This window comes from Aegilops tauschii, chromosome 5 (assembly GCF_002575655.3).
Source record: "Aegilops tauschii subsp. strangulata cultivar AL8/78 chromosome 5, Aet v6.0, whole genome shotgun sequence".
Taxonomy (NCBI): Eukaryota; Viridiplantae; Streptophyta; class Magnoliopsida; order Poales; family Poaceae; genus Aegilops; species Aegilops tauschii.
Window position 1 is genome coordinate 411803858 of NC_053039.3, and position 144179 is coordinate 411948036.

The following is a 144179-nucleotide window of genomic DNA, read 5'->3' on the forward strand; positions in this document are numbered from 1 at the left end:
GTTTCAGTGCCCAAAGGAATAATTGTTTCTCAATAAACATTGCAGTATGGAAGGTTAAACCGGCCGCCGGGTTATGATCACTGAGCAGCTTGACCTGACGGCTGCGGGTCATCTTGCACCGGTTCTTCTTCTCCGTCCCTACCCAGCGGTTGGAAGTCAACAGTTGTCCAGTCGATCCCAGTTAAAGCTTGGAACACAGCTTCGTCGCTTATAAGGGTGGACGGTTCAACATCAGGGGCATAAGTGTGCTTACAGATTGGAGGGATCAGGCTTTGAGCTTCAGGAGCTGGTGCAGCAACCCGCTTGTTATTGATATCATAACTCGCCTGATAATGTGAAAGATCAGCTTCTTCAGCAAGTTGACAAGCCAGTGGACGTACTTCCCGATTTATGGCGCGGAGATCTTCAGTGCAAAATTCCGAGCCGTATTCTTTCAAGCTTGGGTAGCCTTTAGCCACGTCCGTCGGATCAAGATCAGGCACCCATGCTTTTGCCCGGGTTAGCGTGGTCAGAGCGCCAGCCCTTGCAGCAGACCTCTTCAGCTCTTCTATCTGGGCAGGCAGCATAGATAGCCTGTCTAAGGTATCCTTGATCAACGTCGGGGGTGGCTTATTGTGCGAAGTGGTGCAGATAACCCGTTGTGCGCCAGTATACAGTTGCTCTATCAGCGTGTAGGGAGCTTTCAACTTCTTCTGCACATCAGAGCCCAGATGGCTAATGCGGGTTCCTGTATCATTACAAACATCAGTAAACCGGGAACGCATGAGAGGATATGTTGAAAGCATAAAGGAAGGATGCTTACCAAACACATCAGCGGTCATAGCATACACTTGCCGCTTTACACCAGTTAGTTCGTCAACCACCGATTTAAGAGCGGTTTCTGTGTTTTCAGCCCTTTTTATCAAAGCGGCTTTTTCAGTCTCCCAATCCGCCCGCTCTTCGTTGAAGCCCTCTTTCAGTTTCTCCATAGCGCCTAAAGCGCGGGTCAACTTTTCCTTCGCTTTGGAGGCTTCAGCTTGCTGGGTTTTGATGTTCTCTTGCAGATCAGCGGTTTGGCGTTCCTTCTTGCTCAGCTCCGCCTGTAAAGAGACAGATACATAATGAGTTGACAGTACATATTTGAAGTACCAAGCACATAACAAGTTATGCCCTTAGTACTTGGGGGCTAATGCATATTTGCTTTTACTCAGAAATTTTTACAAGTCCCAAGCACAATACAAGTATTAAGCTTGGCACTTGGGGGCTAATGTGTGTTTGCTCAAAAAGCTGTTGATATGGGAATTCTTCTACAGTCCCGGTTCATCTTTACAAAGTTAAACCGGCCCTTGGGGACTATACCGGTGAAAGAGCAGTATGGCAAATTTTAAGGAACCGGTTCATCTTAACAAGGTAATCCGGTCCCTGGAGGCTAAATAGGCAAAGTTAAGTTATGACAAAAGTCCCGGTTTAGATTGGTATCATAAACCGTCACTTGGGAGCTACTACGAGTCGATGAACTGCAATTGGACAAAGGAGAAAAACAGTAGTTACCTCATATCGCTCCTTCATCAAGTTTACCAAACTAGCTTCATAGTCACGGCTGGTATACAGACGGTTCAAGAAGCCAGAGTGAATATCTTGAACATTGAGGTTGGCGAAGCTTGATAAATCGGCATTCCATTTGCCTTTGCCGATAGCAGAGAGATCATCCTTGGCAGTATGCTTCGACAAAGCTACAGGGTTGCCTGGATGTCACGACCGGTTTTTCAATAAAATAATTATTGAGAGACCAATCCCTTTTACGGACCAGCGAGGAAGAATTCCTTCTCACTGGTAGACAATATCTTGGTCACAGAAGAAAAATACCAGGAGTACTGAATATAATACAAGGTTGAGCGGAGACTGCCCAACAATTTATTACATGCACGCCGATAAAACAGGACGGCGGATAGGGTGGCATAACTACTAACTCACGATAATAACGGTGGTGGAAATATCACCGCGAAGCGAGTGATATGACTCCTGAAGACTACAGCTCTTCGAGCGTCGGAGTGAGGCTCGAGGAGACTTATTGCGGGTGGCGGAAGCGTATATAATACAAGTGACCAAAATCCGGGATCGCGCAGGACTGACTGGGAGTCCTCTAGGCGTCGGACGCGCTATCAAACTCTTCATCCAAGAGATCGCCTTCGTCAACATCTGGCCAAATCAACAAGCCAGGTGAGTACTATGAAAGTACTCGCAAGACAGTTCGGACATAAGATATAACAAATGTAAACATGAAGCATATGAACAAGTTAACCAGTGCGTTCAGACATAGATATAATAAATACTGGGTGCCAAGCGAGGGTCTGAATGACTCCTCGAGAGGAAGCTGCAGAATAGTAATACTGGTGCCAAACGAGGGTCTGAATGACTCCTCGAGCGGAAAATGCAAGAATAATAATACTGGTGCCAAACGAGGGTCTGAATGACTCCTCGAGCGGAAAATGCAAGAATAATAATACTGGTGCCAAACGAGGGTCTGAATGACTCCTCGAGAGGAAACTGCAAGAATAATACTGCCACAGTCGGGCGTCGGGGCGACACCACATAAAGGGCTTATAACAGAAAATAAAGGCAGTGCGTGCCACAGTCGGACGTCTGAGCGACATCACATAAAGGGCTTATATTTAATGTAAGAAACAAAAACACGCCACAGTCGGACGTTGGCGCGACGTCACATAAAGGGCTTATATTGTAGCTCAATAATACAATAGTTCGGGAACATAAATTATCACAAGTACGAGACAAATATAAAGTTAGTCCATCCACAGGAATAATAATTTAAACTGGATTTACCACTTGAGCTTGTTCACCGGGGACAAGTCTTCCACGCGGATAGATATGGATATACTGATTACACTACTTGATCATGGATACGATGACTTGGAAGGAATTGACTCTGCAGAGTTTGTACTTAACCACAGCCAACGGATTTCAGTAGTCACAGGGAGTAGTTCCGTTTACGGTGTTTTGGAAGAAACACGTCTAACTAGTACACACCCAATTCAACATTCCGAAGCCAGGGATTACCCTCGGCAACGTTCAAGAAAAACCTTGAGACGGGGAGGCTACAACCTCGCGTAACATGGGATCAAATTTCTATACGCGCGCTCTAAGGGGGTGCCCCCCCTCTCGGTCCCAACCGGAAACACCCATGCCCCCTGACCGGATGACTGGCTTTAATCCTGGGCCAAGGTACCATCATCCCGGCCCCTCTGTTTGGTGTGTACACAGAAAGAGGTTACCAACTTACTAAACCGCATCCTGGCAAATGAAACATGTGGTAGCACGGAAGGGAAAAGAACGATAACGTGACTCCGTCCACGTTAACGTCGGAAATTGTCGGATGACGCAAGGCTGGTATGCTACAACAGTACCACCTTGCTGCCCTTCATTTCACCACATGATTAGGCCATCTCTCACCAGAGATCATCGCGACTTTGGAACATGCGGGTAGTTGCCTTACAAGCAACGAGGTAATCACCGACACTCATATGCCACACACAAACTCTCACGCAAACATGTAAAACACCTGTCATATCAAATGTTCAAAACATGCTTGCCTGGTTCGGAGAAGTCGGAGTCTAGCTCGGCGAAGTTCGCGGCTCCGTCACCTCTTCCGGAACCTATGGCAATAACGAAAACGGGCACTAACGTGAAAACCAACGCGTGCACAGAAACTTCTCCAAATTTTTTCCAAATAAATCCCATAAAAAACTAGACAAAATTTTAAGACTTTCAGAAAAAGAATCACTCAAAAATCCCTTTTCATTTAAAAGTTATAAAGGTTTCTGTCCAGGGACTTATCTGTAATGAAACAGAAAAGTTCCAGGGTTTAAACTGAGAAAACAAAAAACGCTTCGGAAAGAAATGCGCTAGCTAAAGAGGGAAAGCGTATTTTGCCCGAAGGCGCCAACAGAAAACGGTTCGCGAGTGGAAACAGAAGAGAGGCTGACAGGGGGTCCCACATGTCAGGTTTAAAAAGCTCGCCGGCGCCCGAAGACTGCGGTGGACGCCGGCGTCGAACCACGGCGAGTTAGGAGGATCGGAGGGTACCAAGAGCTTCAGCGTGTTCTTCCGCATCGGTGGGTGGTGGACTCGACCAACGGGGAGCACCACGTCGACGACGACACTTTCTCAGGCGGACGGCGGCTCGGGTGAGGATGGAGAACTCCGGTGGAGGGTTGCAAACTTCGAATTGAAGCGCGGGTCAGAAGGAGGGATGCATAGTGAAGCTACTGGCAAGGGATGGGAGGCGGAGGTGCACGCACGGGAGCGAATCGAGCTGGATCCCGTGGCGGGTCGCGGCGGCCGGAGTCGAGGAAGGAGACCTCCTCGGGGTTCTTCCAGTGGCTAGGCGTGCTCTAGGTGGAGTGCAGGGATGGTGTGTGCTCGAGTTGAGGCTCGGGGCCTCTATTTATAGGCGGATCGACGGGGTGGCCGTGAACGGAGAATCTCCGGCGAGCAATTACGGCGATGCAGTGGATTGGCAGGAGGTTTGAGTGGCCAGGCAGCATCAGTGGAAGTTACTGGTGTCATTCCCCCGCTAATCTCGGCTGGTCTTGGCGTAACGGCGCCGGTCCATGGTGGGGTGGCCGCACGGGCACGTCGGCGGCAGAGAGCGCGCTCCGCGCCCTGCGGTTCACGACGAGGGTGGCAGCGCGTTCGGGGGAGTGGAAGGCCACGCGGTGAGCTCCGGTGGCTTGGGCGGCGCTGGGTGGCGCCGTCAGCGCCGCGCCTCTCTCTGGCGGCCGCAAAGCCGCCGCTGGTGTCGGTCACGGGGCGGCGCACCTTCTGCTGCTCGTCGCCGACATCCGCAAGGTGCTAGACGTTCGTGCGGTGCAGAGGACAAGGGGGAGGGGACAGGGAACACGGCGACACAGCGGCACTGGCGAGATCGACGTCGGGTTCTAAAGAAAACGACAGTGCACTGAAATGTTCTCTGAATTTTTCTGAACCTGACATTGACAATGCACTGCAGGTGTTCGACAGAATGATTTGGCAATGAGAAAAAATTTCCTGGGGCTGGGACTTGGTGAGGTGACCACTCAATGCACCCAGAGGCTGCCTGATTTTAGTTGGAATTTTTGGAAAAGGATTTGAATGAATTTCACCAAATTTGACAAATCTGGTCCAAACTTGCAGCAAGTGTAGTTTGAAAATTTTGAACTGAAGACTAGTGGATCTTCATGGATCTTGGTTGAGGGTTCAAAGGACTAGGAAGGGGAAAAGGTTTGGGGGCAAAAATCAAAGCAGAAAGTGTAGCTCCTTTGTAAAACACCAATGGCTAGAATAGAAGACAGAAATTTGTTTGAATAAGATTTAAATGGAAAATAATCATATGGGGAGGTTCAACTTGCTGGATTTGATGCAACTCATGATCCAAAGGTGAGGGAAGGTTTAGGAGAGAGTATTTGCACTAAGGCCATGGCAAGAGAGAAATGTTGAAAGTGGCAAAGGATTATTCCAAAAGCCATAGTGCAAATTTCAAAGAGATTTTCAAAAGGCATTTTCCCAAGTGAAAAGTATTTTGTCTTGAGTCCAAAATGAAAAGCAAGAACCTCCAAGACCAAAAACAGATCTTGGGTGAATCCAAATAACACTCTTGCCAAAAAAAATATATTTGAAAGGGAGGGTTCTTTTGAAGAAAAATTTAAATCACCTCCCTCAAGTCAAATAAAATCTTTTGAAAAATCCAAATAAAAATTTGGGTGTCACACTGGAGTGGAGTGGCCAGTGCCAGTAATCATAACATCATCATCTTGTTCATCAGCAGCTCTTGCCGGAGTTGGCGGTTTATCAGTGTCCTTCGCTGGACTGACTGGTTTGTCACCAGTTCGGACAGGGCTGGTTGGCCTGTCTGCATGACTTGTAGTATCAACTTGCACTTGTTCAGCAAGGAAATCATGGTCTTGAAGCGGCGGATCGTGAAGCATGGCGTCAGCATCGGTTTCTTCCAGATCTGGAGTTGTTTCTGGTTCAGCAGCTACATTATCATCAGCTGGTTTATTCAACCGAGCTTTCTTGCTGGGTCTTGGCTTGGCGCTGCGAGAAGATAAGACATAAGGATCAGTACAGTATGAAAAGATAACATATCAAGAATAAAGACATGTGCATAACTCACCCAGGAACTGCTTTGAGTGGTGGAAGCTGTGTGGCCGAAGACTCGCCATAGGATGAGTGAGAAGTACCCTGATAATTTGAATCAGACGGGTTAAGAGGATGGCGAAAACAACCTTATTTTGGGCATGAAGTATCCATGGGATAAGAGACCTCTGATCGACGTTTCCGAACCGGACTGTTCGGTAAACCGGCGGAGGTAACTACCTGGCCGCTATGCCGGGTTGTACGGCGAGCTTCGTGCTGCTGCGTCTTCAAAAGAAAGTTTGGATCCAAATAAGCAAGAGGGTGAGAAAATTTTACTTTCCGGTTTGCTTGACGGATTTTTGATGTTGGCAGAGGATCTGAATCGGAGGAAAGAATAGTTACCTCTACGTCCTCAGCGTGACTGCCTTCAGCGTCGTCCTGATAATAATCATTGTCAATGAGATACGAAAAATGAACCAAGAGAGTCAAGTTCTACCTCTGATTCCGGATTACGCACATTGTCATCAGCTGGTAGATCGGAGGATGCAGTGGTCCTTCTCTTGGCAGGTTTCTTGACAACCTTGGTCTTTGGACGAACTGGCTTGACCGGTTTGTCTTGCGGTTTTGCCGGTTTATCTTGTGATGGTTTCTTGTTCCAGAACGGATCATCACCCTGTCAGAAGATAATCACACTCTCAGAGAATATTTGGACAGAAGCAAATTCAGATACAAAGGATTGTATGATTCTTACAGCTGGTGGTTTGTTGAAGGTGCAGAAAGGGAGTAGTCCGATTTGGGCACAAACGGCCTCCGGTTCGTTTAGTATTCTCTTTACAGCCTCAGTGACTTCTTCGTCTGTAAGCTGAATATTAATGTGCCGCTGAGCATCCTTCAGACTACCCGTGTACTCACACATCAAACCAGAGCGCCAGCTTAAGGGCAGAATGCTCCAGCTTATCCAGCAACGAGCAAGATCAACTCCTGTCAAACCGTTTGCTATGAAGGCTCTAAGCTTTGATAGTTGGGGAGCATAGTTGGCCCGTTCTCTTGCTGTCAATATTTTAGGAAACGGGTGTGTGTTGCTCAGGCGTTCAGGGCGGTAACCCGGCAGGGGGTTTTCATCAGATGGAGAGGTATCCATGCAGTAAAACCAAGTTTGGTTCCACTCTTTGGGGTGACTGTGGAGTTTGGGATGGGGGAAGGTGACTTCTTTCGTCTTCTGAACCGCCATTCCGCCCAGTTCCGTATTGGGTCCATCTGTGAACTCGGTGCGACGGTTTAAGTGAAAGAAATCCCTAAACAGTTCGACTGTAGGTTCCTCTTGCAGATAAGCTTCACAGAATACTTGGAAATGGCAGATGTTGGTAATAGAGTTGGGACCGATGTCTTGAGGGCGCAGCTGAAAATTGGCTAGCACATCTCGAAATTTTTTTGAACTAGGAGGGCTAAAACCTCGTCCAAGATGGTCAGCAAACACGACTACTTCTCCATCCTTGGGTGTAGGAGGATTTTCTGGGCCAGGGACCCTCCAGTGGATGGCATCTTTCTTGGCTAAGGCGCCCATTCTAACAAGGTTGTTTAATTGCTCCTCGGTTACTCGAGAGGGAGCCCAATTGCACTCATAAACTTGTTTAGCCATGACAAGGAAAATCTGAAACATGAGTATTACCGGTTTAAGATTTAAAGTGGACAATTATACAGCGGTATGAGGATACTAGCATATTGTTAAACCGGAGTCTGGCAATAGAACGGTGTAATGCATTGGCGGTTCAACAAGGGATTAATGGTATCTACCGGGTCATCATTTTTTCTGTGAGGTTAAACCGGCCAATCTGGTATTCAAAGGGTGTAAAAGAAGGAAGAAACAAGTTTCACATCTTGCTATGGTAATTTCAGATCTACCGCGCGTAGGAAAAATAAAATATATTCTGACCTAAATTCCAGTGTACTGAAGGTTCACCAAGATGAGATGAGTTGGATATCAAACATGTGTTGAAACTGCTAAAGCACGAGATCTATGTGGTTTAAACTACTACCGCACGAGACCTATGTGGTTTTTGGATCTAACCCATGGATATAAATAAGGGAAAAGAAGGGCGCCGACGAACACCGATGAACGACAGAAACCCTAAGTGCAGATCTATAGTAAGAGAAAGAGGAGACTTACGGATGCTGTTGAGCAGCGGCGGCGGCGCGCGGAGGAGCTCTGGTACGTTCAGGTCGATGCAGCGGCCAAGGTTGGTGCAGCAGTCGAAGGTTGACGGCGGCGGCTGAGGTCGAAGGTTCGGGGGTTGCGAGGATGAAGATGAAGCGAAGAGGCACGAGGGGGAAACCTATGGCCCGTGAGTCTATTTTCCATCATACTTGCTTCCGGTCTACTATTTTGCAATCTTTTATTTTCAGATCTATAAACCAAAAAACCTAAAAATATTTAGCTACCTTTTAGTTCTATCTATCTCTATTAGATCTCCCCATTGCAATTGACCGTGTAGGGATTGACAATCCCTTTATCGCATTGGGTGAAAATGTTTGATTGTTTGTGCAGGTGCATCGATTGGGGACTTGCTTGTACCTCCTACATGATTGATACCTTGGTTCTCTAACTGAGGGAAATACTTATCTCTATTTTGCAGCATCACCCTTACCTCTTCAAGAGAAAAACCAACGCAATCTCAAGAAGTAGCAGCCACCCTAGTGAGCACAAGACACCAGGGCGCGCCTGGGCCCCCAGGCACCCCCTGGTGGGTTGTGCCCTCCTCATCCCACCTCTTATGCCCATCTTCTGGTATATATGTCATTTTAACCTTGGAAAAATCAAGAGGGGACTTTCGGGATGAAGTGTCGCCGTCTCGAGGCCGAACTTGGGCAGGAGCACTTTTTCCCTCTGACAGAGTGATTCCGCTGGGGGAACTTCCCTCCCGGAGGGGGAAATCATCGTCATCGTCATCACCAACAACCCTCTCATCTTTGGGAGGGCCATCTCCATCAACATCTTCAAGAACACCATCTCCTCTCGAACGCTAGTTCATTTCTTGTGTTAATCTTTGTACCGGAACCTTAGATTGGTACTTGTGGGTGACTAGTAGTGTTGATTACATCTAGTTGTTGATTACTATATTGTTTATATGGTGGAAGATTATATGTTCAGATCCATTATGCTATTTAATACCCCTCTGATCTTGAGCATGATTATCATTTGTGAGTAGTTACTTTTTTTGAGGTCACGGGAGAACTCACGTTGCAAGTAATCATGTGAACTTGATATGTGTTTGATATTTTGATGATATGTATGTTGTGATTCCCTTAGCGGTGTCATGATAACGTCGAGTACATGGCACTTCACCATATTTGGGCCTAAGGGAATGCATTGTGGAGTAGTTATTAGATGATGGGTTGCTAGAGTGACAGAAGCTTAAACCCTAGTTCATGCGCTACTTCGTAAGGGAACGATTTGGATCCAAAAGTTTAATGCTATGCTTAGATTTATCTTAATACTTTTCTCATTGTTGCGGATGCTTGCATGGGGGCTAATCATAAGTAGGAGTTTTGTTCAAGTAATAAAATCACCTAAGCACCAGTCCACCCACATATCAAATTATCAAAGTAGCGAACACGAATCAAACCAACATGATGAAAGTGACTAGATGAAATTCCCGTGTACCCTCAAGAATGCTTTGCTTATCATAAGAGACGATTTGGGCCTGTCCTTTGCCTAAAAAGGATTGGGATACCTTGCTGCACTTTTGTTACCATTACCGTTACTTGCTCGTTACAAATTATCTTGCTATCAAACTACCTGTTACCGACTATTTCAGTGCTTGCAGAAAATACCTTGCTGAAAACCACTTGTCATTTCCTTCTACTCCTTGTTGGGTTCGACACTCTTACTTATTGAAAGGACTACGATTGATTTCCTATAATTGTGGGTCATCAAGGATCTTTTCTGGCTCCGTTGCCGGGGAGTGAAGTGCTCTTGGTAAGTGGAAATTGGTAAGGAAAAAATATATAGTGTGCTGAAATTTATTGTCACTTGTTACTATGGAAAACAATCCTTTGAGGGATTTGTTTGAGGTATCTTCACCTCGAACGAAACCACAATTAGTTGCCCCTCAACCTACTACACCTACTGAAAATATTGGTTATGAAATTCCTTCGGGTATGATAGAACAACTGCTAGCTAATCCTTATGCAGGAGATGGAGCCGAACATCCTGATATGCACTTAATCTATGTGGATGAAATTTGTGGATTATTTAAGCTTACAGGTTTGCCCGGAGATGAAGCTAATAAGAAGGTTTTCCCTTTATCTTTGAAGGGGAAAGCATTGACATGGTATAGGCTATGCGATGATATTGGATCTTGGAACTGGAATCGGTTGAAATTGGAATTCCACCAAAAAATTTATCCTATGCATCTAGTTCATCGTGATCGGAATTATATATATGGTTTTTTGCCTCATGAAATAGAAAGTATCGATCTAGCTTGGGGGAGGCTTAAGTCAATGTTATATTCATGCCCCCATCATGAGCTCTCAAGGGAAATTATTATTCAGAATTTTTATGCTCGACTTTCTCGTGATGATCAATCCATGCTCGATACTTCTTGTACTGGTTCTTTTATGAAGAAGACTATTAAATTCAGGTGGTATCTTTTAGAAAGAATTAAATGCAACTCGGAAGATTGGGAACTCGGCGAAGGTAAAGAGTCAGGTATTAAGCTTAAGTTTAATTGTGTTAAATCTTTTATGAATACCGATGCTTTTCAGAAGTTTAGCACTAAATATGGACTTGACTCTGAGATAGTAACCTCTTTCTGTGAATCATTTGCTACTCATGTTGATCTCCCTAAGGAGAAGTGGTTTAAATATCACCCACCTATTAAAGAAGAAATTAAAGAACCGGACATAGTTAAAGATGAAACTATATATTATTTACAATGTTTACCCAGTTGTGCCTACTTCTTATATTGAGAAGCCACCTTTCCCTGTTAGGATAAAGGAACATGCTAAAGTTTCAACTGTGGTTCACAAAAGTAATATTAAAGCACCTAAACCTTCTGAGAAAATTAAAGTGGAACCTAGTGTTGCTATGGTTAAAGTTCTCCTGGTAGAAAATATTGATGGGCATGTTATTTACTTCTGCGATGAAGCTGCTAAATTGCCAAACCCAATGAAAAAGATAAACATAGACCTGTTGTTGGCATGCCTGCTGTCTTAGTTAAAATGGGAGATCATTGTTATCATGGTTTATGTGATTTAGGTGCTAGTGTGAGTGCTATTCCTTTTACCTTATACCAATAAATTATGAATGACATAGCACCCGCTGAAATAGAAGACATAGGTGTTACTATTAAACTTGCTAATAGAGACACCATCACACCACTTGGGATTGTTAGAGATGTTGAAGTCTTGTGTGGGAAAATAAAATACCCTACTGATTTTCTAGTTCTTGGTTCCCCACAAGATGACTTTTGTCCCATTTTCTTTGGTAGACCTTTCTTGAACACTGTCAATGCTACTATAGATTGTCATAAACAAACTGTCAGTGTTCGCTTTGGTGACGAGTCTCATGAATTTAATTTTTCCAAGTTTAATAGGCAACCTCATAAGAAAGAATTACCTAGTAAGGATGAAATAATTGGTATTGCCTCTATTGTCATGCCTCCTACTAATCCACTAGAACAATATTTGCTAGACCATGAAAATGATATGCATATGCATGAAAGGAATGAAATAGATAAAATCTTCTTTGAACAACGACCTCTGCTCAAACATAATTTGCCTATTAAAACTCTTGGAGGTCCTCCTCCACCTAAAGGTGATCCCGTGTTTGGATTAAAACAATTGCCTGACACTTTGAAATATGCTTATCTTGATGAGAAAAAGATATATCATGTTATTATTAGTGCTAACCTTTCAGAACATGAAGAAGAAAGGTTATTAAAAAATCTGAGGAAGCACTGTGCTGCTATTGGATATACTCTTGATGATCTTAAGGGCATTAGTCCCACTCTCTGTCAGCACAAGATTAATGTGGAACCTGATGCTAAACCCGTTGTTGATCATCAAAGACGATTGAATCCTAAGATAAAAGAAGTGGTAAGAACAGTAATTCTAAAGCTTCTGGAAGCAGGTATAATCTATCCCATAGTTGATAGTAGATGGGTAAGTCCCGTTCATTGTTTCCCTATGAAGGGAGGTATCACTGTTGTTCCTAATGATAAAAATGAACTTATTCCACAAAGAATTGTTACTGGCTATAGAATGGTAATTGTTGGGGATATTACGACTGGGCGTAAACCGGCCAGGAGAGGCCGGGTTAACTTCATAAGTAGTTCATCTGTATTTGAAGCCCATGAAGACAGACGGTGACGCTTCATGAAGGCCTAGGGCCCAAAGCCGGTTTAAGGCATGTAGACACAAACCGGTATTGAGATGTAAACTTGGGTTGTAAGATATGCATAGCAGAGACCGAGCCGGACATGATTATGAGCCGGCCTCGGAGTCTGTAAACCGACGGGCGTCAATCCATGTATATAAGGGGACGACCGGCGGCAGTTCAAGGACAAGAGACAACAACTCGAGACTCAGGCAAAGCGTATTCGCTCCCTGGTCATCGAAACCCCATCAATTCCATCACAACTAGACGTAGGCTTTTACCTTCATCGAAGGGGCCGAACTAGTATAAAACTCTCTCGCGTCCCTTGTCCGCTTTAACCCTTTCAAGCTAACCCGTAGCGATGGCTCCACGACTAAGTCCTTTCTCTAGGACATCTGCCGTGACAAAACCACGATCATTACCCTTTGCCTTTTATTGATCAAATGTTGGAAAGATTATCTAAGCACCCACACACTTTTGCTTTCTTGATGGATATACTGGTTTTTCTCAAATACCTGTTTCACAACCTGATCAAGAGAAAACCACCTTTACTTGCCCTTTTGGAACTTATGCTTATAGACGTATGCCTTTTGGTTTATGCAATGCACCTGCCACCTTTCAAAGATGTATGACTGCTATATTCTCTGATTTCTGTGAAAAGATTGTTGAGGTTTTCATGGATGATTTTTCTGTTTATGGAACTTCTTTCGATGATTGCTTAAGCAACCTTGATCAAGTTTTGCAGATATGTGAACATACTAATCTTGTCTTGAATTGGGAGAAATGCCACTTTATGGTTAATGAAGGTATTGTCTTGGGGCATAAAATTTCTGAACGAGGTATTGAGGTGGATAAAGCTAAAGTTGAAGCAATTGAGAAAATGCCATGTCCTCGAGACATTAAATGTATTTGTAGTTTCCTTTGTCATGCTGGTTTCTATAGGAGGTTTATTAAAGACTTCTCTAAAAATTTTAGGCCTCTTACTAATCTTTTACAAAAGGACGTTCCATTTGTTTTTTATGATGATTGCGTAGAAGCCTTTAAAACACTTAAGAAAGCCTTTATTTCTGCACCTATTGTTCAACCGCATGATTGGAACTTGCCTTTTGAAATTATGTGTGATGCTAGTGATTATGTTGTTGGTGTTGTTCTTGGACAAAGGGTTGATAAGAAATTGAATGTTATTCATTATGCTAGCAAAACTCTAGACAGTGCCCAAAGAAATTATGCTACTACTAAAAAAGAATTTGTAGCAGTTGTTGATCATGCTGCTATAAAATATCTTATGGAAAAGAAAGATGCTGTCGAAGATATACCCCACGGTATGACCCGGCCAAATGACCCGGCTGGGACTTGGCATTTCATTGGTAATCCGCCGAAGGATTGGCGACTCACGAGTCTGGCGGCTCACTGGTCTGACGACTCACGAGCCTGAAGACTCATTGGTGACCCGGCGGGTGTTTCAGATGGATGACAAGGCCCAAGGCCTAGAAGGCCGACTCATGTTATGGTGGGCCAGCTTAAGAGGAAAGGCATAAGGAATATTCTCCTACAAAGCAAGCAAGACTAGGACTCCACTTGTAATAGAGTAATCCTAATCCTACTAGGACTAGTCATGTAACCCGCCCCTTCAACATATATAAGGAGGGGCAGGCCACCCCAAGAGAGACAGGAAATAATCTCTAAGTCTAGACACAACAAAAGGGGAGCCGGCTTATGCGGCGACTCCCTCATGAGCATAATGAGACCTAGCCACAAACAACATGTAGGGTTATTGCCGGATAATGTTTCCCGGGGCCCGAAGCTATCTAAATCCTTGTCTTGTGTGTTGATCCGCCTCGCGTCTCTCATCCCAATCAACCCCTCTCAAGCTACCACATAGATGCGTTGGCCTCACGACTAAGTCCTCACACTAGGACATCTGCCGTGACAAATCCACGACAGTTGGCGCCCACCGTGAGGCTCGCGCACGATGGTGTTGAGTTCTTGGAGGGATCTTTTCTAGGGTTCGAGAAGTTCACAATTTCCGGATAAAGAAGAACCGGATTTGAAGGATCTACGTCGCCTCCGTAACAAGCAGACGGAACGACATATACGAGATGAAGATCAAGAGAAATTAGCATATTCGATCTGTACAGCAGCCAAAAGCCGAGACAAGACCGGTGCGCAAGTTGCTGATTCGTGTGTTCATGGTGGTGACTGCTCCTGAAGAAAATTCATAGCAGCCCACGTGTGATTGATCCGCCGAGACCGATTGTTAGCCGGGCCTCACATCGACTCTGAGTTCATCAGATGAGATTGAAAAGAAGGAAAAATCCAGCGACAACAAAAAGTTGTCTTTCCAAATTCATCGCTTGAGATAGAAAAATTCTGCGGCGAGACAAATTAGATCAGGGAAAAATAATTTCATAGTCATGGTACGCGATCTAGGCGATCCAGGATGGAATCTGCTGTCGGTGCTGCTGCCACGCGTCGCTTAGTCCGACAGGAGTTCAACTACAGCCGCCGTATGCCACGTACGTCGTACCAATCCGTGTCAACACGCGCGTGAGTGGGCTGGAGTCAAGTCCCAAGTCAAGCCTGTAAAACAGACGGCTAGAGCTACTGCAACAGTTGATCGGTAGTAGGACTACTTCTAATAAAAGGTGTACTGTTGTCCACACGGAGTGAGGAACAAATCAAGGGTCAACTATATAATTAGTACATATGCGTTGGCTGTTTTGGATGAAGCAAGCACATGCACGAGCATCACCATGAAGAGTAGCCGCTGGAGATCAACCACTGTCAAAAAGAGACTTCACGACCCGGAAGTGAACATGGACGCAGGCTCCATTGCTGCCGCGGCCTCATTGTTGGCGCGTCTCCGTCGCTACGGCCTCTGCAAACAGCCGCCCGCTTTAAGCCGCTATGGCCTCGCTGGCTTGCCCTCACGGCCTCTGATCCGAGCTGCCGCCTGTCCGAGCGCGCCTCGCCTCCTCTGCTGGGTCTGCCAAAACCAAACCACCAGCGCGTTGTTCCGCCATCGGGTGTCGAGCCGCCCTCACGCTGCCCGTGAGCAGCCTCCGCTTTGCCGCTGTGAGCCGCCCCGGCCGAGGGCCGCCGAAGCTCACCTTCACTTCAAGTCACCGGCCGGCTCTGCCTACTGCTGCGCCCGTGTGCCCGGCCGCATCATCACGCAAACGCTCAAGACCGCCACGGCCCGCCCTCGTCGGAGCACCCCTTGCCTTCGAGTTCTCCCACCGCCGCGGGCCTTGACATCAGCAGCTGCGTCGGACCGCCGTGTCGCCGGTGTTGCACCGCTGCGGCCTCGTCCAGCCTCCTGAGCTGTCCTTGGACGGCGTCTTTCTGACCCGCCGCCCATTCTGCTGAGTATCACAAGGACCTCAATCATCAGCTGCCGCCGTGCGTCCTGGGCTGCTTCTGCCTCCGCTGTGGCTCCGGCCGCCGGCGAGCCGTCCTGGCCTTTTTTATTTTTTCTCGCCGGGTGTGCGCCCCCCCGCCATGGCCTTGAATCGCCTCCTCCTTCACTGTTGCGGGTTGGTCCACGCTAAGCCGCCGCAATGGATTTGACTCGCGGCTGCACTGTCGTCCGTGAAGCAATTTCGCTCGTCAAAACGCCTGCGCCTCCGTGAGCCGCCCCGCCGAACGGCGGTTATCACCTACGCCATCGTGGTTCAAGTCGTCAGCATCTCGGCCTTGCGTTGCCCGGTCTCGCCTTGATATGGACCAAGAGTTCATCATGACAAAGTGCAAAAGGGAACGACACTGTTCATTTACCAGTGTTTCCTTCTACGTATTTGGAGAAGCAGCAGGTTGAGGACTGCCAGCGGTTCTTCCCGTTACCACATCGTTCTTGGGGGTTCTCTATGGTTATGGAAGGATTTACTTTCAGCACATTGAATGGGATCTTAAACAGCACTTCCATCCTGAACAATGCAAGCTTGAAGGCTTGGTCGACTACCAGCGGTCAATGATTGAGGTCTGGAGCCGTTAAAGGAATGAAGGAGGATCAAGTTATCAGTCCAGCCACTTACAACAGCAAACTAAACCAGCATTGTTTCTGGTTCACTATACCTGCCGGTTCATCTTTATAGTTGCCTCGTTATCACAATTGGCTTGACATCCCAGTATTGAACAGTAACACTCCAAAAAGGAAGGGATTGCTGATCGTGGGAGTACCATGTTTACACTGGATGGGTTACAACATTACCAAATTATCCAAGGACGGTATATACGGATCATTGGTCATTCGAACAAATCAGGTGATATTCATCCAAGTTTGTTTTATTAGCATATATTGTTTTTGTCAAAGAACAGTTTATCTTTTCCTTGATCTACAATATTGTTTATACAGAACAATACCTCGCGCCAATATTATCAAGCGCCAGCATCCAACCATACCGCATTGTTCAACAAATGTGTGTCAAACCGCTACCTCTTTGGCTCAGTCTACAACAACAACACTGCGGCCGACTCACCCGTCTGCGCCGGTTTACAACACCACAGATAACTCACCCGTCCGCCCCCGCGGCCGACTCTCTCGCCCGCGTCGGCTTGCAACACTGCGGCCGACTCATCTGCCCGTGCCGCCTCTGATGCTGCTGTCGTCTTTACTATCCGCCCTGTGGTTCGGTCTATTCCAACAATTTTGGAGGCAAATTATCTTACATGGTTAGCCGTTGTCTATACTGGGTGACCCAATGGGCAGGCGCACAAGTCGCCGCCACTACAGTTTGGTTAACTTCAAACAGCCAGTTGGGATGAACCATTGACCGAGTTGCCAACACGGCTCATACGGGATCATTTATAACCCGCCGCAGTCACCTCAACCTTCCGTGGATTCACATCGCGTTATCAAAACCAATGATATACATCTTATGCTATGGTCAAATAAGGAGAATCTCAAGCCAACTCCTCGAGTCATCTTAAGACTCGGGGGCTACAATGATATGACTCAGTAAGTCTTGCCAGAGCAAATTCAAGAACCCCAGGACGTTGAAGGGAAGATAACCCGGTCCCGGAGGCTACTGCCATATTGATGAAAATTTGAAGGTCGTCAGAAAATTCCGGCTCAAAATGAAGATTCCGGTTTAAAATCCGTCTCAAGAGACATCTCTCTCCCATAAAGCTTTGAAGCTCTCAATATCCGGTTTAACATCCGGTTCAAAAAGAATCCATCTCTCGCAAGTTCGAGTTTTCAGGAAAAACTAAAGGTTGCCAAAGAGAATTTGCTGCCATGATGCGCGGTTCAAACATGGGTATCCTGCCTTGGCTTATATTATGGTCACTTGGGGGCTTCCTTCTCATATTTGAAGCATAGCTATGAATATCCCTCTTGTTCGGCGCAATGCAACAATTATGTCACTCGGGGGCTTCCTGTTCAAACATAGGTGTATTCACCAAAGAGAACATAGCATTACTACCCTCTTGACTGGGTTATTTTGTTCAAACATAGGTGTATTCACCAAAGAGGACATAACCCTTCCGGGTCATCTTACCTGTATACCAGCTGCTTCTTCATCAGGTAATCCTGATTGACCTGCCGAACTCTTAACAATCAATCTTTTATGGTGTATTCACCAAAGATCCTGAGCTTGTTAAGGTTAAAACGCCAGTTTGTCATGTGAGAGCACGACTTACAGATAGTCAGGATGGATCCAGGCTCATAAGCCGCCTTCCTTCAAACTTGGATAAATCGGCCTGTGATGCACGATGCTACTCCGACCCCGCGTACTCCTGATAAGTCTATCTTTTAATAAGACGTGCACTTATCTGGGTTCAAATGTCGATTGGGTCATGTGAGAGCCGGCTCACAGAAAGCGCAGACCTTCCAGTGGCCATCAGGCTAGTTTCATTGAAGAAGAAACTTTGGCTCGGCGGCCTGCAAAAGCCTGGGATTTTTTTATTTTTTATTTTGGCTTTATATCATCTCTTTTTTCTTACCATATGGTTTTTTACAAGCCGGGCCAAGCAGCCCTGATTATGTCTCATATTTGGGATATTACCCCCTACCCTGGTTATGGACTTCTATGGTCACCAGCGGACTTATACTAGGCATCATGACCCGCCCTGCGGTAAACCGCCAGGGCACTTATGATTTGTTTGTGTGCAGAAACCGGTTTTCAAACCGGGTTATATTATTCAAATCTTTAATAGCCAACATGGCTGGATTTTTATTATGGTTATCAATAACCAGTATTATGATTAAGGTTTTCAAAGTCGCTTTAGTGCAATGGCTAGTATTTATCAAAGGATATGATTTATTCTACAATGAAAGGAATAGTCCCGAGTCGCTGCAGGCTTACGACCCGGCACTTGTGGGCTACATTATTCAAGTTGAGATTACATCAAACATGCAAGTCCCATGTCACTGCCAGCATGTACCATGGCACTTGGGGGCTAATGCAAGGTCATTTTTTACTTGCCTTATTGAAGACCCGACTCATCACATCGTAATGAGCCGGCCCTTGGGGGTTACCAATTGCTCCTGTCAAAAATTCAAGGTACACAAGCCTTTATCCATTATATTTAAGGGTTTATTGCTCAGTTGGTAGAGGACAAGATTCTTAACCTTGTGGACGTGGGTTCAAGCCCCATGGTGGGGTTACATCATATGATGTTACTTTCAATGAAGTATATATATAAAGTCCTAGCTCAGTATTATCTTGCTGAGCCGGCCCTTGGGGGCTACACGTTGTTATTCAAGTCTACATGATCATATCTACAAAGTCCATGCTCATTATTGCACAATGACCCGACCCTTGGGGGCTACGCTGGTTGAAGTTTTTATGAGCATAAGGCAATTACAAGTCCCAGGTGGCTGCAAGCATGACAACCCGGCACTTGGGGGCTATATATGTGGAATATTCAGTTTTGACTAGTGATTGAGATGAATAACCTGGATTTCTTTATTGAAGCAAGTCTTAAGCTGTTACTACGCTCCCTTCTTAAGACTTGGGGGCTACAAGTAATATGCATATAAGAGGTACATTTTCAAGCTTGATGTTAGCAACAATTATGACCCGGTGCCATCAATATTTACAAACCGGCAATTTTAGCAATGTTAAACCGGCAAGTTCTACATCTTCAAGCCGGCTGAAAATCAGATGAGTATTTCATGACCAATATTTTTTATTAAGCACTGGGAGTTGAATCAAATGAATTATTCTTCACAATATTTTTCTGTGAGAAGCCAATGTCAGCAAATTGATTATGAAGCTGGCCTATTGACCTAGATTTTCTAGAAGAAGGAAATGGCAAGGACTTAAGAATGATCAGGTGCCGGCTTACAAGAATATTTAACCCGGAGCACAACCTGTCAAATTTGTTCTTGAGTTATTTTGCAGGATCAGTTTAACATGGATAAATCCATATTAAGCTGGGGGCTAATGTCGGGGATATACCCGGCGGTATGACCCGGCCGGATATATGACCCGGCTAGGACTTGGCGTTTCATTGGTAACCCGCCGGAGGATTGGCGACTCACAAGTCTGGCGGCTCACTGGTCTGACGACTCACGAGCCTGAAGACTCATTGGTGACCCGGCGGGTGTTTCACATGGATGACAAGGCCCAAGGCCCAGAAGGCCGGCTCATGTTATGGTGGGCCGGCTTAAGAGGAAAGGCATAAGGAATATTCTCCTACAAAGGAAGCAAGACTAGGACTCCACTTGTAATAGAGTAATCCTAATCCTACTAGGACTAGTCATGTAACCCGCCCCTTCAACATATATAGGAGGGGCAGGGCACCCCAAGAGAGACAGGAAATAATCTCTAAGGCTAGACACAACAAAAGGGGAGCTGGCTTATGCGGCGACTCCCTCATGAGCATAATGAGACCTAGCCACAAACAACATGTAGGGCTATTGCCGGATGATGTTTCCCGGGGCCCGAAGTTGTCTAAATCCTTGTCTTGTGTGTTAATCCGCCTCGCGTCTCTCATCCCAATCAACCCCTCTCAAGCTACCACATAGATGTGTTGGCCTCACGACTAAGTCCTCACACTAGGACCTCTGCCGTGACAAATCCACGACAGATGCTAAACCTAGACTCATTAGGTGGGTTCTCTTGCTATAATAATTTGATTTACATATTACTGATAGAAAAGGAGCTGAGAACCCCGTAGCTGATAACTTGTCTAGGTTAGAGAATATTCTTGATGACCCACTACCTTTTGATGATAGCTTTCCTGATGAACAACTAGCTGCAATAAATGTTTCTCATAATACTCCTTGGTATGCTGACTATGGTAATTACATTGTTGCTAAATATATACCACCTAATTTTACATACCAACAAAAGAAAAATTCTTCTATGCTTTAAGACATTACTTTTGGGATGACCCACATCTTTATAAAGGAGTAGATGGTATTATTAGACGTTGTGTACCTGAGCATGAACAGGAACAAATCCTACGGAAATGTCACTCCGAAGCTTATGTAGGGCATCATGCGGGAGATAGAACTGCTCACAAGGTATTGCAATCTGGGTTTTGTTGGCCTACTCTCTTCAAGGATGCCTATAAGTTTGTTTTATCTTGTGATGAATGTCAAAGAATTGGTAATATTGGTAAGCGTCAAGAAATTCCTATGAATTATTCACTTGCTGTTGAACCATTTGATGTTTGGGGTTTTGAGTACATGGGACCATTTCCTTCCTCTAACGGGTATAGTCCTATTTTGGTTGTTGTTGATTATGTTACTAAGTGGGTGGAAGCTATTCTAACTAGTAGTGCTGATCATAACACTTCCATTAAAATGCTTAAAGAAGTTATTTTCCCAAGGTTTGGAGTCCCTAGATATTTAATGACTGATGGTGGTTCACACTTTATTCATGGGGCTTTCCGTAAAATGCTTGCTAAATATGATGTTAACCATAGAATTGCATCACCCTATATCATCCTCAATCTAGTGGCCAAGTTGAACTTAGCAATACAGAAATAAAACTAATATTACAGAAAATTGTTGATAGGTCTCGAAAGAATTGGTCTAAGAAATTGGATGATGCACTTTGGGCCTACAGAACAGCAAATAAAAATCCTATGGGTACGTCTCCCTATAAAATGGTCTATGGAAAAGCTTCTCATTTGCCTCTTGAGTTAGAACATAAAGCATATTGGGCAATTAAAGAACTCAACTATGATTTCAAACTTGCCGGTGAAAAGAGGTTTTTAGATATTAGCTCGTTAGATGAATGGATAACCCAAGCTTATGAAAATGCAAAATTATTTTAAGAAAAAGTTGAAAGATGGCATGACAAAAGAATCCAAAAGCGGGAATTCAAAGTGGGAGAATATGTCCTCTTGTACGACTCTCATTTCAGATTCTTTGCAGGAAAACTTGTCTCTAAATGGGAAGGACCATATATTATCGAAGAGGTTTATCGCTCTGGAGCTATTAAAAATCAATAATGCCGAAGGTACTAACCCGAGGGTGGTCAATTGGCAAAGAATTAAGCACTATATCTCAGCTACGCCTATTAATGTTGAAACCAATATTATTTAAACCATAATCCCGGAGGAACACATAAAAGAAACCTTTCGGAACATTTCAGAATCATGAAAAAAGAGGAGGTACGTGATACGTTAAGTAAACGGACTTCGAAAAAACCGCAAAAATATTTTTTGTCAGTTTTGGAATATTACGAAAATTAGGAAAATAAGAAACAACTAGGAAGGCAACCGAGGAGGGCACAAGACACCAGGGCGTGCCTGGGCCCCCTGGCATGCCCAGGTTGGTTGTGCCCACCTCGGGAACCTTCCCGACTCCGTTTTCCTCCCATTTACTTGTTTCCCAAGATAAAAATCTTTATATACCCCCCGAACATATTGACCATCGTATCACGGAGAAATCCTCTGTTCTTGTTTCTCGCTGCTTTTTGTTAGATCTGGAAATATGTCGTCTCAAGACTCGAAGGGTGAGAGCTATGTTGCTGATTATATTGCAAACCCCAAGGTTTACGGAGATGCGGAACATTATGGTTGGACCACGGAAGAAGAAGAAGAAGACTATGATCCGAAGGGGGAAGAAGAGACAAGCTCAGATGAGGATGAAGTCCCATTACCCCATCCTGGGGACATGCATGTGGAATTCAAGAAGTCAAGTCTCCCTAATATAGCAAATAAACCTAAGATCCAGTTTACCCCTTTTCGTCTCTTGCAGGAAGACAAGCAGGAATTATGCAAAAAGATATTAAAGTTTGAGCAAGAGATCTATGACTTGAAGGAGGAAAATTCTATCCTCAAGCGTAAGCTGAGGAAGAAGAATGCTACTACCTCATCACCACCATCATCATCTTCACCACCAAAGGAAACTTGAGCTCATGGTATGGGCACTCCCCTTGGCTTGTGCCAAGCTTGGGGGAGGTGCCCCGGTATCGTATCACCACCACTATCTTTGCCTTTACCTATTTTAGTTTGATCTTAGTTATCTTATGATTTAGTTGAATAAAGTTTGGTTCGATCTATTTCCGAGTGCTTGCTTAGTGATCTATCTATCTATGTAATTGTGTGTGAGATATATAATAAAGTTTAGTTTGAGTTTTTGTTTCTTTACTTCTTGTTGCAATCAAATAAAAAGAAAGGAAAATAAATGAAAAAGATCATATGCTAATCTTATGGTAAGTAATGACATCACATAAGGAAAAGTATAAGTGGTAAAATTTATTGGAGATTGACAAATATAGCATTGGTCAATAATGCAACTCATGAAAGAATTAATAAGGGAAGAGAAGATTCACATGCAAATATACTATCTTCGATATCTTTTATGATTGTGTGCCCCCATTAAATATTATATGTCAAAATTGTTGACGTTGGACAAGGAAGACAACGTAATGATTTATGTTTGTCCATATCCACATAGAAGTTATATTGTTATAGATGCTTCAACATGTGGTGCTTGCTCAATATCTTTGCTAGCCAAAAACTCCGCACTAAGTAGAGATACTACTTGTGCATCCAAAACCCCTAAACCTAAATTCATGTCTTGAGAGTCCACCATACCTACCTATGGATTGAGTAAGATCCTTCAAGTAAGTTGTCATCGGTGCAATAAGGCAATAAAAATTGCTTCTAAATGTGTTGGATCATTTAGTGTAAGAGAAAAATGAGCGTTGTGTGAACTTGTGATGGCAAAGTAATGAAAGCGACATGCTGCATAATAAAGGTTGCTATCATAAGGGGCAATATAACGTGACGTTCTTTTGCATTAAGGGATTTGCCATACAAACAAAAAGCGCATGGCAACCACTGCTTCCCTCTGCGAATGGCCTATCTTTTACTTTTATGTATTTACTTTTATGCAAGAGTGAAAGTATTCTTCCCCTTTCTGTTTTATTTTTCTCTTTTGGCAAGCATCATGTGGTGAGAAAAGATCTAAGCACATATATCCAATTGGATATGAGTGAGCATGAGTTATTATTGTTGACATCACCCTTGAGGTGAATACGTTGGGAGGCGAAACTATAAGCCCCTATCTTTCTATGTGTTCAGTTGAAACTTTTTGCTCATGGGTATGCTGTGAGTGTTAGAAATCATAGAAGATTATATGATGGTTGAGTATGTGGACTTGCCAAAAGGCTTCGATACGCGACCCTTCCTGAAAATATGATGAATAGTAGTTGCAAAGTTGACTGAGAACATAGTTTGTTGGTTTTCAATAGGGTTTATGCTTTATACTTCAATGTTGTGATGAATTGTTACTTGTTCATGAGAAGTTATATAACAGAAGTTGTGTGATAAATTTTTAAGTTAATGTTCTTTACTGTTATAATAATAATCATGATGCTTCTATGTCCATATTTTTTTATCGACACCTCTCTCTCTAAGCATGTGGACATGTTTTTCGATATAGGTTCTTCACTTGAGGACAAGCGAGGTCTAAGCTTGGGGGCGTTGATACGTCCATTTTGCATCATGATTTCCTATTGTTATTTATAATGTTTTTATGCATAATAATGCCTTTTGGAGTAATTCTAATGCCTTCTCTCATAATATGCAAGGTTTACACAAAGAGGTAGAATGCCGGCAGCTGGAATTCTGGACATGAAAAAGCTACGTCAGAGTTACCTATTCTGCATATCTCCAAATGAGCGGAAAATTTACGGAGAACTGTTTTGGAATATATGAAAAATAATGGAGCAAATAATTACCGGAGGGGGCCACCCTGGTGAGCACAAGACACCAGGGCGTGCCTGGGCCCGCAGGCGTGCCCTGGTGGGTTGTGCCCTCCTCGGCCCACCTCTGGTGCCCATCTTCTGGTATATAGGTCATTTTGACCTAGAAAACAATCAAGAGGGGACTTTCGGGATGAAGCGCCGCCGTCTCGAGGCGGAAATTAGGCTGGAGCACCTTTGCCCTCCGGCGGAGCGATTCCGCCGTGGGAACTTACCCCCCAGAGGGGGAATTCGTTGTCATCGTCATCACCAACAACCCTCTCATCTTTGGGGGGGGCATCTCCATCAACATCTTCAACAACACAATCTCCTCTCAAACCCTAGTTCATCTCTTGTGTTCAATCTTTGTACCGGAACCTTAGATTGGTACTTGTGGGTGACTAGTAGTGTTGATTACATCTAGTAGTTGATTACTATATGGTTTATTTGGTGGAAGATTATATGTTCAGATCCATTATGCTATTTAATACCCCTCTGATCTTGAGCATGATTATCATTGAGTAGTTACTTTTGTTCTTGAGGTCACGTGAGAAGTCATGTTGAAAGTAATCATGTGAACTTGATATGTGTTTGATATTTTGATGATATGTATGTTGTGGTTCCCTTAGTGGTGTCATGTGAACGTCGACTACATGGCACTCCACCATATTTGGGCCTAAGGGAATGCATTGTGGAGTAGTTATTAGATGATAGGTTGCTAGAGTGATAGAAGCTGAAACCCTAGTTTATGCGCTACTTCGTAAGGGAACGATTTGGATCGAAAAGTTCAATGCTATGGTTAGATTTTATCTTAATACTTTTCTCGTAGTTGCGGATGCTTGCGAGGGGGTTAATCATAAGTAGGAGGTTTGTTCAAGTAAAACAACACCTAACCACCGGTCCACCCACATCTAAAATTATCAAAATAGCGAACACGAATCAAACCAACATGATGAAAGTGACTAGATGAAATTCCCGTGTACCCTCAAGAACGCTTTGGTTATCATAAGAGACTGTTTGGGCCTGTCCTTTGCCTCAAAAGTATTGGGCTACCTTGCTGCACTTTTGTTACCGTTACCGTTACTTGCTCGTTACAAATTATCTTGCTATCAAACTACCTGTTACCGACTATTTCAGTGCTTGCAGAAAAGACCTTGCTGAAAACCACTTGTCATTTCCTTCTGCTCCTCGTTGGGTTCGACACTCTTACTTATCTAAAGGGCTATGATTGATCCCCTATACTTGTGGGTCATCACTCATAGACCTACATTGATAGTGAGATTGCCCGAATTTCTGATATTTGTGCATGCTTCAAAACATCCTCCAATAGTTCACAAGCTTTTTTAGTAGCATTTTTCTTGCAACTGGAGGAGTCGCTTGTGGTATTTATGGGAAAGTGCAGATTCAGAACATGGCAAAATTGAAGGACGCATGCATTTTTGAAGAAATATGATACAATGGTATCTATTTATTTGGAAAATGTTATCTTTGTGATTGTATAAATGTCAAATCGGAGATGAGTAAGGCTTTCTGCATTCATGTGCCAAACCCTCTGTCCCTCTTTTGCAATATGTCTTGTAAGGTATTTTAGCTTAAAACAATATGTCTTATTCCCTCTCACAATATTGTGATCTCAGGCATTTTTTGCATTTGAGTTTCTCGATTTCTAGCCGACGATTAAATATGCGCGATCTGGTAATTTGTAGAAATGTATTTTGCATCCTTATTTTCTTCTAAAATTTCCCGATGTAATTTTTTTATACATGCCACTAACTCAAGGGGATGAGTTGACCTTTTGAGACAAAGAAGCTAGTGTTTTGTAAAATCTAAAAAAATATATCATGTTTCCGTTTTGTGTATATTTCTGTGATTGCTGAAGGTAAGGCAAAGAGATGTTGTAGACATGAAACTTGTGAAGTTTGTAATGAATAGAGATTTCAGCCATGGTCATGGTTACAAAATTTCATCTTGGTCAATTCATATGCTTAACTTCTTTTTTAGATAATCAAATATCGTTCCTCCGCTGTCTGCATCGTACCACCTAAACATGTTTTTTTCTTTTGCCTGATCTTGGATCCTACTAATCTGATATACAACCTTGTTTCTCTTTTGCTCATTCTTCATATTAAAATCCTTTTACATACTATGCATTTATGATTTATCTACGTTGTAATCCAACTTTTCTTCTTTCCAATTATGGTTGTTATCTCTATTTGTCTCATGCATATATTGTTGAAGCATAGTGTTCTGGTTGATTGTAATTGTGTACTATTCTTTGACTATTTCGGAGAAAATTGGAAGAACATTTAGGGATAATATGGAAGGGAGGCACCTTGGTCGTACAACCACTCTCTTGTTGTTGGTCAAAGTGATGGCCGTCCATGCGACCCCGGAGATGGGCTAGCTCGCCAATAATCACGCAGGTAGCTAGTCCCCGAAGACAACCACTGCATGCATGCATGTGGCCCAAACATATGTATGGAGAGGTGTGTTTTTGAATACACAATGGAACAACTTTGATGTGGCACCGTGATTTCGAACTAGAAATCCCCACACTGAGTGAGGGTTAGGTTGACGATGCATATGTATGTTACACCACACTTCAAGCCGACGGCGGGGATTCATGCATGCATGCGTGCATAGTATATGCGCTCAAACTTAATTAGGTCTGAATCTCACCATGACATATACTACGATAACACAAACCAAAGGAAGAATCCGCCATGGTAACCTATCTTGTTGTCGGTCAAGGTGATCATGGATGTCCACGTGGGCCCACCACGGGCCCACGAATATATAGGCTTATCGCCGACAACCACACGAGGGAGTGTCCCGTTCGAAGACAACCACTACATGCATACGTATGGACGTGATGCGTGCATGCATGTTTGAATACCATTTCACAACATTAATGTGGCGCGTGCGTCGAAAATCGTACAATCCCCACACAGAGCGAGATCGGTTCATGACGTGTCGTTGTATTATATAGCCACTTCGACTCGATGGGAGGGATTCATGCGTACACATGCAGTGTGTGTGCTCAAACTGTATCATGTCATCCCAGAGCATGACCTATATATACCGTATTACAAGCAAAAAATAATCCCCTCCTAAGTCAAATTAACCTCTCTCATTGTCAGGCAAAAAGTAGTGATGGACCAAGCGGGTCCACAGATGGAAAGCATCGATATTGCTGATAACCACTTAAGTGGGTGCGAGAGGACAACCACCATCGCTTTGCATGTGGGCCAAACATATGTTGAATACCCAAAATGCACAACTTTTATGTGCGACATGCCTCAAAAACCGTAAACCCCCCACACAGAGCGAGGTTCATGAAGCATACTACATATGATGGTCCCCTTCCCCCTCTTCGACGCATACTATATGCTCCTACCGTAATACAACCCAAAAAGAATCCTCCTCGATGGTGAAATTAATTAACCTCTCCCGTTGTAGGTCAAAGTGATGCATGCAGCGACGATGGCCTTGTGCGCCCACAGATGGAAGCGTCACATGTGAGTGTCCTAGCTAGGACAACCACCGCCTGCATGCATGTGGCCCGAAGAGGTGTTGTGTGATGTTTGAATAGCCAATTTCACAACTTTGATGTGGCACGTGCCTCGGAAACCGAAAAGTCCCGACACTGAGTGAGGTGTACATGTTCACGGGCGCGTACGTATAGTATATATGCTAGTCCCCTCCCACCTCTTCTACGCATACTATATACCACCATAAAACAAACAAAAAAGATTCTACCTTGCTGGTCAAATTAACCTCACTGCCGGCTGTTCGTCAAAGTGATGGACGACGACCTCGCGGGCCCACAGAAACCGTCACACGTGAGTATCGAGTGTCGTGTAGGACAACCATTGACTGCATGTGGCCAAAACATGTATGTATGAAAGGGTTGTGTAATGTTTTAAATAACAAATTCACGACTCTGATGTGGCACCTGCCTAACAAAACGGCCAACCCACACGGTGGCTCACAACTCGTAGTGTACTGCGAGCCACCCGCCACCCTGATACGTCTCCGTCGTATCTATAATTTTTTATTGTTTCATGCCAATATTATACAAGTTTTACATACTTTTGGCAACTTTTTATATGATTTATTGGACTAACCTATTGATCCAGTGCCCAGTGCCAGTTCCTGTTTTTTGCATGTTTTTTTGTATCGCAGAAAATCCATATCAAACGAAGTCCAAATGCAATAAAATTTTACGGAGAATTATTTTGGAATATATGTGATTCTTGGGAGTTGGAATCACCGCAAACGGAGGCCCACACAGCCCACAAGATACCAGGGAGCGCCAGAGGCCCCTAGCGCATGGTGGTGGGTTGTGCCCTCCTCGAACGTCGGGCGGAGCTCTACTTCGGGCGCAAGGAAGCTTATATCCGGAAAAAATGTGTTAAAATCTCAGCGCAATCGGAGTTACGAATCTCCCGAAATATAAGAAACGGTTTTCGGCCAGATCAGGGGAACGCGAAACAGAAGAGAACAGAGAGGGAGATCCAATCTCGGAGGGGCTCCCGCCCCTCCGCCGCCATGGAGGCCATGGACCAGAGGGGGAATTCTCCTCCCATCTAGGGGGGAGGCCAAGGAAGAAGGAGGGGGCTCTCTCCCCCTCTCTCCCGGTGGCGCCGGAGTGCCACCGGGGCTAGGATCGTGACGGCGATCTACATCAACAATCTTGCTACCGTCAACACCAGCTCTCTCCCCTCTATGCAGCGGTGTAACACCCCTTCTCCCCGCTGTAATCTCTACTTAAACATGGTGCTCAACTCCATATATTATTTCCCAATGATCTATGGTTATCCTATGATGTTTGAGTAGATTCGTTTTGTCCTATGTAAGGATGACAATGGGTAGGCTATGGGGCAGGTAGAGCAATACCATACCCATACCCATGTAGTCAACGGGTACAAAATTCTACCCATACCCGTACCCATGGGTATGAAAGTTTACCCATACCCATACCCGACGGATACCCATACCCATTGGGTACCCAACGGGTAGATCAGACTGTGCACAAATCATCCAAAATTTTACATTCATCTGTAACACATTTGAAAAAAAAACATTAATCTCAACTCAATAACAGATAGATGAGTACATGACGATTATCTCAATTCAAATTGAAAATTGGTGACAACTTTAACAAGGTTCACAAGCTCATGACACAACTTTAACATAGGTACACTTGTGAATCATGGGTAAGTTTCACATGTCAGTATAAACATGTAGGGTATGGGTATATCCATGGGTAAAAGGCTATACCCGTGCCCTACCCATGACTTAATGGGTAGGGTATGGGTATGTCAGGACCCCGATTCTAAGTCACACCGATCTAGCCTGTAACACCTCATATCACTTTGCGGCCTCACGGTATCCCCACGGGTGTCGCCTTACCATGGCCCAAGACCGTTTGCGCCTTTTAGCTCACGTATATGATAGTGTCGCTAGCATCCATATGACAAAGAACCCGGGCCAACATGGCTAGTCATGAACCCAAAGCGGCACTAACTTACGGGGACAGGCATACATGAATCAACATCGAGCATGTCGGTCAGCAGCGTGTGAATCCGGGTTGTAGCACTGGGCTAACAGGACTCCGGGAACCCGGGCTGTAGCAGGCTAGGCAGGACTCCGGATGTCACCGCGTGACATTTCCCCGAAGGGACAGACACAGGAACTAAGTGAAACACATGCCGGCCAGTCAAGTGTTCCGGAGCAGTAGTGCTGGGCTAGCAGGACTCCGGTGAACCGGGCTGTAGCAGACTACTATGGCTCATGGAAGCACTAGACTACATTTCCCCATAAGAGAGGCTGCCAAGGATAAACAACTAGATTGTCGGATCCCACACATACCAAGCATTTCAATCATACACACAATATGCTCGATATGTCTAAATACAAGATGGCATCACAACAAAACTCTACAACTCAAAGTACTTTATTTAAAGGCTCCGGAGAGCCATACATAACATGTTCATACAGGTAGGGGTCACATGACCCGACACACAAGTCATACAAACATACAAGCACATGCGGAAGCAAACTTGTCTGAGTATAGACACTAGAAGGAAAGAAGACTTGACGAAGCCTGTCTATCTACATAGCCCCTTCACAAGCTCAGATCACCACCTGGGTGGCAAGTCACTCGTCAACGTCGAGACCTACATAGAACCCATCGGAGGGGGCGGTGTTGTCGTCTGAAAATAGTAATTAAAGCAACATGAGTACAAAGGTACTCAGCAAGTCTTACAACAGATCCTACTATACATGCACATTCTCAAGAAGGTAGTGGAGTTATTGCAGCAAGGCAGCTTTGACTCTTGGCTAAGCTATCCTACGAGACACCACTTGTAAAATAGTTTTCGCACACGAGTCCACTAATCACCATCACAATACTCCACCGTGGATCCTCCCTCGTCATCCTATGAGAGGGCCATCCGCAGTACTCACACTTATCTTGAGTCTTTTAGTAGTAACCATTAACTTGTCTATGAACTGCATAAGCGACCAAGTAGTCCTTTACCACGGACGCGGCTATTCGAATAGTTTTATACCCTGCAGGGGTGTACTTCTTCACACACGCTTTCACCACTTATCGCCGTTTACACGACATGTACTCGGCAACCTTCAAGCGGAAGCCCAGCGAGGGTGTCGGCCACGACCTGACTAAACACACGAGTCCCTAGTCCAGGTTTATCGCCTATTCGGGTTCCATCCACAAGGAAATCCAGCCGGGGTGTCCTCAACGGCCCCAAACGATGTGTGCAGGGTTCCCGAGACACCAAACAGGCGACTCGGTACACCGTGCCATGAGCCTACCGCATCATAGCCCACCCCTAAGGTCAGCGCTGCGCACGGCCTCCAGCATACTACAAACACCAGAAACTACTTGCAACTCTTGGACAGAGGACAAGAGTGGTTAATAAGTCGAGAGGGTCCATCGGTTTCAGGCCCAACGCGTGGTAGTAGCTGATCTTAAATCACACATACAAATCTCAGTTCTTAAGGACGGCCTCAATGAAACAACCCACCATGTACTCTTACATGGCCTCTCATCGATACCTTTACCAAATCATGTTCAACACTTCACTCTCATTACCGACACAACCATTCACTCTAGTTCATCACCCCGATGAGCCAGACCTGACACGACTCTAAGCATAGCAGGCATAGCATGGTAGGAAACACAAACATGGCTCAATCAACTCCTACACATGCTAGTGGGTTTCATCTAGTTACTGTGGCAATGACAGGTCATGCAGAGGAAGTGGGTTCAACTACCGCAACACACATCAGTTTGAAACGTTGTTGTCTTAATGCAGTAAACGAGAGCAGAAGCGAGAAGATGGGTTTGTACCAAAATGATCAATGGGGTTGCTTGCCTGACAGAGTGGTAGTGGGATACTGCCCTTCAGTTGGATACTCGTGAATATCCTCGGAGGCAGAACCTACCACGAAGAACACATCGAAACACAATCATCACATGGCAATATGCAACAATATGATGCATGCAATGACATGGCAAAATGAGTGTGTTTTGGCTAATGCAACTTAGAACAGATTTCTTTGAGTTCATTTGAATCAAGGATTCAAATGCAAACCCAAAATAAGAGGTGATATTAGTGCATTAACTTGTTTCACCTAAACAGCAAGGTTAAATTGTTCTGACATGCATGAAACCAGTACAGATGGAAAGATTGGACTTTTCTGATCAAATTTCATATATAAATCTTTGCATTTGGAGTTACAGATTAATTTCTATGAATTTTTGAAGTTTGTAGTATTTTCTGGAATTTCCTGTATAAGAATAAATCCAGAAAATACTTATTACGTCAGCAGTGCGTCATGGTGACGTTAGCGGTCAACGGAGACGGTCCAGGTCAAACCTGGCCAGTGGGTCCCGTCTGTCGGTGTCAATTAAACTAACTATGTTTAGTTAGCGTTAAACTAACACTAACCTAGTTTAGTTAGTGGCCTGGGGCCCACACGTCAGTGACCCAGGGGGTCAAACTAGTCAACCCGGTCAAACTGGTCAACTCGCCGGCGTTTAGCCGCCGACGAGGCTAGACGCGGCGGGGCAGTGCGGGTTTCCTTCTCCGACGACCAAATGGACGGTGGAGGGCATCTATGTGACGCGGGGAGTGAGCCGCGTCGAGTGGTGGTGGCGGTTGGGCTCGGGGTCGCCGGAAACGACGCCGGCGACGAGCTGTGCGGCTGCCGGAGTTCGGACGAGCTCGGGCTCGTCGCTAGGGGGCACGGCGAGGTGCGTGGAGTGGTGCTACGGGCTCCTAGGGATGCGTGAGTGCGGTGGACAAGGTGGTGTGGCCATTGGGTGGCCGGAGCATCGTCGACGACGAGCTCGGCGGCGGCGCGTGTGGTGAAGCGTCATGCGGTCGCTACGGTGTTCGAGAGCGAGAACGGAGAGGATGGGGAGGTGGCTAAGCTCACGGCGATCACGTTGGAGCAGTCGGCGAGGTCGGGGACGAGCTGGTGCGGCGGTGACGGCAAAGGGGATCTCCGACGGTGTTCGGTGAACACGGGGTCGAAGGAGGCGGTGCAGGGCGTGCGAGCGCTCGGGGCTCGGCTAGCTCGGCGTAGCGGACGACGACGAAGCTCAGGGACACGACGGGGAGGCGCGAGGATGACGGCGGCTGCGAGAACTACGGTGGCGCGGGCGCAGCAGCGTCGGCCATGGTGAGGAGAGGCGAGGGAGAGAGGCTGGGGGCGAGCGGGGTGTCTGCGGGGTCGGGACGGCGACGTGGAGCTCGCCCAGGTGTCCAGGGGCACGGGCGGCAAGCAGGTGGCGCCGTGGCGAGCTCGTGCACGCCAGCGTCACCTCCCTGCCTGCCTGGCGGGGAAGAAGCAGCTGGCTGGCACGGGCCAGCACAGTGCTGGGCCGCCAGGTGGGCTGGGTGGTGGTTGCGGCCAGGTAAGTCCTTTCCTTTTTATTTTATGTTTTGTTTTATTTATGCAAGTTTGTGGCATTTCTAAAAATACTTAGGCACTTTCAAAATTCACCAAACTGCTCATGCCCACATTATGGAATATATCCAACATGAAACATTTCAGTTTGGGATTATTTGGACATTTAAAATATTTACTAGCATTTAAATGCCCAAATGCAAGTTACATATGATTTAATTCAATGACCTTATGATGACCTGGAAAATTGTGAACCAATTTTGCCAGAGGTTCTAACCCAAGACAAAAATGATGGACATTTTAGAAGGGCATTTCAGGTTCATTGAAAAAGATTTAGTAAACCCTAGTTGTTTTCAGGGGGGTGCTGGGGGTTTTGTCATCCCCATTTCAAGTTTCTGGAAAAGTAAACATGATGCAACACTCTAATGCATGAACTAGCTAGGATGTGACAACTCACCCCCACTCAAAAGAATCTCGTCCCGAGATTTAGGATCCATCGGGAAGAAGGTGGGGTACTCAAGTCGAAGACGATCCTCCCTTTCCCAAGTAGCTTCCTTCTCGGAATGGTGTGACCAGTGAACCTTGAGAAACTTGATATTTTGGCGTCGAGTGGGACGCTCGGCTTGATCAAGGATGCGAACGGGATATTCCCGATATGTGAGATTATCTTGGAGATCAAGCGTTTCGTGGTCCACTCCACGGATAGGATCCGAGAAGCAACGCCTGAGTTGAGAAACGTGGAAGACATCATGAACTCTGGAAAGATGCGGAGGTAGTTCCAATTGGTAGGCAACTTCTCCTCGTTTGGCAAGAATGCGAAAGGGTCCAATATAACGAGGAGCCAATTTGCCTTTGATACCGAATCGATGGGTTCCCTTCAGAGGAGTAACCCAAAGGTAAGCCTTCTCGCCAACTTCATAAGTCATGAGCTTATGTTTACGGTCATATTGGCTCTTTTGACGAGATTGGGCGGTTTTCAACTTCTCACGGATAATGCGAACCTGCTCTTCTGCTTCCTGAATCATATGCAGGCCAAAGAGTTGTCTTTCCCCGGTTTTTGACCAGTTAAGAGGCGTTCGACACTTTCGTCCATAGAGAACTTCGAAAGGGGCCTTGCCCAAGCTAGCTTGATAACTACTGTTATAAGCGAATTTGGCGAATGGAAGGCATTTCTCCCAATCCATACCGAAAGAGATGACAGAAGCTCGGAGCATATCCTCTAGAATTTGATTGACTCGTTCTACTTGACCACTTGATTGGGGTGGAAGGCGGTGCTAAAGGAGAGACGAGTTCCCATAGCATTTTGGAAACTTTCCCAAAATCGAGAGGTGAAGAGACTTCCATGGTCTGAGTTAATCTCCAATGGAACACCATGAAGAGACACTATTCGGGAGATGTACAAGTCAGCTAGCTGACTAGCGGTTATACTCTCACGAACAGGTAAGAAATGGGCTACTTTGGAAAGACGATCGACAACAACGAAGATAGCATTATTCCCTCTCTTGGTCCTGGGAAACCCGGTAATGAAATCCATACCGATTTTATCCCATTTCCATTCAGGAATAGCCAAGGGTTGAAGGGTGCCAGCAGGCCATTGATCCTCTGCTTTAACACGATGACAGACGTCGCAATTAGCAATGTATTGAGCGATTTCTCTCTTCATCCTAGTCCACCAAAACCTCTGGCGTAGGTCTTGATACATTTTAGTACTACCGGGATGAATGGTGAGAGGGGATTGATGAGCTTCCTTAAGGATGAACCGCCTCAGGTTGCGTACCTTGGGAACCACTAGGCGGTCTCCAAAGAACACAACACCTTGATCATCAACGGAGAAACAATCCGCGACTCCTTTCTTGATGTTTCTCTTGATACGGGAGATTCCCGGATCTACCTTCTGTGCTTTGATGATCTGATCCGTAAGGGTAGGTTTCGCCACCAGGGTGGATAGGAATCCTCGAGGAACAATGTGAAGATTAAGCTTATGAAATTCCTCATGGAGAAGTGGTTGACTTTGTTGTAACATCAGGTTGTTACAATAAGATTTACGACTTAGCGCATCAGCCATGACATTGGCTTTGCCCGGGCTGTAAGTTATTCCTAAGTCGTAATCTGTGATCAACTCAACCCAACGTCTTTGCCTGAGATTCAAATCCAGTTGGGTGAAGATGTATTTCAGACTTTGGTGATCGGTGTAAATCTCGCAACGATTACCAAGAAGGTAATGTCGCCATGTTTTGAGTGCATGGACTACAGCTGCAAGCTCTAGATCATGTGTGGGATAGTTATCTGTTGGGGAACGTAGCAGAAATTCAAAATTTTCTACGCATCACCAAGATCAATCTATGGAGTAATCTAGCAACGAGGGGAAGGGGAGTGCATCTACATACCCTTGTAGATCGCGATGCGGAAGCGTTGCAAGAACGCGGATGAGGGAGTCGTACTCGTAGCGATTCAGATCGCGGTTGATTCCGATCTAAGCACCGAAGAACGGTGCCTCCGCGTTCAACACACGTGCAGCCCGGTGACGTCTCCCACGCCTTCATCCAGCAAGGAGAGAGGGAGAGGTTGGGGAAGACTCCATCCAGCAGCAGCACGACGGCGTGGTGGTGATGGAGGAGCGTGGCAATCCCGCAGGGCTTCGCCAAGCACCGCGGGAGAGGAGGAGGAGGGAGAGGGGTAGGGCTGTGCCAAAAGAGAGACGTTCTCATGTGTCTTGGGCAGCCCAAACCTCAACTATATATAGGGGGGAGGGGGCTGCGCCCCCCTCGAGGGTTCCCACCCCAAGAGGAGGCGGCCAGCCCTAGATCCCATCAAAGGGGGGCGGCCAAGGGGAGGAGAGGGGGGGAGGCGCCCCACTAGATGGGCCCTAAGGCCCATCTGGACCTAGGGTTTGCCCCCTCCCACTCTCCCATGCGCCTTGGGCCTTGGTGGGGGGCGCACCAGCCCACCTGGGGCTGGTCCCCTCCCACACTTGGCCCACACAGCCTTCCGGGGCTGGTGGCCCCACTTGGTGGACCCCCGGGACCCTCCCGGTGGTCCCGGTACATTACAGATATCACCCGAAACTTTTCCGGTGACCAAAACAGGACTTCCCATATATAAATCTTTACCTCCGGACCATTCCGGAACTCCTCATGACGTCCGGGATCTCATCCGGGACTCCGAACAACATTCGGTAACCACGTACATACTTTCCCTATAACCCTAGCGTCATCGAACCTTAAGCGTGTAGACCCTACGGGTTCGGGAACCATGCAGACATGACCGAGACGTTCTCCGGTCAATAACCAACAGCGGGGTCTGGATACCCATGTTGGCTCCCACATGTTCCATGATGATCTCATCGGATGAACCACGATGTCGGGGATTCAATCAATCCCGTATACAATTCCCTTTGTCTATCGGTATGTTACTTGCCCGAGATTCGATCGTCGGTATCCCGATACCTTGTTCAATCTCGTTACCGGCAAGTCTCTTTACTCGTTCCGTAACACATCATCCCGTGATCAACTCCTTGGTCACATTGTGCACATTATGATGATGTCCTACCGAGTGGGCCCAGAGATACCTCTCCGTTTACACGGAGTGACAAATCCCAGTCTCGATTCGTGCCAACCCAACAGACACTTTCGGAGATACCCGTAGTGCACCTTTATAGCCACCCAGTTACGTTGTGACGTTTGGTACACCCAAAGCATTCCTACGGTATCCGGGAGTTGCACAATCTCATGGTCTAAGGAAGTGATACTTGACATTAGAAAAGCTCTGAGCAAACGAACTACACGATCTTGTGCTAGGCTTAGGATTGGGTCTTGTCCATCACATCATTCTCCTAATGATGTGATCCCGTTATCAACGACATCCAATGTCCATGGTTAGGAAACCGTAACCATCTATTGATCAACGAGCTAGTCTCCTAGAGGCTTACTAGGGACATGGTGTTGTCTATGTATCCACACATGCATCTGAGTTTCCTATCAATACAATTTTAGCATGGATAATAAACGATTATCATGAACAAGGAAATATAATAATAACCTATTTATTATTGCCTCTAGGGCATATTTCCAACAGTCTCCCACTTGCACTAGAGTCAATAATCTAGTCCACATCACCATGTGATTAACACTCATAGGTCACATCACCATGTGACCAACATCCAAAGAGTTTACTAGAGTCAACAATCTAGTTCACATCACTATGTGATTAAACTCAATGAGTTTTGGTTTGATCATGTTATGCTTGTGAGAGAGGTTATTAGTCAACGGGTCTGAACCCTTCAGATCCGTGTGTGCTTTACGAATATCTATGTCATCTTGTGGATGCTACCATGCGCTATTTGGAGCCATTTCAAATAATTGCTCTACTATACGAATCCGGTTTACTACTCAGAGTCATCCGGATTAGTGTCAAAGTTCGCATCGACGTAACCCTTTACGACGAAATCCTTAGTCCACTAGATACTAAGGATAAGTTCGACCGCTGTCATGTGATCCATTCCCGGATCACTATTGTACCCCTTGACCAACTCATGGCAAGGCACACTTCATGTGCGGTACACAGCATAGCATACTGTAGAGCCTACGTCTGAAGCATAGGGGACGACCTTCCTCCTTTCTCTCTCTTCTACTGTGGTCAGGTCTTGAGTCTTACTCAATACTCACACCTTGTAACACAGCCAAGAACTCCTTCTTTGCTGATCTATTTTGAACTCTTTCAAAATCATGCCAAGGTGTGCGTTCTTTGAAAGTATCATCAGGCGTCTTGATCTATCTCTATAGATCTTGATGCCCAATATGTAAGCAGCTTTATCCAGGTCTTCCTTTGAAAAACTCCTTTCAAACAACCCTTTATGCTTTCCAGAAATTTTACATCATTTCGGATCAACAATATGTCATTCACATATACTCATCAGAAATGTTGTAGCGCTCCCACTCACTTTATTGTGAATACAAGTTTCTAACAAACTTTGTAAAACCCAAAATCTTTGATCATCTCATCAAAGCGTACATTCGAACTCCGAGATGCTTACTCCAGTCCTTAGAAGCATCGCTGGAGCTAGCATACCTTTTAGCATCCTTAGGATCGACAAAACCTTTCTGATTGTATCACATACAACCTTTCCTTATGAAAACTGGTAAGGAAACTTGTTTTGACATCCATCTGCCAGATTTCATAAATGCAGCTAATGCTAACGTGATTCCGACGGACTTAAGCATCGCTACGGATGAGAAAATCTCATCGTAGTCAACTCCTTGAACTTGTGGAAATACTCTTTGCCACAAGTTGAGCTTCATAGACGGTAACATTACCGTCCACGTCCGTCTTCTTGTCAAAGATCCATTTATCTCGGATTTCATGGCTTCTAACCATTTGTCGGAATATGGGCCCACCATCGCTTCTCCATAGCTCGTAGGTTCAGTATTGTCCAACAACATGATATCCCAGACAGGATCGCGTACCACTCTGAAGTAGCACGCATCCTCGTCGTCCTACGAAGTTTGGTAGTGACTTGATCCGAAGTTTCATGATCACTATCATAAGCTTCCACTTCAATTGGTGTAGGTGCCACAAGAACAACTTCCTGTGCCCTGCTACACACTAGTTGAAGTGACGGTTCAATAACCTTATCAAGTCTCCACCATCCTCCCACTCAAATCTTTCGAGAGAAACTTTTCCTCGAGAAAGGACCTGTTTCTAGAAACAATCACTTTTGCTTCCAGATCTGAAATAGGAGGTATACCCAACTGTTTTGGGTATTCTATGAAGATGCACTTATCCGCTTTGGGTTCGAGCTTATCAGCTTGAAACTTTTTCACATAAGCATCGCAGGCCCAAACTTTTAAGAAACGACAACTTAGGTTTCTCTAAACGGTGTCGTCTCAACGGAATTGCGTGGTGCCCTATTTAAAGTGAATGCGGTTGTCTCTAATGCCTAACCCATAAACGATAGTGGTAAAGAGACATCATGGTATGCACCATATCCAATAGGGTGCAGTTATGATGTTCGGACACACCATCACACTGTGGTGTTCCAGGCGGTATTAATTGTGAAACACTTTCCACAACGTCTTAATTGTGTGGGCAACTCGTAACTCAGATACTCATCTCTATGATTATATCACAGACATTTTATCCTCTTGTCACGATGATCTTCAACTTCACTCTGAAATTACTTGAACCTTTCAATAATTCAGAATTGTGTTTCATCAAGTAAATACACTCAGCATCTACTCAAATCATCTGTGAAGTAAGAACATAACGATATCCACTGCATGCCTCAGCATTCATTGGACTGCATACATCAAAATGTATTACTTCCAATAAGTTGCTCTCTTGTTCCATCTTACTGAAAACGAGGCCTTTCAGTCATCTTGCCCATGTGGTATGATTTGCATGTCTCAAGTGATTCAAAATCAAGTCAGTCCAAACGATCCATCTGCATGGAGTTTCTTCATGCATATATACCAATAGACATGGTTCGCATGTCTCAATCTTTTCAAAAACGAGTGAGTCCAAATATCCATCTGCATGGAGCTTCTTCATGCGTTTTATCCCAATATGACTCAAATAGCAGTGCCACAAGTATGTGGTACTATCATTACTTTTGGCATGAACATGTGTATCACTACGATCGAGATTCATTTTTGGTGCAATACCATTGAAGGTATTATTCAAATAAACAGAGTAACCATTATTCTCCTTAAATGAATAACCGTATTGCGATAAACATAATCCAATCATGCTCAACGCAAACACCAAATCTCGATAGTAGAGGGAGCATGCGATGCTTGATCACATCAACCTTGGAAACACTTCCAACACACATCGTCATCTCACTTTTAGCCAGTCTCCATTTATTCCGCAGCTTTTATTTCGAGTTACTAACAGTTAGCAACCGAACCGGTATCTAATACCCTGGTGCTGCTCGGAGTACTAGTAAAGCACATATTCATATAATGTATATCCAATATACTTCTGTCGACCTTGCCTGCCTTCTCATCTACCAAGTATCTAGGGTAGTACTGCTTCAGTGACCGTTCCCCTCATTACAGAAGCACTTAGTCTCGGGTTTGGGTTTAACCTTGGGATTCTTCACTAGAGCAGCAAATGACTTGCTGTTTCATGAAGTATCCCTTTTGCCCTTGCCCTTCTAGAAACTAGTGGTTTTACTAAACATCAACAATTGATGCTCCTTCTTGATTTCTACGTTCGCGGTGTCAAACATCGCGAATAGCTCAAGGATCATCATATCTATCCTTGATATGTTATAGTTCATCACGAAGCTCTAATAGCTTGGTGGCAGTGACTATGGAGAACCATCACTATCTCATCTGGAAGATTAACTCCCACTCGATTCAAGCGATTGTGGTACTCAGACAATCTGAGCACATGCTCAACGATTGAGCTTTTCTCCCTTAGTTTGCAGGATTAAGAAACTTGTCAGAGGTCTCATACCTCTTGACGTGGGCACTAGTCTGAAATCCCAATTTCAGTCTTCGGAACATCTCATATGTTCTGCGACGTTTCAAAACCGTCTTTGGTGCCACAATTCTAAACCGTTAGCAATACGCACTGAACTATCACGTAGTCATCAAAACGTGTATGTCAGATATTTCGTAACATCTACAGACGACGCTGAGGTTCAGCACACCGAGCGGTGCATTAAGGACATAAGCCTTCTGTGCAGCAATGAGGACAATCCTCAGTTTACAGACCCAGCCCGCATAATTGCTACTACCAACTTTCAACTAAATTTTCTCTAGGAACATATCTTAACCAGTAGAACTAAAGCGCAATGACATAATTTGTAAAGACCTTTTGACTATGTTCATGATAATGAAGCTCATCTGATTATGAATGAACTCCCACTCAGATAGACATCCCTCTAGTCATCTAAGTGATACATGATCCGAGTCAAACTAGGCCGTGTCCGATCATCACGTGAGACGGACTAGTCATCATCGGTGAACATCTCCATGTTGATCGTATCTGCTATACGACTCATGTTCGACCTTTCGGTCTTCCGTGTTCCGATGCCATGTCTGTACATGCTAGGCTCGTCAAGTCAACCTAAGTGTTTTGCATGTGTTCCAAGGCCATGTCTGTACATGTTAGGCTCGTCAACACCCGTTGTATTCGAACGTTAGAATCTATCACACCCGATCATCACGTGGTGCTTCGAAACAACGAACCTTCGCAACGGTGCACAGTTAGGGGGAACACGTCTCTTGAAATTTTTAGTGAGGGATCATCTTACTTACTACCGTCGTTCTAAGCAAATAAGATGCATAACATGATAAACATCACATGCAATCAAATAGTGACATGATATGGCCAATATCATTTTGCTCCTTTGATCTCCATCTTCGGGGCACCATGATCATCTTTGTCACCGGCATGACACCATGATCTCCATCATCATGATCTCCATCATTGTGTCTTCATGAAGTTGTCACGCCAACAATTACTTCTACTTCTATGGCTAATGCACTTAGCAATAAAGTAAAGTAATTTACATGGCGTTATTCAATGACACGCAGGTCATACAAAAAATAAAGACAACTCCTATGGCTCCTGCCGGCTGTCATATTCATCGACATGCAAGTCGTGATTCCTATTACAAGAATATGATCAATATCATACATCACATATATCATTCATCACATCTTCTGGCCATATCACATCACATAGCACATGCTGCGAAAACAGGTTAGACGTCCTCTAATTGTTGTTGCAAGTTTTTAGGTGGCTTGTATAGGTTTCTAGCAAGAACGTTTCTTACCTACGTAAGACCACAACGTGATATGACAATTTCTATTTACCCTTCATAAGGACCCTTTTCATCGAATCCGTTCCGACTAAAGTGGGAGAGACAGACACCCGCTAGCCACCTTATGCAACTAGTGCATGTCAGTCGGTGCAACCTGTCTCACGTAAGCGTACGTGTAAGGTCGGTCCGGGCCGCTTCATCCCACAATGCCGCTGAAACAAGATAAGACTAGTAGCGGCAAGAAGAATTGGCAACATCTACGCCCACAACTACTTTGTGTTCTACTCGTGCATAGAAACTACGCATAGACCTAGCTCTGATACCACTGTTGGGGAACGTAGCAGAAATTCAAAATTTTCTACGCATCACCAAGATCAATCTATGGAGTAATCTAGCAACGAGGGGAAGGGGAGTGCATCTACATACCCTTGTAGATCGCGATGCGGAAGCGTTGCAAGAACGCGGATGAGGGAGTCGTACTCGTAGCGATTCAGATCGCGGTTGATTCCGATCTAAGCACCGAAGAACGGTGCCTCCGCGTTCAACACACGTGCAGCCCGGTGACGTCTCCCGCGCCTTGATCCAGCAAGGAGAGAGGGAGAGGTTGGGGAAGACTCCATCCAGCAGCAGCACGACGGCGTGGTGGTGATGGAGGAGCATGGCAATCCCGCAGGGCTTCGCCAAGCACCGCGGGAGAGGAGGAGGAGGGAGAGGGGTAGGGCTGCGCCAAAAGAGAGACGTTCTCATGTGTCTTGGGCAGCCCAAACCTCAACTATATATAGGGGGGAGGGGGCTGCGCCCCCCTCTAGGGTTCCCACCCCAAGAGGAGGCGGCCAGCCCTAGATCCCATCAAAGGGGGGCGGCCAAGGGAAGGAGAGGGGGGGCGCCCCACTAGATGGGCCCTAAGGCCCATCTGGACCTAGGGTTTGCCCCCTCCCACTCTCCCATGCGCCTTGGGCCTTGGTGGGGGGGGGGGCGCACCAGCCCACCTGGGGCTGGTCCCCTCCCACACTTGGCCCACGCCGCCTTCTGGGGCTGGTGGCCCCACTTGGTGGACCCCCGGGACCCTCCCGGTGGTCCCGGTACATTACCGATATCAACCAAAACTTTTCCGGTGACCAAAACAGGACTTCCCATATATAAATCTTTACCTCCGGACCATTCCGGAACTCCTCGTGACGTCCGGGATCTCATCCGGGACTCCGAACAACATTCGGTAACCACGTACATACTTTCCCTATAACCCTAGCGTCATCGAACCTTAAGCGTGTAGACCCTACGGGTTCGGGAACCATGCAGACATGACCGAGACGTTCTCCGGTCAATAACCAACAGCGGGATCTGGATACCCATGTTGGCTCCCACATGTTCCACGATGATCTCATCGGATGAACCACGATGTCGGGGATTCGATCAATCCCGTATACAATTCCCTTTGTCTATCGGTATGTTACTTGCCCGAGATTCGATCGTCGGTATCCTGATACCTTGTTCAATCTCGTTACCGGCAAGTCTCTTTACTTGTTCCGTAACTCACATCATCCCGTGATCAACTCCTTGGTCACATTGTGCACATTATGATGATGTCCTACCGAGTGGGCCCAGAGATACCTCTCCGTTTACACGGAGTGACAAATCCCAGTCTCGATTCGTGCCAACCCAACAGACACTTTCGGAGATACCCGTGGTGCACCTTTATAGCCACCCAGGTACGTTGTGACGTTTGGTACACCCAAAGCATTCCTACGGTATCCGGGAGTTGCACAATCTCATGGTCTAAGGAAGTGATACTTGACATTAGAAAAGCTCTGAGCAAACGAACTACACGATCTTGTGCTAGGCTTAGGATTGGGTCTTGTCCATCACATCATTCTCCTAATGATGTGATCCCGTTATCAACGACATCCAATGTCCATGGATAGGAAACCGTAACCATCTATTGATCAACGAGCTAGTCTCCTAGAGGCTTACTAGGGACATGGTGTTGTCTATGTATCCACACATGCATCTGAGTTTCCTATCAATACAATTTTAGCATGGATAATAAACGATTATCATGAACAAGGAAATATAATAATAACCTATTTATTATTTCCTCTAGGGCATATTTCCAACATTATCCTCATGTGGATGCAACTGTCGAGAAGCGTAGGCAATCACATGACGATCTTGCATGAGTATGCAACCTAGTCCTTGTCGCGAGGCATCACAATAGATAACAAAGTCCTTAGTGAAATCTGGTGGCACAAGTACGGGAGCAGACGTCAGGCGTATTTTCAGTTCCTGAAAGCTGAACTCGCATTGTGGGGTCTACTCGAACTTCTTATCTTTCTTGAGGAGTTCAGTTAGAGGTTTAGCAACCTTGGAGAAATTCTCGACGAAGCGGCGACAGTAGCTCGCTAAGCCAAGGAAACTCCGAACTTGCTTGACTGTTTCAGGTGGAGTCCAATCAAGGACGGCTTGAACTCGCTCGGGATTGACAGCAATACCCTTACCAGAGATTACGTGGCCTAGATAGGTCACTTCTGGCAACCAAAATTCACACTTGGAGAATTTGGCATAAAGGCGATGCTCTCGAAGTTTCATCAATACTAGCCTTAGATGCTCGGCATGTTCTTCCTCATTCTTGGAGTAGATGTGTATATCATCGAGGTATACCATGACGAATTTGTCCAAATACTCCATGAAGATCGAGTTCATTAACCGAGAGAAGGTGGCTGGGGCATTGGTTAAACCGAAGGACATGACAGTGTACTCGTGTTGGCCATAACGAGTAACAAAGGCTGTTTTAGGAATGTCCCCGTTCTTGATTTTGATTTGATGGTAGCCCAACCTCAAATCCATTTTGGAAAAGACTGAGGATCCAGCGAGCTGATCATACAAATCGTTGATCCTGGGGAGCGGATACTTGTTCTTGATAGTGACCAAGTTGACAGGTCGGTAACCTACAACCATCCGATCCGTCCCATCCTTCTTCTTGACGAAGAGGACGGGGCAAGCCCATGGAGAAGAACTAGGACGGATGAAACCCTTTTTCAAGGACTCATCGAGTTGTTTCTTAAGCTCGGTTAGTTCTAGGGGTGCCATCTTATAGGGTCTTCTAGAGATTGGGACGGTTCCTGGAACAAGGTCTATCACGAACTCGACATCCCTGTCAGGTGGAACACCTGGCAGTTCTTCTGGAAAGACATCCGGGAAGTCACGGACTACCGGAATATCTTCAAGGTCTGGAAGAGGGTTGGCATTTAGGGAGTAGAGCTGACGCTTAGACACTCGGGTCAAAACATTGGCTGTCTTGCCCGATGGATGGGTGAGTTGAACAGTTCTAGTAGAGCAATCAATCTTAGCGTAATGGGCTGACATCCAGTCCATACCCAAGATGATGTTTATGTCCAAGGACTTGAGAGCTATCAGTGATGCAAGGAAGACCAATCTATCGACAAGAATTTCATTTCCATGGCTTACTTTAGAGGTTTGCCACTTAGAACCAGGGGTTTGAATTACCATGGAGGTAGGCATGTCACAAAATGTGGTGTTGTGCAATCGAGCATAGCTCTCAGAAATGAATGAATGAGATGCTCCAGTATCGAAAAGAACAGTTGCCGGATGGCAATTAACAAGGAGTGTACCGAGGACGACGTTGGGATCATCATGAGTCTCCTCAGCTGAGACATAGTTGACATGGCCACGTGCAGTGGTGGTTGGCTTGGCGTAATAAGTCTTTCCCGCTGGCTTGCCACGACCAACAGACTTTCCAGGATGATTGGGGTTGTTATTCTAGGGACACTCGCGTATGTAGTGACCTGTCTCTCCACACTTGAAGCATGTCACGGCATTGGGGCATGGAGCAGCATTAGCAGCGGGGCCACCATAGGCCTTGGGCGGTGCATACTGCTGGTTGGGGCGAGGCGCCTCAAAGGATGGCCTCGGAGTGAACCTGGGTGGCAGAGCTGTGTTTGGAATCCACACCCGACGCTTCTGAGATCCAGAGCCGGATGAAGAACCAAAGTCACGGGAGTGCTTGCGTGAGGCGTCATAGTCAGTCTGACCTGTCTCAGCACTGATGGCCTTATTCACCAACTTCTGAAAGGAGGTGCACTCGTGTAGACAAAGATCACGGCGAAGCTCGGGGCTAAGTCCCTTGCGGAACCTTGCCTGCTTCTTGGTGTCGGTGGATATCTCTTTAGGAGCATAACGTGCCAGGTTTCCAAACTCACAGCTGTATGCATCCACGGCCAGTCTGCCTTGGGTGAAATTGCAGAACTCTTCCCTCTTCCGATCCATGGGACCTTCCGGAATGTGATGCTCGCGGAAAGCCTCACTGAATTCATCCCAAGTAGTGATTTGGCCAGCCGGGCGCATAGCCTCATAGTTTTCCCACCAAAGGCTAGCAGGGCCTTCGAGGTGATAGGCAGCGTAGGTAACCTTATGTAACGCCCCGAGACCGACGCTCCAAATGCTTTCCATGTTTTGCATTGTTGCTGCGTGTTATTTTTGTTTGTTGCATTCATCATGTCATCTTGAGCATTGCATCGCATGTTTTCATAAAACTTGCATCCGCTCGTAGTTGCCGCGTCCCTCCTCGCCTCCGTTGACCTTTCTCAGTCCAACCGTTCTTTTGTTGTCCGACCATTTGACCCTCTCTGCATAGTGCACTGACCCCCTCGCGCGCACCCGGAAGTTGTCCCGAACCCGACCCGCTCTGTCATGACCAATGGGTCTGGATCATCCCCTAACATCTACAAAACATCTCCGTTTTCTTATTTGGTCTCCCTAGCCTATTTTTCCGGGACCGTCTGATTAAGATCGAAGGGACCAAATGCCCTTATCCAAAAATCGACTTGCTATATATAGACACCCTAACCTAACCTAGACAAATGACCTAATTTCTAGGGATCCTACCCTAGCACCGCCAGCCATCCAACTCCCTCCTTCCTCGGGATCCTCCAGATCCACCGAACTAGCCACCCTCTCCTCGATCCAAATCCTCTCCGACCACCTTCCTCGTCTTCTGCCGCCGCCCAACCACAGCCAGCCACACCCAGATCTGATCCATCCATTCGCAGCGCCACCCACCTCCCTCGTTTTCTTCACCGGACCAACTAGCGCCTCCACTCGATCCCTGGCCGCCTCCTGCCCGAGCGTTTCCTCCTCCCTGCCTCGCTTGAACCCAAAGGAGAGAAGCTCCTCCTCGACCATGCCGACCACCTCGCCGGAGCACAACACCCTCGGAGGCCCGAGTCCCGTGCCCTTCGCCGCCTCCCGTGCGCCTCTGCTCATGCCTGAGCATGGACGCCTTGCCGGCTCCCTGCCTTGCCCGCGTCCGTGCAACGGCAGCAGCACAGCCCGGGCCTCAGTTCGACCGTCGCTGGCGCGCCACTGCCGAAGCACCAGCAGGACCCTCGTGCTCCCCTTTCTCTCTTTGCCTTCTTCCCCTTCCCCGTTCTCAACTCTCTTTCTCTCTGTCTCGTTTTGGACAGGGAACCGATGGAGGCCGCCATGGCTTTGGAGTTTCACCACTGCCCCATCGCCTGGATCCGTTGCTCCGCGCCCGTCCAAGGCCTTCCTCGCCCGGATCCGCCCAACTCTGGCCTCCCTCGCCTCTCCCGCGTCATCGGAGCCCCGCGTCCAAGCCCCGGCGACCCCTCCTGGACCTGCTTCTGCCGCCAAGTTCGCCTGTCGCGGCCTCTGCTTCCCCTGCTTCGAGCAGCAGTTCGGGGTCGAGCGCGCCCGCTCGCCCGATTGTTGACCTCCGCGGCCTACTGCTACCTCTCCATGAGCTGGGCTTGGCCTATGGGTGAGGACGCGCCCAACCCCTCTCCTGTGCACTGCTGGGCCAGCCAGATTCGGCCCACACATATTTTTTTCCGTCCCCTGCGAATTTTGCCATTTATCCCAAAAACTGCATATTTAAAGATTGGACCCTAAACTTCATGCATATAATAATTCACAAACTGTGCATCGGATTAAAATGATTTAAACATGTAAAATGCTCAGAATTTCATCTAGTTTCATAATATGCTGCTTTCATCCATGTTAAAATGTTTAAACTTGCTGTTTGATTAAATTTGCTCAAATGCCATGTTAAAATGATTTATTTCATAACTAAATAACCGTAGTTCGGATTTAAATAAACTTTATATGTAAATGGGGTAGAAAAATGCCTAGTTTAACATGGTGCACTTTATTTTGCTGTTTAACAACATTAAAATTGTGTTTAGGGCAGAACAGGACCAATTCCAAAATATGCATATGAGGATTTTCCGGAATTGTTATTTGTTGTTCCGGCCTCATTTAAACTTGCCTAAATAGTTAGTTTACTTATGCTTCACCCCTTGCCATGTTTAATAATATTTAATATTGTTGGGTACATAAACGAGAGAGAACTAAATATTTGATGTGGTGTTTCGTTAATATGCAACTCGTTGCATATTGAGCTCCGCTTAATTTGTAGTATTGTTTGTGCACTTTGCCATCCCATGCCACATTAAACCGGACATGCATCATACTTGATTGTGCATCATGCCATGTTCATGTGATGGTTGTTTACTATGTTGTTTGTTTCTTTCCGGGTTGCTTCTCTCGTTAGCTTCGGTTTCGTTCCGGAGTTGTGATGATTCGTTCGACTACATCCGTTTGTCTTCTTCATGGACGCGTTCTTCTTCCTAGCGGGATTTCAGGCAAGATGACCGTACCCTCGAAATCACTTCTATCTTTGCGTGCTAGTTGTTCGTTCTATTGCTATGCTGCGCTACCTACCACTTGCTATATCATGCCTCCCATGTTGCCATGTCAAGCCTCTAACCATCCTTTCCTAGCAAACCGTTGTTTGGCTATGGTCTCGCTTTTGCTCAGCCCCTCTTATAGCGTTGCTAGTTGCAGGTGAAGATGAAGTTTGTTCCATGTTGGAACCTGGATATGTTGGGATATCACAATATCTCTTATATTATTAATGCATCTATATACTTGGTAAAGGGTGGAAGGCTCGGCCTTATGCCTGGTGTTTTGTTCCACTCTTGCCGCCCTAGTTTCCATCATACCGGTGTTATGTTCCTTGATTTTGCGTTCCTTACGCGGTTGGGTGATTTATGGGACCCCCTTGACAGTTCGCCTTGAATAAAACTCCTCCAGCAAGGCCCAACCTTGGTTTTACCATTTGCCTACCTAAGCCTTTTTCCCTTGGGTTCTGCAGACTCAAGGGTCATCTTTATTTACCCCCCCGGGCCAGTGCTCCTTCGAGTGCTGGTCCAAACCGAGTGATGTCCGGCGCCCCCTGGGCACCCAGGGTCTATGCCAACCCGACGTCTGGCTCATCCGGTGTGCCCTGAGAACGAGATATGTGCAGCTCCTATCGGGATTTGTCGGCACATCGGGCGGCTTTGCTAGTCTTGTTTTACCATTGTCAAAATGTCTTGTAAACCGGGATTCCGAGACTGATCGGGTCTTCCCGGGAGAAGGAATATCCTTCGTTGACCGTGAGAGCTTATAATGGGCTAAGTTGGGACACCCCTGCAGGGTATAAACTTTCGAGAGCCGTGCCCGCGGTTATGTGGCAGATGGGAATTTGTTAATGTCCGGTTGTAGAGAACTTGACACTTGACTTAATTAAAATACATCAACTGTGTGTGTAGCCGTGATGGTCTCTTTTCGGTGGAGTCCGGGAAGTGAACACGGTCTGGGTTATGTATGAACGTAAGTAGGAGTTCAGGATCACTTCTTGATCATTACTAGTTGACGACCGTTCCGTTGCTCCTCTTCTCGCTCTTATTTGCGTATGTTAGCCACCATATATGCTTAGTGCTTGCTGCAGCTCCACCTCACTACCTTCTCCTACCCATAAGCTTAAATAGTCTTGATCTCGCGGGTGTGAGATTGCTGAGTCCTCGTGACTCACAGATACTTCCAAAACAGTTACAGGTGTCGACGATACCAGTGCTGGTGATGCAACCGAGCTCAAGTGGGAGTTCGACGAGGACCTTGGTTGTTACTATGTTTCTTTTCCTGTTGATCAGTAGTGGAGCCCAGTTGGGACGATCGGGGACCTAGCATTTGGGGTTATCTTCTTTTTATTTGGTTTTGACCGTAGTCGGTCTATGTGTGTGTCTTGAATGATGTATGAATTTATTTATGTATTGTGTGAAGTGGCGATTGTAAGCCAACTCTTTATCCCATTCTTGTTCATTACATGGGATTGTGTGAAGATGACCCTTCTTGCGACAAAACCACTATGCGGTTATGCCTCTAAGTCGTGCCTCGACACGTGGGAGATATAGCCGCATCGTGGGCGTTACAAGTTGGTAATCAGAGCCATCCCCTACTTAGGAGCCCCCTGGTTGATCGAATCGCTGACGTTGTTGAGTCTAGAACAAAATGTTTTGAGTCTTAGGATTATATATATCGGAGAGTAGGATTCTTTTGCTCCTCAGCCCCTTCGTCGCTCTGGTGAGGTCCCGTGACGTAGAAGTTTTGACTCTCCGCTCCCCAAATTTCACTAAAAAAAATTTAGGATCACGCAGGTACCTTGGAATCGTTCCGATGGTTTTGTGACGAGAACATTGTTCTTGGTGCCTCCTGACATTTAGGGGTTGTGGCAGTGTCCCGGGGAGTTGAGCTCCGAGGTGTTGTCGTCACAATTTTATCGTTGCAGTTCTGGAATACCTGAGTTTCGCCGACATCGAAAATCTCTTTTATGCAGTTGTTGGTGAGATCACCTCGACGCCACCCAGTACTGGGGCGGGAGTTCGGGAGTATTGCCATAACTCGTATAACGGATGGTTTCAAACGATTTCCGAAGGTTTCTTGGTTATGTGTTGATGGATGGATACAGCTGGATCTAGGTATTGTTAGTTTGGATGATATATTTTGTGTCCCCTGTATCCCCAACACCAGATTGCATAACCAGAAAGTTTCGGGAGTTTATAAGTGGGAATTCAAGTAGCTCCTAGATTATCTTTCCAACAGACACATGATACGATATGGGATCTATCATATGTTTGTTTCCGGCTTATTCTGCGAGCCAATCCTTTGTTTTGTTTTAAGTTGTGGTATTCGAGTTGCTTCATTGTCAAGTGTTGATTCCATACCTTATTCTAAGTGGTGTTCTCATATTTCTATGGGGATACTAATCCTTCTTGATCATCGAGATTGTCATGCCAATTCTTTCCAACCGACGTGCTCTTTTTCAAGTGGATCCGATCATTTCAACATTCGCGAGATCAATTCTCAGTTCTTTGCAACGGTGTTTGCTTCATCCGTCCCAAGTTGTCTTTGTTTTTCCCGCCCTCCCACCCTTTTATTCAAGGATTCGGATTTCTTAACCAAGTATCATTTTATTGATGGGAAGTCTCTCCTTCTTTTCTTTCAATGTTCTTACCCGGTGGTTCTCATGAAGATGTTCTTCAAGTTTATTATTCTTCATTCTTTTTCTTCTCCGGTGGACTAAATTCAAGCCTTCAATGTTGGTCACATTCCTTTCCGTGTTTCAAATGTTTTTCTCATGCCGGTGTATCTCTTAATCATTCACCTCTCGCTTTCCATTTGTTCCGGTGTGCTGAAGATATCTCGGAAAATTCGTGTTATCATTCCTAATTTGTTCAAGATGTCTCGAGGTTGTTATCTCTTTTGAACCATTTAATTCTACCGGTGCAATCTCTCTTTTAAATTGTTCAATGGTGTTTCTTTTGAGTGGGCCCTAACCCACTGGTCTTTTTCCAGGATCTTACCTGACTCTTCTAATTTTCCTGGAGCTTCTAAAATTCGTTTCAAAGTTTGACATAAGAATGGGTTATCATCAGTCATATGTCTTTCTCCAAGATCTTTCAAATTCTTTCATCGTTAATTCAACCTTTCTATTCTTCATTGTTCCGGAGTGCCTCAACAAATCATGGTCGTGTTTCTCGTCATCATTCAACATTTGAAGACCGAAGAAGAGTTCCTGTTCAATCTTGTCCGTTCTCTCAAAGATGCGTGGTTCTAACTTGTTGCCATCCTCTCATAATTGTTTTTGACTGTGAGTATTCTTTTCACCCATCCAGAGCAATTCATGAGTCTTTTTAGTTTGATTCTCCGAAGTCCATCATTTCAAAAGATTTATTCGCTCTCAACATTCAGCTCTCGTTCTCCAAATCTTACCGGTGCATCGTTCAAATATCCTCTAATCAGTTCATGATCTTTTCGTTCTCATGTGTCTATATTTGGTCAAGTATCTTTATTCGTTTTCTAATTCTTCCCGGTGTTTCTGTATCTTTTCTTCGTTCATTTTCAATTCTTACGGTGGTTCATTCAAGAGCTCTCTTCCTTCATTATCATATAAATTTATTCGTTGTTTCAATCCTACCGGTGGTCCGTTGAAGTCCTTCCCAAGTTTACGCTATATCTCTCTTAATCCTTTCTACGAGAATAGGTAGTATGCCAAATCCGTTGCTTGTCATCAATTTAAATTGGTGAAGGATATGCATAACGCAGTTCTTATTATGGTTTCATCCAAGTGATCTAGTTTCTTCTTTCCGGAGTTGTTCATCATGTCACATTTCTCGGTTCGAGACGCTTCATCTTTTCTTTTCCAGAGTTCCAAGTTTTCCGCTTTATCTCGTCGCGAAGCTCCATCTAAATCATTGCAAGGCTTCACCTTGTGTTTTCAACTTTTCTTTCTTTTTGTCATCCTTTTATTATCGGAGTTCTTCATAGAGGCTCTACATGGTGCTTCGTCAAGGATTCCTTTCATTCTTCAATTGTTCTTCAAGATTTCTCCCGGAGTTAAGATCCGCCAAGCTATACTCTAAAATAAACATGGTGTTCAACACATGTTTTGTTTTGTGGAGTCCAAGCATTCTTCATCTTGCATTCTAAAGTGCAATTCGTTCTACCATATCATTTGAGGTGGTGTTATGTCATTCTTGACAATTTGAGTTCGCGTTTCATGATTCACATGTTGTCAAGATTGAGATATTTTAAATCCACCAATCTCTTTGTTGGAGTTATCTTGGTATAGATTTCACTTAAAGCCTTCTCGAAGGAATGTTGCTAATTGTGGTGTCTATCAATGATCCAAGTTTTCTCCTATCCTCTCGGCGAGAGAAGTTTTCATCTCTTCGTTGATCTCAAGCAAGCAATTGAGATGTGTTCCATAAGCCCACAACAAGCTTGTTCTTTTCGTTGTTGATTTCCCAACAACTCCGTTATAACCTTCTTGGAAGGATGCTTTCCAAGCTCATTTGTGGCAGAAGTTGTCATTTTCTTCTCCATTCTTTATTCCAAGGATCTATCTTCTATTATTTATTTCTTCCGGAGGCATTGTGAGGTTGCTCCCTTCACCCATCACCTTGTTTTGTGAGGATCATGTTCTTTTCATGCTTATCCATTTAACCGGAGTGCGGTCTGAAATATTTCTTACCCCTTGTGCCATTTTTCAACAGTTTCGGAGGCAGTGTGTTGTTGATTTCATCAAGTATCATCCCATCTTCTCAAGTTCATGTTAATTCCTTCTATTTTCAGTCGGAGTGCTGCCCAAATTATATCAATCTTATTCCTTCTCTATCTAGTTTTAACTGGAGTCTCATCCAAGTGCTTTCATTTTGCCAAGTTCAAATTCTATTCTTTTCATTTCCAACCGGTGCGTTATCGTAATTGATCATTATCATTCCTTGTACATCTCGTTTCAACCGGAGTGCTCGCATGTACTTCTCGTCCATTGTTCTCGTCATTCATAGCTTTGCAAACTCCAAGGTTCACATGGTGTTCATTGTTTCTCTTTTCTACCGGTGTGCTTTCATATTCCTTTTGATCCGTTAAGCTCTTGTTTCATATTCTTCAACCTACAAAGGTTCTCGCAATGTTCCTTGTTCCTCTTTGATAACAGAGTGTTTTCAATCTCGTTCATCTCCCTTGTATTCTCTCTTTTCGTTCGTTCAATCTCTCAAGGTTCGTGGTTTCACTCGTTTGTCAAAGAAGCAACTTAGCTTTACCTCTTCTCTTCCTTTTCTATTTTTCTCCGGTGCCATCTTTAGATCTCGGGACGAGATCCTCTTCTAGTGGTGGAGTGTTGTAACGCCCCGAGACCAACGCTCCAGACGCTTTCCATGTTTTGCATTGTTGTCGCGTGTTATTTTTGTTTGTTGCATTCATCATGTCATCTTGAGCATTGCATCGCATGTTTTCATAAAACTTGCATCCGCTCGTAGTTGCCGCGTCCCTCCTCGCCTCCATTGACCTTTCTCAGTCCAACTGTTCTTTTGTTGTCCGACCATTTGACCCTCTCTGCATAGTGCACTGACCCCCTCGCGCGCGCCCGGAAGTTGTCCCGAACCCGACCCGCTCTGTCATGACCAATGGGTCCAGATCATCCCCTAACATCTACAAAACATCTCCGTTTTCTTATTTGGTCTCCCTAGCCTATTTTTCCGGGACCGTCCGATTAAGATCGAAGGGACCAAATGCCCTTATCCAAAAATCGACTTGCTATATATAGACCCCCTAACCTAACCTAGACAAACCACCTAATTTCTAGGGATCCTACCCTAGCGCCGCCAGCCATCCAACTCCCTCCTTCCTCGGGATCCTCCAGATCCACCGAACTAGCCACCCTCTCCTCGATCCAAATCCTCTCCGACCACCTTCCTCGTCTTTAGCCGCCGCCCAACCACAGCCAGCCACACCCAGATCTGATCCATCCATTCGCAGCGCCACCCACCTCCCTCGTTTTCTTCACCGGACCAACCAGCGCCTCCACTCAATCCCTGGCCGCCTCCTGCCCAAGCGTTTCCTTCTCCCTGCCTCGCTCGAACCCAAAGGAGAGGAGCTCCTCCTCGACCATGCCGACCACCTCGCCGGAGCACAACACCCTTGGAGCCCCGAGTCCCGTGCCCTTCGCCGCCTCCCGTGCGCCTCTGCTCATGCCTGAGCATGGACGCCTCACCGTCTCCCTGCCTTGCCCGCGTCCGCACAACGGCAGCAGCACAGCCCGAGCCTCAGTCCGACCGTCACCGGCGCGCCACTGCCGGAGCACCAGCAGGACCCTCGTGCTCCCCTTTCTCTCTCTGCCTTCTTCCCCTTCCCCGTTCTCAACTCTCTTTCTCTCTGTCTCGTTTTGGACAGGGAACCGATGGAGGCCGCCATGGCTTTGGAGTTTCACCACCGCCCCATCGCCTGGATCCGTTGCGCCGCGCCCGTCCAAGGCCTTCCTCGCCCGGATCCGCCCAACTCTAGCCTCCCTCGCCTCTCCTGCGTCACCGGAGCCCCGCGTCCAAGCCCCGGCGACCCCTCCTGGACCTGCTGCTGCCGCCAAGTTCGCCTGCCGCGGCCTCTGCTTCCCCTGCTTGGAGCAGCAGTTCGGGATCAAGCACGCCCGCTCGCCCGATCGTTGACCTCCGCGGCCTACTGCTACCTCTCCACGAGCTGGGCTTGGCCCATGGGTGAGGACGCGCCCAACCCCTCTCCTGTGCACTGCTGGGCCAGCCAAATTCGGCCCACGCATATTTTTTCCGTGCCCTGCGAATTTTGCCATTTATCCCAAAAACTGCATATTTACAGATTGGACCCTAAACTTCATGCATATAATAATTCACAAACCGTGCATCGGATTAAAATTATTTAAACATGTAAAATGCTCAGAATTTCATCTAGTTTCATAATATGCTGCTTTCATCCATGTTAAAATGTTTAAACTTGTTTTTTGATTAAATTTGCTCAAATGCCATGTTAAAATGATTTATTTCATAACTAAATAACCGTATTTCGGATTTAAATAAACTTTATATGTAAATGGGGTAGAAAAATGCCTAGTTTAACATGGTGCACTTTATTTTGCTGTTTAACAACATTAAAATTGTGTTTAGGGCAGAACAGAACCAATTCCAAAATATGCATATGAGGATTTTCCGGAATTGTTATTTGTTGTTCCGGCCTCATTTAAACTTTCCTAAATAGTTAGTTTACTTATGCTTCACCCCTTGCCATGTTTAATAATATTTAATATTGTTGGGTATGTAAACGAGAGAGAATTAAATATTTGATGTGGTATTTCGTTAATATGCAACTCGTTGCATATTGAGCTCCGCTTAATTTATAGTATTGTTTGTGCACTTTGCCATCCCATGCCACATTAAACCGGACATGCATCATACTTGATTGTGCATCATGCCATGTTCATGTGATGGTTGTGTACTATGTTGTTTGTTTCTTTCCGGGTTGCTTCTCTCGTTAGCTTCGGTTTCGTTCCGGAGTTGTGAGGATTCGTTCGACTACATCCGTTTGTCTTCTTCATGGACTCGTTCTTCTTCCTAGCGGGATTTCAGGCAAGATGACCATACCCTCGAAATCACCTCTATCTTTGCTTGCTAGTTGTCCGTTCTATTGCTATGCTGCGCTACCTACCACTTGCTATATCATGCCTCCCATGTTGCCATGTCAAGCCTCTAACCATCCTTTCCTAGCAAACCGTTGTTTGGCTATGCTACCGCTTTTGCTCAGCCCCTCTTATAGCGTTGCTAGTTGCAGGTGAAGATGAAGTTTGTTCCATGTTGGAACCTGGATATGTTGGGATATCACAATATCTCTTATATTATTAATGCATCTATATACTTGGTAAAGGGTGGAAGGCTCGGCCTTATGCCTGGTGTTTTGTTCCACTCTTGCCGCCCTAGTTTCCGTCATACCGGTGTTATGTTTCCTTACACGGTTGGGTGATTTATGGGACCCCCTTAATAGTTCGCCTTGAATAAAACTCCTCCAGCAAGGCCCAACCTTGGTTTTACCATTTGCCTACCTAAGCCTTTTTCCCTTGGGTTCTGCAGACTCAAGGGTCATCTTTATTTACCCCCCCCCCCGGGGCCAGTGCTCCTTCGAGTGCTGGTCCAAACCGAGCGATGTCCGGCACCCCTGGGCAACCAGGGTCTATGCCAACCCGACGTCTGGCTCATCCGGTGTGCCCTGAGAACGAGATATGTGCAGCTCCTATCGGGATTTGTTGGCACATCGAGCGGCTTTGCTGGTCTTGTTTTACCATTGTCAAAATGTCTTGTAAACCGGGATTCCGAGACTGATCGGGTCTTCTCGGGAGAAGGAATATCCTTTGTTGACCATGAGAGCTTATAATGGCCTAAGTTGGGACACCCCTGCAGGGTATAAACTTTCGAGAGCCGTGCCCGCGGTTATGTGGCAGATGGGAATTTGTTAGTGTCCGGTTGTAGAGAACTTGACACTTGACTTAATTAAAATACATCAACTGTGTGTGTAGCCGTGATGGTATCTTTTCGGCGGTGTCTGGGAAGTGAACACGGTCTGGGTTATGTATGAACATAAGTAGGAGTTCAGGATCACTTCTTGATCATTACTAGTTGACGACCGTTCTATTGCTCCTCTTCTCGCTATTATTTGCGTATGTTAGCCACCATATATGCTTAGTGCTTGCTGCAGCTCCACTCACTACCTTCTCCTACCCATAAGCTTAAATAGTCTTGATCTCACGGATGTGAGATTGCTGAGTCCTCGTGACTCACAGATACTTCCAAAACAGTTACAGGTGTCGACGATACCAGTGCAGGTGATGCAATCGAGCTCAAGTGGGATTTCGTCGAGGACCTTGGTCGTTACTATGTTTCTTTTCCTGTTGATCCGTAGTGGAGCCCAGTTGGGATGATCGGGGACCTAGCATTTGGGGTTATCTTCTTTTTATTTGGTTTTGACCATAGTCGGTCTATGTGTGTGTCTTGAATGATGTATGAATTTATTTATGTATTGTGTGAAGTGGCGATTGTAAGCCAACTCTATCCCATTCTTGTTCATTACATGGAATTGTGTGAAGATGACCCTTCTTGCGACAAAACCACAATGCGGTTATGCCTCTAAGTCATGCCTCGACACGTGGGAGATATAGCCGCATCATGGGCATTACACCTTATCAGCGTCGGCTACGTTAGCAGAACGTAGCTTATTGGTGATGCTGCGAAGCCAATCATCCACGTCGAGGGGCTCGACGGTATGATGGAATGTCGGTGGGTACAACTTGATAAAGTCGTTGATTGACACCAAGTCGTTCCTCTGATGACGTGTAGTATTCTGCTCAATTCGTTCTAGCAAGCGGTTGGTCTCACGCTTGTTTCTTTCTGCCTCCAGCATAACTTCGGCCAGAGAAGGCGGGTGAGGCAGATTCCATCCCTAGCTGCACTGGCTTCACCCTGCTCTGGGGCAGCAGGGTTGTTGCGGGTGTTAACCATCCTGATAGCACGGAATAATGCAAAGGCATTAGAATTTTCTAGGAGAAATCGGACAGCATAACGGCTGTAAATGCTCAGGAAAAGATTTGAGACATTCACAATAGTTTGCAAAACCACTCAACAACATCATATCAAGGTTCTCGTTCAACTGACAACATACTAAAAGTAGTAGAACTGAACTGAGTTTGTAACCAACAATCCTATAAGTTACTACGGATTGGTAACACGTGAACCTGATAGAGAGAAGAGAGCCTAGTCCTTAACCCACGTAAAATGAGAAGAGAATGACTCAGATCAGAGGGCATAAGGTAAAGGAGTAAAAAGAGCCTTACGTCCCTCCCACAATCAATTCCCCTACATATAACTAAAGCATTTCTAGACTCAATATCGACCAGTTTGGCTCAACGAACCTACAGGCAGTCCGGCTCTGATGCCAATGCTGTCAGGACCCCGATTCTAAGTCACACCGATCTAGCCTGTAACACCTCATATCACTTAATGATCTCACGCACTGTATCCCCACGGGTGTCGCCTTACCATGGCCCGGGACCGTTTGCGCCTTTTGGCTCACGTATATGATAGTGTCGCTAGCATCCATATGACAGAGAACCCGGGCTGACATGGCTAGTCATGAACCCAAAGCGGCACTAACTTACGGGGACAGGCATACATGAATCAACATCGAGCATGTCGGTCAGCAGCGTGTGAATCCGGGTTGTAGCACTGGGCTAACAGGACTCCGGGAACCCGGGCTATAGCAGGCTAGGCAGGACTCCGGATGTCACCGCGTGACATTTCCCCGAAGGGACAGACACAGGAACTAAGTGAAACACATGCCGGCCAGTCAAGTGTTCCGGAGCAGTAGTGCTGGGCTAGCAGGACTCCGGTGAACCGGGCTGTAGCGGACTACTATGGCTCATGGAAGCACTAGACTACATTTCCCCATAAGAGAGGCTGCCAAGGATAAACAACTAGATTGTCGGATCCCACACATACCAAGCATTTCAATCATACACACAATATGCTTGATATGTGTAAATACAACATGGATTCACAACAAAACTCTACAACTCAAAGTACTTTATTTAAAGGCTCTGGAGAGCCATACATAACATGTTCATACAGGTAGGGGTCACATGACCCGACACTCAAGTCATACAAACATACAAGCACATGCGGAAGCAAACTTGTCTGAGTACAGACACTAGAAGGAAAGAAGGCTTGACGAAGCACGTATATCTACATAGGCCCTTCACAAGCTCAGATCACCACCTGGGTGGCAAGTCACTCGTCAACGTCGAGATCTACATAGAACCCATCGGAGGGGGCGGTGTTGTTGTCTAAAAATAGTAATTAAAGCAACATGAGTACAAAGGTACTCAGCAAGTCTTACAACAGATCCTACTATACATGCACATTCTCAAGAAGGTAGTGGAGTTATTGCAACAAGCCAGCTTTGACTCTTGGCTAAGCTATCCTACGAGACACCACTTGTAAAATAGTTTTCGCACACGAGTCCACTAATCACCATCACAATACTCCATCGTGGATCCTCCCTCGTCATCCTACAAGAGGGCCATCCGCGGTACTCACACTTATCTTGAGTCTTTTAGTAGTAACCATTAACTTGTCTATGAACTGCATAAGCGACCAAGTAGTCCTTTACCGCGGACGCGGCTATTCGAATAGTTTTATACCCTGCAGGGGTGTACTTCTTCACACACGCTTCCACCACTTATCGCCGTTTACATGACGTGTACTCGGCAACCTTCAAGCGGAAGCCCAGCGAGGGTGTCGGCCACGACCTGACAAAACACACGAGTCCCTAGTCCAGGTTTATCGCCTATTCGGGTTCCATCCACAAGGAAATCCAGCCGGGGTGTCCTCAACGGCCCCAAACGATGTGTGCAGGGTTCCCGAGACACCAAACTTGCGACTCGGTACACCATGCCACGAGCCTACCGCATCACAGCCCACCCCTAAGGTCAGCGCTGCGCACGGCCTCTCGCATACTACAAACACCAGAAACTACTTGCAACTCCTGGACAGAGGACAAGAGTGGTTAATAAGTCGAGAGGGTCCATTGGTTTCGGGCCCAACACGTGGTAGTAGCTGATCATAAATCACACATACAGATCTCAGTTCTTAAGGACGGCCTCAATGAAACAACCCACCATGTACTCCTACATGGCCTCTCACCGATACCTTTACCAAATCATGTTCAACACTTCACACTCATTACCGACACAACCATTCACTCTAGTTCATCACCCCGATGAGCCAGACCTGACACGACTCTAAGCATAGTAGGCATAGCATGGTAGGAAACACAAACATGGCTCAATCAACTCGTACACATGCTAGTGGGTTTCTTCTAGTTACTGTGGCAATGACAGGTCATGCAGAGGAAGTGGGTTCAACTACCGCAACACACATCAGTTTGAAACGTTGTTGTCTTAATGCAGTAAACGAGAGCAGAAGCGAGAAGATGGGTTTGTACCAAAATGATCAATGGGGTTGCTTGCCTGACAGAGTGGTAGTGGGATACTGCCCTTCAGTTGGATACTCGTGAATATCCTCGGAGGCAGAACCTACCACGAAGAACACATCGAAACACAATCATCACATGGCAATATGCAACAATATGATGCATGCAATGACATGGCAAAATGAGTGTGTTTTGGCTAATGCAACTTAGAACAGATTTCTTTGAGTTCATTTGAATCAAGGATTCAAATGCAAACCCAAAATAAGAGGTGATATTAGTGCATTAACTTGTTTCACCTAAACAGCAAGGTTAAATTGTTCTGACATGCATGAAACTAGTACAGATGGAAAGATTGGACTTTTCTGATCAAATTTCATATATAAATCTTTGCATTTGGAGTTACAGATTAATTTCTATGAATTTTTGAAGTTTGTAGTATTTTCTGGAATTTCCTGTATAAGAATAAATCCAGAAAATACTTATTACGTCAGCAGTGCGTCATGGTGACGTCAGCGGTCAATGGAGATGGTCCAGGTCAAACCTGGCCAGTGGGTCCCGTCTGTCGGTGTCAATTAAACTAACTATGTTTAGTTAGCGTTAAACTAACACTAACCTCGTTTAGTTAGTGGCCTGGGGCCCACACGTCAGTGACCCAGGGGGTCAAACTAGTCAACCCGGTCAAACTGGTCAACTCGCCGGCATGCCAGACGCGGCGGGGCAGTGCGGGTTTCCTCCTCCGGCGACCAAATGGACGGCGGAGGGCATCTATGTGACGCAGGGAGTGAGCCGCGTCGAGTGGTGGTGGCGGTTGGGCTCGGGGTCGCCGGAAACGACGCCGGCGATGAGCTGTGCGGCTGCCGGAGTTTGGACGAGCTCGGGCTCGTCACTAGGGGGCACGGCGAGGTGCGTGGAGTGGTGCTACGGGCTCCTGGGGATGCGGTGAGTGCGGTGGACAAGGTGGTGTGGCCGTAGCATCGTCGGTGACGAGCTCGGCGGCGGCGCATGCGGTGAAGCTTCATGCGGTCACTACATGGTTCGAGAGCAAGACCGGAGAGGATGGGTAGGCGGCTGAGCTCACGGCGATCACGTTGGAGCAGTCGGCGAGGTCGGGGACGAGCTAGTGCGGCGGTGACGGCGAAGGAGATCTCTGGCGGTGTTCGGTGAAGACTGGGTCGAAGGAGGCGGTGCAGGGCATGCGAGCGCTCGGGGCTCGGCTAGCTCGGCGTAGCGGACGGCGGCGAAGCTCAGGGACACGAGGGGGCGGCGCGAGGACGATGGTGGCTGCGAGAACTACAGTGGCGCGGGCGCAGCAGCGTCGGCCATGGTGAGGAGAGGCGAGGGAGAGAGGCAGGGGCGAGCGGGGTGTCGGCGGGGTCGGGGCGGCGACGTGGAGCTCGCCCAGGTGTCCAGGCGCACGGGCGGCAAGCAGGTGGCGCCGTGGCGAGCTCGTGCACGCCGGCGTCACCTCCCTGCCTGCCTGGCGGGGAAGAAGCGGCTGGCTGGCACGGGCCAGCACAGTGCTGGGCCGCCAGGTGGGCTGGGTGGTGGGTTGCGGCCAGGTAAGTCCTTTCCTTTTTATTCTATGTTTTGTTTTATTTCTGCAAGTTTCTGGCATTTCTAAAAATGCTTAGGCACTTTCAAAATTCACCAAACTACTCATGCCCACTGTTTGGAATATATCCAACATGAAACATTTCAATTTGGGATTATTTGGACATTTAAAATATTTACTAGCATTTAAATGCCCAAATGCAAGTTACATATGATTTAATTTAATGACCTTATGATGACCTAGAAAATTGTGAACCAATTTTGCCAGAGGTTCTAACCCAAGACAAAAATGGTGGACATTTTAGAAGGGCATTTCAGGTTCACTGAAAAACATTTTAGTAAACCCTAGTTGTTTTCAGGGGGGTGCTGGGGGTTCTGTCATCCCCATTTCAAGTTTCTGGAAAAGTAAACATGATGCAACACTCTAATGCATGAACTAGCTAGGATATGATAGGGTACTACCTTTGCGTATAAAATGGTACCCATACCCTCCCCATGCGGGTACGGTATTCGCGGGTACCCGTACCCATGGGTAAAATTGCCATCCTTAGTCCTATGGGTTAATCGTGATCTTGGTGGGTATGAATGTATATTTTATTTATGGTGCTGGCCTACGGTGCCCTCCGTCTCACGCAAACGTGAGGGGCCCCGCTGTAGGGTGTTGCAATATGTTCATGGTTCGCTTATTGTGGGTTGCGAGAGTGACAAAAACTTAAACCCGAGTAGGTGGGGTATGACGTATGGGAGTAAAGAGGACTTGATACTTAATGATATGGTTGGGTTTCACGACCTTAATGATCTTTAGTAGTTGCGGATGCTTGCTATAGTTCCAATCGTAAGTGCATATGATCCAAGTAGAGAAAGTATGTTAGCTCATGTCTCTCCCTCATATAATTACAAGAATGATTACCGGTACTTGTTATCAATTGCCTAGGGACAAGTAACTTTCTTATTGACACAAAAATCATTTTACTAAACACCTAACTTTTATTATCTTGCAAAGCACTTCTAGTTTTATTCTTGCAAAGTACTTCTAGCATCACTCCTACAAACTAGTTTCATACTTGTTTTAGGTAAAGCAAACATCAAGTGTGCGTAGAGTTGTACCTGTGGTCGATAGAACTTGAGGGAATAATTGTTCTGCCTTTAGCTCCTCGTTGGGGTTGACACTCTTATCTATCGAAGAAGGCTACAAACAATCCCCTATACTTGTGGGTTATCAAGACCTTTTTCCGGCGCCGTTGCCGGGGAGCAATGGCGTGGGGTAAATATTCTCGTGTGTGCTTGTTTGCTTTATCACTAAGTAGTTTTTATTTCCTATTCTAAGTTGTTCTCTATCTTTGGTTATGGATATGGAACAGGAAACACCAAAATAATTAGTTGTACTTGCCACTCATGGAGATGGGGAACCTCCTAAAACCCTCAATGTTCGTTATGTGAAAAATATTATGCACTACTTTGATAATCCTGAGAAAACCCCATTCAACATGATAATGGGAGTAACGTTGGATCAACGTGAATACTTTAGGAATTATCGGTTGACACAAAAGGGGAAACTTTTATGGGATCAAATTTATATGTTGCATTGGTATGCTCGGGATTTATGCTTGAGATATGATTTTACTTGTTGCTCTAGGATGAATGTGTTGGATTACGGGTTCCGGCAAACCCTTGAGGTTCGAACACTGGGGTGCGCACGAAGATCTCTCTCTCCCTAGCTCGCTCGCTCAACAATCCATGGCCTAGCCCGATGAACTCAAAGAACACGGGACACAAGGGTTTATACTAGTTCGGGCCACCATCGTGGTGTAATACCCTACTCCAGTGTGGTGTGGTGGATTGCCTTGTTGGCTGGGGATGAACAAGTACAAGGGAAGAACAGCCTCGGGAGGAGAGGTGTTCTTGAGCTCGGTGAGCTGATGAGTGCTAGGGTGGTCCGAATGATCCGTCCCCTACTATGGTGATCGCTAGTCCTATTTATAGAGGCCCTGGTCCTCTTCCCAAATATTAGGCGGGAAGGGATCCCACAATGGCCAAGTTTGAAGGGGACAGCTAGTACAAGCTATCCTGACAAAAGTAGTCTTCACCTGCCAAAGGCTCTGGTGGTGACGCCGTCCTGGGCTCCACGATGACCTCCGTCCTGCCGTCCTCCTGGTCTTGGTCTTGTTGCACCGATATGGAATCCTTTGATTGACGCCTCGGGACTCCTCACCTGCACCTGCCTCTTTAGCACCAAAGAGGAAACTAGTACTCTGCGCCCGCTGGCGCCCGCCTGGCCTTGGTCGTCATGGCTAACATCACGCGCTCCTCGCGAGGTGCTCCTTGCCTTGATATGTCCGCTCCTCGCGAGCCAGCCTAGCGAGGCTGCCCCTGAGGAGGTCTTGTGTCGTCCGCCTCGCGAGGCTTGGCCCCTCGCGAGGGTCTTGAGTGTTTGCTGATGAAGATAGGCCGTACCAGGCCGCCGGGCGAGCCACGCCCTGGGCCGCAGGCAAGCAAGTCTAGGGACCCCCGTCCCCAGAACGCCGACAGTAGCCCCCGGGCCCAAGGCGCACTCGGACTTGGCTTCGAGGTGAAGCCAAAGGGCAAGTGCGGAGCATCGCGGGCCCCAATAGCCTGTGGCCTTGGTTGACGCGTGGCGATTGATTGGACGCGGACGTCTCCGCTTCCCCACGCTACCTCGACAACTTCTCCTGACTTGATGAGTCCCTGTTGCATGCAAAAAGATCATCATTACCTGCGATCGTGGAGGCCGGCGGTTGGCCTCCCTCTAGCTATAAATGAGGAGGGGGGGCGGAGCCCCCGTTTCTCATCTCTTCCTCCATCCCACTTGCTTCTTCTTCCTCCCCCTTGCTTTGCTGCCTTGTCGCGACGTCCATGGCACCGATTCGGAGGTTCTCCACCGCCGAGAAGGGAAAAAATTCCCGCGAAGAGCTTGGGCCACTCCAGCCGAAGAAGAGGCTGGTCCGCCTTCGCGATGTCGCCTTGAGGCGGGAGGTGACGAGACCTTGGCACGAGCGGCCTCCCCCCGGCTATTCGCTGCCTTTGTTCGCCCAGGTGCAAGGCTCCGGAGGGGAAGGCGCCCAGCGTTGCCCACGCTTTGGTCGTTGCGAGCATGCCGTGGCGGTGCGCGTCGTCGCCCCGCGAACTCACGTTGAAGGCTCCTCGCGTGAGTTCGTGATGTGGGCGGTGATGCCTCTGTGCAGGTGGATCCGGTTCCCGCAATTCTTCTCCGAGGAGATGCCGCCGAGGGGGCCGCTCGAGCTGTGGTTGCAGCACGCCGGGTGCGGCACCCCGGCGACGAGAGCAGAGGTCGAGGTCATCTCCCTTGGAAAGATCTTCATGACTCATGGATGGGCCGAGGTCGCTCGTGTCTGCCGCGCGGAGGGAGCCCTTGCCCTTCACTTCGAGTACGACGGAGCCTCCACTATGTTCTTCAAGGTCTTCGACGAGGAAGGCCGCCGCCTGGAGTGCTGCTCGGGAGGAGGCCGTCAGGGTGGTGGAGCGGTCGGTGCCGAGCCCGCCCTTGGCCCCGCCGACAGCCCGTCCAGCAGCAGCAACGGCACCCGGGGGTCTAGCAGTTCTCCTGAGCCTGTTAGGACACCTGACATGAGCCACGACAGCTACGTGCCGCCGAGCTCTCGCCGCGCCCGGAGTGCGGCAGCGGCATCCACTCATCGTCGCTGATGATCTGGATGGGGTTGGCGTCGGCCTGTCGTGGCCCACTATTGATGATGGCGTCGGCGACCGTAGCTAGGGCTTCATCTTCCTTTCGTTCCCTGCGAGGAATTGAGACGAACCCCGTGGGGGTGTGTAAGAAACTTTTAGTTCTTTTGGCTCAATGCAATATTGTCCTTTATCCTGTGTCGTGGTCGCGTATTCCGCTTCAACTAGTCGCCCCTTTGCGTCCCTTGCGATAGCTTGGTGCTCTACGCTGACAGGTCCCAGTCCCCAGGCAGGCTACAGCCGTCGCTGGTATGCCAGGTCGCGATGCCGTGGTCAAGGCCAGGAGGTGAGCGGCCCTGGGTCCGGTAAGAGCTCCCGAGGCGCGATGCTCGGGGGGTCCCCTTTAGCGCGCAAGTTGCTACCTCAGGGCCGAAAGGGTGGCGAGGTTACTAAAGCGGAAGAGCGTTAGTGAAGATGGCGAGGCCTACAGGTGTCGGAGTAATGGGCCACGGGTAGCCTAACCCGAGCCCCAGAACCTTTCTAGCCATCGGGGCCGGCTGCGCCCCTCAAGACATCAAGATAGAACGCCGCCTTCTGGCGGCCGGCTGGCCGAACGGCCGACTGCCGGGAGACGGCCATGCTCAGGAAGGCAGCTCCAAGATGGGCCAACTTCTGGCAAGCGGCCTCCAGAGAGGCCGGCTCCTAGCAGTCGGCCCATGGCGCCCTCAAAGTCTGCGCCCCCATTAAGAAGACAAGACAGGGTGAGGCCACAGTGTAGCCCATCACCCCCGTATCCAGGGCCGGGCGTGGCCACAGTGCTCCGTACAGGCGGAGATCTCCGCCCGGTGCGGCACTGTTGCCACTTCGCCCCTGACATCACTCCTGTCAGGCGAGGCCCTGTTCCCACGACCGCCTGTCGGTACGGCCCGAAGACGGCGGACCCTATCGGTCAGCGTGAGCCCAGAAGACGGTAGGAGCCTCACCAGTCGGACCCGAGGGAGGCCGGCTCCCGGCGGTCGGCCCGTTCCATCCCCAGGGACCACGCGCCATTAACCAGATAAGACGCGGAGTGGCTAAAGTGATCTCCCGCCAGGCGGCAGGACTGTAGCCACGCTCCCCTGACCAAGCAAGCGTCATTAGCATCACGGCTATAGTAATCAGCAGCCGGCAAGACCCGCGAGCGGCGGGGCGGCCTGTCGGCTCCGTACCAGACTAGTTAGTGGGGCCCACTAGGCGGCGGGCCCCAGCGGTCTGCGGAGAAGCCGGCGACCAGAGAGACTGACAGCCGGGTCCTACACCCGGCCGGATTACCATTGTACCCCTGGGGGGTAGGCCTATATAAACCCCCCAGGGCGCCCATGCAAAGGGGTTCCAACCTGTTAGAATTAGACTCACACCTAGGGGGAGAAGAGAGCAAGCCTTGCCTTCTTCTACCTCTAGCATATAGCTCGAGGAGCACCATTGTACTCACTAGTGCCTTAGTGATCATGCGGAGACCCCGTAGAGCAGGACTAGGGGTGTTATCTCCTAGGAGAGCCCCGAACCTGGGTAAAGTGCGCCGGCGTTCGTGTCTACGCCTCATCCCGCTTCCAGGCACCGGCGATGTTCTACTCGCTCCCACCATGATAAGCCATCCATTGGAATATGTCGCACCCAACCCCCGACATTTGGCGCCCACCGTGGGGCGAGGTGCACCGTCTCCCGGAGACCTGTTCTGGACGGGAACCCTGTTCCTTCCTAGCGAGCGCAGCTAGCTCGGCAAGCCAGACGGCGTCTGCGCCGACACGTTGCGCGGCGCAGAGGTCGCCTGCGCGGCGAGCTGCCTTTCCTATCTCGTTGGCAAGATTCGCCTCTCCGACGAGCCCGCGTCTGATGCGGGCACCGATGGCCCCGAGAGCCGCCTTGTGAGCCTCCTCGATCAGCTCCACGTCGCCATCGAGCCTGCTGCTGACTTGGAGTCGGTTGGCTCCACCGACCTGATGCTGGTCGACTCCGACACGGCGTCGCTTGACGCATTCCCCACCAACGTGGTGGTCTACAACGAGCCGCTTCCTCGCGCGGACAGTGGCGGCAGCACCGTCACAGAAGTGCTCGTCATCAGCCATGGCGAGCACTCTGGCGGAGGTGGCCAGGATCTGTTGCAGGCGGCGATGCAAGACCTGACTGTGCCCATTCTGGAAGACGCCGACGCCGAGACCTTGGAGGCACGCCACGTCCATCTCGTTGAAAGCGCCAACTGGCTGGTCAGCATGAGACGCCTTTCGGAGGCCTACCAGCGGGAGATGGACCGTGCTGTCGGCGGCACGCTGGCTCCTGGTGGTCCTAGCCGCATTGGCCTGGTCCGGCAGCGTGGAGCGACCATCGCCGGCATGTTCCGGACAGATCGTCCCGTCTACGCCACGCCTGCAGAGAACATACGCGCTGCCCAGGCGGCAGTAGATGAGCTAGACAAGCTCGAGGGCGACGAGCGTCGCCACATGACGGAGCGAGTCTAGCAGCTCCTCGACGTGGCTGCTGAGCAGCAGGACGCTGGGTGCCGCACTGAAGCGCCCAACCAGCAAAACGACGACCTGCCTCCTCGCTGAGACCAAGGCGCGACATCCCGGACGCCGACTGGTGGCGTCCGCGATAGAAGAGACAAGGAGCCGGCTGCTAGGCGCAGCCGGACTCACATCACCATCGAGCGCGACCAAGACGGCCGCCCAAGAGCAGTGCAACGACGAGACGACTGTCCGCCTCCTCCTCCCCGCGGGGAGAGGTGCATTTCCCCGCCGCCTGTTGATCACCCATCACTCAGCGACCTCCTTGGCCGCCGAGAAGGAATCGGAGAAAACGATGCCCGCCACCGGATTGATCACCTCAATCGATCCCTGGCGCTAGAAGAAGAAGATGAGCTGGGTCCGCCTTGCTTCGGCCCCCGCATCCGAGATGAACCTTTCCCCAAATGGTTCACGCTCCCGAGAGATACACCCAAGTACACCGGCTCCGTGAAGCTGGAGGACTAGCTGGTCGACTACTCCACAGCCGTTAGCATCGCGAACGGCAACAAGCGCGTTGCCGTGAAGTACGTTCCGCTCATGTCCAGGGCACGGCCCGGACATGGCTGAACAGCCTGAAGCCTCGCAGCATCAACAGTTGGGTTGATTTCACTGAAGCATTCATCCGCAACTTCACCAGCACGTACAAGCGGCCGCCCAAGCCTCGCCAGCTCTCCTTGTGCGTCCAAGGCCCCAACGAGTCGACTCGCGACTACCTCACGCGCTGGGCCGAGCTGCGAAACTCTTGCGAGGGTGTGCACGAGGTGCAGGCCATCAAGTACTTCACTGCCGGGTGCCGAGAGGGCACCCTCCTCAAGCACAAGCTTCTCTGCGACGAGCCGGCGACCCTCGACGAACTGCTGATCATAGCAGACAAGTACGCCACGGCCGACTCCTCCATGAAGGCAGAAATCCAAGTTAATGCGTCGGGCAAGGTGGCCCCTCAAGCTCCTCGGACCCCGGCTGGTGACACCAGTCGGTGACAGCAACCAAACGACAACAAGCGCAAGGCCATGCAGCCGGCTTCCGCGAGTCGGCAGGTGGCAACAGTCGAAGATCAGCAGCCGGAAGGGCAGCCTCCTCCCAAGCGCCAGAAGGGCGGCAAGCCCAACTGGTTGCCCGCCTTCTCATACGAGCAGACCCTTGATGCACCTTGCAAGTTCCACAGCGGCGCGAAGCCGTCCAACCACACCACTCGGAAGTGTCACTGGCTCACCAGGATCGCCAAGGGTGAGGGACTCCAGCCCCCTCCGCCTGCCGGCCCGACGCCTCCTCCTCCTCAGCAGCCGGCGGTTCGGCCAGTCGGCGCCATACAAGATGAATACCCTGAAGAGCATGGAGCTTATGTCGTGTTCACCAATGTGGCCGATGACAGGCGCAGCAGACGGCAGCAGCAACAAGAAGTAAATGCAGTTGCATCGGAGACCCCCGAATTCATGCATTGGTCTGAGAAGCCCATCAGCTGGAGGAGAGCCGACCACCCGGAGGTGATGCCCAATCCCGGCTCTTATGCTCTGGTGTTGGATGCCACCTTTGCCACGGAGAGGCGAGCTCCTCGCTTCTCCTGAGTTCTGATAGATGGCGGCAGCAGCATCAACATCCTGTACAAAGATACCATGGAAAAGTTGGGAATCAAGCAGAGACATCTTCAGCCCAGCCGGACTGTTTTCCATGGCATCGTTCCAGGCCTTTCCTGCTCACCAATCGGCAAGACTCAGATAGATGTCCTCTTCGGGGACAAAAATCATTTCCGCCGAGAGCCAGTCTGGTTTGAGGTGGTGGACCTCGAGAGCCCCTATCATGCATTGCTTGGTGGCCTACCCTGGCCAAGTTTATGGCGGTCCCCCACTATGCTTACCTGAAGATGAAGATGCCGAGCTCCAAGGGAATCTTGACCATAGCAGGAGACTACAAGAAGTCGTCCGCCTGTGCAGCAGAGACCAGCCGGTTAGCCGAGTCCCTCGTGATCGCGACTGAGAAGTGGCTCCTTGACCGGGTTGTGGCGATGGCCGGCAAGCAGCCGGAAATGTCACCCAATCCCAAGGAGTCGGAAGCTGAGGGCTCGTTCAAGCCGGTGAAGGAGACAAAGAAGATACCCTTAGACCCGGAGCACCTGGAGAGGCACGCTGTCATAGGTGCAAACCTTGACAGCAAATAGGACGGCGAGCCCGTCGATTTCCTCCGTGAGAATCGGGACATCTTCGCATGGTCTCCCAAGGACATGCCGGGTGTTCCGACGGAATTCTCCAAGCACAAGCTACACGTCCGGTCTGATGCCAAGCCAGTCAGGCAGTCATTGCGCCGCCTGTCGGAGGAGAAGAGAAGAGTTGTTGGAGAAGAGATAGCCCGGCTTCTAGCAGCCGGCTTCATCATGGAGGTGTTCTTTCCAGAGTGGTTAGCTAACCCAGTCCTAGTGCTGAAGAAGAACAAGCAGTGACGCATGTGTATTGATTATACCAGCCTCAACAAAGCATGCCCCAAAGATCCCTTTGCCTTGCCAAGAATTGACCAAGTGATAGACTCCACAGCCGGATGCGAGCTGTTGAGCTTTTTGGATGCATACTCAGGGTATCATTAGATCAAGCTGAACCCGGCCGACAGGCTGAAGACCGCCTTCATCACGCCATTCGGAGCCTTCTGCTACCTGACCATGACGTTCGGCTTGAGGAATGCCGGTGCCACGTTTCAACGTTGCATGCAGAAGTGTCTCCTCAAGAAACTTGGCAGAAACGCCCATGTCTATGTGGACGATGTTGTGGTGAATACGGAGAAGCGTAGAACGCTGCTAGAAGACCTCAAGGAGACCTTTGAGAACTTGCGCCGGTTTCAGATCAAGCTCAACCCGGAGAAATGCATCTTTGGTGTGCCAGCCGGCCAGCTTCTTGGCTTTCTGATCTCAGAGCACGGCATAGAGTGCAACCCTGTGAAGATCAAGGCCATTGAGAGGATGGAGGTGCCCACCCGACTGCTGGATGTGCAAAAATTTACCGGCTACTTGGCATCCATCAGCCGTTTCATCAGTCGGTTGGGCGAGAAGGCTCTTCCCCTGTACCAGCTCATGAAGAAGACCACTTTTTTCGAGTGGAACGACAAGGCGGATGAAGCTTTTCTCCAGCTCAAGAAGATGTTGACCACTCCGCCTGTCCTGGCGGCTCCGACTCCTAAGGAGCCCATGCTCCTCTACATCGCCGCCACCAGCCGGGTGGTCAGCACAGTCATAGTGGTGGAACGCAAGGAAGAAGGTAAAGCGCTACCAGTCCAGAGGCTGGTGTATTACCTAAGTGAAGTGTTGTCCGCCTCCAAGCAAAACTACCCCCACTACCAGAAGATGTGCTACGGCGTGCACTTTGCCGCCAAGAAACTGAAGCCATACTTCCAAGAGCACCCGATCACCGTGGTCTGCACAGCGCCACTTGCCGAGATCATTGCAAGCCGAGATGCCTCAGGCCGAGTGGCCAAATGGGCCATAGATTTGCCCCCCTACACCATCTACTACCAGCCTCGCACCACCATCAAGTCACAAGCACTGGCCGACTTCCTCGTCGACTGGGCCGAAACCCAGTACCTGCCGCCAGCGCCAGACTCCACCCATTGGCGAATGCACTTTGATGGTTCCAAGATGCATACCGGTTTGGGAGTCGGCATCATCCTCACCTCCCCCAAAGGCGACAAGCTCAGATAAGTGCTGCAAATCCACTTTGCCGCCTCCAACAACATTGCTGAATATGAAGCACTCATTCATGGGCTCCGGCTTGCCAAGGAACTCGGCACTCGCCGGATCCTGTGCTATGGAGATTCCGACTTGGTGGTCCAGCAGTCGTTTGGTGACTGGGATGCCAAGGATGCAAATATGGCCAGCTACCGCTTCCTCGTCCAGCAACTCAGCGGATACTTTGAAGGGTGTGAGTTCCTCCATGTGCCAAGAAATGACAATGAGCAAGCAGATGCCTTAGCACGAATCGGCTCCACCCGGCAAGCAATACCAGCCGGCGTCGCCTTACAACGCCTCCTCAAGCCATCTGTCAAGCCATCGCCAGAATCGGATTCCATCTTTGTGCCGGCTCCTCCTGAAGCAGTCGGATCCGACTTGAGGACCTCAGCAGTCGGCACAGGGAATTCGGCAGGCAACCCGGGGACTGCAGCAGCCACCCGGCCCGGGGACTTCAGAACCCGGCCCGGGGACTGCAGAAGTCAGCCCGGGGATTTCATCGACCCAGCAAGTGGCAGCCGACTCCAACCCGCCGCCTCCCGGCCCAACCGCCCTCGTGCAAGTAGCACTCCTAGCAGTAGAAGAAATTGCAGCACCTTCATGGGCCCAGCCCATCCTCAACTTCCTGGTGAACAAAGAGCTGCCGACTGATGAGATCTCGGCCCGGCAAGTGCAACGCCGGGCAATAGCGTACACCATTGTCAACAGAGAACTTGTGAGGCGCAGTGTCACTGGCGTTTACCAGCGCTGCGTAGAGCCGGAGCAAGGCCAAGCAATCCTCAAAGATATCCACCAAGGCGAGTGTGGTCACCACGCGGCCTCAAGAGTGCTCGTGGCCAAAGCTTTCCTCCATGGTTTTTTCTGGCCGACTGCTCTAGAAGACGCCAAAGATTTGGTCCAGAAATGCAAAGGGTGTCAGAAGTTCCGCTCCAAGCCACATCAGCCGGCTTCTGCACTCAAGACTATCCCCATTGCCTGGCCCTTTGCCGTCTGGGGTCTAGACATGGTGGGACCATTCAAGACGGCGCGCGGCGGCATGACTCATCTGCTTGTCGCAGTGGACAAGTTCACCATGTGGATAGAAGCAAAGCCAATTAAAAAATTGAATGGTCTGACTGCTGTAACATTCATCTCAGACATCACCATCCGGTATGGCATACCACACAGCATCATCACCAACAACGACACATACTTTGCCAAAGGCGCCTTGGCCCGTTTTTGCGCGACGCAGGGCATCCGACTGGACCTGGCGTCCGTTGCCCACCCGCAGTCAAACGGCCAGGTAGAGCGAGAAAACGGCCTCATTTTGTCCGGTATCAAGCCCCGGCTGGTCGAGCCTCTGGAGCGGTCGGCCGGCTGTTGGCTCGACGAGCTGCCAGCCGTCCTCTGGAGCCTGCGCACAACTCCGAACAAGTCAACCAGCTTTACGCCTTTCTTCCTCATCTACGGTGCCGAAGCCATCATCCCGACGGACATAGAATTCGACTCCCCTCGAGTCACTATGTACACCGAAGAGGAGGCAGAAGAAGCACGACAAGACGGCATCGATCTGCTGGAAGAGGGTCGGCTGTTGGCACTCAGCCGGTCCACCATCTACCAGCAGAGCCTGCGCCGATACTACAACCGAAAGGTCAAGCCAAGATCCTTCCAAGAGGGAGACCTTGTGCTCTGGCTGATCCAGCGAACAGTCGGCCAGCACAAGCTCTCGGCACCTTGGGAAGGCCCCTTCATCATCAGCAAGGTGTTGGGCAACGACTCCTACTACCTCATCGACGCTCAGAAGCCTCGAGCACGCAAAAGAGATGACTCCGGCAAGGAGACGGAGCGACCATGGAATGCAAACCTCCTTCGAAGGTTTTACAGTTGATGCAGTATGTACCATGCCAACTTTTGTATTAAGTACGAAGACTCCGGGTCCCCCGAGAAGAGCTCGGGGACTGCCCTCTTTTATCTATATGATAAGTATTACGCCTGTCATTGTGTTATTTTGTTAGTCCGCCTGGCACCGGGTTCGACCAGTCGACCCGGGGACTTGCCGCCTTGTACTATGTAATGCTTCCTGTAGCCGGACAAGTAATGTGTTGGCACTTAAGCTTTCTCCTGCCAGAAGCCGCAGCTCGCAAAGCGACAGTTCGGTCGGCAGGAGTTAAGGCAGAAAGGATGTCTGCATGAAAATGGCTAAGGACCCAAAGCATACACATAGTCCAAGCCGGCTTCTCGCTTCACCGACCGGCTGTTAAGCAGCTGGTCGGCCGGTTTCTACTTAACTTGTTAAAAAGCTCTAACCGGCTAAGTACTTGCCTCCCGAAAGTGGCTAAGTACATGACCCAGCCACAGTCCGCAGAGTGGCTGTTCGGCTAGCAAGACGGCAACCGAGGGAAGGCGGCAAAGGAAAAAAGCCAAAGAGCAGAAAGCAAGGAAAGATAGAACTCGGCAAAAATATTTACATATCAAAAGGCCCTTGGCCGACATTCAACAAGAGTTTGAAATACACCCCGCGGGTGGAATTGTGCGAAGCTAACGAAGTTTCTCGAGACTGATAAGCAGGAAGAAACAAGGGTAAAATGGCAGCCTAGGAAGCAGCAGACGGGTTCGGCGGAATGGTGGTGTCGGTGGTGCCGGCTGGTGGAGCGGCCGGCTGGTCGGTCTCCGCTTGGTCGCCTTCAGCAGCAGCCGGCTCGCTCGGGCATGGCTCGTTGCTGGAGGCGTGGTCGAGCTGAGGCTGGCCGTCCGCTCCGACCTCTGGCGCCTCCTCCTCACCTTCCTCCTGCTCCTCCTCGTCTTCTCCCTCGTCGCTGGAGTCGATCACCTCGGTCAAGTCCTCGCCGTCCTCCGGGTTCAGCCCGAACCACTCTGGTGGCGCCTCAGTGCCGTTCTCTGCCAGCTCCGGGATGAAGATGCTGGTGGTGGTGTACTCGGCGATTGCCGCTGCCCGCTTGACAAGATCACCCTCCACTGCCACCAGCTCCTCCTGGGCCTGCTGTCGAAACGTGGTCAGCTGGGCTAGATTTAGCCCAGGGTACCATGCCTTGACGAACTCCAAGGCCCGGCGCGCCCCAGCCCGGGCCGAGGAACCCTTCCAAGCCTCAAGGCGGCCGGCCACCACCTCCAGCCAGTCGGCAGTCCGGCTGGGTGTACGCGAAGCCGGCATGTCCGGCCATAGGGCGGCGATCACCTGGGGGTCGACACGCTGAAGATGGTGCAGCATCCGATGATCCGGCCGAAGACGGGCCTGGATGCTGAGGAGCTGCTCGCTGAGGGTCCGGGGGGCGTTGGCAGCAATCTGCTCACCTTCCGCCCTCCATCCTTCGCAATCAGCTTCGATGGCCTGATTGGTGGTGTCAGAGTGACCAGGGAAGAAGCCTGCTCAAACGGAAAGCAAAAGAGCCAAAATTAGAGACAAGAAGCCGGCTTGGTCAGCAGCCGGCAGCTCGAAGAAGAAAAAAGAGGGAAGCTCACCGTCGACCATGTCTTCAATCTCGCCGAAGCTGGTAGTCAGCATTGCCTCCTTGTCGGTCCAGGCGGAGCGTTCGGTCTCAAACTCTGCAAGGAGACCAGCCTCCTTGTCCTCCGCCTCCTTCTGGGTCTTCTTGAGAAGCTCCGCCTGCTCCGCCAGTTGCGTGACCAGCTGGTCATGCTCTTCGGGCAGCTTGCTGCAGTCCGCCTCCTTGGCACGCAGCGCGGTGTTGGCTTTGCCCAGCTGCTGCTGCAGGGCGGCGTTGGCCTCTGCAAAAGTAGAAGAAGAAAAGGACATCAACAATCAACAAAGAGAGATATAGTTGCTAGGAAGATCCGGCCCGACTGCTTAGCAGTTGGCCCGAATCTCGGGGACTACAGCCCGCGGGTGCGCCAGTGCGCCCCCGCGGGTGCGCCAGCCCGCGGGTGTGCCAGCGCGCCCCCGCGGAGAAAAAAGTTATCAAATATCAACAGAGAAGAAGAACAGTTGCCAGGAAGATCCGGCCCGACTGCTCTGCAGTCGGCCCGAATCTCGGGGACTACAGCCCGCGGGTGCGCCAGCGCGCCCCCGTAGTGAAAGAAAAAGACTTACTCCGGCTCTCTGACAAGTCGACGGTCCGTTGATCCAACTCCTGGACTTTGGAGTTGAAGGCGGCTGCACGGAGGTTGTGATAATCCTGCAGCAAAGATATCAGACAATATTAGTACTCGGAGCTTGCCAATTAAAGTTCCGAGCCGCCTGCTCAGTAGCCGGCCCAAAACTCGGGGACTACACCCAGTGGGTGCGCTGCCGCGCCCCCACGGAGCAATACAAGAATTAAAAACAAAAAAAGCAAGAAGCATATCCGGACGGCTGCTCGTGACTCCAGGAACGCATTGTTACAGTGCTTGAGTGCATCGGCTTCAGCGCGGAGCTTGGCCTGGACGTCCAGGATCACCTTGTTCAAAGGGCCCATCCCGCCTCCCTGCACCCACCCAGTGGGCGCGGCGCTGGTCACGTCGGCGTCCGGGATTGAAGAGCTCGCGGCGGCGGTCTCCTGCAGGCGTGGCGCCGAAGCCGCCTTTCCGAACCGGCGGCGCATCGGGGTGCGGACCTCAGGAGTTGGGCCCGTCACCATCTTGTCTCCAGCTGGTGGCGCCGGCTGATCAGCCGGCTGCTTGTCTCGCGCCTCCTCAGAAGGTGGTGGCGGGGGCACGATTACGTTCGGCATGACGACATCGCTGCCGTCTCTCTCCATGATCGGGTGCTCGTCGCCGGCTCCCCCAGTCGGCGCCACGAATTCTGGTGGTGGCAGTGCGGAGTTCAGGGGGGTGACGAATATCGCCGACTGGCGACGCGCGGCCTCTTCGGCCTGCTTCTTCGCCGCGGCAGCAGCCTCGGCCTCTGCCAGCTTCTTCAAAGCGGCGGCCTCCGCCTTGTCCGCCTCCGCCTTCTCCAGGCGGGCGGCTTCCTGCTCCTCGCGCGCCTCCCGCGCGTTTCGCTCCATCGCCTCCCGAAGGTCGGCGGCCGGATCGATTCGCCGGGTGGTGGTAGAGGTCTCCGCCGACCCAACGATGGAGGCGGCGGCCGACTTCTCGAGAGAGATCAGAGCCCTAAAATCAAGAAAATAATGCAAAGGAAGTTCAGAAAGAATCAACAAGAAAGAAGAGCACAAGGGAAAGATACTTACACCGACACCATAGGAGGCACCTTTGGGAGCTTCTGGTACTTGGCCGCCTTCGCTGCGGCCTCTTTCCGCCTGGTCGCGGCGGTCGGATTCTTGGCCTTTTTCGGCGCACTGCCGAACAAGACGGCACCTTGCTTACGCTTGCGCGTGCCGCCTCGAGCAGACGGCTCGACGGAGGGGCCCGCGTCTGCCCTGCTGGTGCCCCGCGCAGGGCGTGCTCGTCTTCCTCCTCGTTGTCGTCAGGCCAAGTCTCAATACCGCCTTCTTCAGAGCCACCTGCTTTGTATACACCGCCTGTCGCGGTGTCCTCTAAGGCGGCCACCCCCAGGTCGGGGTCGTCCACATCGCTCACCGCCCGGTCCGGCTGGTAGTCGCCACCCGCCCCTACGATGGCAGCCGTCGCGTCCGACATGTAGATCTGTTTCAAGTGGCAAGAGGCCGGCTGATCAAGACCAAGATCAAGACTAGGACGAGTGTCCAGAAAGAAAGAATTGGAAACTTACCGCGGGCGGCGGGTTGGCGCGGGAATATGGCCGCTTACCGAAGCTCCAGGACCCCTCCAGCTTGAAGCCGGAGATCTCGTTCACCAAGTTTGCGACCTCGGCAGCCGGCATCTCCTTGGTGCCCAGCCGGCACGGGTCGCGATGCCCACTCATCCGGCTGATCAAGTTCGGCCGGCCTTGGAGCGGGAGAACCCGGCGCGCGACGAAGGCAACCAACAAGTTGGTCGCCTTGAGGCCCTCGGTGTTGGTCAGCTCCCAGAGTCGTTGGATGGTGGCGGCGCCGTCTGCCGATACCGGCTTCGGCTTGTAGCCCCAGCTGGCCCGAGGCTCAGCCGGCGGACCGGCTACATAAGCCGGCAGGTTGATGAAGTCGACGGCCGGGTCCATGTTCTCCACGTAGAAGTAAGATTGCTGCCACATCTTGACCGACTGTGGCAGCTTGATGGTGGGGAAGGCGTTCTTCGGCGACGGCCGGCGAACCGCGATGAAGGCACCGCACTGGGCAGCCACCTCCCGGACGGAGGTGCCCAGCTTGGTGTAGAAGAATGCTCCCCATAGCTTGATGGTGGGGAGGACGCCGAGATAGCCTTTGCACAACGTGACGAAGGCGGCTAGGAGCATCACGGTGTTGGGCGTGAGGTGATGAGGCTGGAGGTGATAGAATTCGAGAAACGAACGGAGGAAGCCGCTCGCCGGCAGGCCGAAGCCGCGGATGAAGTGCGAGCGGAAGACGACCCGCTCGCCCTCTCCCGGCGCCGGCGAGATCTCCCCCACCGGCGGCACACGCGCCTTCACGTAGCCCGCGCCGGGAAGACACTGCATCTCGCGGAGGAAAGTCATGTGGTCCTCATTGACGTTGGACCCATCCCAGTCTCCTCCTCGCTCGCGCGCCATGGAGAGCTCGCCGAAGACAGGGCGCGGCGAGGGAGCTGAGAATGGAGCGGGACAAAGAGGGCTCGGGCGGACGAACTCGATGGAGACGAGCTATGGCAGCGCTCCGGCGTGGCTCGGGGGCGCTGCGGCGAGAGGAAGAAGAAGGAGGCAAGAACGGGGTGGAGGGGCGCGCGTGCTCCGCCGCTCCCTCTCCTCCCCCTACTTATAGTGTGCGGGCTATGAAGCCGAGGGGGCGGGTGTGGGATCGTCGGATTAATCGTGCCCACGACCCCACGCTCACACCTTTATCGCGCGAGTTACTGCACGCAGTAACTCCGCGGGGAAACTCAACCGCCCGCCTGGGCCGCAGCGGATCCACTCGCGTGCCGAGGCCCAGTGGTGGTGGCCCAGCCCGCAGTCACGTCCCATCACACGTGTGGGCTGGTAGGCTGGCCCGGCTGGCTGGCGCCAGGTGGCACGCCCACGGCACGTGGCGGGCCTAGTAGCTTAGCTAGCACGCCACCTAGTTCCCGCCGTTGCATTTGAAATTCCAGATAGATCTGACTGGACGTGGCCGACTCCCCTCAGACGGCTTGCCAGGAGTCGGATGAAGCTTCCACCCATAGCACCCGGAGGGGGAAACTGTTGAGGCTTCTCGGCTCCTCAGCCGCGGCGCCTCACAAGTTTCGGGGACTACTGTCGAAGTAATGGGCCACGGGTAGCCTAACCCGAGCCCCGGAACCTTTCAAGACATCGGGGCCGGCTGCGCCCCTCAAGACGTCAAGATAGAACGCCGTCTTCTGGCGGCTGGCTGGCCGAACGGCCGACTGCAGGAAGACGGCCATGCTCAGGAAGGCAGCTCCAAGACGGGCCAACTCCTAACAGGCGGCCTCCAGAGAGGCCGGCTCCTAGTAGTCGGCCCATGGCGCCCTCAAAGTCTGCGCCCCCATTAAGAAGACAAGACAGGGTGAGGCCACAGTGTAGCCCATCACCCCCGTATCCAGGGCCGGGCGTGGCCACAGTGCTCCGTACAGGCGGAGATCTCCGCCCGGCGCGGCACTGTTGCCACTTCGCCCCTGACATCACTCCTATCAGGCGAGGCCCTGTTCCCACGACCGCCTGTCGGTACGGCCCGAAGATGGCGGACCCTACCGGTCAGCGTGAGACCAGAAGACGGCAGGAGCCTCACCAGTCGGACCCGAGGGAGGCCGGCTCCCAGCGGTCGGCCCGTTCCTTCCCCGGGGACCACGCGCCATTAACCAGATAAGACGCGGAGTGGCTACAGTGATCTCCCGCCAGGCGGCGGGACTGTAGCCACGCTCCCCTGACCAACCAAGCGTCATTAGCATCACGGCTACAGTAATCAGCAGCCGGCAAGACCCGCGAGCGGCGGGGGCGGCCTGTCGGCTCCGTACCAGACCAGTCGGCGGGGCCCACCAGGCGGCGGGCCCCAGCGGTCGGCGGAGAAGCCGGCGACCAGAGAGACTGACAGCCGGGTCCTACACCCGGCCGGATTACCATTGTACCCCTAGGGGGTAGGCCTATATAAACCCCCCAGGGCGCCCATGCAAAGGGGTTCCAACCTGTTAGAATTAGACTCACACCTAGGGGGAGAAGAGAGCAAGCCTTTCCTTCTTCTACCTCTAGCATACAGCTCGAGGAGCACCATTGTACTCACTAGTGCCTTAGTGATCATGCGGAGACCCCGTAGAGCAGGACTAGGGGTGTTATCTCCTAGGAGAGCCCCGAACCTGGGTAAAGTGCGCCGGCGTTCGTGTCTACGCCTCATCCCGCTTCCAGGCACCGGCGATGTTCTACTCGCTCCCACCATGATAAGCCATCCATTGGCATATGTCGCACCCAACCCCCGACAACAGGTGTGCGCCTTGCTTCAGCTTTGCTTCCCCCTTCTTTCGCTTTCGTGGTAGCTTAGCACTCTATGCCGGTGGTTCCCAGTCCCCAGGCAAGCGTCAGCCGTCACTGGTATGCTAGGTCGCGATGCCGTGGTCAAGGCCAGGAGGTGAGCGGCCCAAGGTCCGGTAAGAGCCCCTGAGGCGTGATGCTCAAGAGGTCCCCCTTGGCGTGCAAGCACCTTCCTGAAGCCAAAGAAGGGGTCGACATTACCGGAGAGAGGCGACGAAAGCTAAACATCTTGTGTAATAGGTCCGGTCTGACTCGGGTGCTTGACTTATCTTAGTGGTCTTGAGTCGATTCCTTGTGCCACGCCTGATTCATGCATCAGTGATGATCGGACAACTGGGTTAGGCTCGCGCTGGCCCTTCTCCCTTTTTCATATTCTCCTGGGTGCTCTGCGTCCTTGGGTCCCGGCCCTCGAGCGGGCTCGGCCGCCGCTGGTATGCCAGGTCGCGATGCCGTGGTCAAGGCCAGGGGGCGAGGCCTGGAGAGCCAGTAGGGGCTCCTGAGTCGTGATGCTCAAGAGCCCCCCCTTTAACGCGCAAGTAGATTGCGTGAAAAAGAGTAGGAGCCTATGGTGCCGCCTGCTGCCAGCCTCTAGAGATTCTTGCAGGTCAGCGCGAGGGAGAAAATACGGATTGCATAGTGTCTGTTGGTCCATCGTTGGTCGCTTCGCAAGAAGATGAAGGCACTGAGGGCCTGGTGAGGTAACATGGGCGGGGCGTGCCGCGAGCCAGAGCTCGACCACTCAGGTTTGTCAGCGTTGCAGGGACGGACCTAAGCACAAGCGTCGTGCCGACATGTAGAATCCTTGCCACGGGACGAGCAGAAGGTTAGGCGGCAACGCGGGATGCCATGAGGCGTAATCAGGTACGTAAATATCATCTCAGAAAGGGCACGTAATGCTAGTTCGGATAAATGCAAGGCGGATACGTGCCACTGGGACGGACCCGTGCGGCCTGGGGATGATGCAGCCCGAGGGGCGCCCCCAACAGGGTAAGCTAAAGACGCAAAGAGATACATGTCGCAGGGACAAGCCCGTGCGACCTGGGAATAATGCAGCCCGAGGGGCGCTCCGAGCTGAACAAACTGGAAAGAGTCACCTGACATAGTTGCTCAAGAGATGTCGAGGCAGCTGAAGGCGCGTGCTGATGAAGTTGCTCCTTAGGTGTCATGCGGTGGCCGGTTCCCGAGAGATCCTGGAGGCTCTGGCTCCTCCTCCCCCAGGACCGCCTGGCGCCTGGCCTCACGAGCCGCCAGGGCGCCTTGCATGAGCCGTTGGTAGGTGATAGCCGCGCTTGGCAGGCCGTAAGGCATGCGAACGAAGCTGTGAGGGGGGCCCTCACACCGACAGGCACGTGATGTCCAGTAACGCTCCTGAGATGCGGCCCTGTTGAGCTCGAGGTAGTCGATGCAGACGCGCAGCTCACCATCATCGCCTGGATGGGGAGCTGTGCCAGGTAGTGGGCGGCGGTCTCCGCGCATGGCTCTTAGCATTTGGAGCTCCTGGGTTGTCTTGGTGATGAACTCCTGAGCACTAGGCGCCTCGTGCCCGCTTGAGGGAAACGTGCGGCGAAGCACGGCTCCACATGGTGCCCGAGCGCCTCCCTCGTGATGTTGGCTAGGTCTGAGGCCCTGCAGGAGAGAACCCCTGAGCCCAGCCCGAGGAGGGCGTCGGGCGCGCCTTCCTATGGAAGGGAGGGAGGCACCCCGTCCATGGGCGTGGGTCCTGAAGTGGTGACGCCGCTCTCCTGAGGCCCTTGGCGCAGCAGCTGCTTCTTCTTCTTGGGGATGGCCTCAGGAGGGTAAATGGTGCCTTCATTGTCTGGGTCCTCGACCGCCGTAGCCTGGTAAGCGCGCTCGAGTGAGCACACCGCATCCTTTTCTTTGCAGGCGACCGTGATAACGCCGCCGCTTCCGGGCATCTTGAGGACGTTGTGGCTGTGGTGAGTCACCGCCATGAACTTGGCCAAAGCTGGGTACCCGAGGATGGCGTTGTAGGGAAGACGAATGTGGGCGACATCGAAGTCGATGAGCTCGGTGTGGTAGTTGTCACGCTGGCCGAAGGTGACCGGAAGGCGGATCTGCCCTATCGGCGTGGTGGAGCCGTCAGTCACTCCTGAGAATGGCTTGGTGGGCTGTAGCTGGTCATATGGCACTTGGAGGCTATCGAACGTCTCGACGGACAAGACACTGAATCCTCACACATTCTTCCTATAAGCTGTTTGCGCGTCAAGGGGGACTCCTGAGCATCGCGACTCGGGAGCCTAACTTGTCACATAGCCCCTCACTCCTTGGTCCATCCTGGTCTCTGGTCGGCCCAACGGCGGTTGAGGTATGCGCGGGGCCGGGCTCTGCCGATGCAGAACATAAAGCAAATAGGAAGAAAACTGCAAAATCTCGAAGCAAATATTACAAGACATATTGTTCCGACAATACCAAACGCAAGTTTAACGCCTCCACGAGGCCTGATACATGTTGGAGGAATAAAACAGGAAAGGAGCCGCAGGTCACCCTTGAACACCATCGATGCCCATGAGCGACGCTTCTCCCTTGGTGATGTCGCCTTCGCCTTGGTCACCGGCCGGAGCTACAGGAGCGGCGTCGCCTCCGGTCAAAGGCGCGGAAGCAAAGCCGCGGAACTTCTTTAGCAGGGCCTCCACCTAACCTTGCACGGCTGCGGCGGCAGCTGTGCGGTGTTCATCAGCCACAGGCTCCAGCAGCTCGTCAAGACGAGCGCTGGGGTCGCGAAGGTGCAGATGGCTGAAGACACGAGTCAATGCAGCTGAAGAAAGGACGCGAGCCTATGCCTCTGCCATGGGACCGACGCCCTCCACGACCTCCTCGACCTCCTCGAGGACCAGTGCCTATATAAGTAGAACTAGCCACCACAGTAGGGGGGATCGATTCCATCTTCCATCCTCACACCCACAAGTTCGCCAAGCACAAGAACACCTCAACCTCAGGAGGTTGTTCTTCCCCTTGTAACTGTTCATCCATACCCCAAGAGGCAATCCACCACCACCACACTGGAGTAGGGTATTACACCACAACAGTGGCCCGAACCAGTATAAATCTTGTGTCTTTGCGTTGTGAGTTCGTCGAGTTCGTCCACGAGATCTTAGTGAGCTAGGGCGTGGATCGGTAGGGAGGAAATCTTCGCGCGCACCCTAGTGTTCGAACCTTGAGGGTTTTGCCGGACCCCGTGATCCGACAAACACTAGAGGTGCCACGTGGAGCATTTAACTGGTCAACTAGTCATGTCTTGAGCAAATACGGAGTTGTACGGTGAGCCTGTGACTGTATAATAACCACAAAACGTAAATGGTGACTGTAATGAGTGGATACTGAAGTTCAATGTACATATCGTGCTTTCACTCCAAATACAATGATCGTCACTGTATGTATCGCGAGAGAAAGATGAAACATGCGTGAATGTGCTGGGGGCTTAATTTTAGAGGACCTGGAGATAGTTTGTGTGCGTACGTGAAAGGGGCGTAGAGGGGGTGTATGCGATGGGGAGAGAGATGCTCTTCGTTTCTCTTTATTATGACTAACTTTATATATAGTATAAAAATATAAAAATTCACAGTGCAGAATAAATATCATTGTGGGCACCATGCAACAAATTAACGTTCATACTCCTCCATATAACTTTGTAATGTTGTATATATGTAGAAATTCTAAAATAATTTTTTGGCCACACTTTATTCAGAAAGAATGTTGTATGCGAAATAAACGTGAAGAGAGGGCTTTTTAGATCAATGGGACACGTGATGTAACATGTGTGAATGTGTAGTTGATGTATTTGGCAGGGCCTAGAGAGGTATGTGTGTGTATTACGTATTCAAGAGATGCATGGATAGAGGGGTCGGCAGGGGGAGGGGGTGTGGGAGAGATAGCACGAGAAATGAGAGAGGTCTAGATTGAGAGACTAATATGATGTCACGGCGAGGGATTCCCTTGAGTGTGTATATGCAAGGGGGGAGGGGATACAGGCACGAGGAGATTTTTTGTGTGGTGTTTGTGTTGGTATGTGTAGGTGTGAGAAGATAACGAGACCTGGGGGCAGAGGGTGTGTCACCGCGTGAGGTCTGGTGGGTCGAGGTGAGGCCCTTGGTTCGGTTCCTGCGCCACATTGGTCGGCCCGTGACGCATTTAGGGAGACCCATGGATGACTTGTCATACCAGACAACGATAGCAGAATTGTGAAGGACTCTGTGTCCACTGACAAAGCCGGCTAGGATTTGTAACCCTGGGTTCTCGGACTAAGGTAACCCCTTATCTCTGATATTACTATTCATCCAACCTAACTTTAAGGGGCATCCTACAGAATGCTCTGCTAGAATCATACTCGTCAATTAGGAAGAGAGGTGTGAGACAATGCGTCAGAGACAAACCTAAAGATAATGTGCGTACAGGAGACACGTAGGCAGGTCTATGTATATAGAAAGGGTCGATGGGGATTGTGCGTGTGTATGCTTGTGAGAGGAAGAGTGCTTGTGATAAAGGTTAGTGAAAACAGTCGTAAGTGGTTACGAGAGGGAGGGAGGGTTATATCGAGAGCATGTCTGCGAGAAAGACACCTCGGGAGAGAGTGTGTGAGCATGTGTGAGAGACCACCGATGGAGAGTGAAACTACATGTAAAAGACTGATGTACACATTGATTAAAGATATAAATTGTATCCAAATATTAGGATGGGATCATGATATTTGCAATTCGCATAAGGAACGGTCATTGATCCATCAGACATCTAGATTCCATCGAATTTGAGCATGTATATGTTATTATTCAACATAATTGATCCATAGAGTTAGTATTTTGAACTCCACACAATGCATCGCTTTAGCAATCGAATATAAACGTGAGTATAGTTCATGTTGTGTGTGTAAAGCACATTATACATACGAAAGTTACACAATGAACATTATAAATAGCTAGCTATGAACTAGTACACATTTGAATTCAACTTAAGGTGGTTTAAAAAAATCAAATTCAACATGAAGTCCATTCAGTTATTTGAATTCGATATCATGGCATTTGTAAATCATACCTAAATTGTGGGGGCACCAATCTTTTCTCTGATTTTGTACATAATAGCATATATACTCATGTACAAAATAGATTCAAATTTAGCTCCTCCATTCCAAAATAATCGAAGTTATAGGATTTTCAAGTGTCAAAATTTCAAAAAGAAGCAGATAATTTAATGAGGTTTTCAAACATACAAGGTCAAATTTAACGTTGTCTATTTAGGTCAATCCTCAAAGTTCAAGAGTACTCTAAACGTGAATGCTTCTGTTTCAAAATTTCGAACGAAGCACCAAAAGAGCCTCTACTCGCCCGAAACCGCGTGAAACCAATGTTTGGTAGTAGAAGGAAATTACTTTTCTAACTCTGACCCGTGAAACCTACCGGCCCGACGTCCAAAGGTCTAAACCGGGGTAGGTTTGTAGCTTCATCTAGACGCCACGCAACCGCCTCCGAAAAACATTCATACACAATGGCCGCCTAAGCACACATGCGCGCGGCCGAAATCGCTCCCGCCCACTATTTGGGACACCTAGGATTACCACCCGCAATAGGTCCAAAATTTAAGAGGGGGGCAAAGTTTGTACTTTCCACAACTTTCAAACAAGCGCGTCCCATCTGTTCAAAAAAGCCAAAAACAAGCGCGTCCCAGACCGAAACATGGTTCTCCCTTAGCTCCCCCCCCATCTGATTCCCCATTCGTACTCCGTGGGCGCCAAAACTACCTATCCACCAGCCGCGAAACCCCGGCGTCCTCCGTCTGCCACCCCATCCCACCCATCAACCGCCGCCCTCCTCCATCACACCGGAGCCGATACCCCGACGTCGTCGTCCACCGCAACCTCAACCGCAACACCCTCCAAGGCTAGTAGTTGAAGCCAAGGCCGAGCCGTCCGTACCCGAGCCAGTTCAACCACGCCGTCCTGCGCCTCACCGCTGCCGCTCCAACTTCGCCACCGTCCACCGCACCGTTGTTGTTCCTGCTACGCCGTCCTTCGCCGCCTCGGATCTGCTTCCCCTCCGCCGACATACGGCCACGGCAACACAGTCAACAATTTGGCCATGGGTTCGTCCAAGCCTGTACCCTCCTCCAAAACATCGGTTTCCCTGGCAAAAAGAAGAAGATCGGCGCGACATGTGGAGGCGACCACACTGGCAACCGGACATGGTACTCCTCTTCCCTTATTCATGCAAATCTTACATGTCTGCTTGCACGGTATTCATCCTACAGAAGACACTAGTTGACTGCTTCTTCTTGATACTAGATGTTCCTAGTTACTCGTGATGCACAAGGTTTCTCCTCATATACTATTTCACCTTAGCTAGAGGTCCTTCACCCCCTGGATTTCAATTCCTAGTTAGTTGATTCCCAATTAACGAAAGCATTCCCCGGCGTAACAGGCGCTAGTCCGCCTATTACGTCGGGGAAGTAGCGTCAATTCTCTTGACATAGCCATTGCCACAAACCCTAGTCACTTCGGTCTCCCTGATAGGGATATCGGTCTCACCAAGATGGGATTGCAAACTCTCCGTTTCCCTTCGTAACGTTTCGGTCCAACCGAGATGAGCGATCGGTCCCACCGAGTTCACAATGCAAACTCTCTGTTTCCCCTTCGTAACGTTTTGGTCTAACCGAAATGAGCAAATCGGTCCTACCGAGTTTGCCTGACCAACTGTCTGGTTAGCTTATTACCAAAGTCAGTCCCACCGAGTTTGTGTAATCAGTCTCACCGAGATTACGTTATGCCCTAACCCTAATGAAATCGGTCCCACCGAGTTGACATGTCGGTCCCACCGAAATGCCTAACGGTCACATTATGAGCTGAATCGGTCTGACCGAGTTTTATGATTCGGTCCCACTGAGTTTGGTAAATTGTGTGTAACGGTTAGATTTTGTGTGGAGGCTATATATACCCCTCCCCCCACTCTTCATTCGTGGAGAGAGCCATCAGAACATGCCTACACTTCCAACATACATTTTTTGAGAGAGAACCACCTACACTTGTGTTGAGGTCAAGATATTCCATTCCAACCACATAAATCTTGATCTCTAGCCTTCCCCAAGTTGCTTTCCACTCAAATCATCTTTCCACCAAATCCAATCCTATGAGAGAGAGTTGAGTGTTGGGGAGACTATCATTTGAAGCACAAGAGCAAGGAGTTCATCATCAACACACCGTCTATTACCTTTTGGAGAGTGGTGTCTCCTAGATTGGTTAGGTGTCACTTGGGAGCCTCCGTCAAGATTGTGGAGTTGAACCAAGGAGTTTGTACGGGCAAGGAGATCGCCTACTTCGTGAAGATCTACCCTAGTGAGGCAAGTCCTTCGTGGGCGATGGCCATGGTGGGATAGACAAGGTTGCTTCTTCGTGGACCCTTCATGGGTGGAGCCCTCCGTGGACTCGCGCAACCGTTACCCTTCGTGGGTTGAAGTCTCCATCAACGTGGATGTACGATAGCACCACCTATCGGAACCACGGATAAAAAATCTCCGTGTCTACATTGTGTTTGCACCCTCAAACTCCTCCCTTTACCTTCATGTGAAATTGTTTTACATTCCGCTTCTATACTCTTAGAATTGCATGTGTAGGTTGATTGCTTGACTTATGCAAAGTTGCTAAAATCTGCCAAGACTTAAAATTGGGAAAAGGCTAGATTTTTATTTAGTCAAGTAGTCTAATCACCTCCCTCTAGACATACTTCCGATCCTACAAGTGGTATCAGAGCTACGGTCTCCATTTGCCTTGATTTCCATAGCTTTTGGTGATCATAGCCTTGGTTTCACAACCTAGGAGAGTATGGCGTCTAGCGAGGGAAATTATCGCCGTAGAGGTCCTTACTCTGATGGTACTAATTTTTCTAGTTGGAAGCATAAGATGAAAATGCATATTCTTGGACATAAACCCACCGTTTGGGCTATTGTGTGTATTGTCTTGCAAGGTGAATTCTTTGATGGGAGAGAACCGAACCATGAAGCTACCGCGGAAGAGTTGAAGATGCTGCAATACAATGCTCAAGCTTGTGATATCCTCTTCAACGGATTGTGCCCCGAAGAATTCAACAAAATGAGCCGTCTTGAGAATGCAAAGGAAATTTGGGATACTTTGATTGATATGCACGAAGGTACCGACTCCGTCAAGGAATCCAAATTGGATGTGCTTCAAAGTCAGCTTGACAAGTTCAACATGAAGGAGGGTGAAGGTGTCGCCGAAATGTACTCTAGGCTTGCTCTCATTACAAATGAGATTATCGGCTTAGGAAGTGAAGAAATGACCAATAGATTCATCATCAAGAAGATCCTACGAGCCTTGGATGGAAAATATGATACTGTGTGCACATTGATCCAACCGATGCCCAACTACAAAGATCTCAAGCCTACGGAAGTCATTGGAAGAATTGTTGCTCATGAGATGTCACTCAAGGATAAGGAAGAGCTCCACAACAAGTCAAGTGGTGCTTACAAAGCCTCATGTGATGCTCCTACATCATCAAGTGAGAAACAAACCTTCAATGAGGAATTGAGCTTGATGGTGAAAAATTTCAACAAGTTCTACAAGAATAGAAGCAAGGAAAGAAGTTCCAAGTCAAGGTCCTACAATGACAAAAGATCTTCGAGTCATGAACGTAATTGCTACAATTATGGAAGACCCAGACACTATTCCAATGAGTGTACGGCTCCCTACAAAAGAAGAGAAGATTCTCCCAAAAGAAGAAGTAGAAGAGAAGAATCACCACCAAGAGAGAGAAGGAGTAGAGATGATCGTTATGAACGAAGAACCTCTCGGAGAAGCAAGGATTTGGAAAGAAAGGACAAATCATCAAAGAGCTACACAAAACGAAGACATCAAGCTCACGTTGGTGAATGGGTATCCGGCTCCGACTCCGACCATCACTCCGGAAGAAGTTATCACTCCGACTCTGAATATACTCAAGATGAAGGTGTTGCCGGTCTAGCACTTGTGTCAACCAACTCCTATGACATATTTGAATCACCACATGAAGGAATTGGAAGATGCTTCATGCCTAAAGGCCCAAAGGTATCACACCCCGAGTATGTTGATTTCAATAGTGATGAAGATGATTTGCTAGGTGATGATGATTTACTTGTTGCCAACTCTAGTGGTGAAAACTATGATGAACTTGCTATTAATCATGCTAATCAAGATAAAACGAATGATGATGATAAGAAGGAGATTGAGCGTCTAACTAAAGAACTAAACACTCTTAAGTTAGCTCATGAAACTACCTTGGAATATCATCGAGAACTTTTAAAGACTCATGAGAAGCTACGTTTTGAAAAGCTCAACCTTGAGCAAGAGCATGAGTTCTTAAAAGCAATCAATGATGATCTTCGCAAGAAAAGTTCCTCTTACATTGCCAAGCATTTACTCTTGTCTACTTACATGCCACAAGTAAAATCTAGCAACAAGGGTAAGAAAGATTCTTCTTCTAGTAGTAACAATAATCATGCAAAATCCAATGTTGTTGCTTCTAGTAGTTCTCTTGATTCCACTAACGATTCTCTTAGCCAAGTTACACTTGAGCAAGAAAATAGCTTATTGAAGGGAATTATAGAGAAAGGTGTTTACAAGAGCCTTGCCGGAAGTAAGCAATTTGAGGAAATTGTACGCAAGCAAGGAAGGCACCGGAAGAATCAAGGTGTTGGTTTTGAACGAAAGTTCAATGCCAATGGAGTTGAGTGGGAAGAAGATCAATACCCCAAGACGAAGTTTGTTCCTCAACAAGAGAAGTATGATCCTATTTCCTTCCAAGGGACACAAGCTCAAGATGATCTTCCACCACAAGACCACAAGCCAAAAGTCAAGGATAAGCTTCAAGAGGAGATTGATGCATTTGAAGAAGCTCCCAAGGCCTTGGTCAAATGGGTTCCCAAGACTAAATCAAGTTCTACTTCATCAAGTACGACTACAACCCCAAGGATTCCCATCAAGATGATGTGGATCCCGGAGAAGAAGAACTAGAGAGTTCTTGAGGGTGACTCGCCAACATACTTCACTCATATCATTTTGGCGAGGACAAGTGCGAACAACTTCCATATCTTGCACTAGTTCAAGGAGTCACAAACCCTCTTGTTGGTAAGACAAGGGACAAGGTAACCTAATGCTTTCATAGACATCATCTTATGTGAACATCACTCTATGTCTATGGATATCCTTGTTTGTTCCTTATGGGACTAACCTGTGTAGGTATTGAAAGTGCAACTCACTCCAATGGATTGCTTCGAATGATCTACATCAACATTGAGCGTCCACATCTTCAACACCTACATGAAGTCAACATCGACAAAACCCAAGGTTAGTTCATCCCTCTTAGGGGGGATATCACATCTAGGGGGGCTTTACTCTAATCAATTGAGCTAGAGCAACTCTAATGATGTGAACACAACAATGCTTTATGTAAAAGTGGTAACCCCACTTGTGCTTAAACGATGAGTATGGCCTATGATCAAATGTTCTCATTTGACTCCTAAGTCAATATACTCATATATAGATGACCTAGTCATCGCCAATTGCTTGATAGGTGCTAGAGTGTTTGTGCATGCTTTGTCACATATTTCATTTGCCATTTTATTGTGTGAGCACGTTGGATGCATATTTTACTCATTCGAGGACATCCATTTGTTGCTTTGATTGTTTGGCTCTTTTTCTTTTGCCAAATGGATGGACAAGAATGCCTAAGTACTCCCTCTAGCTATCTAGCTTTTCTCGTCTCAAACTCTATTCATGCTACATCACAAAGTTTGATCAAGTCAGATTCGAACCACTCTGTGTGAGGAGCACTCGGAGTCCCCGATTCATCATAGTCTTAAATTTCCAAAACCTCTTTGTGCATCTCGGTATGACCGAGTCATCCACTTTGGTCAAACCGAGTTCACCAAGTTGATCTAGGTTTTCATCTCGGTGCAACCGATTTGAACTTTTCGGTCACATCGAGTTGCAGTAACCGCTTGCGATTCTGCATCTCAGTGCCGCCGGGTTGTTCCACTCGGTCACACCGACAGGGTCGGGATATATATACCCACGGGTGCGATTTTGGAAATTTCTTCAAACTCCTCAGCCCGCGCGTGTGTCCTGCTCTGCCTCCTTGGGTCTCCGGATTGCCTCCTCGATGCCAGCGACCTCCCACCGCTGGTTTCCGTCGCCGTCAGTGGAATTCTACTCCGCCGTTGTCGCCGTAGTGAACTCCCGCCGAACTAGGGTATGGGTTCGACTCTATGTGTTATTTCCCAACTCCGATTCATAGCACATTGCTTTGCCATGATCTTTACCACGTGTGAAAACAATCTATCCAGAGAAAACATCCTTAGATTAGATTTGATTTGAAAATTTAGTGTTAGGTCTCCGCCGAACACATCTCGGACCGACCGAGTTGTAGAAATCGTTCTCACCGATTTGGCTTAGGCCATTGCACATGAGCTTTTCGGTCTGACCGAAAACTGCAAATCGGTGTGACCGAGTTCAATTCTCTGTGAAACCCTAGCAATCTCAGTGCCACCGAACTGTGACTCGGTCTGACCGAGTTCACTAGTTTAGGTTCCAAAAGTTCCTTCGGTATCACCGAGTTTAACAATTCGGTAGCTCCGAAATGCTTTCTGTGAAGAACTAAAACTAAGTTTTTGACTCATCTGTTTTGCAAAAACATCTGCACTTTGTGATGCTCATCCATTCTACCTCATCTACATCTATTCACAGGGTCTGCAGTCAGTTTTCTTGCCAAGATGTCTGACCAGAGTGATAGCCAAAACAGATTAGAAGAACAAGTGCATATGAGTGAGGGCACTAGTCCCTCTAGCAGCTATGGTGAGGGCAGCAGGAGCACACCAAGTAACTTGCCCAAGGCAGCCACCAGAACAAGGAAGAAGAGAACCTCAGATTCAGAGGATGAGGACTATGTGGCTATTGAGGATGATGCCACCTCAAAGAAGAAAGAGCTAAATATAGAGTATGGCACAGCTGCTGCAACAAAGCCTGGTATGCATAAGAAAGCACCTTCCAAGAGAGTGCCAACATCCAAGCCTAGGAAAGTTGTTGTAGAAGAAACAATGGAGTTCACTCTTGAACCCAAAGAGGCTGGAGATGGCAAGAAGAGGAAGGAGAGGGTCAAGAAAACTATTGCCAGAGTCATTGGCAAGCCCTCCATGATGAGAGATCCTTCTGCTGATGAAGAGGAAGAGGAAGAGGATGCTGCACCAGCACCCAAGTCACAAAAGCTTATGGGAGATGCAATCAAGTCAGGGGCTGCTCCATCAAAGCCCAAGACTGCTCCCAAAGCTGCTGCTCAAGCCACCAAGTCTGCACCTAAGAGAAGCACCAGAAACATTCCTGCAGAAGAGAAGAACAAGGCCCTAGTGCCTGAGGTTGAAGAAGAGGATGATGAATCCCTTGTTTTAAGAAAGCTGAAACCCAAGATTCTAGACCACAATGATGCTCATCCAGTAGCTGAGGACATGAACATCAGAAAGGATGCAGGACTGAGATTGTGGAGACAGTCTGATCCCTATGCTGTGAGGAGGAGGACTGCAGTTGACTACAGGTTCCACACCAAAGAACAGCAAGATTTCTATGAGACCATTCTACTTGACAAGAAGCCAATGGTCTGTGACATGAGATGGGTTGATTGGGATACATCAAGGAGAATGAAGATCACTTCCCAGGTGTATATGATAGTTTCAAAGCATGTGGAGTTGATAAGTTTGTAGCTCAGAAGCTCACAAAATGGAATGATGAGCTAATCATGCAGTTTTACTCCACTGCTCATTTCTATCCAGATGGGAGGATAGTTTGGATGTCTGAAGGTACAAGGTACCAATCAACTGTTGAGGAATGGGCCAAGTTAATCAATGCACCAGAAGATCATGAGGACGACTTGGATGTGTATGCCAAGAAGAAGAAAGACCACAACTCTATGGCACACATGTACAAAGAGATCCCTGATAAAGCTTTGGAGACACACAAGTTTGGATCTGTACACTACTTGTTGTCTGGTCTACCCACTATCAACACCATCCTAAGGCATACTTTGCTACCCAAGTCTGGATATCACAAGATGATTAGAGGACACTCAATCAACTTGCTGCACATTTTTAATGTCCCTCAAAAGTTCAAGGTCATGAGTCTGATTATAGAGACAATCAAGAGGACAGCTGCTGACCAGAAGAGATCTTGTGGGTATGCTCCACATATTCAGGTGCTCATCAACTCCAAGATGGGCACAGGCACTTATTTGTTGGACAAGAAGATTTACCCCTATATCCTGAATTTGAAGATAACAAAGTTGTGATGAATGAGAATGAACCCTTATCAGTGCAAGCACAAGAAAAGAGAGCTAAAGCAAAGGCAGAGAAAGCTGCAAAGATGCCAAGTGCTGAAGAGGCATCTCAAGTGTCCTTGAAGAGCAAACAAGATCAACTTGCTTATCTGATCCAATCTACTTTGAGGATTGAGAAGGGCTTGGCCACCCTGACTCAGAATCAGGAGAGCTTAGAGAGGATCATAGAGACAAAGTTTTATGATCTTGATCTGAAGGTCACTGAGATACAGACAACAGTTGAGTAGCTTCAGGAGGAAGCAGAAGAGACGAAAGGGAAGGCTACTACGGATGCTTTTCAGCGAGTGCCTAGAGGTCAGAGGTCTGTTGTAGTACCCCACTAGTGCAGAACCGAGCTATAGCACCAGTTCGTAAGGGCCTTTAGTGTCGGTTCTGTAACCGGCACTAAAGGGTGGGGACTAAAGGTCCCCCCCTTTAGTACCGGTTCTGCACGAACCGCCACTAAAGGGCCACCACGTGGCACGAGCCAGCGCCGGGGGCGGGGGGGCACTTTAGTACCGGTTGGTAACACCAACCGGTACTAAAATGTTGGGGGGCGGTTGGATTCATGATTTCTTTTTTGTGTGTTTTCCATTTAATTCTTTTTCGTTTGCTGGTATTTTACGATACTACATATTGTACATGTTATGCATATATATAAATATATCGAATTTCTCGTAGAACCGATCATATATATATACATATATATATATATATATATATATATATATATATATATATATATATATATATATATATATCATCGAATGTCTCACAACCACCATTATTCACACATACACATGTGTATATATATATATATACAATTAGGTATATATACAATTTCTCCTACATGTTGCCTTGGTGCCTTCGGAGCACGATGACAATTGGGAGTGGTTCATGGGGGCGGTAGCGGGTAATAGTCTTCTCCTTTGGGATCTATGACCTGGTCGAGCAAAAATCCCGCTATTTCCTCTTGAAGTGCTCGTATGCGCTCCGTTGGTAGGAGCTTCTCCCGCACGTCTTTGAACTGTTAAGAAGGAGATCAATATGCATGTGTATTAGTTGTGTGACTAGATATCGATAATCATGTAAAAATTGTGAATATTGTTCTGTCAAACGTACCCATTACTGTCTATTAGATTTGCTCCTTTCGGACGCCATCATGCGAATGTTCTTGCAAACGTAGTATGCACACACTTCAGTCCCCGGTGCCTGCTTCAGGGCCTTTACGAGAATAGAATTTAATTAGGTAATAATTAATCAAGCATGATAATTAATTAATGGTATTGAAACAAGAATTAAAGAGATGGTAGCTAGCTAGTACTACTTAATTACTTACCTTGGGTCGATACCAAAACAGCTTTTGTCGCCATTTGCCTGGAGTCACCTTGATGAACTTTGCCCAAGCCCTCCCCGCCCGCAAAGAAAATGAATAAGGGTTATTAAATAGTTGATATCAGGAAAATGACGAACTAAATAGGCCGAGATATAGTTAATAATGATTGAAATTACCTATCGACTATCCCCTTCAAGATGGTGAAGTCACTTTCTTTTTTAAGTAGTGAGTCCAGTAATTCAACTGTTCCTTCTTCAACTTTAATGATTAACAAGATCCAGTGGTAACTGCATGCGCACACGTTTGCATGTCTTAATTAAGCGGGCATGTGCATAACACTAATCAACATCTAGCTGCTAGTAAGCAAAAACAGAATTTGTAGTACAAGACAGTGTGACTCACAGGAAGTTGTAAGGAAGTAGTATATGTTCATTGGTATTGAGGCGCTTGAAGAACTCTGGCATTTTATTCTCTACATCTGCTTTACACCATTTCAATTTCCATGTGTGTTCATTAATGGTATTTGGGTCAATGAACCCAATGCCATAGCGTCCAGCTTTTTTCATTTCATACATCTTCATCCTGCATAATACCACAGAAAAGAATATATAGTGAGGATAATTACAGGTAATGATCGATCAATGAGCACTACAGCTAGCTTGAGACTTAAATTACAGAAAGAAATCACTTACAGACAATAGCAACTGACGATAGATTTGTCGAGTGCTTCTTGATTGAATAACTGAAATAGTTCTGAATACTCAACGGACAGAGCTTTCTTATGGAAGTAATGCTCTTCCTTGACTTGCACCATGAGGAACTCTCGATTGGAACTCTTGGTAATTTTCATGTACCAATCATGCAATTCATACATTCTCGTTGGGAGGTTCTTGACCTCCTCGGGCTCGACCAAAGGTTCGTCGCGGACATATTTCCGTTTTATTTCCTCCTCTCTAAGCGGAGACATGGGCTCGATCTCGAGGTGTTGTCCAACAGTGATATTGAGCATTTCAGCCTGCATTATATGCTCCTCGGTTATTACTAGATTGCCCAGCTGGGGAACGTTAACGGTTTGCCCACATGTATATAGGGCGCCGGTACTCTTATGTGTTGTTGGCACAACAAGCGGGGGGATCGATTGCGCCGCATGTTCTCCCAGCTGGGGAACGGTTTTCCCGCATTTGTTGCCAGCTGCTTGGCTCGAGCTCGACTCCTTCTGTAGTCATGCTCCATGTGCCTTCCTGATTTGGCACTCATAGTCTGAGTCAACAGGCTTGGGAGCTAGTGGTCTAGCCATACGAATAAAGTGGTCAATCTTTTCCTCAGGCACTTTCTCCCTTGGCGGCGGTGCCGGTTTCGGTCCAAAATGGGCGTCCACATGGGCCTTCACTATGGCTTCGTTTTGCTCATCGGTCATGTCGTAAGGCCTCTGAGGAAGAGGAGTGAGGCTTGGACCATATTTATATCGCTTGCCTCTGCCTGTACCTCCTGTACTACCTCGACTGGTACCGCTACGCACCATAGCTGCGTCGGTTCTCTTCCGCGATTGCTGAGGTGGCGGAGACGGCTGACGTGGCTTAGTTGGAGCAGGAGGAGTGGCCTGACGCTGTGCCGGACTTGAAGCAGGAGGAGTGGCCTCATGCGGTGTCGGACTTGAAGCAGGAGGAGTGGCCGCACGCTGTGCCGGACTTGAAGTAGGAGGAGTGGCCTCACGCTGTGCCGGACTTGAAGCAGGAGGAGTGGCCTGCTGCTGTGCCGGACTTGGAGGAGGAGGAGTGGCCTCACATCGAGGAGGAGTCGGATGACGACGCGGTGTCGGTGGCCTTCAAAAGATGATGCAATCCTTTCTCCATAGGATGATACGATGTATGGCCTCTGTGACACCCAAATTTTTATTTGTTTTTTTTCAAAATATTTTATTTGACTTGAGGGAGGTGATTTAAATTTTTCTTCAAAAGAACTCTCCCTTTCAAATATTTTTTTTATGACAAGAATTTTATTTGGATTCACCCAAGATTTGTTTTTTTGTCTTGGAGGTTCTTGCTTTTTATTTGGACTCAAGACAAAATGCTTTTCATTTGGGGAAAATGACTTTTGAAAATCTCTTTGAAAATGCACTATGGCTTTTGGAATAATCCTTTACCACTTTCAACAATTCTCTCTTGCCATGGCCTTAGTGCAAATCCACTCTCCCAAACCTTCCCTCATCCTTGGATCATGTTTTCCATCAAATCCAGCAAGTTGAACCTCCCCATATAATTATTTTTTCATTTAAATCTTACCAAAACAATTTCTGTCTCCTATTCTAGCCCTTGGAGATTTACAAAGGAGCTACCATCTCTGCTTTGATTTTTGCCCCCAAACCAATTCCCCTTCCTAGTCCTTTGAACCCTCAACCAAGATCCATGAAGATCCACTGGTCTTCAGTTCAAATTTTTCAAACTACACTTGCTGCAAGTTTGGACCAGATTTGTCAAATTTGGTGAAATTCATTCAAATCTTTCTCCAAAAATTCTGAGAAAAATCAGGCAGCCCCTGGGTACATTGAGTGGTCACCTCACCAAGCCCCAGTTCCAAGAAAAAAATTTCTCATTGCCAAATCATTCTGTCGAATACCTGCAGTGCATTGTCAAAATCAAGTTCAGTAAAGTTCAGAGAACATTGCAGTGCTACTGTCGTTTTCTTCAGAACTTGTTGTCGATCTGGACAGTGCCCCGATGTCGCCTTGCTCCCCGTCCCCTCCCCCTTGTCCCTGCACCGCACGAGCGCCTGGAGCCTTGCGGACGTCGGCGACGAGCAGGAAGAGGTGCGCCGCCCCGTGACCGACGCCAGCGGCGGCTTTGCGGCCGCCAGAGAGAGGCACGGCGCAGACGGCGCCACCCAGCGCCGCCCAAGCCACCGGAGCTCGCCGCGTGGCTTTCCACTCCCAGAACGCGCTGCCGCCGTCGTGCCCGTGCGGCCACCCCACCGTGGACCGTGGCCATTACGCCAAGACCAACCGAGATTTGCGGGGGAACGGCACCAGTACACCTCACTGATGCTGCCTGGCCACCTAAACCACCTGCTCATCCACGACGTCGCCGTAATTGCTCGCCGGAGATTCTCCGTTCACGGCCACCCCCTCGATCCGCCTATAAATAGAGGCCCCGAGCTTCAACTCGAACCCACACCACCTCTGCACTCCTCCAAGACCCTGCCTAGCCACTGGAAGAGCCCCGAGGAGGTCTCCTTCCTCGACTCCGGCCACGGGATCCAGCTCGATTCACTCCCGTGCTTGCACCTCTGCCTCCCATTTCTTGCCAGTAGCCCTCTAGTGCATCCCTCCTTCTGACCCGCGCTTCAATTCGAAGTTTGTAGCTCACCACCGGAGTTCCCCACCATCACCCGAACCGCCGTCCGCCAGAGAAAGTGTCGCCATCGACGTGGTGCTCTCCGACGGTCGAGTCCACCACCCACCGACACGGAAGGACACGCTGAAGCTCTTGGTACCCTCCGATCCCCCTAACTCGCCGTGGTTCGACGCCGGCGTCCACCGCAGTCTTCGGGCGCCGGCGAGCTTTTTAAACCTGACATGTGGACCCCCATGTCAGCCTCTGTTCTATTCTCCCTCGAACCGTTTTCTGTTGGCGGCTTCGGGCAAAATACGTTTTCCCTTTTGAGCTGGCGCTTTTCCGTCCGAAGCGTTTTCTGTTTTCTCAGTTTCAACCCTGGAACTTTTCTGTTTCATTACAAATGAGTCCCTGGACAGAAACCTTTATAACTTTTTAATAAAAAGTGATTTTTGAGTGATTCTTTTTCTGACAGTCTTAAAATATTGTCTAGTTTTTTATGGGATTTATTTGGAAATTTTTTGGAGAAGTTTTTATGCACGCGTTGGTTTTCACGTTAGTGCCCGTTTTTCGTTATGCCGTAGGTTCCGGAAGAGGTGACGGAGCCGCGAACTTCGCCGAGCTAGACTCCGACTTCTCCGAACCAGGCAAGCATGTTTGGACCTTTGATATGATAGGTGTTTGCATGTTTGTGAATAAGTTTGTGCATGGCATATGAGTGTCGGTGAATACCTCGTTGCTTGTGAGGCAACTACCTGCATGTTCCGTAGTTGCGATGATCTCTGGTGAGAGATGGCCTAATCATGTGGTGACATGAAGGGCAGCAAGGTGGTACTGTTGTAGCATACCAGCCTTGCGTCATCCGACAAATTCCGACATTAATGTGGACGGAGTCACGTTGTCGTTCTCTTCCCTTCCGTGCTACCACATGTTTCTTTGCCAGGATGCGGTTTAGTAAGCTGGTAACCTCTTTCCATGTACACACCAAACAGAGGGGCCGGGATGAAGGTTCCATGGCCCTGGATTAAAGCCAGTCATCCGGTCAGGGGGCATGGGTGTTTCCGGTTGGGACCGAGAGGGGGGCACCCCCTTAGAGCGCGCGTATAGAAATTTGATCCCATGCTACGCGAGGTTGTAGCCTCCCCGTCTCAAGGTTTTTCTTGAACGTTGCTGAGGGTGATCCCTGGCTTCGGAATGTTGAATGGGTGTGTACTGGGTAGACGTGTTTCTTCCAAAACACCGTAAACGGAACTAGTCCTCGTGACTACTGAAATCCGTTGGCTGTGGTTAAGTACAAACTCTGCAGAGTCAATTCCTTCCAAGTCATCGTATCCATGATCAAGTAGGGTGATCAGTATATCCATATCTATCCTCGTGGAAATTACCCCCCCCCCCCCCCCCCCGCGGTGAACAAGCTCAAGTGGTAACCCAGTTTAATTGTTATTCCTGCGGATGGACTAACCTCATATTTGTTTCGTACTTGTAATAATTTATGTTCTCGAGCTATTGAATTATTGAGCTACAATATAAGCCCTTTATGTGATGTCGCTCAGACGTGCAACTGCGGCATGTTTGTCTTTTATTTCTGTTACAAGCCCTTTATGTGGTGTCGCCCCGATGCCCGACTGCGGCATTATTATTCTTGCAGTTTCCTCTCGAGTAGTCATTCAGACCCTCGTTTGGCACCAGTATTATTACTCTTGCAGTTTCCTCTCGAGGAGTCATTCAGACCCTCATTTGGCACAAGTATTACTATTCTTGCAGTTTCCTCTCGAGGAGTCATTCAGACCCTCGTTTGGCACCCAGTACTTATTATCTCTATGACTGAACGCACTGGTTAATTTGTTCATATGCATCATGTTTACATTTGTTATATCTTATGTCCGAACTGTCTTGCGAGTACTTTCATAGTACTCACCTGGCTTGTTGATTTGGCCAGATGTTGACGAAGGCGATCTCTTGGATGAAGAGTTTGATAGCGCGTCCGACGCCTAGAGGAGTCCCAGTCAGTCCTGTGCGATCCCGGATATTGGTCACTTGTATTATATACGCTTCCGCCACCCGCAATAAGTCTCCTCGAGCCTCACTCCGACACTCGAAGAGCTGTAGTCTTCAGGAGTCATATCACCCGCTTCGCAGTGATATTTCCACCACCGTTATTATCGTGAGTTAGTAGTTATGCCACCCTATCCGCCGTCTTGTTTTATCGGCGTGCATGTAATAAGTTGTTGAGCAGTCCCCGCTCAACCTTGTATTATATTCAGTACTCCTGGTATTTTTCTTCCGTGACCAAGATATTGTCTACCAGTGAGAAGAATTCTTCTTTACTGGTCCGTAAAAGGGATCGGTCTCTCAATAATTATTTTATTGAAAAACCCGGTTATGACAAGCTTGGTATCAGAGCCAGGCTGACTGTAGGAAGCCACTAGGTGCGATCGCTAATCGGTTATTAGCGTCTTTTGTGCTTTTTCAGCATTTTGCAATTGTAGCTACTTTCTGTTGGTCATCATAAATCTATGACATGACTACTCAGAATTTTTGCCTACTTTTGTAGATGGCTGGCAGCAGCTGTGAGAACCGAGTGTTCACGAACGTGCCCGAGGGGTTTGTCAAGCTCCTCCTCTCCATCACCAAGCTCGCGATCGGGCCAGCGACCCGCCCGGAGTTCACGCTTTACCAGCACAAGCTCAGTGACGACGTGTCTATGCACCAAGCTGTGGTGCAATTCAAGGGAGGACGCTCTGCAGCTCGCCACTTCCGTTTTGTGGGAAGGGCCATGCCTACGGAGAGGCATGCCATGCAGATGGCTGCCCGTGAGGCGATAGCTCGCCTTCGGGACATCCTTCCTACGATGAAGACTCGTCGCTACCGCTACCTCCAATGCCATGTGCCATACACCAGTCACTATGCGTTTGCCTACCATCGGGGAGAGCGAGATGGAGCCATCGAGATGGTTGTGGAGTATCTCAAGGCTCTGGAGGAGTCTTTCGACAACCTCGTGGACGATCTTGTGGCTACCCGCATGGACTTAGTCCGGGGCGGTCCTGCCTGCAGGAAGGAGCTTCTTCACACAGCACCGCCTCTGACATTCGTCTCGTCCTCAGCATCTTATGCACCGGCCGTTTTGGCCACTGCTCGCCGTCTGCCTACCACTGAGGAGTTCGACCGAGTCATCGCTCCTACTCCAGTCAGAGCTGCACCGCCTGCCGCACCCGCTCTACCGCCTGTCGCCCCCGCGCCATCACCGCAGCGCAGTGTTATGCGCCAGGAGGCAGCTAGAGAGGAGGTGGAGGTTGATTCTCCTGGGCCGCTGAGTCTTGCCCTCGTCAAAGGCAAGGAAATCTTCACCATCTCCGACTGAGAGCGCCGAGTAGCCGCGCATTATGTCTGCTTGTATGATGTGTTTTCTCTGTACGCTAGTTTGTATTGGTGTGTTTGCTGCTTTCCGGGGGAGTACGCTAGTCTAAATAACATGTCAGGAATGTGTACGCACATCCTGAGTGTTGTATCGTGTGTTTGCTTTTCGCGTGTAAGATATAAGCTAAGCGGTTCTTCTCCGTGCAAAATCGTTTATGTTTTCTTAAAAACCTTGAGGTCCTTTAAATTGATGCCTTTACAAGATTTTCCTTGTGCTACACAGTTCTTCTCACGGGTTTTGCAATATAATACCCCAGACTGGAAAGATGTCTCGCCCGTGGACTCGCTCCATGCCCAATCAGCCAGAAGAGGTTTATGGGACACAAACTAGCAACAATTTCACTCAGGGTCATTCCAGTCAACAGGACAGCGAAGCAGCCCTGTCTCAAGTATGCCGTCTCTTCGAGCAAAGCCAGCAACAGCACCAAGAGATGATGAATCACGTCATCAATATGGGAAACCACCGTGAACCCTATCAACCACATTCCAAGTTATCTGAGTTGCAGAAGACTCGCCCTTCAACTTTTGCTCACACCGATAGGCCACTGGAAGCTGATGATTGGCTCCGTGACATTGAAAGGAAACTGATCATTGCTCAGTGTTCAGATCATGAGAAGGTACTTTATGCACCACACTACCTTACTGGAGCAGCTGCAGCATGGTGGGAAAACTTCCTACACATGCATCCCAGTGAGCACAACATCACCTGGGAAGAATTCAAGGAAGGCTTTCGTGGGGCACACATCCCCAGGAGCATCATAAAAATCAAGAAGAGAGAATTTGAAGATCTCAAGCAAAGAAGCATGTCAGTGACAGAATACAACGGTCAGTTTACCCAGCTATCTCGTTATGCCTACGACGAGCACATGACAGAAAACAAGAAGATGGAAAAATTCCTGGACGGCCTGGCCCCAGCACTAAGATGCCAACTGATTGTACACACCTTTCCAGATTTTAAGACTCTGGTGGACAAGGCCATTACCTTGGAGAATGAGCGCCGTAGTCTGGAAGATATCCGTAAGCGAAAGAGGGACAAGATGACTCTTGCCCGCAGCAACCGAAGCAAGACTGAGGTCCCAAGGACAGAAGCAAGGAGATCCACAACTACTGATCCAAGGCCCGTCAGATAGTTTCATGCCAGAGACAAGGAGTACACGTACCATCCAGGGGTCACCTGCTATGCTTGTGGTGAAGAAGGGCACTATGCTAAACAGTGCCCAAAGCCGAGGAACTCGGCCCCCAAGCCAAACAATGGTGGAAACAATCCAGCCCCCAAGCGCAACAACTTCAATCCCAACAACAACCACAAGAAGGGTCACCTGAACCATGTGACCAGGGAAGAAGCGAAGAATGCCCCAGACATCGTGCTCGGTACGTTCCCTGTCAACACAGTACCTGCCACGGTTTTGCTTGATTCTGGAGCTTCCCATTCGTTCGTTTCGAAGAGTTTTGTTTTGCAACATGGTTTTCCGATACTTCCCTTGGAAAAATCTATGATCATCAAGTCCCCCGGAAATAAGCAAATCGCTCAGAGTTACTGCCAAGGGGTAAGCATTGAGTTCGAAGGACTACAGTTCCAAGCAAATCTCATCGTATTGGAAAATAAAGGACTGGATGTCATTTTAGGGATGGACTGGTTAACCACCAACAAAGGATTCATTGACTGTTTCAATCGGACCGTGATTCTCACTCACCATCACGGCAAGACAATAAAGGTTACAGCTCAAGAAAGGCCACGGTCACGGCAACCAAAACTGAACAAAGTGGACATTTCAGAACTGAGAAAAGTTCCAGTGGTATGCGAGTTTCCTGACGTATTTCCCGAAGGACTGCCAGGCATGCCACCAGACCGAGAGATAGAATTCAGCATCGAACTAGCACCTGGCACCGCTCCCATCTATAAGAAACCTTATAGAATGGCACCCTCAGAATTAGTGGAGTTGAAGAAGCAGATAAAGGAATTATTGGACAAAGGATTTATTCGAGCCAGCTCCTCACCCTGGGGTTCGCCAGTGTTGTTCGCCAAGAAAAAGGATGGGACACTGAGACTGTGTATAGACTATCGAGCCCTCAATATGGTCACCATCAAAAACAAATATCCGATGCCACGGATAAATGATTTGTTTGACCAGCTCGCACAAGCCAAGGTGTTCTCAAAAATTGATTTGAGATCGGGATATCATCAACTGAAAGTACGGACAGAAGATATCCCCAAAACAGCATTCACCTCCAGATACGGATTATATGAATTCACAGTGATGCCTTTTGGTCTAACAAACGCCCCCGCATATTTCGTCCACCTCATGAACAAAGTGTTCATGAAATTCATGGACAAATTTGTTGTGGTGTTCATTGACGATATTCTGGTATACTCAAGGACACCGGAAGAGCATGCTGAGCATCTCAGAATTGTTTTGGGAGAATTAAGGAAACATCAGTTGTATGCCAAATTTAGCAAGTGTGAATTTTGGCTAAGACAAGTTGGTTTCCTAGGCCATGTATTGAACCAAGAAGGCGTGGCCGTAGACCCAGAAAAAGTCAAAGCCATACTTGACTAGAAGCCACCCGCCAACGTTACAGATGTGCGGAGTTTCCTGGGAATGGCCGGATATTACAGAAGATTTATTGAAGGATTCTCCACTGTGGCAAAACCTATAACACAGTTGCTCAAGAAGGACAAGAAATTTGTATGGACGGAAGCATGCGAGAAAAGCTTCCAAGAACTCAAGAAGAAGCTGACAACCGCACCGGTCTTAACCGTGCCAGACATACACAAGAGTTTTGAAGTGTATTGTGACGCGTCCCGAAAAGGTCTCAGATGTGTGCTAATGCAGGATGGCAAAGTTGTCGCGTATGCCTCCAGGCAGCTGCGAAAACATGAGGAAAATTGCCCAACACATGACTTGGAGCTAGCAGCCGTCATTCATGCACTCAAGGAGTGGAGGCACTTTCTGTTTGGAAATCGCTGTGAAATATATACGGACCATAAGAGCCTCAAATATATTTTCACACAGCCAGAGCTAAATTTACGCCAACGACGCTGGTTGGAATTAGTCAAGGACTATGATGTCGGCATTCACTACCATCCAGGGAAAGCAAATGTAGTGGCCGATGCCCTTAGCCGAAACCCCAGCCCGGACAATGACGGTCCGCAAAACTTGAGGCCTGAGTTTCAGCAAGAGTTTGCTAGGCTCAACATGATGTTAGTCTCTGAGGGCACCGTATCAAATCTGGAGATACAACCCACCCTGGTGGAACAAATTAAGAAGGCTCAACAGGGACATCCCAGCATCGAAGGTATAAAGAACAAAATGAATCTTGGCAAGGCTTCAGAGTTCATCACAGACAGTGAAGGAATATTATGGTACGGAGACAGACTTTGCGTACCTAACATTGAGGAACTCAAGCAACAAATCTTGACCGAAAGCCACACCGCTCCATACTCAATCCATCCTGGAGGAACTAAAATGTACAAAGACATTCAGGAAAGATTTTGGTGGCACGGTATGAAAAGAGATATAGCCGCATTTATTGCTTGTTGCGATTCATGTCAGCGCATCAAGGCCGAGCATCAAAAGCCAGCAGGGCTACTCCAGCCAAACAGGATACCGGAGTGGAAATGGGATGAAATAGGAATGGATTTCATCGTCGGACTACCCCGATCACAACGTGGAAATGACGCCATATGGGTCATCACAGACAGACTAACCAAGGTTGCTCATTTCATTCCCGTGAAGACTACCTACTCCACACAAAGATTGGCCAAACTTTATCTCTCTCGTATAGTTTGCTTGCATGGAGTCCCAAAGACTATAATATCCGACCGAGGCACCCAATTTGTCTCCAAATTTTGGGATCACCTACAACAAGCTCTGGGCACACAACTAGCATTCAGTACAGCGTACCACCCTCAGACAGATGGACAATCGGAACGGGTAAACCAAATCCTAGAGGATATGCTGAGAGCATGTGTGCTCACCTATGGGTCCAGTTGGGAAGAGAGTTTGCCGTATGCCGAGTTTGCATACAACAACAGTTACCAAGCCAGCTTGCAAATGGCACCCTTTGAAGCATTGTACGGACGGAGGTATCGTACCCCACTGTATTGGTCAGAAACAGGTGACAGTCGTATCTTCGGCCCAGACATGCTCAAGGAGGCCGAGGAGAAAGTTAAACAGATCAGGGACAGACTCAAGACAGCACAGAGCCGACAAAAGAGCTACTATGATCAGAAGCATCGTGAGGTCAGCTTTGAACCCGGTGATTCCGTATACCTCCGAGTATCTCCTATGAGGGGTCTGCAACGGTTCAAAATTAAGGGGAAGCTAGCCCCGAGATTTATTGGACCATTTTGTGTAAAGGCACGAAGAGGCACGGTAGCCTACCAATTAGACCTACCCAAGGAGCTGTCAGACGTCCATGACGTATTCCACGTCTCCAAATTGAGAAAATGTGTAAGTAACCCGGAGAAGCATGTATCTCATGAAAGCATTGATGTGCAACCAGACCTCACCTACAGAGAGCGGCCAGTAAAGATACTAGAAGTGTCTGAACGGAGGACCCGTCAAAAAACGACAAAAATTTTCAGGGTTCAGTGGAGCAACCACACTGAGGATGAAGCTACATGGGAAAGGGAAGATTTCCTCCAGGCAGAGTATCCATATCTATTTGAGGATCAGCAGAAATCTCGAGGACGAGATTTTTCCTAAGGGGGTAGGTGTTGTGACACCCAAATTTTTATTTGTTTTTTTCAAAAGATTTTATTTGACTTGAGGGAGGTGATTTAAATTTTTCTTCAAAAGAACTCTCCCTTTCAAATATTTTTTTTTATGACAAGAATTTTATTTGGATTCACCCAAGATTTGTTTTTTTGTCTTGGAGGTTCTTGCTTTTTATTTGGACTCAAGACAAAATGCTTTTCATTTGGGGAAAATGACTTTTGAAAATCTCTTTGAAAATGCACTATGGCTTTTGGAATAATCCTTTACCACTTTCAACAATTCTCTCTTGCCATGGCCTTAGTGCAAATCCACTCTCCCAAACCTTCCCTCATCCTTGGATCATGTTTTGCATCAAATCCAGCAAGTTGAACCTCCCCATATAATTATTTTTTCATTTAAATCTTACCAAAACAATTTCTGTCTCCTATTCTAGCCCTTGGAGATTTACAAAGGAGCTACCATCTCTGCTTTGATTTTTGCCCCCAAACCAATTCCCCTTCCTAGTCCTTTGAACCCTCAACCAAGATCCATGAAGATCCACTGGTCTTCAGTTCAAATTTTTCAAACTACACTTGCTGCAAGTTTGGACCAGATTTGTCAAATTTGGTGAAATTCATTCAAATCTTTCTCCAAAAATTCTGAGAAAATCAGGCAGCCCCTGGGTACATTGAGTGGTCACCTCACCAAGCCCCAGTTCCAAGAAAAAAATTTCTCATTGCCAAATCATTCTGTCGAATACCTGCAGTGCATTGTCAAAATCAAGTTCAGTAAAGTTCAGAGAACATTGCAGTGCTACTGTCGTTTTCTTCAGAACTTGTTGTCGATCTGGACAGTGCCCCGATGTCGCCTTGCTCCCCGTCCCCTCCCCCTTGTCCCTGCACCGCACGAGCGCCTGGAGCCTTGCGGACGTCGGCGACGAGCAGGAAGAGGTGCGCCGCCCCGTGACCGACGCCAGCGGCGGCTTTGCGGCCGCCAGAGAGAGGCACGGCGCAGACGGCGCCACCCAGCGCCGCCCAAGCCACCGGAGCTCGCCGCGTGGCCTTCCACTCCCCAGAACGCGCTGCCACTCTCGTCGTGAACCGCAGGGCGCGGAGCGCGCTCTCTGCCGCCGTCGTGCCCGTGCGGCCACCCCACCATGGACCGTCGCCATTACGCCAAGACCAACCGAGATTTGCGGGGGAACGGCACTAGTACACCTCACTGATGCTGCCTGGCCACCTAAACCACCTGCTCATCCACGACGTCGCCGTAATTGCTCGCCAGAGATTCTCCGTTCACGGCCACCCCCTCGATCCGCCTATAAATAGAGGCCCCGAGCTTCAACTCGAACCCACACCACTTCTAAGATTTTTCCTAAGGGGGTAGGTGTTGTGACACCCAAGTTTTTATTTGGATTTTTCAAATGATTTTTATTTGACTTGAGGGAGGTGATTTAAAAAAATTTCTTCAAGAGAACTCTCCCTCTCAAATATTTTTTTATGGAAGAAGTTTTATTTGGATTCACCCAAGATCTGCCTTTGGTCTTGGAGATTCTTGCCTTGATTTGGACTCAAGACAAAATGTTTTTCATTTGGGGAAAATAACTTTTGAAAATCTCTTTGAAAATTGCACTATGGCTTTTGGAATAATCCTTTGCCACTTTCAACAATTCCTTCTTGCCATGGCCTTAGTGCAAATCCCCTCTCCTAACCCTTCCCTCACCTTTGGATCATGATTTGCATCAAATACAGCAAGTTGGACCCCCCCCTGTGATCTTTTCCATTTGAATCTTATTCAAATAAATTTCTGTCTTCTATTCTAGCACTTGGAGATTTACAAAGGAACTCCATTTTCTGTTTTGATTTTTGCCCCCAAATCTTTTCCCTCTCCTAGTCCTTTGAACCCTCAACCAAGATCCATGAAGATCCACTGGTCTTCAGTTCAAATTTTTCAAACTACATCTACTGCAAGTTTGGACCAGATTTGTCAAATTTGGTGAAATTCATTCAAAACCTTCTCCAAAAATTCCAAGTAAAATCAGGCAGCCTCTGGGTGCATTGAGTGGTCACCTCACCAAGTACTAGCTCCAGAAAAATTTATCTCATTGCAAAATCTTTCTGTCGAACACCTGCAGTGCATGGTCATTGTCAAGTTCAGAAAATTCAGAGTTCAGTTCAGTGCCCACTGTCGTTTTCTTCAAAGAGGGTTGTCGATCTCGACAGTGCCCCGATGTCGCCTTGCGCCTCGTCCCCTCCCTCTTGTTCCTGCACCGCACGAACGCCTGGCACCTTGCGGACGTCGGCGACGAGCAGCAGAAGGTGCGCCGCCCCGTGACCGACGCCAGCGGCGGCTTTGCGGCCGCCAGCGAGAGATACGGCGCCGACGACGCCACCCAGCGCCGCCAAAACCACCGGAGCTCGCCGCGTGGCCTTCCACTCCCCCGAACGCGCTACCGCTCTCGTCGAGAGATACGGCGCCGACGACGCCACCCAGCGCCGCCAAAACCACCGGAGCTCGCCGCGTGGCCTTCCACTCCCCCGAACGCGCTGCCGCTCTCGTCGTGAACCGCAGGGCGCGGAGCGCGCTCTCTGCCGCCGTCGAGCCCGTGCGGTCACCTCACCGTGGACCGACGCCATTACGCCAAGACCAACTCCGTTTAGCTGTGGAACGACTCCAGTAACCTCCACTGATGCTGCCTGGCCACTCAAACCTCCTGCCAATCCACTGCTCCGCCGTAATCGCTCGCCAGAGATTCTCCGTTCACGGCCACCCCGTCGATCCGCCTATAAATAGAGGCCCCGAGCTTCAACTCGAGCACCCACCATCCCTGCACTCCCCCTAGAGCACGCCTAGCCACTGGAAGAGCCCCGAGGAGGTCTCCTTCCTCGACTCCAGCCCCCACGACCCGCCACGGGATCCAGCTCGATTCGCCCCCGTGTGTGCTCCTCCGCCTCCCTTCTCTTGCCAATAGCTTCACCTTGCATCCCTCTTTCTGACCCGCGCCTCAATTCGTAGTTTGCAGCCCTCCACCGGAGTTCCCCATCCTGACCCGAGCCGCCGTCCGCCGGAGATTGTGTCGCCGTCGACGTGGTGCTCCCCGTTGGACGAGTCCACCACCCACCGACGCGGAAGAAGGCGCTGAAGCTCTTGGTACCCTCCGTTCCGCCTAACTCGCCGTGGTTCGACGCCGGCGTCCACCGCAGTCTTCGGGCGCCGGCGAGCTTTTCATACCTGACATGTGGACCCCGCGTGTCAAGCTCTGTTTTATTCCCCCTCGAACCGTTTTCTGTTGGCGCCTTCGGGCAAATACGCTTTCCCTCTTGAGCTTGCGCATTTCCAATCAAACCGTTTTTTGTTTTCTCAGTTTAAACCCAGGAACTTTTCTGTTTCATTACAAATAAGTCCCTGGACAGAAACCTTTATAACTTTTTAATAAAAAGGAATTTTTGAGTGATTCTTTTTCTGACAATCTTCAAATTTTGTCTAGTTTTTTATGGGATTTATTTGAAAAATATTTGGAGAAGTTTCTGTGCACGTGTTGGTTTTCACGTTAGTACCCGTTTTCGTGATTGCCGTAGGTTCCGGAAGAGGTGACGGAGCCGCGAACTTCGCCGAGCTAGACTCCGACTTCTCCGAACCAGGCAAGCATGTTTGAACATCTGATATGATAAGTGTTTTGCATGTTTGCTTGAACGTTTGTGCGTGGCATATGAGTGTCGGTAAATACCTCGTTGCTTGTAAGGCAACTACCCACTTGTTCCAAAGTTGCGATGATCTCTGATGAGAGATGGCCTAATCATGTGGTGACATGAAGGGCAGCAAGGTGGTACTGTTGTAGCATACCAGCCTTGCGTCATCCGACTTTCTCCGACGTTAACGTGGTTGGAGCCACGTTATCGTTCTTTTCCCGCATGTTCCAAAGTTGCGATGATCTCTGATGAGAGATGGCCTAATCATGTGGTGACATGAAGGGCAGCAAGGTGGTACTGTTGTAGCATACCAGCCTTGCGTCATCCGACTTTCTCCGACGTTAACGTGGTTGGAGCCACGTTATCGTTCTTTTCCCGCATGTTCCAAAGTTGCGATGATCTCTGATGAGAGATGGCCTAATCATGTGGTGACATGAAGGGCAGCAAGGTGGTACTGTTGTAGCATACCAGCCTTGCGTCATCCGACTTTCTCCGACGTTAACGTGGTTGGAGCCACGTTATCGTTCTTTCCCCTTTCCGTGCTACCACATGTCTCATTGCCAGGATGCGGTTTAGTAAGTTGGTAACCTCTTTCCGTGTACACACCAAACAGAGAGGCCGGGATGATGGTACCTTGGCCCAGGATTAAAGCCAGTCATCCAGTCAGGGGGCATGGGTGTTTCCGGTTGGGACCGAGAGGGGGGGCACCCCCTTAGAGCGCGCGTACAGAAATTTGATCCCATGCTACGCGAGGTTGTAGCCTCCCCGTCTCAAGGTTTTTCTTGAACGTTGCCGAGGGTGATCCCTGGCTTCGGATGGTTGAATTGGGTGTGTACTGGTTAGACGTGTTTCTTCCAAAACACCGTAGACGGAACTAGTCCCCGTGACTACTGAAATCCGTTGGCTGTGGTTAAGTACAAACTCTGCAGAGTCAATTCCTTCCAAATCATCGTATCCATGATCTAGTAGTAAAATCAGTATATCCATATCTATCCGCGTGGAAAACTTGTCCCCGTTGAACAAGCTCAAGTGGTAAATCCAGTTTATTGTTATTCCTGTGGATGGACTAACTTTATATTTGTCTCATGCTTGTGATAATTTATGTTCCCGAACTATTGTATTATTGAGCTGTAATATAAGCCCTTTATGTGACGTCGCGCAGACGTCCGACTGTGCCGTGTTCTTGTTTCTTACTTTAAATATAAGCCCTTTATGTGATGTCGCTCAGACGTCCGACTGTGGCATGCACTGCCTTTATTTTCTGCTATAAGCCCCTTATGTGGTGTCGCCCCGACGCCTGACTGTGGCATTATTATTCCGCATTTTCCGCTCGAGGAGTCTTTCAGACACTCGTTTGGCACCGGTATTATTATTCTGCATTTTCCTCTCGAGGAGTCTTTCAGACACTCGTTTGGCACCAGTATTATTATTTTGCATTTTCCTCTCGAGGAGTCTTTCAGACACTCGTTTGGCACCAGTATTACTATTCTGCAGTTTCCGCTCGAGGCGTCATTCAGACCCTCGCTTGGCACCCAGTATTTATTATCTCTATGTCTGATCGCACTGGATAAATTGTTCATATGCTTCATGCTTACATTTGTTATACCTTATGTCCGAACTGTCTTGCGAGTACTTTCATAGTGCTCACCTGGCTTGTTGATTTGGCCAGATGTTGATGAAGGTGATCTCTTGGATGAAGAGTTTGATAGCGCGTCCGACGCCTGGAGGAGTCCCAGTCAGTCCTGCGCGATCCCGGATATTGGTCACTTGTATTATATACGCTTCCGCCACCCGCAATAAGTCCCCTCGAGCCTCACTCCGACGCTCGATGAGCTGTAGTCTTCTGGAATCATATCACTCGCTTCGCGGTGATATTTTCCACCACCGTTATTATCGTGAGTTAGTAGTTTGCCACCCTATCCGCCGTCTTGTTTTATCGGCGTGCATGTAATAAATTGTTGGGCAGTCTCCGCTCAACTTTGTACCATATTCAGTACTCCTGGTATTTTTCTTCTGTGACCAAGATATTGTCTACCAGTGAGAAGGAATTCTTCCTTACTGGTCCGTAAAAGGGATTGGTCTCTCAATAATTATTTTATTGAAAAACCGGTCGTGACAAGCTTGGTATCAGAGCCAGGCTGACTGTAGGAAGCCATTAGGTGCGATCGCTAATCGATTATTAGCGTTTTTGTGCTTTTTCAGCATTTTGCAATTGTAGCTATTTCCTGTTGGTCATCATAAATTTATGACATGACTACTCAGAATTTTTGCCTACTTTTGTAGATGGCTGGCAGCAGCTGTGAGAATCGAGTGTTCACCAACGTGCCCGAGGGGTTTGTCAAGCTCCTCGTCTCCATCACCAAGCTCACGATCGGGCCAGCAGCTCGCCCGGATTTCACACTCTACCAGCACAAGCTCAGTGACGATGTGTCTATGCACCAAGCTGTGGTGCAATTCAAGGGAGGACGTTCTGCTGCTCGCCACTTCCGTTTTGTGGGAAGGGCCATGCCTACGGAGAGGCATGCCATGCAGATGGCTGCCCGTGAGGCGATAGCTCGCCTTCGGGACATCCTTCCTACGATGAAGACTCGTCGCTACCGCTACCTCCCATGCCATGTGCCATACACCAGCCACTATGTGTTCGCCTGCCATCGGGGAGAACGAGATGAAGCCATCGAGATGGTTGTGGAGTATCTCAAGGCTCTGGAGGAGTCTTTCGACAACCTCGTAGATGATCTTGTGGCTGCCCGCATGGACTTAGTCCGGGGCGGTCCTGCCAGCAGGAAAGAACTTCTCCACACGGCGCCGCCTCTGACATTCGTCTCGTCTTCAGCCTCGTATGCACCGGCCATTTTGGCCACTGCTCGCCGTCTGCCTACCACTGAGGAGTTCGACCGAGTCATCGCTCCTACTCCAGTCAGAGCCGCACCGCCTGCCGCACCCGCTCTGCCACCCGTCGCCCCCGCACCATCACCGCAGCGCAGCGTTGCGCGCCAGGAGCCAGCTAGAGAGGAGGTGGAGGTTGATTCTCCTGGACCGCTGAGTCTTGCCATCGGCAAGGGGAAGGAGATCTTCACCATCTCCGACTGAGAGCACCGAGTAGCCGCGTGTTATGCCTGCTTGTATGATGTGTTGTTTTATCTGTACGCTAGTTTGTATTGGTGTGTTTGCTGCCTTCCGGAGTAGTACGCTAGTTTTAATAACATGTCAGGATTGTGTACGCGCATCCTGAGTGCTGTATCGTGTGTTTGCTTTTCGCATGTAAGATTTATGTTAAGCAGTCCTTCTCCATGCAAAATCGTTTGTGTTTTCTTGAAAAACCTTGAAGCCTTTTAATTGTTGCCTTTGCAAGATTTTTCTTGTGCTACACAGTTTTTCTCATGGGTTTTGCAAAGAATACCCCAGACTGGAAAAATGTCTCGCCCGTGGACTCGCTCCATGCCCAATCAGCCAGAAGAGGTTTACGGGACACAGACCAGCAACAATTTCACTCAGGGTCAGTCCAGTCAACAAGACAGCGAAGCAGCACTGTCTCAAGTATGCCGTCTCTTCGAGCAAAGCCAGCAACAGCACCAAGAGATGATGAATCATGTCATCAATATGGGAAACCACCGTGAACCCTATCAACCACATTCCAAGTTATCTGAATTACAGAAGACTCGCCCCTCAACTTTTGCTCACACCGATAGACCGCTGGAAGCCGATGATTGGCTTCGTGAGATTGAAAGGAAACTGATTATTGCTCAGTGCTCAGATCATGAGAAGGTGCTTTATGCACCACACTACCTTACTGGAGCAGCCGCGGCATGGTAGGAAAACTTCCTACACATGCATCCCAGGGAACACAACATCACCTGGGAAGAGTTCAAGGAAGGCTTTTCTGTGGGGCACACATCCCCAGGAGCATCCTAAAGATCAAGAAGAGAGAGTTTGATGACCTGAAGCAGAGAGGCATGTCAGTGACAGAGTACAATGGCCAGTTTACCGAGCTGTCTCGTTATGCCTACGACGAGCACATGACAGAAAGCAAGAAGATGGAAAAATTCCTGAACGGCCTGGCACCAGCGCTAAGATGCCAACTGATTGTACACACCTTTCCAGATTTTAAGACGCTGGTGGACAAGGCCATCACCTTGGAGAATGAGCGCCGTAGTCTGGAAGATATCCGCAAGCGAAAGAGGGACAAGACGACTCTTGCTCGCAACAACCGAGGCAAGACTGAGGTCCCAAGGACAGACGCAAGGAGACCCACGACTACTGAGCCATGGCCCGTCGGACAATTTCATGCCAGGGATAAGGAGTACACATACCGTCCAGGGGTCACCTGCTATGCTTGTGGTCAACAAGGGCATTATGCTAAACAGTGCCCGAAGCCAAGAGACTCGGCACCCAAGCCGAACAATGGTGGAAACAATCCAGCCCCCAAGCGCAACAATTTCAACCCCAACAACAACCACAGGAAGGGTCACCTGAACCATGTGACCAGGGAAGAGGCACAGAATGCCCCAGACATCGTGCTCGGTACGTTCCCTGTCAACACAGTACCTGCCACGGTTTTGTTTGATTCTGGAGCTTCCCATTCGTTCGTTTCGAAGAGTTTTGTTTCGCAACATGGTTTTCCGATACTTCCCTTGGAAAAATCTATGATCATCAAGTCCCCCGGAAATAAGCAAATCGCTCAGGGTTACTACCAAGGAGTGGTCATTGAGTTCGAAGGACTACAATTCCACGCAAATCTCATCGTGTTGGAGAGTAAAGGACTGGATGTCATTTTAGGAATGGACTGGTTGACCACCAACAAAGGATTCATTGACTGTTTCAATCGGACCGTGATTCTCACTCACCATCACGGCAAGACAATAAGAGTTTCCGCTCAAGAAAGGCCACGATCACAGCAACCAAAGCTGAACAAAATGGACATTGCAGAACTGAGAAAAGTTCCAGTGGTATGCGAGTTTCCTGATGTGTTCCCTGAAGAACTACCAGGCATGCCACCAGACCGAGAGATAGAATTCAGCATCGAACTAGCACCTGGCACCGCTCCCATCTATAAGAAGCCGTATAGAATGGCACCCTCAGAATTGGTGGAGTTGAAGAAGCAGATAAAGGAGTTGTTGGACAAAGGAGTTATTCGAGCCAGCTCCTCACCATGGGGTTCGCCTGTGTTGTTCGCAAAGAAAAAGGATGGGACACTGAGACTGTGTATAGACTATCGAGCCCTCAATATGGTCACCATCAAAAACAAATATCCGATGCCACGGAAAAATGATTTGTTTGACCAGCTCGCACAAGCCAAGGTATTCTCAAAAATTGATTTGAGATCGGGATATCACCAATTGAAAGTACGGACAGAAGATATCCCCAAGACAGCTTTCACTTCTAGATATGGGTTATACGAGTTTACAGTGATGCCTTTTGGACTAACGAACGCCCCCACATATTTCGTCCACCTCATGAACAAAGTGTTCATGAAATTCATGGACAAATTTGTGGTGGTATTCTTTGACGATATTCTGGTTTACTCAAGGACACCAGAAGAGCATGCTGAGCACCTCAGAATTGTTTTGGGAGAATTGAGGAAACATCAGTTGTACGCTAAATTTAGCAAGTGCGAATTTTGGCTAAGACAAGTTGGTTTCTTAGGCCATATACTGAACCAAGAAGGCGTGGCCGTAGACCCAGAAAAAGTCAAGGCCATACTGGACTGGAAGCCACCCGCCAATGTCACAGATGTGCGGAGTTTCCTAGGAATGGCCGGATATTACAGAAGATTTATTGAATGATTCTCCACTGTGGCAAAACCAATAACACAGTTGCTCAAGAAGGACAAGAAATTCGTATGGACGGAAGCATGTGAGCAGAGCTTCCAAGAACTCAAGAAGAAACTGACAACCGCCCCGGTCTTAACTGTGCCAGACATACACAAAAATTTTGAAGTGTATTGTGACGCGTCCCGAAAAGGACTCGGATGCGTACTAATGCAGGATGGCAAAGTTGTCGCATATGCCTCCAGGCAGCTGCGAAAACATGAGGAGAATTACCCAACACATGACTTGGAGCTAGCAGCAGTTATACATGCACTCAAGGAGTGGAGGCACTTTCTGTTGGGAAATCGCTGTGAAATATATACGGACCATAAGAGCCTCAAATATATTTTCACACAGCCAGAGCTGAATTTACACCAACGACGCTGGTTAGAACTGGTCAAGGACTATGACATCGGTATTCACTACCATCCAGGGAAAGCAAATGTAGTGGCCGATGCCCTTAGTCGAAACCCCAGCCCGAACAATGACGGTCAGCAAAATTTGAGGCCTGAGTTTCAGCGAGAGTTCGCTAGGCTCAACATGATGTTAGTCTCTGAGGGCACCGTATCGAACCTGGAGATACAACCCACCCTGGTGGAACAAATTAAGAAGGCTCAACAGGGACATCCCAGCATCGAAGGTATAAAGAAGAAAATGAATCTTAGTAAGACTTCAGAGTTCGTCACAGACAGTGAAGGAACATTATGGTACCGAGACAGACTTTGCCTACCTAACATTGAGGAACTCAAGCAACAGATCTTGACGGAGAGCCACACCGCTCCATACTCGATCCATCCTGGAGGAACCAAAATGTACAAGGACATACAGGAAAGATTTTGGTGGCACGGTATGAAAAGAGATATAGCCACATTTATTGCTTGTTGCGATTCATGTCAGCGCATCAAGGCCGAGCACCAAAAGCCAGCAGGGCTACTCCAGCCTAACAGGATACCGGAGTGGAAATGGGATGAAATAGGAATGGATTTCATCATCGGACTACCCCAATCACAACGCGGAAATGACGCCATATGGGTCATCACAGACCGACTAACCAAGGTTGCTCATTTCATTCCCGTGAAGACTACCTACTCCACACAAAGACTGGCCAAACTTTATCTCTCCCGTATAGTTTGCTTGCATGGAGTCCCGAAGACTATAATATCAGACCGAGGCACCCAATTTGTCTCCAAATTTTGGGATCACCTACAACAAGCTCTGGGCACGCAACTAGCTTTCAGTACAGCATACCACCCTCAGACTGATGGACAAACGGAATGTGTAAACCAAATCCTAGAGGATATGCTAAGAGCCTGTGTGCTCACCTATGGATCCAGTTGGGAAGAGAGTTTGATGTATGCCGAATTTGCTTACAACAACAGTTACCAAGCCAGCTTGCAAATGGCACCCTTTGAAGCATTGTACGGACGAAGGTGTCGTACCCCACTGAATTGGTCAGAAACAGGTGACAGCCGTATCTTCGGCCCAGACATGCTTAAAGAGGCCGAGGAGAAAGTTAAGCAGATCAGGGACAGACTCAAGACAGCACAGAGCCGACAAAAAAGCTACTATGATCAGAAGCATCGTGAGGTCAGCTATGAACCCGATGATTCCGTATACCTACGAGTATCTCCTATGAGGGGTCTACAACGGTTCAAAATTAAGGGGAAGCTAGCCCCAAGATTTATTGGACCATTTTGTGTAAAGGCACGAAGAGGCACAGTAGCCTACCAACTAGACCTACCCAAGGAGCTGTCAGACGTCCATGACGTATTCCACATCTCACAATTGAGAAAATGTGTGAGTAACCCGGAGAAACATGTACCTCATGAGGACATCGATATGCAACCAGATCTCACCTACAGAGAAAGATCGGTAAAGATTTTAGAAGAGTCTGAACGGAGCACCCGTCAGAAAACGACAAGATTTTTCAGAGTTCAGTGGAGCAACCACACTAAGGATGAAGCTACATGGGAAAGGGAAGATTTCCTTCGGGCAGAGTATCCATATCTAATTGAGGATCAGCAGAAATCTCGAGGATGAGATTTTTCCTAAGGGGGTAGGTGTTGTGACACCCAAGTTTTTTTTGGATTTTTCAAATGATTTTTATTTGACTTGAGGGAGGTGATTTAAAAAAATTTCTTCAAGAGAACTCTCCCTCTCAAATATTTTTTTATGGCAGAAGTTTTATTTGGATTCACCCAAGATCTGCCTTTGGTCTTGGAGATTCTTGCCTTTATTTGGACTCAAGACAAAATGTTTTTCATTTGGGGAAAATAACTTTTGAAAATCTCTTTGAAAATTGCACTATGGCTTTTGGAATAATCCTTTGCCACTTTCAACAATTCCTTCTTGCCATGGCCTTAGTGCAAATCCCCTCTCCTAACCCTTCCCTCACCTTTGGATCATGATTTGCATCAAATACAGCAAGTTGGACCCCCCCCTGTGATCTTTTCCATTTGAATCTTATTCAAATAAATTTCTGTCTTCTATTCTAGCACTTGGAGATTTACAAAGGAACTCCATTTTCTGTTTTGATTTTTGCCCCCAAATCTTTTCCCTCTCCTAGTCCTTTGAACCCTCAACCAAGATCCATGAAGATCCACTGGTCTTCAGTTCAAATTTTTCAAACTACATCTGCTGCAAGTTTGGACCAGATTTGTCAAATTTGGTGAAATTCATTCAAAACCTTCTCCAAAAATTCCAAGTAAAATCAGGCAGCCTCTGGGTGCATTGAGTGGTCACCTCACCAAGTACTAGCTCCAGAAAAATTTATCTCATTGCAAAATCTTTCTGTCGAACACCTGCAGTGCATGGTCATTGTCAAGTTCAGAAAATTCAGAGTTCAGTTCAGTGCCCACTGTCGTTTTCTTCAAAGAGGGTTGTCGATCTCGACAGTGCCCCGATGTCACCTTGCGCCTCGTCCCCTCCCTCTTGTTCCTGCACCGCACGAACGCCTGGCACCTTGCGGACGTCGGTGACGAGCAGCAGAAGGTGCGCCGCCCCGTGACCGACGCCAGCGGCGGCTTTGCGGCCGCCAGCGAGAGATACGGCGCCGACGACGCCACCCAGCGCCGCCAAAACCACCGGAGCTCGCCGCGTGGCCTTCCACTCCCCCGAACGCGCTGCCGCTCTCGTCGAGAGATACGGCGCCGACGACGCCACCCAGCGCCGCCAAAACCACCGGAGCTCGCCGCGTGGCCTTCCACTCCCCCGAACGCGCTGCCGCTCTCGTCGTGAACCGCAGGGCGCGGAGCGCGCTCTCTGCCGCCGTCGAGCCCGTGCGGTCACCTCACCGTGGACCGACGCCATTACGCCAAGACCAACTCCGTTTAGCTGTGGAACGACTCCAGTAACCTCCACTGATGCTGCCTGGCCACTCAAACCTCCTGCCAATCCACTGCTCCGCCGTAATCGCTCGCCAGAGATTCTCCGTTCACGGCCACCCCGTCGATCCGCCTATAAATAGAGGCCCCGAGCTTCAACTCGAGCACCCACCATCCCTGCACTCCCCCTAGAGCACGCCTAGCCACTGGAAGAGCCCCGAGGAGGTCTCCTTCCTCGACTCCGGCCGCCACGACCCCCCACGGGATCCAGCTCGATTCGCCCCCGTGTGTGCTCCTCCGCCTCCCTTCTCTTGCCAATAGCTTCACCTTGCATCCCTCTTTCTGACCCGCGCCTCAATTCGTAGTTTGCAGCCCTCCACCGGAGTTCCCCGTCCTCACCCGAGCCGCCGTCCGCCGGAGATAGTGTCGCCGTCGACGTGGTGCTCCCCGTTGGACGAGTCCACCACCCACCGACGCGGAAGAAGGCGCTGAAGCTCTTGGTACCCTCCGTTCCGCCTAACTCGCCGTGGTTCGACGCCGGCGTCCACCGCAGTCTTCGGGCGCCGGCGAGCTTTTCAAACCTGACATGTGGACCCCGCGTGTCAACCTCTGTTTTATTCCCCCTCGAACCGTTTTTTGTTGGCGCCTTCGGGCAAATACGCTTTCCCTCTTGAGCTTGCGCATTTCCAATCAAACCGTTTTTTGTTTTCTCAGTATAAACCCTGGAACTTTTCTGTTTCATTACAAATAAGTCCCTGGACAGAAACCTTTATAACTTTTTAATAAAAAGGAATTTTTGAGTGATTATTTTTCTGACAATCTTCAAATTTTGTCTAGTTTTTTATGGGATTTATTTGAAAAATATTTGGAGAAGTTTCTGTGCACGTGTTGGTTTTCACGTTAGTACCCGTTTTCGTGATTGCCGTAGGTTCCGGAAGAGGTGACGGAGCCGCGAACTTCGCCGAGCTAGACTCCGACTTCTCCGAACCAGGCAAGCATGTTTGAACATCTGATATGATAAGTGTTCTGCATGTTTGCTTGAAAGTTTGTGAGTGGCATATGAGTGTCGGTAAATACCTCGTTGCTTGTAAGGCAACTACCCACTTGTTCCAAAGTTGCGATGATCTCTGATGAGAGATGGCCTAATCATGTGGTGACATGAAGGGCAGCAAGGTGGTACTGTTGTAGCATACCAGCCTTGCGTCATCCGACTTTCTCCGACATTAACGTGGTTGGAGCCACGTTATCGTTCTTTTCCCGCATGTTCCAAAGTTGCGATGATCTCTGATGAGAGATGGCCTAATCATGTGGTGACATGAAGGGCAGCAAGGTGGTACTGTTGTAGCATACCAGCCTTGCGTCATCCGACTTTCTCCGACGTTAACGTGGTTGGAGCCACGTTATCGTTCTTTCCCCTTTCCGTGCTACCACATGTCTCATTGCCAGGATGCGGTTTAGTAAGTTGGTAACCTCTTTCCGTGTACACACCAAACAGAGAGGCCGGGATGATGGTACCTTGGCCCAGGATTAAAGCCAGTCATCCGGTCAGGGGGCATGGGTGTTTCCGGTTGGGACCGAGAGGGGGCCACCCCCTTAGAGCGCGCGTATAGAAATTTGATCCCATGCTACGCGAGGTTGTAGCCTCCCCGTCTCAAGGTTTTTCTTGAACGTTGCCGAGGGTGATCCCTGGCTTCGGATGGTTGAATTGGGTGTGTACTGGTTAGACGTGTTTCTTCCAAAACATCGTAGACGGGACTAGTCCCCGTGACTACTGAAATCCGTTGGCTGTGGTTAAGTACAAACTCTGCAGAGTCAATTCCTTCCAAATCATCGTATCCATGATCTAGTAGTAAAATCAGTATATCCATATCTATCCGCGTGGAAAACTTGTCCCCGGTGAACAAGCTCAAGTGGTAAATCCAGTTTTATTGTTATTCCTGTGGATGGACTAACTTTATATTTGTCTCATGCTTGTGATAATTTATGTTCCCGAACTATTGTATTATTGAGCTGTAATATAAGCCCTTTATGTGACGTCGCGCAGACGTCCGACTGTGGCGTGTTCTTGTTTCTTACTTTAAATATAAGCCCTTTATGTGATGTCGCTCAGACGTCCGACTGTGGCATGCACTGCCTTTATTTTCTGCTATAAGCCCTTTATGTGGTGTCGCCCCGACGCCCGACTGTGGCATTATTATTCCGCATTTTCCGCTTGAGGAGTCTTTCAGACACTCGTTTGGCACCGGTATTATTATTCTGCATTTTCCTCTCGAGGAGTCTTTCAGACACTCGTTTGGCACCAGTATTATTATTTTGCATTTTCCTCTCGAGGAGTCTTTCAGACACTCGTTTGGCACCAGTATTACTATTCTGCAGTTTCCGCTCGAGGCGTCATTCAGACCCTCGCTTGGCACCCAGTATTTATTATCTCTATGTCTGATCGCACTGGATAAATTGTTCATATGCTTCATGCTTACATTTGTTATACCTTATGTCCGAACTGTCTTGCGAGTACTTTCATAGTGCTCACCTGGCTTGTTGATTTGGCCAGATGTTGATGAAGGTGATCTCTTGGATGAAGAGTTTGATAGCGCGTCCGACGCCTGGAGGAGTCCCAGTCAGTCCTGCGCGATCCCGGATATTGGTCACTTGTATTATATACGCTTCCGCCACCCGCAATAAGTCCCCTCGAGCCTCACTCCGACGCTCGATGAGCTGTAGTCTTCTGGAATCATATCACTCGCTTCGCGGTGATATTTTCCACCACCGTTATTATCGTGAGTTAGTAGTTTGCCACCCTATCCGCCATCTTGTTTTATCGGCGTGCATGTAATAAATTGTTGGGCAGTCTCCGCTCAACTTTGTACCATATTCAGTACTACTGGTATTTTTCTTCTGTGACCAAGATATTGTCTACCAGTGAGAAGGAATTCTTCCTTACTGGTCCGTAAAAGGGATTGGTCTCTCAATAATTATTTTATTGAAAAACCGGTCGTGACAAGCTTGGTATCAGAGCCAGGCTGACTGTAGGAAGCCATTAGGTGCGATCGCTAATCGGTTATTAGCGTTTTTGTGCTTTTTCAGCATTTTGCAATTGTAGCTATTTTCTGTTGGTCATCATAAATTTATGACATGACTACTCAGAATTTTTGCCTACTTTTGTAGATGGCTGGCAGCAGCTGTGAGAATCGAGTGTTCACCAACGTGCCCGAGGGGTTTGTCAAGCTCCTCGTCTCCATCACCAAGCTCGCGATCGGGCCAGCAGCTCGCCCGGATTTCACACTCTACCAGCACAAGCTCAGTGACGACGTGTCTATGCACCAAGCTGTGGTGCAATTCAAGGGAGGACGTTCTGCTGCTCGCCACTTCCGTTTTGTGGGAAGGGCCATGCCTACAGAGAGGCATGCCATGCAGATGGCTGCCCGTGAGGCGATAGCTCGCCTTCGGGACATCCTTCCTACGATGAAGACTCGTCGCTACCGCTACCTCCCATGCCATGTGCCATACACCAGCCACTATGCGTTCGCCTGCCATCGGGGAGAATGAGATGAAGCCATCGAGATGGTTGTGGAGTATCTCAAGGCTCTGGAGGAGTCTTTCGACAACCTCGTAGATGATCTTGTGGCTGCCCGCATGGACTTAGTTCGGGGCGGTCCTGCCAGCAGGAAAGAACTTCTCCACACGGCGCCGCCTCTGACATTCGTCTCGTCTTCAGCCTCGTATGCACCGGCCATTTTGGCCACTGCTCGCCGTCTGCCTACCACTGAGGAGTTCGACCGAGTCATCGCTCCTACTCCAGTCAGAGCTGCACCGCCGGTGAACAAGCTCAAGTGGTAACCCAGTTTAATTGTTATTCCTGCGGATGGACTAACCTCATATTTGTTTCGTACTTGTAATAATTTATGTTCTCGAGCTACTGAATTATTGAGCTACAATATAAGCCCTTTATGTGATGTCGCTCAGACGTCCGACTGCGGCATGTTTGTCTTTTATTTCTGTTACAAGCCCTTTATGTGGTGTCGCCCCGACGCCCGATTGCGGCATTATTATTCTTGCAGTTTCCTCTCGAGGAGTCATTCAGACCCTCGTTTGGCACCAGTATTATTACTCTTGCAGTTTCCTCTCGAGGAGTCATTCAGACCCTCGTTTGGCACAAGTATTACTATTCTTGCAGTTTCCTCTCGAGGAGTCATTCAGACCTCGTTTGGCACCCAGTACTTATTATCTCTATGACTGAACGCACTGGTTAATTTGTTCATATGCTTCATGTTTACATTTGTTATATCTTATGTCCGAACTGTCTTGCGAGTACTTTCATAGTACTCACCTGGCTTGTTGATTTGGCTAGATGTTGACGAAGGCGATCTCTTGGATGAAGAGTTTGATAGCGCGTTCGATGCCTAGAGGAGTCCTAGTCAGTCCTGTGCGATCCCGGATATTGGTCACTTGTATTATATACGCTTCCGCCACCCGCAATAAGTCTCCTCGAGCCTCACTCCGACGCTCGAAGAGCTGTAGTCTTCAGGAGTCATATCACCCGCTTCGCGGTGATATTTCCACCACCGTTATTATCGTGAGTTAGTAGTTATGCCACCCTATCCGCCGTCTTGTTTTATCGGCGTGCATGTAATAAGTTGTTGAGCAGTCCCCGCTCAACCTTGTATTATATTCAGTACTCCTGGTATTTTTCTTCTGTGACCAAGATATTGTCTACCAGTGAGAAGAATTCTTCTTTACTGGTCCGTAAAAGGGATCGGTCTCTCAATAATTATTTTATTGAAAAACCCGGTCGTGACAGCCTCTCCCAGTGTGTGCTCCTCATCACCTCCAGGAATGTCAAGCTCTAGCCCCGAATATTGGTCCACCACCTCATCAACCACGACATGAGCATAGCCAGCTGGAATCGGGTTGCCCTGGAAGGTTGCAGCGGGGGGATTTGTATAAGCAATGGCGTCCGCCACCTTCATGGATATGTTCTTCATTTTGAAGTGTAGCTCACAGTTAGTGCTCTCCATGATGTCATCCACAGGGTATCTATCCAGCAGTGCGTCGCCTGGGCGGAACCAACGATGCTTCTCGGCATGGATGGGACGGTGCTATCCAATGCTGGATCATCCGCTAGCTGTTGCCGCTGCTGAGACCCCCTTTCCTGGCTAAGTGAGTCGATCTGCTGCTACTGTCGCTGGAATTTGAGTGCCAAGTCCGCGTGCGCTGATTCTAGGCCTAGAAGGCGTTCTGCTTCCTGCTTCCTCTGCTCCTCCTCCAGCTTCCTCTTCTTCTCCTCCTCCATCTTCCTTCTTGCATGGCTTCTGTAGTCGGTGTTCCAGTCCGAAAAGCCCTCATACCACGGAACAACGCCCTTGCCTCATGTTCTTCCCGGGTGTTCAGGATTTCCCAAGGCGCGCGTAAGCTCGTCGTTCTCTCTGTTGGGCATGAACACCCCCTTTCGAGCATCTTCTATTGCTTGAAGTAACTTTTCTTCGGCTCCTTTTAGACTTGCCTTCTTCGAAACCAGGCCTGTCTTCGGGTCCAACGCCCCCCCCCCATGCGCATAGAACCAAGTTCTGCACCTGGGGGGCCAGCTCCTAGTAACTGGAGTGACCCCTGCATCCACCATCTCTTGCTCAGACTTATCCCACTTAGGCATTGCCACCGCGTAGCCACCTGGCCCCGGCCTATGGAACTGCGTCTTTTTTGCGGCATTGGCCTTGTTTTTTCTCGACGTTCCTTAGATAATTCTGATTCCTTGAATTTCACGAAAGCGGGCCAGTGTTCTCTTTGCTTCTCCAGTGTTCCCTTGAATTCTGGAGTCTTCCTTTCTCCTTCGACGTAGTTGGCCCATACAGTTTTCTTGTGGCTATTGAATGCAATTGCCATCTTCCTAAGAGCAGCGTCCTTGACTTTCTGCACATCTGCATCAGTGAAATGATCTAGTAGGGTGAAATGTTCCATGAGAGATTCCCAAAGCATTTTTTTGCTCTGTCGTCGACCCAAGTAACATCTGGACGTTTATTTTTTGGCTCTTTCCATTCTTGAATGAAGATCGGGAGTTGGTCCGTCACAAGAACTCCGAACTGACGAATGAACTTGTTCGCAATGTTCTTAGGCGTGCTTGGTTCGCCATTAGCTTTGATGGCATCGATGTTGTACTTTACACCCTCCTTCAACTTTTTGCCTGGGCCTCGCTTTGTCCTGCTGTCTGTAGAAGCAGATTTGCTCGATCCGAAGGGCTAAAAGAAGAAAGATCGATTTGTTAATATATCTTCAAATAAAAAAAACATGTGATGATCACCAGATGCCTGCTTATATAAATATACCTCGCTGGTCTTTGTTATTTCAAGATCAACATTGTCTGCGTCATCATAATCATAATCATAGTTCATGACTTCATCAATTCGGTCGTCGAGATCGAATATATTATCATCACCATCCCCGGTATTGTTCAGATATTGGGAGCCGTCATAGTTTTCATTTTGATCATCTGGCCCGCGAGGGCTCCGTATGATCTCGAACAGGGTCTCTTCTCCCTCTCTGCTGGTATTGTCCGCCATAGCTTTTATTTAACTAATCTAGAAGAAATATAAAACAATTTAGTATTCAAATTACAATGCATGGATGCAATCAATAAGGAAAAACTGAATCATAGTACATAATATGCATCGTCTCGAATAATCTCGAATACATCGTATCCAATATTATATATCGAATACATCACTAGCTAGCTAGCTAGCTAATAAAGATCGAATATTATAGGAGAATCTAGGCCACTCGAGGTTCCTGAGGCGCGGGCGGTGGACACCCAAAGAGAAGGAACCATCACAGGATCATATCTCCGGTCATCTGCCCAAAGAACCTGCCAGGTATTGGAGAACCTGGCGTCCATAGCAGCCATGTAGCGACGGACGTGCTCGTCCTCCTCCCTGACATGGCGACGCACCACCTCCGGCGTGGCCGGCTCCCTCTGCACCGAATGTGGCCCACGCGAACGCCACCAAAGGAGATCAGGGTCGACGACGAGACCCGGAACCGGGTTCCTCACCAAGCGGCGCGCCCCTGAAGGTAGCACCTCCCAGTGCCAGCCCGGCGGAGCCCAGTCCCGGACATGGGTCCTCTAAAGCAGGACGCCGTCACGAACGGGTCGACGGCGAGGATGCCTGCCGGGCATCATCGAAAACAAATACTATATGCCCGCAAAAAGTAACATTTTTTAAATTATTGGATTATGATAACTAAAATTCTGTAACATTTCTAATATTTCTATAACTAAACAACAGAGAAATTTCTAACATTTCTATAACTAAAAAAAGAAAAATTTCTAACATTTCTATAAATATTTCTATAACTAAAAAACAGAAAAATTTCTAACATTTCTATAAATATTTCTATAACTAAAAAACAGAAAATTTTCTAACATTTCTATAAATATTTCTATAACTAAAAACAGAAAAAATTTCTAACATTTCTATAAATATTTCTATAACTAAATAACATAAAAAATACTAACAATTTTACAACTAATTAACAATGTGTGTGTGTGTGTGACATGGCGGCCGGGGCAGGAGCTCACCGGCGAGGCGAGGCGACGGGGGGCGGCGACGGGGACGGCGACGGGCGGTGACGACGCGGATGGCGACGACGGGGACGGGGACGGGGCGGCGACGACGGGGACGGGGACGGGGCGGGGACGACGGGGTCGGGGACGGCCGGGGCGGCGACGACGGGGACGGGGACGGGGCGGCGACGACGGGGACGGGGACGGTGCGGCGACGATGGGGACGGGGACGGGGACGGGGCGGCGACGGGGGCGTCGACGGGGGCGTCGACGAGGGGTGGAGATGGGGGCAGCGACGGGGGGCGGTGGGCGACGGGGCAGAGGAGAAGAAGCAGATGAAAAGTGACGAAATGTGTAAGTGCTGCTTATATAGGATGGGCCTTTAGTACCGGTTGGAGCCACCAACCGGTACTAAAGGTCAAATTTGGCTAGGCCAAGCAGTGGGAAGCGACCCCCTTTAGTACCGGGTGGTGGCTCCAACCGCCTTTAGTACCGGTTGGAGGCACGACCCGGTACTAAAGGGTGTGCGCTACCACGCGAGGGGTGCAAAGTTTAGTCCCGCCTCGCCTAGCGAAGGGCAGCCGCACTGGTTTATAAACCCAGCCGCGGCTGCTCCTTCAAGCTCCTTTCCAAAGCAGGTCTTATGGGCCTACCTGTTCTGTGTTGCCTTGTGGTCCTACTAGGCCTTGCGGTCCTGCATCCTGGCCCAACAACAGGTTGGGTTTCTAGTCGTATGTAGGCCGCTGTGGCCCAGAAGGCGGGCTTTTTTGCTTTATTTATTTTCTTTTATTTATTTTTGAGTTGTTTTTCGCTGTATTTAGAGTTTCTTTGTGAATATTTTTTCTTTAGGTACAAAAAATTACAAACTTTCTGTTAGTGCCGGTAGTTTTCAAATTTGAATAGTTTAAAGTTTGAATTATTTGAAATTTGTGTGAATCACTAGTTTGTGAATAACTTAACTTTAAAAATACATTTTTCAGTGATTCTTTTTTCTTATGTGTAATATTAGTGTGTTTTATCATTATATTCAATTTGGTAATGTTTAGGTTATTTAAAAAATGAAATGCCTTTGTAACAGATGAGTTTTCGTCCGAAACCCTGATACTTCGAAAGAGATTGTCCATTTTGTACACGAAGTGCATCCAGTTTTTGCCGTAACCCTCTCTACTTTTTTGCACATGCTATGTGGGTGAAATTATGATACCATGCCAACTTTCAACCTTTTCGGAGTTCATTTGAAGTGTTTTTCAATTTCAGGGTCATTTAGCTGAAAAAATCAGTAAATGCATGAAAGAATTTGTTTGGACATAAAATTTCTTTGCGTTTCAAATGCCAAAAGACATAACTACCCTAACTATTACAGAGATTCCCTCCTGAGTGTGAAACACAGAAGAAAGTGATGATAGTGAAGTCGATCACGTCCCAGATCTTTGGGTGTGAAACTTTTTCTTCGCGTGTGTCCCTTTGCGCCTAACCATGGAAAATCTTCATCATTTAACTGGATGCTCGGGTTGTTGGGGAACGTAGCAGAAATTCAAAATTTTCAACGCATCACCAAGATCAATATATGGAGTAATCTAGCAACGAGGGGAAGGGGAGTGCATCTACATACCATTGTAGATCGCGATGCGGAAGCGTTGCAAGAACGCGGATGAAGGAGTCGTACTCGTAGCGATTCAGATCGCGGTTGATTCCGATCTAAGCGCCGAACCACGGCGCCTCCGCGTTCAACACACGTGCAGCCCGGTGACGTCTCCCACGCCTTGATCCAGCAAGGAGAAAGGGAGAGGTTGGGGAAGACTCCATCCAGAAGCAGCACGACGGCGTGGTGGTGATGGAGGAGCGTGGCACTCCAGCAGGGCTTCGCCAAGCACCGCAAGAGACGAGGAGGGAGAGGGGTAGGGCTGCTCTATGAGGGAGATGTTCTCATGTGTCTGGCAGCCCCAAAACCCCCACTATATATATAGGGGAGGGGGAGGGGCTGCGCCCCCATCTAGGGTTTCCCCCCCAAGGGGAGCGGCCAGCCCTAGATCCATCTAGGGGGCGGCCAAGGGGGGAGAGAGGGGGGCGCACCACTAGGTGGGCCTTAGGCCCATCTGAGCCTAGGGTTTCCCCCCTTCCCCTTCCCTGCGCCCTAGACCCCTTGTGGGAGGCGCACCAGCCCACCTAGGGGCTGGTCCCTTCCCACACTTAGCCCACGCAGCCCTCTGGGGCCGGTGGCCCCACTTGGTGGACCCCCGGGACCCTCCCGGTGGTCCCGGTACGTTACCGATAGCACCCGAAACTTTTCCGGTGACCAAAACAGGACTTCCCATATATAAATCTTTACCTCTGGACCATTCCAGAACTCCTCGTGACATCCGGGATCTCATCCGGGACTCCGAACAACATTCGGTAACCACGTATATCTATTCCCTATAACCCTAGCGTCATCGAACCTTAAGTGTGTAGACCCTACGGGTTCGGGAACCATGCAGACATGACCGAGACGTTCTCCGGCCAATAATCAACAGCGGGATCTGGATACCCATGTTGGCTCCCACATGTTCCACGATGATCTCATCGGATGAACCACGATGTCGGGGATTCAATCAATCCCGTATACAATTCCCTTTGTCTATCGGTATGTTACTTGCCCGAGATTCGATCGTCGGTATCCCGACACCTTGTTCAATCTCGTTACCGGCAAGTCTCTTTACTCGTTCCGCAACACATCATCCCGTGATCAACTCCTTGGTCACATTGTGCACATTATGATGAAGTCCTACCGAGTGGGCCCAGAGATACCTCTCCGTTTACACGGAGTGACAAATCCCAGTCTCGATTCGTGCCAACCCAACAGACACTTTTGGAGATACCTGTAGTGCACCTTTATAGCCACCCAGTTACGTTGTGACGTTTGGTACACCCAAAGCATTCCTACGGTATCCGGGAGTTGCACAATCTCATGGTCTAAGGAAATGATACTTGACATTAGAAAAGCTCTTAGCAAACGAACTACACGATCTTGTGCTAGGCTTAGGATTGGGTCTTGTCCATCACATCATTCTCCTAATGATGTGATCCCGTTATCAACGACATCCAATGTCCATGGTCAGGAAACCGTAACCATCTATTGATCAACGAGCTAGTCAACTAGAGGCTTACTAGGGACATGGTGTTGTCTATGTATCCACACATGTATCTGAGTTTCCTATCAATACAATTTTAGCATGGATAATAAACGATTATCAAGAACAAGGAAATATAATAATAACCAATTTATTATTGCCTCTAGGGCATATTTCCAACACGGGTCAATATTCACTGTGAATGGAGCACTTTCATCAAACTTTTCATAATCTTCTGACATGTCTGTCTTGTCATCCACTCCCACGATGTTTCTCTTCCCAAAAAGAACTATGTGGCGCTTTGGTTCATCGTATGATGCATTCGCTTCCTTATCTTTTCTTTTTCTCGGCTTGGTAGACATGTCCTTCACATAGAAAACCTGCACCACATCATTGGCTAGGACGAATGGTTCGTCTGCATAAGCAAGATTGTTGAGATCCACTGTTGTCATTCCGTACTGCGGGTCTTCCGTTACCCCACCTCGTGTCATATTGACCCATTTGCACCAAAACAAAGGGACCTTCAAACCACGTCCATAGTCAAGTTCCCATATGTCCTCTATGTAACCATAATATGTTTCCTTTCCCATCTTGGTTGCTGCATCAAAGTGGACACCACTGTTTTGGTTGGTGCTCTTCTTATCTTGGGCGATCGTGTAAAATGTATTCCCATTTATCTCGTACCCTTTGAAAGTCATTATATTCGAAGATGGTAACTGGGACAGCAAGTACAGGTCATCTTCAATAGAGGCGTCATGCATGGCACGTGTCTGCAACCAGCCGGCGAAAGTCCCCGTTTGTTCACGTGTAATCCAGTCATCAGACCGCTCTGGGTGTTTGGGGGGTAGAAAATTCTTGTGTTCGTCCATATACGGAGCCACCAAGGCGGAATTCTGTAGAACTATGTAGTGTGCTTTAGTGAGAGAATGTCCGTCCATACATATTATTTGATTCCCTCCTAGCATGCCTTTTCCATCCAGTCTGCCCTTATGCCGCGATTCAGGAACACCAATCGGCTTAAGGTCAGGAATAAAGTCAATACAAAACTCAATGACCTCCTCATTTTCATGGCCCTTGGAGATGCTTCCTTCTGTCCTAGCACGGTTATGAACATATTTCTTTAAGACTCCCATGAACCTCTCAAAGGGGAACATATTGTGTAAAAATGCAGGACCCAAAGCGTTAATCTCTTCGCATAGGTGAACTAGGACATGCGTCATGATGTTGAAGAAGGATGGTGGGAACACCAACTCGAAACTGACAAGACATTGCACCAAATCATTCTCTAACCTTGGTATGATTTCGGGATCGATTACCTTCTGAGAGATTGCATTGGGGAATGCACATAGCTTCACAATGGCTAATCGAACGTTTTCCGGTAGAATCCCCCTCAATGCAACCAGAAGCAGTTGCGCCATAATCACGTGGCAGTCATGAGACTTTAGGTTCTGGATCTTTTTCTCTGCCATATTTATTATTCCCTTTATATTCTACGAGAAGCCAGGCGGTACCTTAATACTGAGCAGGCATTCAAAGAAGATTTCCTTCTCTTCTTTGGTAAGAGCGTAGCTGGCATGACCCTGATGTATGCCGTCTTTTCTGTGCATACGTTGCTGGTCCTCCCGTGCCTCAGGTGTATCTTTTGTCTTCCCATACACACCCAAGAAGCCAAGCAGGGTCACGCAAAGATTCTTCGTCACGTGCATCACGTCGATTGCGGAGCGGACCTCTAGGTCTTTCCAATAGGGCAGGTCCCAAAATATAGATTTCTTATTCCACATGGGTGCGCGTCCGTCAACGTCATTCGGAACAGGTTGTCCGCCAGGACCCTTTCCAAAGACTACCTTTAAATCCTTGACCATATCATGTACATCAGCACCAGTACGGTGGCGAGGCTTTGTCCGGTGATCCGCCTCACCTTTGAAATTCTTGCGTTTCTTTCTTACGGGATGCCTGCTCGGAAGAAATCGACGATGTCCCAGGTACACATTCTTCCTACAATTATCCAAATATATACTATCGGTATCATCCAAACAGTGCGTGCATGCGCGGCATCCCTTGTTTGTCTGTCCTGAAAGGTTACTGAGAGCAGGCCAATCATTGATGGTCACGAACAGCAACGCCTTTAGGTCAAATTCTTCCTGTCCGTGCTCATCCCACGCACGTACACCTGTTCCATTCCACAGCTGTAAGAGTTCTTCAGCTAATGGCCTTAGGTACACATCAATGTCGTTCCCGGGTTGCTTAGGGCCTTGGATGAGCACTGGCATCATAATGAACTTCCGCTTCATGCACAACCAAGGAGGAAGGTTATACAAACATAGAGTCACAGGCCAGGTGCTATGGTTGTTGCTCTGCTCCCCAAAAGGATTAATGCCATCTGCGCTTAGACCAAACCATACGTTCCTTGAGTCACGTGCAAACTCCTCCCTGTACTTTCTCTCGATTTTTCTCCACTGCGACCCGTCAGCGGGTACTCTCAACTTTTCGTGTTTCTTACGGTCTTCTCTGTGCCATCGCATCACCTTGGCATGCTCTTTGTTTTGGAGCAAACGTTTCAACCGTGGTATTATAGGAGCATACCACATCACCTTGGCAGGAATCTTCTTCTTGGGGCGCTCGCCCTCGACATCACCAGGGTCATCGCGGCTGATCTTATAGCGCAATGCACCGCATACCGGGCAAGCGTTCAAATCCTCGTACTCACCGCGGTAGAGGATGCAGTCATTAGGGCATGCATGTATCTTCTGCACCTCTAACCCTAGAGGCGCAGACAGCCTTCTTTGCTTCGTACGTACTCTCGGGCAATTCGTTGTCCTTTGGAAGCATATTCTTTATCATTACCAGCAACTTTCCAAATCCCTTGTCAGATACACCATTCTTTGCCTTCCATTGCAGCAATTCCAGTGTGGTGCCCAACTTTTTCTTGTTATCTTTGCAATTCGGGTACAACAATTTCTTGTGATCCTCTAACATGCGCTGAAACTTCTTCTTCTCCAAATCACTTGCGCAGTTTCTCTTTGCATCGGCAATGGCCCGACCTAGATCATCAGCAGGCTCATGTGATGCCTCTTCTTCAGCTTCTTCCCGCATTGCCGGCTCAGCTTCTTCCCCCATTGTTGTATCATCATATTCAGGGAACCCATGGCCAGGATAGTTGTCGTCGTCCTCTTCTTCTTCATTGTCTTCCATCATAACCCCTCTTTCTCCATGCTTGGTCCAAACATTATAGTGGGGCATGAAACCGGACTCAAACAGGTGGATGTGAATGGTTATTGACTTAGAGTAATTGTGATCATTCTTACAGCCAACACATGGACAAGGCATAAAACCATCCGCTAGCTTGTTTGCCTCAGCCGCAAGCAGAAAAGTATGCACGCCATTAATGAACTCAGGAGAGCATCGGTCATCGTACATCCATTGTCGGCTCATCTTCATTACACAACACCGAAAAGACCAAATTAATACAAGTTCATGCATAAAGTTCATACAACACTTAAATGCAACAAACAAATAACTCTCTACCTAAAGCGTTTAAATGCAACAACAAATGCGATCAAGATCGCAACTAAGGTAACAATTGATCCAACAGCATAATGATACCAAGCCTCACTATCAATGGCATATTTTCTAATCTTTCTAATCTTCAAGCGCATTTTCTCCATCTTGATCTTGTGATCATCGACGACATCGGCAACATGCAACTCCAATTCCATCTTCTCCCCCTCAATTCTTTTTAATTTTTCTTTCAAATACTCGTTTTCACTTTCAACTAAATTTAACCTCTCGACAATAGGGTCAGTTGGAATTTCCCGTTCACATACCTCCTAGATAAAAATATCTATGTCAACTTGATGGGCATAATTTGTCATAAACACGAAATGCAAAAAATAGTTTTAAAAGAGAATATACCACATCCGAATCATAACACGGACGAGGGCCGACGGGGACAGATATCAAAACCATGACACTATGTATAACAAACAACGTACGGGTAAGATAATTATACGAGTAACTATATATCCAAATCACACAAACATGAATTTTTTATATAAAAAAGATAAGAACAATAGGCTCACCACAAGGTGGTGCCGGCAACGGGACGGTGTGGGCGATCGACGGTGGTTACGACGGAGATTTAGAAGGCACTAAGTAAACCACACCTACATATGCAAACTAAGTGTTATTTTGACCTCAAATTGCATATAAATCAAATACTACCACATATAATTCCTCCCAAATTACTAAAACCCACAATTAATCACTATATAAACCAATGCAAGAGCTAATCTAGCAATGAGAGATGAAAGGACAAAGTTGCTAACCTTTGTGATCATTTGAATGGATGGGGGCCTACAGATCTTGACAAATTTTGGGCAAAATTTGTGATGAGCTCGAGAGGAAGAAGGGAAGAACAGAGGAGAGGGAGAGGGGAAAGGGGGAAGAACAGAGTGCGGGTGGACGAAGGGTTTATATAGGACGACCTTTAGTACCAATTCGTGCCTCGAACCGGTACTAAAGGTGCTGGAGGGGCCCCAGTCTGACAACATCCTGCCACCACTCTCTTTAGTACTGGCTCGTGGCATGAACCGGTGCTAAAAGTTCGGCACGAACCGGTACTAATGAGAGCCGCCCGCCTAGCCGTTGGAATCGGCACTAATGGTCACATTAGTGCCGGCTCAAATTCCAACCGGGACTAATGAGCTGAACATTTGACCCTTTTTCTACTAGTTCCCATGGCGGACACTAGAGCCACCACATCAGCACCAGCAGCCACAGCTTCAGTGCCACCTCCAGTAGCCACTCCACCAGCTCTAGCTACATCAACTGATGCATTCATCCTTGAAGTTCTCTCTACACCACCTCCCGAAGACCAAGCCTGAGAGACGCATAGCACTATGCATATTTGAACTTTTTGGTAACTTCTTGCCAAAGGGGGAGAAATATGTATAGATCATAGGCTTCGAGAGAGAGTGTTTTGCTTCTTTGTCTCTCTTGCTTTTGGTTGAACTTTATTGTGTGCTTGTTTGATACTTTATGTCTGTGTGTGAGATACTTGTATGATCATGTGTTTGATCATATGCTACTTTAATGCCTGCTTGGACGATAATATCTTTTATATCCATATATGATCATTTTCACTTTGCTTGGTGATGAGTGCATGCTTCTAATTTATATCATTTTGAGCGCTCCACCAAGATGTATGTGACATGGAAGAGTAACCCATGATCCTAATCGATTGTGCATTTGCATTCAGAAGCAAATCTTAAATAATGCACAAATTTAGGGGGAGCTCTTGCTTATCACATACTTCTCAAAGCGACGATGTATTTCAATCTTATTATCATTTGTCGAAGCTTTGATCTATATGTTGTCATCAATTAGCAAAAAGGGGGAGATTGAAAGTGCAACTATCCCCGGGTGGTTTTGGTAATTACTAACAACATATAGCTCATTGAACTAATGCTATTTCAAGGTAAATATTTTGGGAAAGTTCAATGATTGGCATGGCATGGATTAGGAATGTGGACCCCTCAAAATGCTAAGGACAAAAGATTGGCTCAAGCTCTAAAGCTCAAGACTCTACATTTTCAATTTAGTGATCCAAGATCACATTGAGTCCATAGGAAAAGCCAATGAAGGAAATATGCCCTAGAGACAATAATAAAGTTATTATTTATTTCCTTATATCATGATAAATGTTTATTATTCATGGTAGAATTTTATTAACCGGAAACATGATACATGTGTGAATACATAGACAAACAGAGTGTGACTAGTATTCCTCTACTTGACTAGCTCGTTGATCAAAGATGGTTATGTTTCCTAGCCATAGACAAAGAGTTATCATTTGATTAATGGGATCACATCATTAGGAGAATGATGTGATTGACTTGACCCATTCCGTTAGCTTAGCACTCGATCGGTTACTATTCTGCTATTGCTTTCTTCATGAATTATACATGTTCCTATGACTATGAGATTATGCAACTCCCGTTTACCGGAGGAACACTTTGTGTGCTACCAAACGTCACAACGTAACTGGGAGATTATAAAGGTGCTCTACAGGTGTCTCCGAAGGTACTTATTCGGTTGGCGTATTTCGCGATTAGGATTTGTCACTCCGATTGTCGGAGAGGTATCTCTGGGCCCACTCGGTAATGCACATCACTTAAGCCTTGCAAGCATTGCAACTAATGAGTTCGTTGCGGGATGATGTATTACAGAACGAGTAAAGAGACTTGCCAGTAACGAGATTGAACTAGGTATTGAGATACCGACGATCGAATCTCGGGCAAGTAACATACCGATGACAAAGGGAACAACGTATGTTGTTATGCGGTCTGACCGATAAAGATCTTCGTAGAATATGTGGGAGCCAATATGAGCATCCAGGTTCCGCTATTGGTTATTGACCGGAGACGTGTCTCGGTCATGTCTACATTGTTCTCAAACCCGTAGGGTCCGCACGCTTAAAGTTTTGATGACGGCTATATTATGAGTTTATATCTTTTGATGTACCGAAGGTTGTTCGGAGTCCCGGATGTGATCACGGACATAACGAGGAGTCTCGAAACGGTCGAGACATGAAGATTGATATATTGGACGACTATACTCGGACACCGGAATGGTTCCGGGGGTTATCGGATATATACCAGAGTACCGTGGGGTTACCGGAACCCCCCCCCCCCCGGGAGGGGGGATTAATGGGCCAATATGGGCCTTAGTGGAGAAGAGGAGGGGCGGCCAGGGCAGGCCGCGCGCCCCCTCCCCCTCTAGTCCGAATTGGACAAGGAGGGGGGCGGCGCCCCCCTTTCCTTCTTCTCCTCCTCCTCTTTCCCCCTTCTCCTAATCCAACAAGGAAGGGAGGGAGTCCTACTCCCGGTGGGAGTAGGACTCCTCCTGGCGCGCCCCTCTCCTGGCCGGCCGCCTCTCCCCCCTTGCTCCTTTATATACGGGGGCAGGGGCACCCCAAAGACACAACAATTGATCTGTTGATCTTTTAGCCGTGTGCGGTGCCCCCCTCCACCATAGTTCACCTCGATAATACTGTAGCGGTGCTTAGGCGAAGCCCTGCGTCAGTAGAACATCATCATCGTCACCACGCCATCGTGCTGACGAAACTCTCCCTCAACACTCGGCTGGATCGGAGTTCGAGGGACGTCATCGGGCTGAACGTGTGCTGAACTCGGAGGTGTCGTGCGTTCGGTACTTGATCGGTCAGATCATGAAGACGTACGACTACATCAACCGTGTTGTGCTAACGCTTCCGCTTTCGGTCTACGAGGGTACGTGGACACACTCTCCCTTCTCGTTGCTATGCATCACCATGATCTTGCGTGTGCGTAGGAAATTTTTGAAATTACTACGTTCCCCAACAGTGGCATCCGAGCCTGGTTTTATGCGTAGATGTCATATGCACGAGTAGAACACAAGTGAGTTGTGGGTGATATAAGTCATACTGCTTACCAGCATGTCATACTTTGGTTCAGCGGTATTGTTGGATGAAGCGGCCCGGACCGACATTACGCGTACGCTTACGCGAGACTGGTTCTACCGACGTGCTTTGCACACAGGTGGCTGGTGGGTGTCAGTTTCTCCAACTTTAGTTGAACCGAGTGTGGCTACGCCCAGTCCTTGCGAAGGTTAAAACAGCACCGACTTGACAAACTATCGTTGTGGTTTTGATGCGTAGGTAAGAACGGTTCTTGCTAAGCCCGTAGCAGCCACGTAAAATTTGCAACAACAAAGTAGAGGACGTCTAACTTGTTTTTGCAGGGCATGTTGTGATGTGATATGGTCAAGACGTGATGCTAAATTTTATTGTATGAGATGATCATGTTTTGTAACTGAGTTATCGGCAACTGGCAGGAGCCATATGGTTGTCGCTTTATTGTATGCAATGCAATCGCCCTGTAATGCTTTACATTATCACTAAGCGGTAGCGATAGTCGTAGAAGCATAAGATTGGCGAGACGACAACGATGCTACGATGGAGATCAAGGTGTCGCGCCGGTGACGATGGTGATCATGACGGTGCTTCGGAGATGGAGATCACAAGCACAAGATGATGATGGCCATATCATATCACTTATATTGATTGCATGTGATGTTTATCTTTTATGCATCTTATCTTGCTTTGATTGACAGTAGCATTTTAAGATGATCTCTCACTAAATTATCAAAGTATAAGTGTTCTCCCTGAGTATGCACCGTTGCGAAAGTTCTTCGTGCTGAGACACCACGTGATGATCGCGTGTGATAGGCTCTACATTCAAATACAACGGGTGCAAAACAGTTGCACACGCGGAATACTCAGGTTAAACTTGACGAGCCTAGCATATAATAGATATGGCCTCGGAACACGGAGACCGAAAGGTCGAGCGTGAATCATATAGTAGATATGATCAACATAGTGATGTTCACCATTGAAACTACTCCATCTCACATGATGATCGGACATGGTTTAGTTGATTTGGATCACGTGATCACTTAGAGGATTAGAGGGATGTCTATCTAAGTGGGAGTTCTTAAGTAATATGATTAATTGAACTTAAATTTATCATGAACTTAGTCCTGGTAGTATTAGCATATCTATGTTGTAGATCAATAGCTCGCGTTTAGCTCCCCTGTTTTATTTTGATATGTTCCTAGAGAAAACTGAGTTGAAAGATGTTAGTAGCAATGATGCGGATTGGATCCGTGATCTGAGGATTATCCTCATTGCTGCACAGAAGAATTATGTCCTTGATGCACCTCTAGGTGACAGACCTATTGCAGGAGCAGATGCAGACATTATGAACGTTTGGCTAGCTCAATATGATGACTACTTGATAGTTTAGTGCACCATGCTTAACGGCTTAGAATCGGGACTTCAAAGACGTTTTGAACGTCATGGACCATATGAGATGTTCCAGGAGTTGAAGTTAATATTTCAAGCAAATACCCGAGTTGAGAGATATGAAGTCTCCAACAAGTTCTATAGCTAAAAGATGGAGGAGAATAGCTCAAGTAGTGAGCACGTGCTCAGATTGTCTGGGTACTACAATCGCTTGAATCAAGTGGGAGTTAATCTTCCAGATAAAATAGTGATTGACAGAATTCTCTAGTCACCATCACCAAGTTAGTAGAACTTCGTGATGTACTATAATACGCAAGGGATGACGAAAACAATTCCCAAGCTCTTCGCGATGCTAAAATCGGCGAAGGTAGAAATCATGAAAAAACATCAAGTGTTGATGGTTGACAAGACCACTAGTTTCAAGAGAAAGGACAAAGGGAAGAGGGGGAACTTCAAGAAGAACGGCAAGCAAGTTGCTGCTCAAGTGCAGAAGCCCAAGTCTGGACCTAAGCCTGAGACTAAGTGCTTCTACTGCAAAGGGACTGGTCACTAGAAGCGGAACCACCCCAAGTATTTGGCGGATAAGAAGGATGGCAAAGTGAACAAGCTATATTTGATATACATTATTGATGTGTATTTTACTAGTGTTCGTAGCAACCCCTCGGTATTTGATACTGGCTCAGTTGCTAAGAATAGTAACTCGAAACGGGAATTGCAAAATGAACAAAAACTAGTTAAGGGCGAGGTGACGATGTGTGTTGGAAGTAGTTCCAAGATTGATATGATCATCATTGCACACTCCCTATACTTTCGGGATTAGTGTTGAACCTAAATAAGTGTTATTTGGTGTTTGCGTTGAGCATGAATAATGATTTGATCATGTTTATTGCAATACGGTTATTATTTAAGTTAGAGAATAATTGTTGTTCTGTTTACATGAATAAAACCTTATATGGTTACACACCCAATGAAAATGGTTCGTTGGATCTCGATCGTAGTGATACACATATTCATAATATTGAAGCCAAAAGATGCAAAGTTAATAATGATAGCGCAACTTATTTGTGGCACTGCCGTTTAGGTCATATTGGTGTAAAGCGCATGAAGAAACTCCATGCTGATGGGCTTTTGGAATCACTTGATTACGAATCACTTGATGCTTGCGAACCATGCCTCTTGGGCAAGATGACTAAAACATCGTTCTCCGGAACAATGGAGCGAGCAAAAGATTTGTTGGAAATCATACATACTGATGTATATGGTCCGATGAATATTGAGGCTCGCGGCAGGTATCGTTATTTTCTAACCTTCACAGATGATTTGAGCAAATATGGGTATATCTAGTTGATGAAACATAAGTCTGAAACATTTGAAAAGTTCATATAAGTTCAGAGTGAAGTAGAAAATCATCGTAACAAGAAAATAAAGTTTCTACGATCTGATCGTGGAGGAAAATATTTGAGTTACGAGTTTGGCCTTCAATTAAAACAATGTGGAATAGTTTCACAAACTCATGCCACCTGGAACACCACAGCATAATGGTGTGTCCGAACATCATAACCGTACTTTATTGAATATAGTACAATCTATGATGTCTCTTACCGATTTACCACTATCGTTTTGGGGTTATGCATTAGAGACAGTTGCATTCACGTTAAAAGGGCACCATCTAAATCCGTTGAGACGACACCATATGAATTGTGGTTTGCCAAGAAACCAAAGTTGTCGTTTCTTAAAGTTTGGGGTTGTGATGCTTATGTGAAAAAGTTTCATCCTGATAAGCTCAAACCCAAATCGGAGAAATGTGTCTTCATAGGATACCCAAAGGAGACAGTTGGGTACACCTTCTATCACAGATCCGAAGGCAAGATATTCGTTGCTAAGAATGGATCCTTTCTAGAGAAGGAGTTTCTCTCGAAAGAAGTGAGTGGGAGGAAAGTACAACTTGATGAGGTAACTGTACCTGCTCCCTTATTGGAAAGTAGTTCATCATAGAAATCTGTTCCTGTGACTACTACACCAATTAGTGAGGAAGCTAATGATGATGATCATGTAACTTCAGATCAAGTTACTACCGAACCTCGTAGGTAAACCAGAGTGAGATCCGCACCAGAGTGGTACCGTAATCCTGTTCTTGAGGTCATGTTACTTGACCATGACGAACCTACGAACTATGAGGAAGCGATGATGAGCCCAGATTCCGCGAAATGGCTTGAGGCCATGAAATCTGAGATGAGATCCATGTATGAGAACAAAGTATGGACTTTGATTGACTTGCCCAATGATCGGCAAGCCATAGAAAATAAATGGATCTTCAAGAGGAAGACGGACGCTGATAGTAGTGTTACTATCTACAAAGCTAGACTTGTCGAAAAAAAGGTTTTTTGACAAATTTCAAGGTGTTGACTACGATGAGATTTTCTCACTCGTAGCGATGCTTGAGTCTGTCCGAATCATGTTAGCAAATTGCCACATTTTATGAAATCTGGCAAATGGATGTCAAAACTACATTCCTTAAAGGATTTCTTAAAGAAGAGTTGTATATGATGCAACCAAAAGGTTTGTAGATCCTAAAGGTGCTAACAAAATGTGCAAGCTCCAGCGATCCATCTATGGACTGGTGCAAGCCTCTCGGAGTTGGAATATACGCTTTGATGAGTTGATCAAAGCATATAGTTTTATACAGACTTGCGGTGAAGCCTGTATTTACAAGAAAGTGAGTGGGAGCACTACAGCATTTCTGATAAATATATGTGAATGACATATTGTTGATCGGAAATAATGTAGAATTATTCTGCAAAGCATAAAGGAGTGTTTTGAAAGGAGTTTTTCAAAGAAAGACCTCGGTGAAGCTGCTTACATATTGAGCATCAAGATTTACAGAGATAGATCAAAACGCTTGATAAGTTTTTTCAACGAGTACATACCTTGACAAGATTTTGAAGTAGTTCAAAATGGAACAGTCAAAGAAAGAGTTCTTACATGTGTTTCAAGGTGTGAAGTTGAGTGAAGACTCAAAAACCCGACCACGGCAGAAAATAGAAAGAGAATGAAAAGTCACTCCCTATGCCTCAGTCATAGGTTCTATAAAGTCTGCTATGCTGTGTACCAGACCTATTGTGTACCTCACCAAAAGTTTGGCAAGGGAGTACAATAGTGATCTAGGAGTAGATCACTGGACAGCGGTCAAAATTATCCTTAGTGGAATAAGGATATGTTTTCTCTATTATGGAGGTGACAAAAGGTTCGTCGTAAAGGTTTACGTCAATGCAAGTTTTGACACTGATCCAGATGACTCTAAGTCTCAATCTGGATACATATTGAAAGTGGGAGCAATTAGCTAGAGTAGCTCCGTGCAGAGCATTGTTGACATAGAAATTTGCAAAATACATACGGATCTGAATGTGGCAGACCCATAGAATAAACTTCTCTCACAAGCAAAACATGATCACACCTTAGTACTCTTTGGGTGTTCATCACATAGCGATGTGAACTAGATTATTGACTCTAGTAAACCCTTTTGGTGTTGGTCACATGACAATGTGAACAATGGGTGTTAATCACATGGTGATGTGAACTATTGCTGTTAAATCACATGGCGATGTGAACTAGATTATTGACTCTAGTGCAAGTGGGAGACTGAAGGAAATATGCCCTAGAGGCAAAAATAAAGTTATTATTTATTTCCTTATATCATGTAAAATGTTTATTATTCATGCTAGAATTGTATTAACCGGAAACATGATACATGTGTGAATACATAGACAAACAGAGTGTCACTAGTATGCCTCTACTTGACTAGCTCGTTGATCAAAGATGGTTATGTTTCCTAGCCATAGACAAAGAGTTGTCATTTGATTAATGGGATCACATCATTAGGAGAATGATGTGATTGACTTGACTCATTCCGTTAGCTTAGCACTCGATTGTTTAGTATTCTGCTATTGCTTTCTTCATGACTTATACATGTTCCTATGACTATGAGATTATGCAACTCCCGTTTACCGGAGGAACACTTTGTGTGCTACCAAACGTCACAACGTAACTGGGTGATTATAAAGGTGCTCTACAGGTGTCTCCGAAGGTACTTGTTGGGTTGGCGTATTTCGAGATTAGGATTTGTCACTCCGATTGTCGGACAGGTCTCTTTGGGCCCACTCGGTAATGCACATCACTTAAGCCTTGCAAGCATTGCAACTAATGAGTTAGTTGCGGGATGATGTATTACAGAACGAGTAAAGAGACTTGCCAGTAACGAGATTGAACTAGGTATTGAGATACCGACGATCGAATCTCGGGCAAGTAACATACCGATGACAAAGGGAACAACGTATGTTGTTATGCGGTCTGACCGATAAAGATCTTCGTAGAATATGTGGGGGCCAATATGAGCATCCAGGTTCTGCTATTGGTTATTGACCGGAGATGTGTCTCGGTCATGTCTACATAGTTCTCGAACCCGTAGGGTCCGCACGCTTAAAGTTTCGATGACGGTTATATTATGAGTTTATATGTTTTGATGTACCGAAGGTTATTCGGACTCCCGGATGTGATCACGGACATAACGAGGAGTCTCGAAATGGTCGAGACATGAAGATTGATATATTGGACGACTATATTCGCACACCGGAATGGTTCCGGGGGTTATCGGATATATACCGGAGTACCGGGGGGTTACCGGAACCCCCCCCCCCCCGGGGGGGATTAATGGGCCTATATGGGCCTTAGTGGAGAAGAGGAGGGGCGGCCAGGGCAGTCCGCGCGCCCCCTTCCCCTCTAGTCCGAA